This window comes from Apteryx rowi, unplaced genomic scaffold (genome assembly GCF_003343035.1).
Source record: "Apteryx rowi isolate R43461 unplaced genomic scaffold, aptRow1 scaffold_544, whole genome shotgun sequence".
Classification (NCBI taxonomy): domain Eukaryota; kingdom Metazoa; phylum Chordata; class Aves; order Apterygiformes; family Apterygidae; genus Apteryx; species Apteryx rowi.
Genome location: NW_020450810.1, coordinates 446,403 through 590,581, shown reverse-complemented (window position 1 = coordinate 590,581; position 144,179 = coordinate 446,403).

Below are 144,179 nucleotides of genomic sequence, written 5' to 3'. Positions count from 1 at the left end.
TGACACATTCTGAGCTCTAAAAAGATTCTTTCTGTACTGATTCAGGAAATCTCAATATAGTTCAGTTTTCCTGAGGCAATGTAGCTATGTCTTTTAGGCACGTGTCTTAAATGAAAGATACGCTTGTAAGAAGAACTGTATAACCAACACTATTTAGCTATGGAAAAGATAGCAATTAAATTCATATCCCTATCCATTTGTCTGTTAGCTGGAATGCATTTTTTTTTTTTAGTTCCTTCATATTTCTTTCAGCTTTATTTAGTAAATATTACTGACATTCATGACAATCATTGACCTTATTAATAATTATAATTTAATTATTTGTTTTCTTTTTATCTTCTTCAATAGTTAGATATTACCAAAGCATAAGGGAAGGAAGAACTGGTAAAACTAATAAAAGGAAGTAAAGCTTTTGTTTTAACCTCAAGCAACTACACAAAACACCACTTTTAAGTAGGGAATCATTAGCATAAAGGACATGTGAATAAAAGTGCCTATTCAAATTTCTATTGCTATTTTCTAAAGCAGAAATCGTGAAAAAYGAGATCTGTCCCAGGCTGAAGTCTGGACTAGCATGTATAGGAAATTATAGGGCATTTTATTCCTAAATAGTTCCTCAGCCAAAGCATATTCCTCTCAACCATTTCCATCTATTTGCTTGATGACATTTCATGGAAATGCCCTGGAGACCTTCAGTAGTTGCTCTGTATTCCCTTGACATTATTCTTTTTCCTTCTTCCAAATTCTTCCATACTTTAAGTAGTCTACAGGAGGTCCTACAGGGCAGTGCTTCAGTAACCCTCCTCTTTTTGGGGGGAGGAATAAGGGTGGCAGCAATAATTTAGGATGGGAATGGTCCTTGCAAAGCCGCTCATGACTTGTGCTTATAAATAGTGTATGCAGGGGAACGTCTGACAGTAGGGGAAAAAAATTCTGCACCCTAAATCTGCTTTAGACTACCATGGGATGGAGAAGCCCAAAATACAGCTGCTTTTATGCAACTTATTCATCCTCTACGCTTTGTAGAAGGTCTCTATGTAAAAGGACACAGAGACGGGAGAGGCATTCTATTAAGTAGTGCACAGGAATTTTAAACTCCCTATACAGCAGTTAACTACTGCCATCTATTCCAGTTATTGACTGTTCAATTTCCTTAAGTTTATTACACATCTTCATTTCCTGGATGATCAGAGATAATTTAATTACAGAAAATGATTAATTAAAACATTTAGAAAATAAGTCACCTCCATCTGTTTTATGAAATACTGAAAACAGAAATCCAAAACTGTTAAAATGCATATAATCATATATAAAATTCTTTAAAAACATATTTCATGGCAGAAAATAAAAGAATCACTAACAGGTCTTAATGACAAAGTATATGATCCTCTCTATATAGGTAAGACAGGGTTGTGACGACCATTGGTTAACATGCTACAGAGTTTGAAATGATGTAGCTATCCAAAAGATGCAAGTTCTCTACTTCAGCATGAAAGTTTAAATCGTAAGTATAATATATTGATCTTCCATGAGACATGTTTACTTTAAATAATACTCCACACAAACATGTTTTTCTGTCCTATTTTGTAATACTATTATAGCTGGTACTGAAGAGATCTTTGCAAGACAGAGGTTTGCATTATTTTATTTGTCTGGCTTAATGTTCATAAGAACTTTGCACACAGATTGCTGAAAGTGCTTATGATCAAAATTAAGGATATTTTGGGAGTTGTAAAACTTTGCATAACAACTTGTCTGGCAGAATTACTGTAAAACCTGGAATTACATGAATCTCAGGTCTATTTTATATGGACTCCACAGTTTGGTTAGGTATCTAGATTTAAAAATATATGCTGCTAGTCAGAATAGGCAGAGCTGCAAAACATGAAAGAAAGAAAATTCCTAGCAGCTGTTTCTCAGTATGAGAGAGTTGTATTAAATCTGTGGCTTATGTTTTTTTCAATACAGTTGAGCAAAACAAATGAAAACCACTAAAATTCATAGAATTCATTTCTTGATATCATTAAGTTTATCTAGAAAACTTTAAACTACTCAGCCATTATCCTAGTGTAGCTTGAAGAACAGAAATCATCAGCTGTAAGCATAACTGCTGCTTCAGCCAACAACAAATCATTCTCAGTCCTAGGGTTCCTGTCTGTTATTCAAGGCCAGTTGGAAATGTGCAGACAGAATTCATCCTCCCTTATAGGGGCCAGTGACCCTTCTACCTTGGAGCTGGTGATCCCTGCAAATGTTACGCTGCAGAACTTGTCCTTGATTTCAATGACTTACAACATTATTAACAAACTTAAAAATGTAAGAATAAATTATTAGTAGTCCTCTATAATCAACGTTATATGTATACATTTAAAAAGAATCCTTAAACAATGCTGGAGTTGTCTATACCCTAGTTATATATTGCTTACATAATTTCTCAACCAACAAAACATAAACTTTTCAAAATAGCAAAAAACCCCATCTATTATGAATTACCATATGTTTTATTTATATGGAAAAAAATTACTGCAACAACATTTTACAAAATGTCAGAAAATGTTTTGGCTTGGATATACAGGCAAAGTATGAAAAGAACACCTGGTATGGCATTACACGACAAACCTCAACTTTATTAATAGCAKATATGATATAATTGGATATAAACTGTTTCCACTGCCTAGATATAAGGGAATTCCCATGTATTCTACAGAGAGGATTACTAAATTCTCTTGCTTCATATGAGAAAGTGTTCAGTACTTTGATAGGATTGAGGCCTGTTGGCTCTAAATATTCTCTCCTCCCTTCCCAAAACATTTGCTCTATACCAGTACACATGCCACTATTTTCTGTTTGCAGATATCTAATTATATGTCCTCCTTTGAAATTTACCTGTATTAAACAGTTTATCTTCCCAGCAGCAGCTTCTATTTCATTAACACGGAAAAAGGTAAAAGCCCTTGCAAGCCCGACACTTGCAACAGAACTCTTTGTTTACCACTGTTACCACAAATGACCAGTTATCCTATAGCATTACGTCTTCCAGCCTTTTTGATTTCAGGGTAGGGAGGCCATGGGGCTACCATTAATCCGTCCAGCTCTTAAAATCAAGAAAGGCAGCTGCCATGTGAGTCGTGATTTACAAATTTCCGCTGCTTGTCTCCTTGTCCAGCTGCTCTTACAGACTCACGGAACAGCTGAGATAGGAAGGGATCTCTGGAGATCACCTAGTCCAATCTCCCTGCCCAGAGCAGAGTCAACTAGAGCAGGTTGCCCAGGGCTGTGCCCAGTTGGGTTTTGAATATCTCTAAGGACGGAGACTCCACAGCCTTTCTCAGCAACCTGTTCCAGTTTTTGACCACCCTCAGAGTGGCAAAGTTTTTTCTCATGTTTGAATGGAATTTCCTGTATTTCATTTGTGCCCATTCCCGTTTGTCCTCTCCTTGGGCACCACTGAGATGAGTCTGGCTCTCCCACTCCCACATCAGGTATTTATACACACTGATAAGATCCCCTGAGCCTTCTCCTCTCCAGGCTAAACAATCCCAGCTCTCTCAGCTCTCAGCCTCTCCTCATATGACAGATGCTCTAATCCCTTCATCATCTTCCTGGCCCTATGCTGGACTTACTCAAATATGTCCATGTCTTGTACTAGGGAGCTCAGACCTGGAGCCACCACTCCAGTTGTGGCCTCATCAGGGCTGATTAAAGGGGCAGGATCACCTCCCTTGACCTGCTGGAGACACTCTTCCAAATGCAGCCTAGGAGACTGTTGACTGCCTTTGCTGCAAGGGTGCATTGCTGGCTCATGTTCAACTTTCTGCCCATCAAGTGCTTCACAAAGACAGGAGAGACAGACAGTGGCATCTCTGGAGAAGCCAGATCTCATCCACTGAGTGGCTGATGACACTTTATTTGCATAACCACCATTAACAATTTATCAAGAGTATGAGGAGCAGGAACAATTACAATTATATGTTTTAAAAATCACCTCTATTTAGGTTGAAGTGTCCTAACCAAATGAAGAAAACAAAAGGTTTTTACTACAGTAAATGTTTAGAAATACTTACATTTTCCATGTTTGGTAGAAAGTCCTGGAATTTATTTAATAAACTGAAAAATATACTAATTAATGGTCTATTATATCTCATTTTTTAAAATAATTTCAGTTTTGGTGGAGAAGCTTAGACTGAAAATATAGGGTTTTTTTGTTTGAGCTACAAAACTAGCAAACTACCTATTTTGAGTTAGTTTTAGACAGAACTTAAAGTGTTGTGGTGAGCTGAGTTTTCTAGAATCAGGCACAATTACAATATATATGAGAGCAATCTAATTACATTAACATATGTATTTGCTTTAAGTCTTGGCTATTCTACATACTTCAATGGTTTGAGTGTAGGACTGAAATGGAATTTGATATTCTCTGTCTAATAAATTTAGAAGCAAAAGAATAAAAAATTATCTCGACAGGTTTTCACTTTGTCCAATATCTAGTTACTGAGAATCATCAGTACCAGAAGTAGCCACCTCAGGAACAACCATTTTGAAATAAAATATTTTTATATATACACCTCCCTCCTTGCTTAGTAGTTGATTTGACTGTGGAAGCAGGACTATTAGTATTCCTTGTAGTGCAAGGTGTCTACACAGATGTGCATATATGGATAGCACTAGATTCTACAACTCAACATGCTAATGGACAGTAATTCAGGGGCAAAAATCAAGTCACCTTACAGGAAAGAGCCTGTACTGCTAATAACAACTTAGGTTTAGTAGCCTTTCTTGTTTTCATATAAATTGCAGTTCAAAATAGTAATAACTAATTCTAGATGGTTGTGCTTTTATCTGCTTCCAGGGTAGATATAGACAATCTGCCTAAGGCTCTTTGCTTTATAATACTGATCGAATATATTATGTCAATTTTTATTGCTTATTTATTTAGCGCTTTCTAAAACAAATCAAAGTGCCAGCAAAATCCAGTAGAGGAGTGCAGCGCTCAAGGAGCATGCATGCAGTACTTAAGGTACAAGAAGCCATTTATTAATACACCAATATACCCAACAACTAAGAGATAAATAAGTTTGACAGGGTTAGGAGCAATTCACTTTGAGATGGAACACAGACAGTGCTAATTAGGCATTATGAGCTTTAGGTAACTGAGTAGTGATTCATAGATTTTTTTTTTTAATTTAAAAATTAAATCTTATTTCTCTGCATTTATAAAAAGATAAAAATTTAGACAAAGGACATGAATACTGAACAAGGTATTTTGAAGACTTATATATTTTATCTGTGTAAGAGCTGGGGGAACTTCTGTTTTTACTGTTTTTTCTATATCTTGTAGCAAAAATGTTCACAAGTTAATGTAAGACTATAATGTAAAGTTTATGCAATTAAAGACCATAAGAGAATTTATAGACCATTTGTCATTGGATATGGGTCATAAACTGTGAAATTCAGAAAATAAGGAAGGAATTCCATTTGTAGCTCGCCGTTGCCTGAAGCCTACCTAATGAAATCTTTCTCACTCAGAATTAATAGTGTATCTAGCCAAAAAGCATTGAATATTCACTGTGCATGTTAAACTGGAAAAAGTAGAACAAAACTTTGCATACTCACAGAGGCTTTTTGTTGGGTTCAGTTCAACCAAAATTAGACAGCTCTTGTTCATTTAGTACATTAGAAAGGAGCTGAACTTTTAAAATTCTGAACTGTCAGCTCCCATCATTTCATATGACAGCTGACTGTTTGAGTGTAATACACCCAAGCCATACTAAGTGAAAAGTTGCTAATGAATACAATTGCTTTTTTTAAACCAGGGAAAAGGAAAACATTAGCCAGTACTTTGTGGATATTTGTTACGATGGAAAACGAATTCTTTACTCTTCTTGTTTGGTCTCGCTTGTGGAGCACAAAACTGGTATGAAGAAATCTGCTAATTTTCTAATGAATGAAGAACTAATGAATCTTTTGTGCTTTGCTGATTTTAATATGCTATATGATATTGCCTCAAAAATTAAATACATGTTTGAGAGAAGTATTTGTCAAAGCAAAAAAAAAATCTATGGTTCTGTATGTAAATGGTATACACATTGGACCTTATTTTCTGAAGAAATGATCATCTTCCACTGAAGCCACTGAAGGAAAATATTCAGTGTGCTAAAAATCATAGTTGTAAAATCTGACTAATCTAAATTAATTTCACATATTTGCTTTTTTTCCCCTTGTATTCTTACAGTAGGACTCTTGAAACTTTAATTTTCCTTTACCAAAAATTATTGATGTTTGTAAAAGAGAGGACACATTGTCTTTCTTTAAAGTAACTTTTGTAGTTAGAAGATAAAGCTCTTGAACTAAATCTGTCTCCTTGTGTGCATAAAATTGCTTTTAAAATTTAGTAAAAAAGTTTGTCATACTAGTAAGTAGAGGTATTTTAGTAAATTCTGTCAGTAATGTAGAGCAGTATTTGATATCTATCATTTTTAAGAAACAGAGGCTGCCAAACACAGGTTGTGCAATGGTCTTAAGTGTACTTCTGACATGAAATAGCAAAGTAAAACAGAAAAGGAGGAGACAAAAGGGTTTCTTCTCCTAAAATAAGAGGACTCAAATATGGAAAAATCTAAGTTATATTTTGTCCTACACCTGTGACTTAATGTATGAGTATGATGTACTCACTTCTTTACTGCCTTTATGCCTTCATTTCTAAAGTGGAGATGCCTTATCAGGTCTTGTGATCCTTAATTCGTTTGGGCTTGTAAAACACTTTGAAATGCTTGGACAAAAACCTTAGTGGTGCAAGTTATTTTACTGATTTGAATTTATTGTACATGAGCCCAGTAAATTATGGTCTGATCTGGATTGGTTTCATACCAAAGTCCTTTAAAGACTAAGGGAAGAAGTGATAGTTAAAATAACAATGAGAGGCTGGCACCAATCACAGACAGGTGACATTTTAAGATACTGAAACACGGACTACATTTGGATTTAAAAATCTGTCAATTGCAATGCAAAAACAGTACAATACAATCTCATGATCTTTAAATAATTAATTAATAAATAATAATAATTAAACGCCCTATGATTTCAGGCAGAATTAGAGTCAGGGTTCAGATTCAAGAAAAGCAAAATCATATAAAATTTCTCAATAAAGTACAGGCTTGCCAACTGTTGAGTTCAAGTTTGCCTCTTTTCTAGTTCAAAGTCTCATTAACCTTGATAATCTCACACATTTTCAGGAGCATTTCAACAGACGAATAGGCTTGGGTTTTTGATTTGATGTAGAGCAAAAATCATAAGGATAGGTTCAAATCTGTGATTTGAGTTGGAAATCTCTTTATCTCCTTAAAATTCAAAGTGGTTTGCATAGGCCCAATTTCCACTAATTACTGTTATCTGAAGCAAATGCTGCTTAATTTTAGACATATACTTGTTATTCCTTCCATTCACTTTATGTGTTTACTGGGTGACAGCTGGCTTATCATGCTGGAAATTGTGAGGATAACTTCTGGTTAAGGATAAAAACCCCTAAGAAAGGAATCTCTCAAAGGAAAGAGTGCTTTCCTTTTGTTGTTATGCAAAAGGTTGGTAAAGGCACTTTGAAGTAATCTGGAAACTGTGATTTCACTTCCTTGGGTTAAACCAGTCACTGCTGTAAGTAATGTGGAAAAAGTTAATTTATGTTAAACTCTAGCATTACATGGTTGAAAAAAACAATTCAGCTATGAACTTTGAAGTTTTCATGTTTGTTTTGTGTGTTGAAGGCTCTCTGTATATTATGTCATTCAAAAAGATTTCAATAAAAACATGTGAAATAATACCTAGGATCAGCTTTTCTARAATGCTCGTTAACATAGTGGGCAGATGGTTTAATGTCTAACTTTATTTTCATACTTTTTAAAAAAAATGTCAGTTGTAGCCTTTGTTTTCCTTATTTAAAATCACTAACAACGTTTGACAAACTTAAGATTTTGTGAAGGTTATCTTAAAACAGAGCTCTTTGTGGTCTGGATGTGCGTATCTATCTGCCATAATATCAATCTTATTCTTTTGATTCATTCAGTTTGCCTAGATATACTTAAGGATCAAAAACATATGCTGTTCCAGGTGTGCTTGTGAGCAGGCACCACTGATGGAGTTTTATGTAAAGAGATTAAAAATTCCTTGCATGAGCTGTCACAAACTGTTTGGCTGAACAAAGTCACTGTTACTAAAGCACTGCTGATACTCTTAAGTGGGAATGCAATGAAAAACATCTGAGTGAAAACTAGATTAGTAGAATTGAAAATCGTCATGGATTCCAGGTCAGAAGTAAGTAAATAAGATGATGGTTCAGGGAAGGTCAAATAGTATCCATGTTCTCAAGTGGTGATGAAAACTTCAATTGTAAAGAATATAGAAACAGGTGTGATTGTTGTAAGGCAGTAGAACAGAGAACTTTCTAAAAACTGAAAGTTAAAATTCTGCAATCTAGAATGGTGCACCAGAATAGCATAACCTTATGGTTACTCCTATTATTTTATGAACCTGAATAGATTACCAGGTGTCTGTACAAACAAAGAGAAAATATTCTTTGTCTTTGCCTTAACTTCTAAAAGCCATACACTGCTCAACAGAGTATGGTACAGAGTCCTACCATGCAAACAGGTGCAATGGATAGCACTACGCCTTTCATTCACTGCTCTTTTTGCGAGTCCATAAAGAGAGCTGACACAAAACAAACAATGCAGTTTGGACACATATTGCACCATATGACTGGAAAGTGAATTTGTCACACAGTGCAGTCCATCCCTTCTCCACTCTGCTTTCACGCTATCACAAGTATAACACTGCCTTTGTCTGATGGATTAATGCTGATAGGCTTTATGGAAAACTGTGTTCAGAAGAGCTATTTGAATGAGGAGAGTGAATGATTGCCATATGAAAACAGAGAAATGAAAATGTTTCTAGCAAAACTGAGTTTTGGTTTTGTTCAAAGGATGTTTCTGTTTTTTTCTGTATGATTTGGCTATGGCTGACCTAGCAGAGAAAAAATAGAATAGGAAAAGCGAAGTACACCAGAAAAAAGAATACAGGGGTTTTAAATTTTAATTAAGCCAGACAGAGATAATCTAATCACTTTAAAGTGTAAACTGAGGCATATGGCAAAGATCAGTTCACTACTGAGACTGACAAATGGACTCTCTTCTGTTAACTCCAGTGGCAGCAGTAGAAAGGAGGAGAGGAAATAACAAATGCAGATACGCAATAAACAAGCCCAGGGAATTACAGGGGAGTAAGTTGTAATAGTATGCTAAATTACACGTATACATTAACCTTCTTTGTTTCCTTGCTGCAAAGAAGGATATCTAATTATAAATAAACATGAGAAAGCTTCAGACCAATACTAGTGCTAGAATGAAGAATCRTTTTCTTTTGCTGGAAACTCAACATAAGTTGAATTCTTGTTTATATCTATTGAACTTTTAAATTAAATACAAATATACTGGCATCTATGTGTTTTGGGGGCTGTTTTAAATAGTAAATGTGTGAGATTTATATAGGAAGAATTCCAATACAAAATTAATTATGTATAAAATTCATGCAGAAGATGGTTGACAGTGCATCTTTGAAGAACTATTTCTGTTTGCATCAAAATCCCCTATTGCTAACAGAGTAAATCAGGTAGAAAGCTTTATATGAAACCTACACATGCAATAACAATATACTTTGTTATTTACCACCATAATTTTTTACATAAACGATTTTCTGTCTTTATTGCAAATGCATCCATGTATCCCTGAACAGACTGTATTTCACTGTCATTGTTCATTATCTGTTCTTCTGAAATAGAAACTTTTCTGGTTGGTGGGCTTTTTTACTGTGTGATTTGCACATACACATAAGCATTCTAATATATAAAATAGAAGAAATACATCTATCTTTTAAAAATCACAGTTTCACCCACAAATCCTTTACTGTTTCCATGATGTATCATGAAAATCCCAACACAACCCACAACAAGCTAACAACATAGTGGTATCATCCATCATAGTCATCACCAGAGTTGATCAAGTCTCAGGCCACCTTTACCACTGAAACCTTCCTGTCCCAGTGAGGGAAACAGTGAAATGAGAACCAACCTGAATCTTTGTCATTAAGGGAAGATATTTCTTGATCTTTCATTTTTTTCCATTAATGTTCCCTCTATGCCTTTCCATGCAGTTCCTGGTTTCATATGATAATAGAAGAGAAAGTCTTTTTAAAGGTATGGATGTTGCAGACAGTCTTTTCTTTTGCAGTAATATAAATCAGAAATTGCACTGCTTGCATCAACAGACTTGTTCCCGCTGCCACAAACTACTATGAGAATGTAGAGAACAAAGTACATGTTTTTCACTGAGGAGTTAGATCCCTTACACTCGTATCTTAGAATGCAAAATATTTTCTTGGCCTATGATACACTGTTCTGAATCCAGACTGTGATGGTGGACTATTAGGTGGAAAGGTGTAAGTGAAGACCTAAAACTTTGGATCCAAGAATCCATGGGGAGCTGGCTATTCCTCATTGTATACTATAAGAATGCTTAGTCTTTCCTTTCAGGCCTGTGGAACTGGCCATTTTATCTTACAGGATACTGTTAGACAAGCCCTGAAATGATAAATATAGCAGTTCTTATCCAAGGAACCAAAAGTGTATCACAAAGAAATGCTGCAGTTGCTATTAAGCATTTACCAGAGACATTATTTGACTATAATACGTTGTTTCAGCAGCCCTGAAGAAAATTGTTTCTGGCATGAAAAACAGGGTGTCACATCAGAAGCAAATATTTGACATTTTCTTGTTTTCATCATGCCTTGTCAGTATAGTTTTATAAACATCCACGAAGTTTTGCACACAGAGAGGATAAAAAGAAACACTAATGATAGACTATTCACTGAATGGGAGTCACATACTAGAATTTATATTGTAGTAGAATTTGGAGACTTTTGCTCATAAGAAGTGATGCTAAAAAATTAAATTTTAGTTTAGTATTAAAAATGATAAAATTTTACTATATCAATATATATAGCAACACAATAATGTAACAGCTTTAATATTAATACTTATATCTTTTTATGCTGTCAAGTAATTTAAAAATACATATATGACATAATTTTCAAATATATTTAATTATTTAATGTCACACAATTTACTAGAATTCTGTTGCTGTTATTATAACTGTATTTTTAAAATGTGCAATCACTGTAGAAAATTTGTGCTCTTCCTATTTTATCCTGGAAGCTAATTAATTACTGTGTCATGTTTCATGAATGTGCCAACATAAGACTATGAAGAGAGTAGAAACAGAGTGCAATCTGCTACTATTTTTGATAAAACCTATATCTTCAATGCCATAAACAAGATAGAACCATTTCAAATGTCCTGTGTTTCACATCTAATATCAGAACTAAATAATTTAGATTGCCCCCAAAAGAAAAAACCCAGAATACTTGGTTATAATTTCTCTTCATTTTCAGCTAATATGAAAGCATATTTAAGAGAAAGTAAATAGCCAAGTAAATTCAGATCTGGCATGGTAAGAAAGTCAAGATCTGGAATTTTGGGTTAGTCCATTATGGTACCCAGACAAAAATTTTAGGCAGTTTGGCTTTGATGTTTTTTGATTGGTCCATACTAGCAGAAAGTCAACCAGAAAGTTCAGTACTTGCTTCTGCTACTACTACTACTACTACTACTACTACTACTACTACTACTACTACTACTATGACTAATATTTCTAGAAAATATTATGAATCATAGTCTTATGGTCAACAGTTAGTGAATATCACAGTGTTTTATAGCCATGTAGGAGAGTGAGAATTTGAATGTTACTTTATGTTCAGTTTGGATGGGGCTTTTACATTATTTTTTTAGGGCTGTCTTCCTAAAGAAATGGTATTAGTGATTTTTGAATGGATTCTATCATAGCCCTGTTCATTTGGAAAGTTACTGTAATGTAGCATATTTGCAATGAAGGCAAGATACTGGTTTGTGTTGCTGATCATTTTTTCTGGTTAATGAGCTAAAAGAACCAAAACTCTTTTTGATCGAGAACATTCTCATTTTATATTTTAAATTATTACAAAATTAATTTTCTGTTTCAAGCTATGCCAAAATTTGATCTCAGATATAGCATTCCTCAGATTCATTTTAAAAAAAATTCTGAATTCAGGTCTGAACATGGAAAATATCCAGGAAAATAAACGAGCTGCATGGTGAATTTTTGCAGCATATAGGGACACATTAAGAAGGAAGAGGTGGCAGAAGAATGTTGACATCTACTAGTGAGCTGGGTCACTCAAATTTTTGAGTTTGAATCAATGCAAAACAGACTGATGAAAAAACTTGTACCTGTTTTGGAATATAAGGGAGTTGTTATACGTGATCATGTTAATCTTTGTTAGGAAAATGCTGCTTGTGAAGTGATGAGGCATATATTTACTTCTGAATACATTTAGCTTAAAGGTCTTCCTCAAAGGTCTTCTTGATATTACTTTTGCAGTTATTTGAATATCCATTTATTTATACTAGCTTGACCATAAATTTGTTTTTATGTTTTTCTAATCAGTGTATGTATTTTGATACAATGGACATAGAATTACCTCCTAAGACAGTTAAAATCTTTTTTGCCAAAGTAAGCAACTTTCCCACTATCCCGTGTCAGAACACATGTATTTCGCATTACAGAATGTTGATAGACCAATCTGAGCAAAATAAAACAAGTATTGTATTAAATCAAACAGACTGAGCAATGATATAAATTATTCCCCTTCCATTTTCCCATCTGTTATTGCAAATAACAAAGATGCAAAAATTTGCAGAAGTTTTTGTGGAAACTCCAGTGGTGTTTCCTATTTCCAAGTCTTTTTACTTGGAGGTGGAGGTATTTTTGTGATTTTTTATATTAGATCGCTAGATTCAATTAAGTTTTTGCCTGTATTGATGAAATAGCATCTATAATATTTTAAATATTTTAAATGGAATCTTTTTGCTAAAGCAGGCGTCAAAGTAAGTTTCAAATGAAAGAATCAATTCAGTTAGCCTGATACATCCTATATAGTTGGCTGAATTAGAAACTAAGAAGAAAATAAGGAAAATCACCAATTTTAAAATGCTTTAAATGTATTATTTTATCTAACCAAGCAAGTTGTAGGTGGCACCTGCAGTCTGAAGCATTTAAAATTTGTCAAAGTTTGCAAGCATTTTTCTCATCTGTTTTCACTCCTGTCTGTCTTTTCCATCACCTTACCTTCTATTTGCATCAACATCTGTTTCATCTTTTTGCAAAGTGCTTTTAACACATATGGTAATGTAGAAATAATAATAATAATGAACTGTTTTGGCTATGATGTCTCTTATGTGGAAAGGAAACGTACTGAAGGATCAGGAGCAAATGTAACAAAAAGAGATAGGCTTTTGAGCGGGACTGTAGCTGTTGAAGAACACTGCTGTAAAGGACCCCATGATACTTAGCATCTTTATTAGTTTAATGATTATTGGCAATATATATGGATCTGCAGGAAGGACCAAGTGTTCCAGTGGTGACACTACAAGTTGTAATCTTCTACTGTTTTGAAGTTATTGAGAAATAATACTAAAATGACTAAGAGGGAAGAAAATAAAAAAGCTTCATAAAATACATCATGGTGTGATATACTTTACTGGATGGTATTTTAGTCATGGCAGCACTTTCAGGAGTCAAGAAGCAAGTAGATAGTACACTGGGCTGTGTATGTACAGATTAAAAAATGTGAAATCACATGGAAAGTTCAGTAAAGTGCTGACACGCTAACTTAATTCAAGTTAGGCATGAATTTACCTGTGAATTAGGGATTAAATTAAGAGAAATAGTAATAATCACAGAATCACAGAATCACAGAATCGCTGAGGTTGGAAGGGACCTCTGGAGATCATCTAGTCCAACCCCCCTGCTCAAGCAGGGTCACCTAGAGCACGTTGCACAGGATTGCGTCCAGGCGCATTTTGAATATCTCCAGAGAAGGAGACTCCACAACCTCTCTGGGCAACCTGTTCCAGTGCTCTGTCACCCTCACAGTGAAAAAGTTTTTCCTCATGTTCAGATGGAATTGTCTGTGTTTCAGTTTGTGCCCGTTGCCTCGCGTCCTGTCGCTSGGCACCACTGAAAAGAGTCTGGTCCCATCCTCTYRACACCCTCCCTTCAGATACTTGTACACRTTGATAAGATCYCCTCTCAGCCTTCTCTTCTCCAAGCTAAACAGGCCAAGCTCTCTCAGCCTTTCCTCATAAGAGAGATGCTCCAGTCCCCTAACCATCTTTGTAGCCCTTCGCTGGACTTACTCCAGTAGTGCCACATCCCTCTTGTACTGGGGAGCCCAGAACTGGACGCAGTACTCCAGATGTGGCCTCAGCAGGGCTGAGGAGAGGGGGAGAATCACCTCCCTCGACCTGCTGTCAACACTCTTCCTGATGCACCCCAGGATGCCATTGGCCTTCTTGGCCACAAGGGCACATTGCTGGCTCATGATCATAATGATCAATACTAGTAAATGCAGTTGTGACCAGTCTTCACAATAGTGTAATTCATTTCAGCCAATAATGAGAAAAATGTGACAGACCCTATTCTACTGTACTGCTTTCTATTTCTAACTTGTTTCAGTTAGGAGAAATGCAATAAAAATGATAGAAACTAAACCCCAATGGTCTTATTCAAATATAAATTCAGTAGGCTTAGATTTGATTCTAAAACATACTGGGATTCAGTTGGTTTTAAAGACTTGGAGCGAGCGGTCTATGATAGCTCCCTCCCTTGGGTTCTTCAAAATTAGAGTGGACAAAGCTGCCTGAAGCATGCAGCAAGGAACAACCCTTCACTGATCTTGGAACATCACACTTGTCTGAGCGCTTTTATCAATTTCGGATTCTTGATTTATATAAAGTATATTTTCTCAATGGTTAGAGAATTATTTTTTCATATTAACATGTATTTGACTTTATTTACAGCAGTTTTCAAACTGTTGCTGTGACAGTGACTTCAAAGACAGATTGACAATTTTATGCCACTCCCTTAATCTTGGCTGCAATGAGTTTCTATCAAGCTCCAGATCCAGTTGCARCTTCCTCTTCCCTTACTTTAAGGCCTGTTATTGCAAAAGTATAGGTCTCATGTGCTTTGTTGATGCTTACACTTCCCAGGAACTGAGAATATTCAGTATCCTTATAGCACCTTTCTGAATACTGAAAGATTGACAGCCCATTACAACACATATTGTAGTAGTGCCCTCTATGAAGTTTTTGAACATTTAATGAAAAGAGAATATTTCCAAACTAGCTAGTAAGAAATATTTTCTATTTCTAAGGATTAAAATTTGGAGATAGAAACCCTATTTCTGTTTTTTTTATGTAACCTATCTGCCATTTTTATTTTCTCAAAAGAATGCATGTTGTAAATCAAGATGTCACATTCAGGTTCAGGCATCTGAACAGTTTCTGTCTTTCCTACTGGCCTCCGAGTGTAGTTCCCTACTAATACATGCATACATATATTCAGACTCATATAGTCTCTTTTTGCATAAGGCTTGGTAAGAAGATTCCAGAGCAACCCAGCTGAATTCTAATTATATGGGTACATTTTCCTTATTTTGATATTGTCATTTAAATATGGAAAAATAGATGAACCTTGCCATTAGCCAAGAAGTAAGTGTTATACTATGTTATATTACAGCAGTAGACAGTATAGTGTGCATGCTCACAAACATGCATGCATGTGCATGCCAAGGAATAGGAAGTCTTTGAATTCAACCTTGTTCAAGGTTGAAAACAACTTATTTGGCTAAGTAAGATTCTTTTTTATATCTTCTAATCACATCTTTCCCTGAACCTTCTCTCTGAAGCTTTAGGGGGAAAAAAGGATTTTTTCTGTAGAAAAAGGATATTTCAATACCGTTAATAAGTCATGGAGATTTTTATTTCATTTCATTAGTATTGTCAAGTGGCAGAGGGTCATATCAATTAGAGTTGCATAACTTAATACTTTTTCTAGAGTTCTGTGTAGCTCCCATTATAACCAAATTAAAAATGGGTCGCTAATCTCTAAAATAATTTTGACGGTAAAAAGAATTAGTGTTTACTGGAAAGAACATAAGAAAATAAAGCATTCTTTTTCTACAGTTTCTGAGTTTAATACTAAGGAAGTTTTGTTAGCACATAACTGTAAATGAGCATAACAGTTTAATTTCCCAGCTTAACTTTGTCTTGCTAGCAATTAATCTTGTTTTAGGATGTAGAATGTTAATTTGAGAAAAGTATTATAAGCATTTGGAAGAATTAAAAGGATGCAGAGAAGGCAGAGTTACTGAATGCCTTCTTTGCTTCAGTCTTTACTGGTCAGGCCAGCCCTCAGGAACCCCAGACCCTGGAGGCAAGAGAGAAAGTCTGGAGAGAGGAAGACTTTCCCTTGGTGGAGGAGGAGTGGGTTAGAGATCATTTAAGCAAACTTGACACCCACAAATCCATGGGCCCTGATGGGATGCACCCAYGAGTGCTGAGGGAGCTGGCGGACATTATTGCTAAGCCACTCTCCATCATCTTTGAAAGGTCATGGAGAACAGGAGAGGTGCCCGAGGACTGGAAGAAAGCCAATGTCACCCCAGTCTTCAAAAAGGGCAAGAAGGAGGACCCAGGGAACTACAGGCCAGTCAGCCTCACCTCCATCCCTGGAAAGGTGATGGAGCAGCTCATCCTGGAAGCCATCTCCACGCATGTGGAGGAAAAGAAGGTGATCAGGAGTAGTCAGCATGGCTTCACCAAGGGGAAATCATGCCTAACCAATCTGATAGCCTTCTATGATGGAATGACTGGCTGGGTAGATGAGGGGAGAGCAGTGGATGTTGTCTACCTAGACTTCAGCAAGGCTTTTGACACTGTCTCCCATAGCATCCTCATAGACAAGCTCAGGAAGTGTGGGTTAGATGAGTGGACAGTGAGGTGGATTGAGACCTGGCTGAATGGCAGAGCTCAGAGAGTTGTGATCAGTGGCACAGAGTCTAGTTGGAGGCCTGTAGCTAGCGGTGTCCCCCAGGGGTCAGTACTGGGTCCAGTCTTGTTCAACTTCTTCATCAATGACCTGGATGAAGGGACAGAGTGCACACTCAGCAAGTTTGCTGACGATACAAAACTGGGAGGAGTGGCTGATACGCCAGAGGGCTGTGCTGCCATTCAAAGAGACTTGGACAGGCTGGAGAGGTGGGCAGAGAGGAACCTCATGAAATTCAACAAAGGGAAGTGCAGGGTCCTGCACCTGGGGAGGAATAACCCCATGCACCAGTACAGGTTGGGGGTTGACCTGCTGGAAAGCAGCTCTGCCGAGAAGGACCTGGGAGTGCTGGTGGACACCAAGTCAAGCATGAGGCAGCAATGTGCCCTTGTGGCCAAGAAGGCCAATGGTATCCTGGGCTGCATCAGGAAGAGTGTTGCCAGCAGGTCGAGGGAAGTGATTCTCCCCCTCTRCTCAGCCCTGGTGAGGCCACATCTGGAGTACTGCGTCCAGTTCTGGGCTCCCCAGTACAAGAGGGATGTGGCACTACTGGAGCAAGTCCAGCGAAGGGCCACAAAGATGATTAGGGGACTGGAGCATCTCTCTTATGAGGAAAGGCTGAGAGAGCTTGGCCTGTTTAGCTTGGAGAAGAGAAGGCTGAGAGGAGATCTTATCAATGTGTACAAGTATCTGAAGGGAGGGTGTCGAGAGGATGGRGCCAGACTCTTTTCAGTGGTGCCGAGCGACAGGACGCGAGGCAATGAGCACAAACTGAAACACAGACAGTTCCGTCTGAACATGAGGAAAAACTTTTTCACTGTGAGGGTGACAGAGCACTGGAACAGGTTGCCCCGAGAGGTGGTGGAGTCTCCTTCTCTGGAGATATTCAAAAGCCGCCTGGATGCAATCCTGTGCAATGTGCTCTAGGTGACCCTGCTTGAGAAGGGGGGTTGGACTAGATGATCTCCAGAGGTCCCTTCCAACCTCAGTGATTCTGTGATTCTGTAAAAACATAGTCAGATGAAAATCTACGCCTGGTTCCCTTATTCCCTTAGTAATCACCAGCCCTTTTCCACTGTGCAAAGGCAATTGAAGGATCAGGACCTTCCTCTTGTGAGCTGCAGAATGTTTTTCTCTAGACTGTTGCATGTATTGCAACATTTTAAATGTAGACCATCTGAATTTGTGTGAAAGAAGATAATCATAGACATATTTCCAAACAACTGTGAATTGTTAAGTATTCAAAAAAAAAAAAAGTGGTTTCATTTCTTAATGCTGCTTAGTGACTGGGGTTTATTTTACTTTATGCCACTATAAAAAGAAATGCTTTGCTTTTGATTCTGTTCAGCAGACATAATTTATAGTCCAAAGTGCACATTTCAGCATGGTTTCCCCTCTCTATCCAATCTCCAGGAAAAAAATAAAAATCGAGAAAGAGAACAAAAAAGAGAAAAGCCAGAAACAACTGAACTTAAGCACTGCTGAGAAAGAAAAGCCATATGGTCCAGTGGTTAGAGACAAATTCAAAGGCAAGAGGATCTTTATTTTGAACTTCTAATCTGGATGGTCTGTTTGTTATGTGATTTTTCGGCAAGTCCCTCAACTTCTTTCAGCCTCGGTCAACTCTGCTAGCACAATGGGTAAAACAGTAGGACATCAGTATGAACCACATGTTACCATATTTGAGCTGAGCTTCTCTGGTTAAATAAATATCCAAAATCCTTTGAAATAATCATRCTTTCCTTAAGAAAAGGTTAACTCAGTACAACAAAATGCAGATTCATCAGATTTGGGAGCACAAATTGTATAGGATAGAGAACTGTAATAGCAAAAGAAAACATGAAGAATGAGAAACAAAAGATAACACTAATCTTGAGAGCCCTCTAGGAATTACAGAAGAATGGATAGAAACCAATATCATATTAGTAGATGCAGAACCAACTAAATGAGTAAAGAATAAAATGGAAACCATCCTCCAGAACAAAGAGCCATGTCTTCTTTCAGTCATGTCAGTATGAATCCAGAATAATTTTAGTGATTGATTTGAATGGACTAGGTTTACATTAGTGCATTGGTGTTGTGGGACAAATGGTTCTATCATATGGTACTTTTAGATCCAGAGGAAGAAAAATAAACTACCTAAATGAGGGTAGTATTTTTGCTATCTGGTATATTTAAGTGCTTAAATTTTGATAGCTTTATTTTATATTTGCTGCCAAACAAACTACTATTTGGTGAACAGTAGTTTGATTTCTTCCAGTTCATTGAGTGCCCTTTCAGTATGCAGTATGTAGGAGAAATTCATAAAGAGATCAAAATTCAAGATAAAATAAGCACTGCCATATGGACTAACCCCACCTGCAAACTGCTGGGCCTCCAGATCCCTCTCATAATTTCCTAATGTGTCCATGAGATATCAAATATGTTTTCACACATTCATTAGGGAAGAATTCATAGCATGTCTGAACTTACTGTAAAAGCTCTATGAAGTTTTCCTGGAAATCTCAGGGCTATACTCAAGACTGTCATATTACTGTTGTATTAATGTAATACTTGCATGTTGTTTCATAGTGTGACTTAAAGGATGGTAACTTTGTTTTCCCCAAGTTTATAACTTTCTCTGCTTGCAGACCTGTTTGTGTGAGTGTGTGCATTATATAAAAATAATTTTAAAATATTTTAATGGATAATTTTGAAACATTTTAATGGATTTTATTCAGAGACTGAATAGACCACCAGTGATGCATGCAGCAGCAGTTCGGAGTCACGACACTGGAGCATTATGTTTCTTGGGGAATGGAATTCAGGATTCCTCAGTCATAACATTTCTCTGCTTTCATCAAATATCTCTCAAACCCACTTCTTTCTACTATTGTTTTGTATATAAGATGTTAACCTATCATTATGTCAGCTACTCTGTTAGCCTATGTGTATGGCAATTCTAAAGGTTTCAACTCTTCTAATGACTCTTTAAAAAAAAAAAGTAGTAAATTACATATGAAGGGGTTAAATGACAGAACTAAGACTGCAATTTGAAGCACCCAGAAGTTAAGGAATGACAGATTAGATTGCATGGGTAAGCTTCAATTAAGTCCTGTTATGTATCTTTTATTACAGGTTGTTGTACTATTTTTCCACCAAATCTTGCCTCTTCAATGCCTAGGATGGATCTGTAGTGAGAAAGAAGTAGGGCTATGCGGTGGAGGATACAATTGTTTGAAGGACCCTTGATTCACCTGTGCACAAGTGGAAAAGTATATAATTAAGGAGTCAGGATAGCTCATGAATAAAAAAGTAGTTTCTGTTGTCAATGCAATTTGATTCTACTGTAGAGATTTAGAGTTTAAGCCTGACTTTAATACAAACCAGCAATGGGATGTTTAACAAATCAGTTGAAACAGACTCTTAACAGTGTTGATTTGTGTTTTTTTTTTTTACTAACAGTTATGCCCAATTTTTGTATGGTTATTCTGAAACCTTTGAAACTGACTGTCTAAAAAGCTGAAGGCTGATACTTTGAAAAAATCAGGTCATAGCTTTTGAAATTATTGAATATTTTTATGTGGATCTTTGTGTTGCTCATCTGTAAAATGGGGTTATTACCTCTCTCCTCTTCTGTTATGAAAAGAACCCACAGTGGTGTTTTCATTGTCATATCAGCTTGATGTAGCTCACTATGGCATATGATATTAACATTTTGCCAATTAACTCATCAAGCCATCCTGTACATCTGATGATGAAGCAGCTTGAATGTGTGGGTCAGGAGGGGGAATATAAGTAGAATCCTAGTTGACAAAAAGGAGTAGTGGTATTTAAGGGAAGTAATTGCCAACAGTTAGTGAAAGCAGAAACTAATGCTATTATTTCTTTCTCTTTTCTTTTAGGGAAAAAAGAAACCTATTGTTTTGTCCCAGTTTCATGGTTTTATGGGTTGAGCACACTTCTGTTCATGGGACAGAGTAGAAATGCCTTTGGATCAGGTTCAAATAGGGCAACTGACTAACAACCCCTTCTGTTAGTTGACGTGGGCTGTCTGTGAAATATTGGGTTTTTTTGTAAGATTGCCTTGTTGTTAATTTCATGTTTTATGAGGAGCATTCACTAGAGAAAGACATAGGAAAAGTCCACTCCTGGGTATGATAAAGCTTGTGGGAAAATTAATCACCTGGATCTGCTATACGGTTATCTAGAGAATGAAGTCTTGACTCATATATGTTAGTATTTTTAAGTACTCAAAGAGCAGATGGTATTGGCTGACAGTCAGCTAAGACAAGTAAAGGTGTTTATAATGTTGCAAGGTCATGGAGGTGACTTCAAAAGCAAAGGATTTAGAAGTGATAAAAAGTACAGAAAATAGTTGAGAGAGTAATAAAACTGCATCCTTCCAGAAGCGATATATTTTTTTTAATGGTGTCTGATTGCAAATTAAGGTGGAAAAAAATTAACCCCAGGCATAAAAGCTATTCAGTCCCTACATCACTGTTTTCCAGAATAAAAACCTTAGTTTTTGATTTTAGATTTGATTTTTTTCCCTGTTGGTTGCYATACAAAGAGATATAGCTCAATAAAATGAAAGATCCAGTGCACTGCGGTTCATATTATTGGCCTGAAGGAATTCTTAGTCAGGTTAATGGATTTGATGGTTTTCCTTTCATTGATTTTTAAGATGATTATGTTTTATTTATAGGTGAGAAAATAATAGTTAATCTTAGATTTATTGAAAACTTATTACAAGACTGCACGAATTGATAATGATAACAATACATTTAGGGAAGCCAAACTAGTCCTGTCTTTAATCGCTTAAGTGCTGATGTGACGCAAACTTATTGGCTTGAAATTGAATGTGCTTTTACGTACACCTGTGTTCAGAATAGAAAGAGTTATATTTTTCTTGCTTCTATGAAAGATTTCATTACATGCAGCACTGATACACATCAGGTGTTTCTTTTGTGAAAACAGAATGTGAAATATCCAAGAGCTGAAAGCTCTTGGATAGCAGCATGTTGTCCTCTGGAGGCTATAAGATCTGATTTCTAAGTCAGGCAAGTCATTTGTCAGATAAAAAGCCTACTGGTCAGCCATAATTGTGTCCAGAGGTTTGAATCTTAAACCATAACATGTGGGTTGCAAATTTACAGTGGAATTTGGAGAGCAGCATGAACAGCAGCTCATTGTAACTCAGAATTCAGTGCCTTAAGACTGTTATAATTTGTTTTTATGTTCTAAATGAGTTCAGGGACCCTTTTTATTTTTTGCAGGCCGATAGATGATAACAAAAAACGTAACATAATTTTACAGTATAAGGCTATAACACGGCATTAGTCTCTCAGTAACACTGAATTTCAGTATTCAGCTCATCTTACAATAGTGCATTGAATTGGGTGGCTAAAGATGGAGAGGTGCTGAATCAAAGTTATGCCTCAGGCAACCAAAAGCCCTTGTTACACAATCCTAATGTATGGTGAAAGTTCTAGAGTGGCATTATATTCTGACCAAAAAAAATCACTTCTCAGCACTTTCATTAGTCATAATGATCCAGATCCAGTACATTTCTGTGGGGCAAACTAGCAGAAAGACCAGTCTGGGAATGTGCAGCAGATTCTGTGGAAAACAAAGTGAGAAAAAAGGAGAGAGATCAGAACACAGCAATTACTGTTAAATTTTTCATGCTTATAATGCATTATCTCAAACTGGCACTGCTGTTAATGGCTATATAAGGCCTCTGACTGGACACCTACATTAATTTTAGAGCTCCTCTATTGTTTTGCTTGAAGCAAAATTTGACATCAACACGATGTTTCACCTTAGATTGAACTTAGTGGGGAAACAACGTGAAAGTAAATTAAAATCCCTGCTTGCTTCCCACCACTTTTGCAATAACATCGTTTTATTTTACACCAAAAGCTGTCTAAAATCTTTGGAAGATATTTCCAAAAGGAAAAGCCTCTTTTTTTTTAAACCTCCTCTCCCTGACTCCAAGATGCACCCAAGGCAATATATTAGAAGTTTAAGTAACATACAAAAATAATTAGATGCAGTTTGTCTACAGTTTTTTCTACGCTGATGAGTGCATGTGTTGCATAAAATAAAAAGGGCAAACAAAATGAAGAGTTGGGGGGTCAGAGCCCTTTGTATGTGTAGCCCCTACAAGCCTAATTGTATAGAAAGGGAGGAATACTGATGTAAGAGAGGGAGCTGCATGTACTGACTCTGTAATTATCACATGTGTACGCTGTATTTTCCTGTTGGGAGAATACAGCTGTCAAAATAGATTCACAGGTAGTGTGTGAATTGAGAACTGTGGGACAGGAAAGAAGGGCAGAGGCTGAACAAAACCAGCAGAAGTTTTGCCTCCAGGTTTGGCTAAAATAAGAGGTGATCTGAACCATTGCCCAGAATTCAAACCAAAAGAGAACTGAACTTGTCAGAAGGTTCAAAAAATACTTCCTATTTTCATGCACCTCTGCACTTCCTGGTTCTACTGGGTTCTCTGAGTCAAAGGGCCAAGGTAAAATTAAAAAGGCTGATCTTGCACTCTTCTACTGACATAGGCTCAAGTGAAAACAAGGACCACAAGAAATTTCACATGAAGGCTGCTTTCGTAAAGTTGCTAGCTAAATATTGCAAATAATTAAATTAGTTTGGATAAAGCCTGGAAAATTCATCAAAATTAAATCTGTTTGATTTCCCCTATAATTAGGCATAAAACAATTCCTCTCATTTTCTTCAAACAACTGCAATTTTATAACAACTTGAGTAACTATGAGTGCCACAGGTTTTAAACCAGTGTGTATTCCATGGACCAAGATTAAGTGAGCCTCCACTTTCTTTTCCTTCCTTCTCCTCTTTTTTCTTAAAGGTATTACATGAAAGAGAACAGTTGTGGCATTTGTACATGCAGTACAAACAAAAGTCTTGGCACTACTCAGATGCATAAACTGGAGCATATGTGCAAATCTTTGCTGGATTGCACCCAAAGGGTGCATCTGTAAAGAAATGCAAGTATAAAATACTGAAATTACTTGCACATGTGCTTTTTTTCAATGCAAAAGTTATTTGGGTTACTGTCCATCTATTTATAGACTTTGCCCGAGATTTGAGAGAACTCCCTGTGAACTATTGTTAATTGACTATTGCTTATATGTTATTTCAGGAGCAGAATGATGAAAAGAGAATATGGAGAAAAAAAATTAAGTAATAAAATATCTCCTGCTGTAATATTATGAAATACTCATCTAACTCTAAGGATCAGGAGAAAAGATGATGTACAGTGGGGGTGAGAGGGTATCCTTTCATAATTCCAAGTCCTTGGAGTTACATACTTGCGTCTTAAAACTTTTCTAATAAATAGTATTTACTATCTGCTTTGTGACTGTGAGGCATTCGTGTTTGCTTTCATATCAAGAACAGAGAATTAATTTGATCTGCTATAGCTTCACTTTTTTGCCCTTTTAATATCTTGTTAAGTTAGAAACATTTCCATAATTGTACACTTTACTTCTGGACACAGTAGTGAATAAGATCTCAAAACACTGTTGGAAAGCTTAGAATTAACATTTTACAGTGGAGTTTCCTGATGGGGAACCTGAGGCAAAAACACATAATTTCTAGGAAATTGCTCTGATCTTTAGAAATTAGAATGCCAACTTTTAAAATTGAAAATACAACAACAACAAATTAGAAAAAATAGAAAATGATTTAGAAAAATAATTTAGAAAGTAGCTGTAATCTCTCTTTTGCAGAGTCCTTAGGTAGGTTTTCAGTGTTGCTGAGGAGCTGATTTATCCCAAACTGAAAAAAAACAAACCAAGATTTGGAGAAACCTTGTAAATCTGTCCAAAGGAATTTCATAAGAAGAGTTTTCATTTTCTTAATGCAAGTAAGCCATCAATTGTAATTCTCTCAGCTTATAAATTTCAATAAAAATTCAGTATTGTAAAATGCATCATAATTATCTGCGGTTTGCTCAAGCTAAGTAACTGTTATGAAGCAAATAGAAAGTAAAAAGAAAATAATATACAATAATAACTCACATACAGACAAAATTAAGGATGTAACAAATATAGTAAACTTCCATAGGCAAAAAGACAATGAACTTCCTATTTTCCTCCATATGCGTCAGATTAATTAAAAATAGTAAGTCTTCACTTGAGAAGATCCTCTGAGTTTGTTTTCTTTCTTAAAGGGCAAAGATGGAAGACAAGCTGATCTGGAGGATTAGTATTATGTTTGAAAAAGATCATCTACTATGACAAGGATGAATGCCATAGCACAGCTTTGTATATAAAGATTTAACAAATTAGACAAGAGCAAGGGATTGAATTATTAACCAGTATTTTCCTAAATCTATGAAGATTTTTGAAGAAAGTGACAAATCTTATACTGAGCTCTGGAAAGCTGAGTATAAAATTCCAATTCTATAACTTTCTAACGTATGCATGAGAGGTTGTCCTTAGTGAAGTACGCAGAAAGGGATCCATCACTTACAAAGAAAATATGCTTCAGCAGTTGTGGATTGTTTTGGCCAAATGCTCAAGCAATGAAGTTAATAATTTAATAAGAGATTAGAATAAAATAACATATTGCACTGAAAAATACCTGCTTACATATTAATGATTTTGCATAGACTGAACCAAAAAAATCCAAGCAGCATTTTATTTCTCCTGTGTAAATATGCAGCTAGGTTTATACTGTTTTCATAGGCTTAGAATGTAAGACTTGTTTCTACCTTTTGTACTCTTCTGTTGAACTACAGTAATAATAATAACAGTAATAATAATAGCGGTTATAATAAACCCTAAAACTCTATTCATTCCTTTGCTACAAGTTATTTAAGCAGTTGCTGATAGTGGTGTTTACTGCATCTTCTATCATTGTGACTCCTCCACTGGTGTCCRTTCACTTTCAGTGTTTTCCTCTCCTCAGCAAGTATGCAATCATTTATCAAAGAAGCCAATTTTGCTAACACTAGCTCCTTTTTTCACACTCTTTTCTTTATCAGTATGAATATAATATTTTTCTAAATTTGCTGTTAAATAYGAAACAAACACCCATTAAAATAGACATGAAATCTCGATGCTGCATGGTATTCCTGAATGTTGTATGATTGATAGTTTTCTTGCCAGTATTTTACATTTTATTTTGCTGGAGGAAGGTGATGCAGAGGGGTTATTTGCCTTTCATTTGCCCTTATTTTTGAAAGCTGGGAATATGGTTTGTTATGCTAGATAGGCAATCCAATTGTGCCAGCTTGTCAGCATTGTTGTATGTGCATAGGGAACTTACAGGGAAAGGAGTGGAGATGACAGAGGCAGAAGCAAGTATTCATTACACAGAATAGGGCTTACCAAGTGGAGAGGTGTGGATAAAGGTAAACAAAGAAAAGAGCACACTCTTAATGCCAAACCTGACTTGTCAAGTAGCAGAAAATAAATTTTGTGATTGTTGCACATTGTTTCAAGATTATTTTTCTTATAGCATCTGAGCAAACACTTGCAAAGAAATGCTATGTGGTAGTAACTTTGTTATGCAGATAAAGAGAATCATGTAAGAGTTTGGGTTTGATCTAGACATTCAGATAGGCTCTTAAAAAACTGAACAGTTATATTATCTTACAAATTCTATTAAAAAATAGTTTAAATGCTGTGCGTGCATTTCTGTTCCAGGACAGGTGCTTATGTGTAACTAAAGCACTGCCCTCAGAATACAGGCATACCCACTTTACTATCTTTTTTTTTTTTTTTTTTTTTTTCCCGTTGACAGCGCTGATCCAAATTCTTCCCATGCGGGGAGCACAACTAGTCATTGCTTGCAAGTGCAGATATAAGTATCACCATTCATAAACTAAAGAAATAAGTACTGGTTCAGGGATAAACTATTCAGATAGGTCCCCCTCTAACTTTATGCTTAATTATGCCTTTTGTTTGTGTACATTGCACAATTTCATGTACAAGTAATTTTTTAAAGTGTGAACCTCAGCACTCATTTCATAATATTGTTATAAAACTTGATGATGCACGTGTTTTTTTTTAAATATTGTTTAAATCATGTTTTTTATTTTTATTATTAGATAGGAGGGATTTTCTATTTTACACATATATAACGTGTACGTTTCATTCTCTGTTTTTGACTATTGTAGCCTAAGGAACAGTTGGAATTTCCTTTTATTCATAAATTCTTCTTTTCAGAAAAATTCTTGCAACATATATTTTTACAAGAGAAGGAGATTAATTAAATGATACCAATTGTAAAGGCCTTTGTTGCCTTTGGTTTGTCAGGTTAAAAGTGAATAATGTTGATGGACAGAGATTGAGGTTGTATTAAATCACAGCCCTTTCTTAATCCTTTCCTCTCTCTTTGAAATACAATATAAACAGCACATTCCATACAGCTCTTCAATCAGACAGGTGTTCATAATCTTCTCTTGACAATGCAAGGGTCAGCGAATATGGTATATTGTAGAAGAATGCTGAATCAACAGCAAAACAAAACAAAATTCCCAACCCATCAACCAAAACCATAATGCTGGGTTAATATTTAGATTCTTATGCCAAAATATTTGAGGTTTGTATTATCTTTCTTCATCTTATCTAGCACGAACTCTTCTTCCTGTATTTTTCTTAGTAAGATGCGAATAGAACATTTTCATTACATATAGTTTAGTCTGTAGTACAAATGCTGTTTAGTCTTTTCTCACAAACTGCTTACAAAGGCAAAACCCACAAGAACTACTGGAGAGAGTCCAGCTGAAGGTGAGGACTGCAACTGTCATTGATTTAAGAAAAGGAAAGGAGGAGGAGACAGGGTACACCACTGTCCTTTGGTTTCATTGCAGCTCAGTTTTTATCTAGCATATTTGATGTGTGGATCAGTGGGAGAATGGAGAATAATCAGCATGGAATGGAATGGCTGGGCACTGAAGTGAACTGCTGTACAAAAAGCATATGTCCTGGGATTTTCATGAAATTCCCTAAAAACTGAGAAAACCAAGTACCTTTAGAACCTCTCCTGTCCAGATGAAGCAGCTCCTCTTTGGCTTAGTATAACAGTAACATAAAATTATCTGCTAGGCATTTGGTGACTTTTAAGTTGGTGGTCTTCTTACGTGGAAATATGTTACTTGGTAGAGAAAGTCGCACAAGAATAATCAGTGTTTAAAATAACTAAGAATAAATTGGTAGAGCTGTAGAAAAGTTGGAATCTCCAATTTCCATGGAAAAGGGGTGATCTATAGTTGGGAGAGTTCCATTCACAGATGAAAATAGATATTACCCGAGTCTTTCAGTTTCTGGGAGTACACTCAAATTTTCAATTTGTTGTTTTTGTTAAATAGACCTTTTCATAATAATCATCTGAATGTAATTCTCACACTGATTTTGAAGAATATGTTGTATTTTCAAATGTTCAAAGAAGGTCAGAATGTAGTTTTCATGCCTGCCTGGAAAAACATGTCGGACCAAGGAGCTGTAGTAGAGGAATATGGTATTTTTTATATCAGCTAAGGACTGTCACTTTGAACTAAACTTTTTTTCAATGGAAGCTGAATGGCAGCTTGAACTGAACAGTATGTTTGAGTTACAGAGGATGTCTTTCTTCTAACTCCGTTCTCATATGATTTGTAGAAGTTAACAGGTTTGTGACAGAGATATTAATAAGCTATCTTGATGAGATCTAATTACAGCAGTGCCTTCTTATGTTGATCTAATGCAAAATGTTTTCCTTCCCATTCAAACTCTTAAGTTCTGTAGAATATACACTGCATGTGTTGCAGTGAAAGTATTTCAAAGTTAGTCTGAAATCAGTTTTAAGTCCTTGCAGTTTCAAGAAATGTAGACAAATAGTCAGATCTTTATTTCTTGATTCATAGCTTCATACATACTTAGGTGCTGCCCTCAGCATTCCTAAGTACAGCAGAATGTAGCTCCAAATATTGGGTTTGTAATTTCTGATTTTTTTTTTTTCTATTCCAATTGTGACTTCTTATAACTGCTTTTGACTTTTTGAATGTTCATTTTATGAGGAAGAGGGCTGGTAGTGCCTGCTATGGGATAAATAGTACCAGAGTTCTACAGGAGTGTGAAAAAATCAATATATTTAATTTAAAGCAGAGAGGTAATACATACAGACCAACTGATTTTCATCAAAATCAAATAGTATTTTAACATCAGCGTGTTCCCAAGATCTGAGCATTTGGGAACTCTCTATGGCCTTAAGATGATAAATGATTAAGTATTCCTGTTGCATCATTTCTAAATAAGTAATACCCCATAACCCTTTTATTAAATATGTAGGCTTCACAGATGCTCTCTTTTAATCAACTGATTATTGATCTGTTTATGACATCACTCTAACAGATGATCTGTCTTCCAAAGATCATACCTAAATAGGGAAATACGAGGAAAGACTTGTGGTCCACAAGTTTTATCAGTTATTTTTGGAAATTTTCTATTTTTTTTAGTATAATTTTGTATCAGATTGGTAATCTCTAGAATTTACCTAATTTCATCGCTGTCTTAGTTTACATCTTCCTACTCTCTCTTTATAATTAGTGTCCTAAAAAACCAAGGTCTTATTCATTGTTACATTATGACTGAATAAATAGACATTTCAGTAGCCAAGTTTGACAAAATCAGAATAACACTTCTCACTTACTAGTATATCTCCAGTTTACTATTTTGTCACTTTATAAGTAATTAGAAATGGTGTTTTAAAATATTGATTATATAGCTTCAAGTGTATTATTGTGTTGTTTCTTGGGCAATTTATGCAAAATGTATTCTTCTCAGTAGCAGTACATTCTTTTTCTTTGTCCTCTTCTTAATTCAGCTCACCTTCACTAAAGAGGCAGATTTTAGTGCTATCTTTCTAATGCAAAAACAAAGGGGACCGAGCAAAACTTTAGATCTATAACTACCTGAATTTTAATGATGTTTGAAGTCCAGAAAGCAACAGAATGATCAAATGAAAACTTATCAAGTATATAATTTATTCAATATTTATAGCTTTTAGGGAAAGTTGGCACAAAAGCATGATTTTTGGAGAGAAAAGGTAGGAAACTTTTTAGGAAAACTAAATAACAAATATTGAAAATTAAACAAATTTTATTAAAGGCCATATGTTAGAGTGGATCTGTTTCCTTGTTACTGCTCATGGCTTGACACTTGTTGAGTAAACTGATGTTAATATAACATTAGGAAAAATTCCCCTCCTGAGAGGAAATCTAGTTAAGCGAAGCGATATTTAATATTTTCTATGATGTTTATTTAACTAAAATGGCTGATTAGAAGTTAAACAGAACAGAGGTTAATGATCTTTGTTATTGGTATTATAAAAATTAAGAAAGAATAAAATAGGGTTAATGATGTATCCCATTATTGTTATTGTGGGGATTAAACACATGCTGTTGTCCGCTGCACTGAAAAGATGGGCCCCAAGCTGTGAGTAATTAGCAAAATAATATTATTGTCTAACCTTATGCTGTAATTAATTACTCTGAGTACAGTATTTTTCAGTGTTTGTTCTAAGTGTTTTAGGTAGGTCCCAAGATTTGTATGTAAAAATGGAGGAAATAAACTTGTATCTGATTTAGTTCAGCCTGTATATGAAAACTGTTACTTATTGCATAAATGCAAAATGAAATAGAAAAGTGGGTAGGAAAAAAGTTGACTAGTTTGTAGAATACTCTGAATTTGTTCCTCATACTGAAGGGAGGTCCTTGTAGCTGATCTGTCATTTCCTGTTTTCCTTTTTGTTTTGAATATTTATATTACAGCAAAATGCCCACTGGGAATAAAAAAAAGATATCAACTGGGGAGATGAAACTATCTATTTATTATTGGTTGTTTCTGTTATGATTGTGTATGTCAACCCAGAACAAGACCTTATTGTGCTAGGCTCTTTACAAACACAGAATACCAGATGGTCCCAGCTCTAAAGAGTTTATAATCTGAATCAACAGGGTGAATGATGAGGCATAACATAAAACAGTAGTGTGAACAATGTGATGGCAGCAAATGTTACATTAGTTCCACAGTTTCTTGCTGAAAGCAAGGAGGGAGTGTTGAGTGTGTTTACTAGTGGATTAGGGCTAATATGGCGATGGTGACCCTGTTAGCACTTCTCAGTGCTGTGAATACTTTTGGTGTTGACACTGGGAAGCAGCCTCATGGCTGCACACTCTCTTCCTCCCCCTTCAAATTGCTGCTGCACCTCTGTCTGGAGGATGAGAGAGACATGGAAATGAAGAAGAGGGTAATGATACAGGTATGAAGAAAATCTATGAAACTGCTGTAGAGGAAGGACAAGTCTGGACCAAACAACTAAGCATATTTTTAGCCAGGGAAAGCTCTCCGCTTTGGCTAGTTCTGCTTCACTCTTCTGGAGTCTCTCATTGGCTTGTTTCTGTAGTTTTACATTAACAGTCAATGGTCAGAGGGAGAAGAAGCCATGTGGAAACCTCTACTTTGGGAGGAGTTTCCCGTATGGGTGGTACTCCAATTCTTGCATAGTATAGAGAATGAAAAGACCCTACTCCCTGCAGAAGCAATGTCAGATTTGTCTTTTGAAATACCTTAATCTGCAGCTCTGTATGAAGCTTCATCCAGCCTTTAGAATAATCTCAAAATTGTTTGACTTCTCCATTACGTAAAGAGCTTAAGACAGGTCTTCATACTCCAGCTGCCACCTCTTTTTTTTTTTTCTTTTTTGTCCTGAACACTTTCATAGGACAGAAAATATGTCTGTATTTCAGTCCCATTATTTAACTAGTGTTGCTTCTTTATTTTAATCATAAGTATACTAACAACACATTTTAACAAACAAGGAATACAGAGATGCTACAGTTGCTTGCTGAGCAAGAGTAGGTAAAATTCCAGAATACTACATCAAAAATGTCTTTCTGAATATTCAAAACACATAAAAGTACAAAACCTCCCAAAACTTACAGAGTCGTTAGGGATGTAGATGAGAATGTTAAAATAGATGTGAAGATGTCAGATGATAATTTTTTGATTTATGGATTTAAAAAATCTAGACTTAGTTCATAGACAATCAAATAATTTCTTTCTATTTTTCTATAATTTCATCTGGAGGAGGGGATAAGAGTTGTTTATTTTTCTGAAGGTAGTTCATATTTCGTCTACTTTGGGAATGAAACAGATTTTAACTTTAGTTGGTAAATCCCACAAGACTCTCACATGGTGCAGGAAGTGTGGAGTTCTGCCAGTCTGTGTTTCTGCCTGATCAGCCATGCGTTAGTCTCTTCGTACGTAAGGCATAATCCAGATCCATGGAAGTTAGCCTGCTAATGTCAGCGGGCTTTGTATCAGGTCTACAACAGAAGGGGGGAAAAAAAACCAACACTAAAATGATTACAGAGCTCTGCCAGAGACAGCARATATTCTTTACTAGCAGTCATGGACATGCAGCCATTTCAACATTGCCTTGTATGTAATCATGTCTTCAAAAACTACACCAAACATTTTAACAGACAGTGCCTTCTTTGCACATTCACAGCATCCTTCAAGGTCAAAGGGAGATTCAAACACATGAGGAACGTAGTCTGTAGCAATACATATATTGTATAATTGCTTAAGTAGTTCTCAGTAAGAAGTATGTGGACATTATCCACGTATAACGGGTCAGAGAAGCAACTATAGGTTGATAAAAATACCACTGTCTGTCTCTTCTCTGTTAAATTTCCCCCCAATCTTTTTTCACAGATGAACAAGAAGAGTTTAAAAGAAAATACAGGCAATCACAAAGCATTTTTGCCTGCTCAAAAGTAATGTCATAATTCATAAGCCTCTAATAGAGCCATCAATTCTATCATAACGCATAAGAACCGACTGGAATATAGGCTTACAGATACTTTGTGCAGGTTCCCTTGACAGGTGGGTAAGCCAAGACACGACTGAATTACATGAACAAAAAATTCAAAGTGTTTGTGAACAATATCGCCCAGAGCTCTGCATCAGCTTTAAGGGATGTATTCACTGAGTGGCATGAGTGGCACTGACCTTTCACGTATGACAAAGGCAATCCCCCAAAACCCAAGAAAATAGAAGAAAAAGTGAAAAGGGTTTCTACAGTTCTACATCTGTATAGACTTACCAATGGTGCTTTTATTTAGTCAGGCATAAGAAAAGATAGGAGCCTACAAAACATACAGTCAGTCCTTTCCCCACTGCCAGTGAGTGGATAAAAGTATAAGAACATTCAATTTAAATTGAATTTGCTCAATTGAAAGCAATAACTCCAAATGATAAAATAGGCAGTTAGATAAGGACCTAAATGAAAAGAAATGATTTGAAATCAACCATGAATGGTTCTTTCAGCTTTATATTGTATGTATGGTAAAATTAGGTTCAAGTTATAAAGGTATAGTAAGAATTGCTCCCATATATTTTTAACAATTTACCTTAATGTTGAGAAAAGATTGTGTAATTGCAGGGAGCTTAATATTTGTTTTCAAAAGATTAATTTTCTTTTAAAATCCTGGGCTGTTGTATTTTGGTTTTCTCAACATAAATTTGTTATTAGCATCTCTTTTACCTAACTTTCACAGTTTTCTTCTTTAACATAACAAACGTAAACAGCAGAAATGTTGAAACTGCCTTACATATATTTCAGGTCTGCTAAAACTAAGCTTTTTGTATATGCATTATCTAATATCTTGAGGAACTTTCACTGGAGGTGTTTTGATGTAAAGAAGTCCTCAGAAAAAAAGACAAAAGATCAAAAATATGTAATGTTTATTTTTGATTTCTTTAAAAGTTTTTTTTAAAGAACACCATTTCACAAAGCCGATGCTGTCCAAGCTTAAGGCATTTTTATATTTCTGAGGAACCATTTCTGACTCAAAGCTGATGTTTGAACTGATTTTGATATATTTCCTGCCCAGAAGAAGTCCTAATTTATAAAAATTGTATCTGGAAAAAATAATTTCAAAAAGGAATGTACTTTCCACAGTGTTCTGAAAGTTGTGGAGATAAGTTTGTTTATCCCTTCCCTCCTACATTTTCTACTCCTCTTTCCATCCCTACTGTCATGGGATTGAGGAATGAGGAGTATAAGCACAGAAATCAAATACTTCTAGCATCTTTTCTCCTCTAATACCTGTATATTAGCAGGAATGAAATCAGAAAAGAAGAAATTATGACCCCAAAAGAAGTGGTAAATGGAAACTGGAGAAGAGGGGAAAGTGCTGGGAAACTGTCAGGATCAAGAAAAATAATCTGAAGTAGGATATGTGAAACAGGGTGAGACTGGTGATTTGTGGGAAATAGGCAACCATTCAAAAGTTCCCAGAAATTGTTTTATTGTTGTAAAACATCTAAACGCATGAATAATTTTTAAGCATATAAATAAGTTATTTTTTCCACTAAGTGTACAACATCTATTTATATGACCATAATTCCCCATTTCTGATACTCCTATTTTTGTTGTTTCTCTCCTTTGGGATTGCTGCCAGGCAGCTTAAGTTCCAGTTCCATATGAACTCTGTCCTAATGGAACAAACCTACCAAGGGGGCTATTCAAGAAACACTGCTAATTTATCCTCTGTGTAGCATATGGGTTTCTATCATTTCTTGTCATTCATCAAGTTTTAGATCTTTTATAGTTTGCAGGAATGGGAACCCTGATCACTGGGACATCTATACAGCATTACAGTACAAAGAGATAATAAGAGATTCTAGGAGGATGGAAACCATAGAAACATCTGCATTGTAAGCAAGCAGAGGAAATGTCCATCTTATGATTATTAGCTATTCCTTTAACTATGAAATCATCTGCTTGCAAAATGTCCTGTTTCTTTTGTTTTGTTTTGCTTTCTAGTGTAGGGTAATGACATGTCAAATACCAATTAAGTTACTGAGAAGCTATTTCTATTTCCTTTGTGTAGTGCCTTGCCTCTCTGAATGATCTGGAAAAGTAAGGGGACTTCTCATAAAGAAACAAGTACTGAACATAAATGAAGATACCACTGACTATTTCTAATTAACTGTTTTGATGTCAAGCAAAATGCTCAACCTGTGTTGTTCAACAATACTGTTCACTCTTTTTGAACTGTAAAAGACAGCTTTCCAGCCAAATATTTGAATTTCTTTGATTAATAGGTGCTTGCATAAAACATATTTTGTCAACTTGCTTCCTCTGTTGAATACCATATATTTAGGTCTATGTTTCCAAAATAATCCATGAATTATTATGTTAGCTATGTGTGTTGCGCAGCTAAAGCCTTGCTCACCTGTTTAAAAATATAGGGGGTATAATGCCCTAGTGAGTAGGTTAGCAAAATAAGAGTGACAGTAATAAATTAATCCTATTACCGGAAGTGAGCCACTACAGATTTTCTGCACTCAGTTTAACTTCAGTGTGCAAAACACAGCTCTCACTTGAGTTTGGTCAAGCATCCCTTGGTGTTCTGTGAAGTAATCAGAATTTTTAACTTCCATTTTGGGCCTTGTGTAAAATACCTATATGGTTTGAACAAGATTTTAAAAAATGATTTCCAAGATATCAGATATTGACTCGCCTCAGTTAAGTTTGTTTTCCAGATAATGGATGTTTAGTGCCTCCTCCAAATCAGACTCTTTTACCTAGYTGTGCTAGTACTACTGAGAAGCAACAAATTTTACTCTGTAAAAGAGCAAAGAGCCTTCATGGCAACTCTGAATGAACAGATCCAACCTTTTATAGTAAAAGATGCATCCTTTGGTGAAACACTTCTGTTCCCCAAATAACAAGTCTTTATATATCCTTGTTGACCAGAAGGGAGCCATTCTTTTCAAAGTTCGCATGTGCTGTATGAGAAGAAGGTTAAAAGCAGAGGAAGATCTGCAACAGTCAGCAACAGCTTCTATCTATCCAGGTCTAAGGTGTAGGATTTAAAACTTCAATAACATTCTCACTGTGTAACTCATCATTTTAAAATTACTTTCTCACTCTCATGCCGGTAAGCCACTTTATGCTTCTGTGCCTCTACTTATAGTATGCTTTGTTTAAGCAGATGTGAGATATGCCTGCTTCTTACTTCAGCTATATGTTATCAGTAACAATGGGCTCTCCAGTTCATTAAGGCAGCTCAACATTATGATAACACAAGTTGTAAGAATGTGAAAACATTCTATTTTTTATTTGCATTTATATTTATTACAGAATATTTTTGGAAAAGTACGTGCTTCATGCCTCAGCTTACAAAAATATCACCTTTTGCTTATATTTCAGTCTCAATGAAGGTACTGTCTTGGGTCTTAGCCATGTGTTAAGTGCTTTCTTGATTCAGAAGTCTTAATGATTTGCACCTGAATATGCAGAGTTATGCAGATATCTGCTCTATAGACATTTTTAGAGGAAGGTGGCAGTTATGACGTCAGCTAAATTATTTCTTCCATATACAGTCTAGTCTATATGAAGGAACAAAACTGGAGAGAACATTTTATGAGTGAAGGAAGAACAGTAACTCAGGCTATCATAGAGAAAATATTACATTATATAATTGTATTATATATTTATTATTTATATGACATCTTATTTCCTACCCTACAGACAGTCTTTTGTTAATTGTTTGTTTTCCTGAGAACAGTTCAATTTTTCCTTTGCATTCATATAGTTCATTTCTCATGATTAATGAAGAATACTACTTGGCGCAATAGGATATTAGTGAAATAATTGAAAGAAATCTCGAATAATGTGTAGTAAAAAACAATTCATGATACTTTCTCATTTTATTTTGGCCAATATATTCGAGGTGATTGTGCATGAAATGTAATTTGGCCAACAGTTGTTCCATTGCAAATGCAACGTGAATGGAATACATAGTTACACAATTGGTACAGGAAATTGTAAGATTGCATTAGCACGTGGGAGTGTTTCCCCCCACACTGATGTAGCAAACAGCAAGCTTAAAAGAAGTTAGTAGCATTCAAGGAGTATCAAGCATCCTTATGTTGAACAGTAAATCTTAGTTAGACAGGGACTGCATATTTCTAAACCAACCAAGAATTCGTAGCATGTTGGCCTATTGAACATCTGAGCGGAGACTCAGAAAGTCCAAAGATGAGTAGTTCTCCTTGCAAGATGTAAAGGGGTTAGGGATTAAACCTTTCAAATCAGAGATTTATTTTTCTGTATATTTAAAAGTCGTAGCTCATAGGCTATTCCTTTTGTTTTCTAGTTTCCATTATCAGCAATGATTTAACAATCTTTAACCTTTCGTACTACATGTTCACCATTAAATGTCAGATAACATGTTTCATAGGCTAATTTTTCTTTTTCGTTTTCACACTTATGTCAACATCCATGACATTATAGCTCTTTAATTTCTTCAGTGAAATATGGTGTCAGCAGGAAACATTTTCTAGTCCAGAATTATGCATTCCAGAGCCATATCAACTACAAATGAACTTCACAGGTCATCAAGCAATGCATTTTCTGTAACCATTTTGGATTTAGAATCTATTGTTTACGCAGGAAAAGAACTAGTGATTGGAAGAATGTCATTTTGGTTATAACCAGTCTTCCAAATCAAACATTTACATTTGACTTTAAGGAATTGTTATAACTATATTTTCTAAAGATTAAATACAGTCTATTTTTGCCCTTCAAATTCACTGTCCAGTAGATAGTATAATGCACAGGCACAGGGAAGAAATGGGAGGAGAAAAGAATACCTGTTCAGGTGGCGGGAGACCCACTTTGGCAATTGAGAAAACAGGAAGCAGTGAAGACAAGCACAGGTTTAGGGTGCAAGGGCCATGTCTCACCTTCCTTGTATCCATTTCTCTGCCATTGCTGCTTTATCATGTATTCCATCTTCTCCAAAGTATGCTTTTAATTTGAGAAGATAAATAGTATCTGTCAAAAGGTTTGCAGTGAGGGGATTATTATTCTTTTGTCATCCTTGAGTGGTTTCATCAAGTGCCAACAGAAACTGAAGCTGAGGTCAGCTGTATGTTGCCTGTATAGTAGGGGTATGTGCTAATATGTTTGTTGCACTTCTGACCACTTGATGGAAAAGGTTTGCAGAATGCAGTTCTGAAAGGTGGGATTCAGTCACTTAGATAAATATCTTCTGTCATTTGAGATGCTCTGAGGCACCGAGACTTTACATCCCCACATGGGGATGGCAAAAATGACACAAAACCTATGGGAATCTTGATTATTTCTGGAGTGGCAACTGGAGGCAAGGACAATAGATAGAGCATCTAAAATGGCTAAGGTATGCACTAGATAGTTATGTCCAGATGTCTTTGGTTAGGCAGGTGTCTCTTCTAAGTGTCTCTTTCACATGCCTTTTATCCAAACCTGGCTAGAAAGGTTGTGCCCCCCTCTAACAGGAAAAAATACAAGGCATATTTTTGCATTATAAAAGCAAACTCTAATGCAGTGCTATTTATTTTTTCCAGATCCATTTATTTTGCTGTATTTCTTGATACTTGCGTACCTTTCAGGAAACCTGATTGTGCTAATACTACTGGGAAACAACAAGTTATTGCACAGGGACAGGAGTGAGCCAGGGCTCTTCCCACAGTCTGAAGTTTTAGCAAACTATCCAAAGGTAGGTTCTTGCTCTGTCTCAAAGTTTGAAGTCAGAGTTTGAAGGAGAAAAGGCTGGTGTCTTTACATGTTTTGAATAGTCCGTTTTCCTGCAGTTAAGCACAAGAGAGGCTAATCTTGTGTTGAGACCGGAGAAGAAATAGCAGGGCTCTTGTTCCCCATTCTTTCCTTAGATGTACCATAGCATTGGCATTGTTCATATTTTTAGTGCAGTGTCACAATTGTCTCTGGCTTCCTGTGTCTGCTGGAAAGCTATTCCCACTGCAAATTGGAAAAATGCTGAACACTCTACTGAGAATGATAGGTGTACTTGTGCTATAGCAGGGGGTCAGAAGATGGAGATTAATGGGAAGGAAGCAAAAAGTCTGCAAATCTTCTCCACCAGAACATCTATGCTGTGTTCAGGAGGAAGTGAATGACATGGAAGCAGGATAAAGTGGGCTATTTTCTGCTGTAAGAAAGGCTAGAGCTGACCTCATCCTTGGGTAGTAGAATGCATCCAGAAATGAGGCATACTTATTCACGGATCTAAAAGTTTGTTTAAGAAGTTTGTGGTTTTTTTGCAGTTGATGAAAATAGATAAACTTTCAAAGAGCGCTAAGATAGGAAGAATGATGAGCCAAGAACATGATGTCAATAGGATTTTGTATGGATTTAAAAAAGGCAAGGAAATATGACCTGATACTGGATGAAGAAGCAGCAAGATTTAGACAAACTTTGACTCTGTGTGTTGCAGTTTGTCTCCAAAATAAAAGCTTTAATTTATATTGTACTTTTTTAAGACGATCCTAGAGTACTTTATAAATGTTAACTGAACTGCTTCATGAGTTATAACTATACTTTGCTCATTTTAAAATGAATAAAGTGAGTAATGTATTGGACAGGAGATTTACAAGTGAGTCATTATCTTTCCTCAACATATAGATATGTAGCAATTCTTGAAGATATTTTTTAAATGTAATTATATCGCTTGACAGTATCACCTATAGTTCTGCTGGAGTGTATAATCAATATGGTTTATTAGTTAATAGATACAAAATATTTTTTTAAATGAAAATGAATGAATAATTTCCCTAATTAATGAATATTTAGCCTACCTCTTATGTCAACTAAAGTTGAAAACCAAAAAAAGCCTATATTAACTCAGAATGAGAATACCTACACTGTTAAGCTGAGGTCTATATTTTAAGATTCATATATTTTTTGTATCTTCTTAAGTCATAAGCTTGTCATCATTTATTCCACTCAAGAAGAAGTTTTGGAAAATGTTATGTGTTATTGTGAGATGTATTTTTAAGCTGAGGTCGCTACAAGGTAAAGGCAAGAAGTAGTAYACTGTTTGACCCGTCACAGGAATTCCAGATAAAACCCCAGAAGTTGAGTCAGAGATAATCACAAGTTCTGGGATCTGCAATAACAAACTGTCCATATATCTACCTGTCAGCTGTCTTCCTCTGAGGGAGGGACACAAGGTCACTGAAATGGCCACTATCCATCTCTTTTTTTTTTCTGGACATATTGTGGGGTAAATGAAGAATCAGATATTGACAGTAAAATAATTAGTCTATCAGGACTAGATAAATTTATTTTAAATGTTTATTAGTTTTTTTGTCCTTTTTTGCAACTTCCCATGAAAAGTCATAAGTTAATCAAGAAAATGCAGTTTTCTCATCTTCTGGAGAATGATAAAGATATTTCTAAGTTTAATTAATGAAATGTATTCTAATCAAGTAAATTAGATATTTGCCTTTTCTTTAAATGAAAATGAGAATGATGTAAGGAAAAACAAAAATGCAAAAATGGAAGCTGGATCATTTACTGAATTCAGTAAACCAGTTCTACTCGGAACAGTACAATACATATACCATCAAGTGTAACCCCTCTAACCCTCCCAGTCCTACTCCATCATAAATTTTTAAAATGTCTCAAATCGCTAGGGCCCCAAAAGGTTTTGATTTAACAGCTCCTAATGCAGTCCCGGCTGCTGCTTTTCAAGAAATAAGAGTTCTACCATTTATTGTCTAGTAACAGCGGTGAAATGGTTTAGTGATGTTAGGTAGTGAGGTGACAATGCCAAACTCCCGGCCTTCATTAGTCTGAGTTTTCTGAAGGGAAAAGTATTGAAATTATTCTACAACTAGATTTCAACTCATATTAGAATCAGTTTTATCTGTGATTTTCTCCATTACAAGAAGATTGATTATGTCTAAAAGCAAAAGTAAACAAGCTGTGACCTTGGCTCTGTTACAGTGTCTTATCCATATTCAGTTGCACTTGCCTGTGAACTCTGGAGAGACAGCAGTAAGGAGAGTGGAAAAAGAAAGATGTTGCTTTGAAAAAGTTGGATAATATGAAAGAGAAAACATATTTCAAGATTTCAGATATATTCAGCAATTAATACCTCTGTGAGGAACCTCAGGAAGAGAAATAATTGTATCTCTTTGCTTGGCCCCTGTTTCTCACACCATCTGAGTACCTTGTAGCCTTGAGTTTATTTATCAGTGCAACAGCCAGCTTGAGGACAGTGCTATTCTTCTCATTTTTCAGTGGCAGGGAGGGAACTGTGAGCTGCCCGACTTCATACAGGACATCAGTGCAAGAACAGGCAATGGAGCTTTGTTCTCCTGGGTCCCACGTTGGCACTCGAACAACTGAACCTCACTTCCTTCGCTCTGAGCCTGTACGGGACATGAAAACACATTCATTTGGTGAAGGGTGAGGGAACCCCTGCATTCCTTCCCTATTTTGTTTTTATTTTGGAGGAGCCAGCTGCAGTTCCCATGCAGGGCAAGATTATATAAACTCGATGATCAGTAGCCACATGTTTTTCAATATAAGGTGCATTGGAGATAAATTCCAGGAAGAGCACAAAATCTGCATAACCACACCAAAAGGCAGTACTGGTGCCTTTTATCAATGTGTATAATGAATACTAATAACTTGCTGTTGGTCAGTTCATATCTTCATTTACTATAACTCATTCCTATATGCATATCATATATTTTTACAGGTAAAGGAATGTGCACAAATAGCACGTGTGCAATGAAAATTAATTTTTCTTTCAGGAAAAAAAGATTTTATCTGATCTTATAAAGATACATTAGAAGAACATCTAGAAACTTTTATTAGTTGAAAGGAAGGCCCATTGTTTTGCATGACTCCATGATCGCACTATTTATATATCTGAATTTGTTTTCCTGATTTTCTGAAAAAGTTACCTTCCTGCTTAGGTTAATTTTGTGAGTATGTAATATAATGCTGTTGTACCGAAACAGGGTACGGTAGTAATATTTTATCATACTTGTCGGTGTCAGTAAACTTTTGCTACTTCTATTTAGGTAGATAACAGAGACATTTTTTAATTCTACTTTGTTGTTTTATTGACTACAGAAAACTCCCTATAAAAGACATTTTTGTTGTAGCTGGAAGGGAAGCTGTACAGGGAAGGAAAAGGGTTTTAGAAATCTTAAATAGTGGAGGGTGATAAATTAATAGTGGAGGCACAGCAGAAAATATAAACACATTATCAGTTTCTCTCTCCCAGATAGGCTGGGGGAGAATTGAAGATGACTTTTAAGATCAGCATTTCCTTCTTCAACCTGTTTTTACTTTGTGGAAAAAAAAGGCAGCAATTTTGTCACTTTTTAAAGTTCATCATTGGTCACTGAAGTTGATTCTGATCTTGCAGCAAATGGCTCTTTAGGAAGCTGAAAAAAGTACTCATTAAGACTAGCTAGTGCTCATTTCAGTGAAGTTAGCAGCCTGAGGTATAGCTCCCTCTCACTTTTTTATAAGGTCTTTCCATTTATGTTTGTTTATGGTATGGTAAAAGGAAGAGGCTGGAGATGAGTGGTCTGATCTTTATGCGTAATCTGTCACCACGCCACAGTGACGATACACAGTGACATACACTGCTACTCCAGCTGGCGGTCTCAGTTGCAAGGCGATAATAGGCTAAGTGCAATCAGCCTGTTTAGAGGTTGATATCCTATATGATTTACTTATAGCTTGGTATTTTGCATCTGTGTAGTGAGGAAGATGCATTCCCTACTGAAGAATATCAGTGATATACCAAAGGGAGGGGAAAGAGTTTTACATTTCAGTGAAGCAGAATTGTTTACTATCCAGCTGAGAGTAGGAGATTCTTACTGTAACAGGGCAACATTTACACATCTATGGAAGGGAAACAATCTTTATTCTAACTAACAGGGTGGCCAGACTTCTCTTACTTAAACAAGGAGCAGAATTAGCTTAAGCATGAAAAATTGAACTTAAGACTTAGACCCCCTGAAAGGTGTGATAAAAGCTAACTGACAGCACCAAAAGAGGAAGAGATGGCAATCACAAGGCCTGGAGCCCTTGTCAGGAGGTAAAAAGGAAGTGAGCTGAATGAGGAAAAAGAACTTATTGATACAGCTTCCACGTAAGCAGATTAAGCGTAGTTTGTCTTTTATTTCTCCCCGTCTTTCTTAACATAYGTAACATGATCATCTGTTTTAGATGTTATGAATACATTTATTTATTTGTTTATACATACATGTATGCATAGCTACCTATCTACTTTAATCTGACTTGATTTAAGAATGATTTAGGTAGCTTGTTAGCTATAATGCGTTCCTTCCCCAAGTTCTATAAACTGGGACCCTGTGACTTAATGTCCCATAGCAAGTGCTCCAGCCCTACAGTACATGGTATCCCCATTTGAACTGCATGTTTTAGATGGGGACTTGGCACCACAGGAATCAGGGGAGCTSAATCTGTCTTCCAGTAACTGTTGATGACAGTGAAGGCTCTCTGATATACAGTAAGGTATTGGGAGATGTGCTCCTCAAAATTTGTCAAGCTACCTGTTATTAAATATCTATCACAGTTACAGCTTTGAAGCCAGACTTGTCATTAATCACCATTGAGAGAATAATAACTTCTGTGTAAGACAAGAGATTTTTTGTGGGGGTAGAAATAAGATCAGTCACTGGGAACGCCACAAGAATGCAGAGCAAAGGGAAGAGAAAGCTACAAGTGCTCATCATTCGGATTAGCTGTAGAATTTCTCAAAACTCAGCAGTGTCACATTGATAACTTAGTAGTAGAAAGCACAATCTCCAAGTGATTGCTTCTGTATTGAACAAATCCACTGCAGGATTTTTTTTTTTAATATCACAGAATAAAAAATTGAAATAGAGAATATACTATAAAGTAGCCTAATCTACTGTAGGAAAATAGTTTCCCTATAAGGAAACATACACAAGACAACCTTCTCTCATTTCCTGCTTGCTGAGGGACTGAAGTTGTCTGGAAGAGCCTGCAAAATAATGTTATCTAGCTCATCCCAGGGAAGCAGTACTCCCCTACTGCACTACCCCCTGCCGACAGGAGTGAACCTGGCTGTATACTCAGATTTTAACCTACTGTTCTAGATACCATAAAGAAGGAGTGAAAAGACTGCATACCTTCCTTTGGAAAGACAAGCATACTTTTTGAAAAGAAAATAGAAACTTTTATTAAGTCAGCATGCAAAATGTGGCAAAAGTACAATTTCCTGTTGTTGACAGCAGGCATTACATTTGTCTCTCAATCAGAAGCAGTAAATCCGAATGGGAAATTAGCAAAGCATCAACCTTCTAGAGAACCTGTTGTGCATTTCTACAGCACATTCATTAGTGTGGGGGATTTTTTCACAGCTGCTGCTAAATGATACTGGCCAGTTAAAATGTTGTGTAATTTTTGAGTTCACATTGTGACTATTCAGTGAAGTGAAAGCAGTCGCTTTCACACAGTACTATTGTATGTCACCCCACATATCATTAACATTTCATTTGGTCCACTTCAGAAGCGTGTGCTTGTTTGGTGTCACCAAAATAAATGTAGCCAAGTAAATATTACAAAGGCATTTTCTTTCCTGAGAACACTCTCGTGCTTTTATCATTTACGAGTCACTTATTAAAGCTCTGCCAAAAATAAACACACTTATGATGATATCCACTTATGTTTAGTTGTTAGTCTGAAGCCAGGAGTTAGTATCAACCCACTGGACCAAAAAAATTTTTCAGTAAGATGCTATCAAGTTCCTCTGGTAACTCGTTATGTTCATAATTCACTCCTAACAATGAGTAAACACGTGCAAAGGAATTCAATTCCAGTTTTTCATTCCTCCTTTGGACACACAACTCCTGCTGTAGCAGCTACAAAGGGTTTGGTTTTTTGCTTGTTTGTCTGCATGTAGAGGAAATTGGTTTCAGAACCACTGTAGAGAACCCAGAGGTAAATATCACCTTTGTCAAGGAAATCATACTGGGAAGAAGATGATCTTACTACCTTTGGCACATAGACAGCTTTATCCTTAAACACCTTCTTACTTGTGATCTTCTAACTTTATTACAAGTCCCTTCTTGGTAGATATTTGAAATTGTATTGCTATTTTTATTTGAAGTGGAAGTCAGGAAAACTACAAGGAAATACCAAAGGCCAAAGTATTTCTGATCTTTCTTTTTCTTGCCACAGTTAGGTCCAGATATACAGTGCTTCCCTATTTTCAAGTCAATAGGTTCAAATGATTACATTTGTGGATATGATGTAATGTCAACATCTAAGCACTAGTGAAGTAAAAGACTCTTCACGTTTATCTAAACATATTGTATGCTACTAAACCATAACAAATGAGGAGAAAAGAGATTTTGGATTTATGAAATATGACTTAAATTATTTTCTCTTATATCAGCACACTGTTCTRAGCACTGTACCTTTGTGTAATTATTCCAATTACATTGAAAAGAATAGGCTTCCTCACTAAATACTGAATGTTATAGGTGAAAAAACCACGGATATAGAAAAAAAATCTTACCACCACCCAGCCAGTATATTTTTCTGTGTTTCTAGCCAACAGTCATCTTGTTCTTTCTGAAAGATGAAATCTGTCAGTCCTTACAAAGTTGTACTATGCAGAGTGACTAGAATAGATGCCAGCTCTTTAGCACCACTTCTTAAAACAAATCCTCATTAGGATTCTGATGCTGAACACTTGTCAGAAGAAGTCATCACACATAGCCAAGCAACTACACATAGGTATCCCTTACTCCATGTATTGCATGCCTGGGCAGATCTGTCTCTGTATGAAATTTATGCAACAGAAACATGAATCAATATTATTCTTCATGCACTGTCAACAATCAACTCATAGCACAGCACAGCACATAGATTAGGATAAATTAAGAGACAACTTCCTTGCTGAGCTGAAATCAAGGTGGGTTCTGGAAATCTGAAATAGCATTATTTTTCTAGTGGTTGAAGTAGATATTTTCTCACTGAAAATAGGAGATACAGACAAATTTTGGAGGCAAGACATGAGCTAAAATACCATAATCAATTTGGAGGAAAGTAATAAATTTATTATTAGAATTTTGTTCGGGAAGAAATCTTATGTTCTGGCATAATTACTGATAGTTATACAAAGAACCTTCTGCTGTATTTATGAACACTATTAAAAGTGGGATCAAGTTTTCTAGAACTCTGTTTATAATGACTTTGTCTGTTGAGCTCAGGTTAATTATGAGGGAGGCCCCATCTGAAGGGGTAAGCATGCCACAGAACAAAAGGGATCCACTTTTTGCTTCTACTGTTTGAGTTTTATCTTTCCTTCTTTCATCTGTTTTCATCTTATGGAAGCGATTATAAGTGCTAATGAGACATTTGATCTTGCTTCAGGCAGTCATTTTCTGGTTAACACAACAGGGGTATCAAGCATCTATTTTGGTGTTACAGGAAGGCAACAGGCTGGGGTCACATATTCCTGCCTCTTATACCCACCCAATTGTGGTAATTCTTTTCTGTTACCTGAAATACTTTATTACACTCTTTTATTTTTCTGTCTGCACCTCTTACACAAACTCCTTGTCACTAATTTATGTCAAGAAAAGATATAACTTGAACAGGTGTTTCCAATTTAGAAGCCAGTCAGAACTATTTGAAACATTTTTTTTTCTTTTGGGAGCAAATTCTAGTCAAGTTCAGAATTACAGATGTGTTGTTTTGTTCAAGAAAAAAGTGATGACTGATGAGCAGAAGTAGTGCTTGAACCTGGGACCTGAGGAATAGAGTTTAATAAATCGGGGTATCAGTCTACAGAGAACAGTACCATTCAAGAACATGATTTCTTTCATGTTGGCTTAATTTTTCAGAAACCATAACCAAGCCTGGCAGTTCTGAGATGTTCATTTTATCAGTCTTATTTATCAGCAGAAAGTCAGAGAACGCTTTTGGGTCTGTATTCCTCAAGCATTGATAATTATGCATACAGACAGCACTGCTTGTATTATGTAATACACCCAGTTGGACTGGGAAAACAGTTTTGATTTAAAGGAAGCGCCCCTGCACAGACACAAAATATGTCTAACAAGCAGACAAAAACCTTTCTGTGAGCTATATTTTATCCATTAGCACAAAATTTCAGATCTGAGAAAATAACCCCGTTTGTCACCCTTGCTCCTTTTTTATGGCATAATCAGTTTCTCACTGATAACTTGTATGTAGAGCTCTTCCACAGCCTATCTACCATGACTTAACATTGATGCCACTTTGCCATTTACAGGAAATAGACTTCTGATTTATTTATTTATTTTTTTTTTAGAAATGAACTCAGGAGAGAAGAGAGCATAATTAGTGCAAATAATTTCCCGTAATACAACAGCATATGCTGCTGAGCATGTGCCTGTGCACGCATAAAATCTGATGCTCAAGGAAATGTTTATTCCATAGTTTTATCACAAAGTAGAATGGTATATGAATATGAACTGTATTCAGTATACAAAACCAAGTTTCTGAGTTGTTTTCCTTTTCTCCCATCTGATATTGGAGCAAAACTTTCTGCTTAACAAATATGTTTTTACTAGGACATTTAAAAGTACAACAGAAATTAGAAAAAAAATCTGTGGTCTTTATTTTGAAAAAATGGAAAAAGAGAATAAGCCTAAAAAGAAAAGAATAAATATTTCAAAACAAACCTTTAAAAGTTGGTGAAATGTCAGCAATTTTTGTCATAAATAAGAGCTGTTTTTTCCAAATTGTTCTTCTGAAAAAATCACTAAATATTTCTTGGTCAATACTTTATTTGGGAGTGCCTTCTTATAAGCATTGTTTTTAAATATGTAATTTTAATATCGTGACTGAAAATTGCTGCTTCATTAGATTAGTAAATCTTTAGAATCAGGCTTCCAATACAATAAATTATATGTGGAAATTTTCTTTACACAGGTATTCTGTTATAGTTACTTGATGAGTATTTGAAGTTTTGAAACTTCAAAGAAATTTAAGATTGAAATGATGAATTCCAATGAAAAATCAGTTTGAAAATCTTTCAAAATTTTTGCCTTCCAACATCTCTAAAGCTTATGAATATTTCATTAAATATTTCTGCTAGTAAAATTATTTCTTAGAATATTGCCGAAACATAAAGACAAAAAGAATAGAAAGAAAACCAAAGCATGTTAAAAAACTGAAATGAAAATGTACAGAAATGCTTTTGTTTTGTTTTTCATGCAGGAGCATAGAAGACTGAGGCCTGGAATCTACAGTTAGTTAGTTTATCTTTTATTATTATTATTTTTAACTTAACAATAATGTAGCCCTACCCAAATCAGTAAAGATGCCCACACATATAATGTTAGCTATGGTAAAAGATGTCAGTTGTATGAACATGTATGAACAAGCCTTTAGAGTTAGCTCTTAGGTAACAATTAGATTAATTGATTTTACTCATAGTATAACTCTTAAACACAGGTATTGTAGAATTATTTTCAGGACTGGAACCCACATTAGCTGGCTTATAAGTTTTTTAGCTTTTTAAGCATATTAGACTTTGTTAAGTCTACTCAGACAGACTGGTGTTGGGGGGGAGAGGGCATGTGATTTTTAAAGCACAGAAATTTCTCACACATGCTGTCATATTTAGAACATTGGTCTTGCTATAGCATTTTCTTTTTCTCTTTCAGAATATGATTTTACATTTTGGTAGTACTCAAACTCACAGGCACATGTCAGCTTCACCAGCTGCTCATTTATTTATATATTTTAAAGAAGGTAGGGAAATGTGGTAAAGCTTGTTTCTTATCAGGCGAGTCAAGTGTGCATGTGAATGTAATAATGAGGAAGCACAATGGGTTAACAGGAGAAAACTCCCACGCTTAATTCCTTGCTGTTAGATGAGCCTCTTCACCAGAGTTTGATCCTAGTAACACACACATTTCTAGCACAGTGCTTCTTATTTTAAAATGGTTGTGATTCATTGTGTGGAGGTGGGGAGAGTTGAGAAGTTTATGTATGTACCTCATCTATTTTAAATGAGGGGAAGAAAAAAAAAAAAAAAACCTCTCTTTTTTTCCTGCCTTTGCTTTTCTTGGTAGAACTTTAGCAGGCAGAGTGTTTAAGCATGATGGTTAATTTTATATCAAATTTGATCCAGCCACCCGTTACTTTCTACTTCTGTAGGCTGCTTACTCTGTCACTTAGTATTAGATGTATTACCCACAGAGCAGTAATTACATTTGACACATAATTATTATGGTTTTGATGACAAGAAGGCCTTTTCTTTTCCTGCTTTCATAACATATATTCCTGAAAGTGCTGGCTTGCTGAATGCAGTTAGTTTAAAAGCACTTGGATTTAAATTGAACCCTGGGACAAAGAATGAAATGAAAAGGAAAAGAGAGAGCGAGTGGGAGAGGGAGAGTGTTTGCGAATTCCACCGATGATCTCACACAAGTAGATCTTGAGCAGGAAAGAAAGCCTCTAAGTGTTGTTAATGCAAAAGGAGAAAGAGCTGCTTCACTGCGGCCATGCCAGATCCCCAACAGGAAAGGAGTGCTTTTAAAGTTAATAAACTGAAGGAGGTTTGGAAAAAACGGAGGCTCCTGGCAAGGCAACATAAACTACACAACTGAGTTTCTAATCTTGCCACATGGGCATTTTTCCAGCTCTGCACTCTGAGTCACCCCCAGCTGCAGGCCTGGATGAGCAGTTTAACAATCCTTGGCCTTTTTTTTTTTTTTTTTAATGATCAGAATCAGAGTATCATGTTTCTGGAGCCTGGGGGCTGTGCAGTATTCGAACAGGGTGAGTGCCTGGAATTCCTCCAACCATACCTGCAGCTGCCTTTCCGGTAAGGTTAGGAAACCTAAACCGCTGCAAAGTTTGTGCTATTACTTTCTTGCTATCTCATCTCTTCATTTCTTACAGAGTACATGGGGTGAGTGCAGTTGGGAGATCGCAAATAGTCTTCCTCTCTTTTTAAAAAGAAGAGTTGCAAGTAATGGTTGTAGTAGTGTTAATGCTAGGACTCCTTCACCAGAAATTGAGCCATTTTAAAGGAAACCTGAGGGACAAAAGTAATGACCTGGCTTGCTTTTCTGATCTGAGAGCTGGACGTCAGCGTCAAGGAAGCTGTACTTGCTGCACAGGGGATCCTTCCTTTTGATGTGAATTCTTCAGTCAGAGCTGAAACAATGATAATCAAATTAACATACTAGAAAGCAGCTCTAATTTTAGCCCGGTTTGTTATTTTAAAAGTTGGTAGGGAAGGATAAAGGGGGAGGTGGAGGCTGCTATGAATGACTAATGCTGTATTTCAGCCTCTTAAGCCATATTTAGTAATGTGGGATATAAAAATAAGCTTTCAGTCCATTTTTTCCCTTTTGACTTCTGTTTCCTTTCTTCTACTCCCTCTCCTAAAGATGGATTAAACTAATTACTCTTTTAGCTATATGTTGATAGACAGGTATTTATTATTGGTGCTGTAAGCCCTGAAATTTTTTTTCCACAGTGAGTCCATAGACATATACATTAAACTACAGTTCTCTGGGGCTGTCAGAGTTACAGTCCAGCCTGAGGCATAGCAGTATGATAAAGTTTTCAGGCCCTGTTTAGTTAAGGCTGAAAATCTGGGTCCCAGCCAATCTATACCACTCAGGGCTCTTTTCACAGTCCAAAATGATTTGGCTTAAACATTTCCAACTGTGATGAGGTCCCATTTCAGTGATTATGCAGTCATTCACTTTTCCACATCAACATCAAAGTCATTAACAACTCAGTATTATTGCATTGGCTGGAATTCAGTTAAGGACTAGAGGGATGTTGCTCTTTATTAAGATAAACCATTGCCTTGGTTATGTCACCCATGAAATAATCAATTTAATGTGTTCGTTAATTTCCTCCCTCTTTGATCTGTGAATTAAATTCAACAGATCATTGTTTCACACAACTGCCATGCAAAGGCTYTAAAAGAAATGTACCCATATTTTCTGATGGTAAAAGTCTGGTAAGTATGTAAAGCAAGATCACTGCAAGTGACCTGAGAACTTTGGGTTTTTTCATCAGTTTCCTTTGAAAGCTTCAGGGGAAAATGAACCATCAGCACCTATTTGGGTGATCCTCCCTCAAAATTCCTGAAGAATTAACAGTAGGAAAGAGAAAAGCTAGCAGAATTGACCTGGAAGCCTTCAGAGGAGTTAGGTTTGTGTCAGAGCCAAAGAAAATGTTTTCATCTAGGTGCATGGCAATTTATTGATAGTCTTTATGAGATATACTTACTGAGATGCTTAATATAAGGAATGCTTCAGAAAAAAATCCTACTCTCAGAACAAGCCAAATATTCTGAACAAAACAAATCTGTATTACACAGTGCATGGGTAGTGGTTCATGTTCTAATCTTTTACATTGTACTATTTATTCTGAAATTAAAAACTAATTTGTTTAGTCCTATATATGATTAAGTAAGTCCACATCAACTATTYATCACCCAGGCTTCTCATTCTAAGAAACCTTTGAGATGAAAATATTTTTAATTCAATTTCTATAATACTTTTTTACATAAGTAAATAATTCTGGATTTACTATGGAACTCGCTATGCTTCCTGCCACTGCTCTGGCTATAGTAAATAACGTGGCTTTTTCCTGTAACACCGCTTGTAAGGAAGCACCTTTAGGACCATGAGATGTCAAGATCGTACGCGCTGTTCCAGTGAAGCCAAAGAGGTTACATGTAAAGCTAAAGCCATACTTAATGGCTAAACTGTGCAAGGATAGGTTCTTGCATTAGAAGCAGGTAACAGATAACAAGCCTGTTGCTTTATTTTATTTTTAATAGCATACAAATGCAAGGACAAATTAAATAGATGGAATAAAGCGTTAGAAGATGCACTCTTCCAAAGAGTCATATATATATATATATATATGCACATTATATATATATATATGTACATTATATATATACTTGTAGATGCTGAAATGAATAAAGTGCAGATTTTTCTAGTGCCTACTGAGTGCTACAGGAGTTAGCGTTAGACTCCTCTGAGTATCCTTTGGAAGTCTGTCTACATTACTTCATGCCCCAAACCCAAATTTAGTTCTTGGTACACATCACTATGTGCATTTCACTGGATTTTGCAAAACTTCACTGCAGTGTGTGTATTTAAGTCTTATTTTTCAAAGATTTAACAGCTTAATCTGAGTTAATTAAAGTCAAGCACTTCTCTACAATAGTTTAAACTCAGATCCATGCCTCTTCTCAAACTTGAGCTCTTCTCATGTCTATGTAGACACAAGTGCAGCACTAGCTTTGAAGTATAGAAGCAGTGTGGGATGCAGTGTAAGAATTTGAGCTCAGGCTGTGCTCTAGCATGTGCCTAAGCATTCCCCTACCTACAGTGTGGATGGGCTGGGCTGGCCAAGGCTCTGCCTGTTTGGTCAAATCCACTACTACATCTTTCACTCTACCTTGCAGTGGTGTCACATTGTTAGATAAACCAGTGTTAGGTAAATAATCTCCTCATGTGTTGCAAAAGCCCCTTGAGATTTGAAGGCAGGCAATGAGTTTTTCCAAAGACTTAAAATAACCAAGTTAGTGAGAATGTTGTATTCTTGCCCAGTCTCAGACACTTGTGCCACTCAGGTTATTGTAAATGAAAGATGTGGATCTAGTTTAGTTAGACTCTGATCTTCAGTTAAACTTTATGCTGCATTAGGTTTCTGGTTGTGGAACCAAGGTGCAGAACTTTTTTCCAATTTTCGTCTTTCTAGAGCATAAATGGAAAATTAGTGAATAGAAATGCCAATATCTTTAACAAAAAGAAGAGCATATTAAATATTATTACTAAAATAGTTGAACTAAAATTCCTGACTGAAATAAAAATAAATTAATACTTTCACTAACTCCATTTACACTTGTATGAGTAAAGCATTTTCACTAGCTCTCAGGTCAAAGATATGGATTAGAGCAATAGATTAAGAACATATATTATTCTGATTTTCTTTGAGAATGTCATTATAAATTTGCTTCAAAATTTATGAAAGTTGAATGCAGATTGATATCTATAGCAATTATTTAGGGTGTTTCTGCTCACATTTAACATTTTAAAACATTATCTCCAAACTCTGCCCTCTCCCCTCTCTTTCATGAAAGAAGAACAACATGGGTTTTTGAAACCCATGAAAGTCTTGTTCACAAAACAAAATATTCTGCAGCTTAGAGTAAGTAGGACACTAATGAAAGTGCAGAGTCAGCAAGTCATTGCATATCAGTCAAAATGTTCAGAAGATGTTAGGAAGCTTAATATTGAACAGCTGATTCCAACTGCAGTAAATCTGATTAATCTAGGGGACAATTTTGCCCCATATTTCTTATAAACCATCTTGGCAATCAACCTAATATTCTGTAATTAATTGCATTTGTTAGTTTCTCTTTGTCAATTTCTTAATATTATAGTCTGTTGACCAATTAGTTCTCGTTCCTAGCTGAAGCATTCTAAAGGCAGACAGGAAGAATGTTGCTATTCCTCATGCGTGATTACTTGTTTTATTGACTTAAATGCATAGCAACTGCAAGTTTCTTCAAGCTGTTGTGGGATATTTATTTCTTAGAATTTCCATGAGGTCATACACTTAGATGTTCTTAGATGACAGAAACTCCTGGTGGAGTTTCGAACACACATTTAGCTTTTGTAATTCTGCTTCAGGCAGTAGCAGGCAAGTTAAACAATCACTGATTGGCTTTTATTAACTCCGATTTGTAAGGCTGATAGGCTCAGGCATGCAATTGATAGATAGATTTTTGAAATCCAGCCAAGACAAAAATCCTATAGAAATTCAAAAATAGGAGATAATATTGCTTTTGTAAAGTCATCTTTTAATTTAGATAATATTTTTTACTTTCTAAGGTGTTATTCTTTTTCTGCTTTAGATATTTGATTTCAAATGTACATCAATACATTTATGATTATTCAGAAAAAAAATTAAGTAGCCATCAAACACTTGGTCCTGAGCCTGTGCCATGTTATATGACAATTAAAAAAAAATCTATATTTTCCCCTGAGCTAGCTGAAGAATTTGAGTTGAAATGCTAACCGATGTATAATTAATGTAATGGTTCCTTTGGTCTAAACCGTGTCTTTGCTAGAAGCCCTGAGGAAGATGCCGCACAGTGAGATCATGATCTGTCCTTGGATTATCCCCTTGCTCCAGGGAAAACAGGAGCCAAGCTGTATTTGGCATATCTTGCTTTCCCTACTGAGCATCTCCATTCACCTCAACAGAAGAGAGAGAGTAAGGGCCAAAACTGTACCTTTCTGCAGGCTACTCACCTGTACAGGTTGAAACACAACCCTGCAAAAACATTCTCTGTCCCATGCTGGTTTTTATAGCTATTCCTCGTATCTCAAGATCTCCCATGCTGGATCAGATCTGTACAAGCCAGTGTCTGATTCTGTAAAGCCTAAGAGATGTGATTTCACAGATTTTAATATTTGTGGGATTTCAGGTTCTTTTTTTAAGCATTGTTTTGGATGTAATTATTTTACTGGATTTAGTAAATCATTAGAGCTTTAAATAAAACCTATTTCTACTATGAACGTACAGTTATCAATAGGTATTCAAGGGAAAAAATTGTAACTAGTGATTTGGGTTTCATATCTGTTTTATTTGTATTCCTGTGTCAAAACACATCTGTCACAGTGTTTGGTCCTGCAAGCTCTCTAGGTATGAGACCCCAGCCTTCAGCAGCAGTTCTTTAATTTTGAAGGGCTTGTAGAGATGGTCTCAGAATCTCTAAGTGCATTTACACATTTGAAACCACATACATTAATTGGATCAATGTCAATGAAAATGCTTAACATTCTTCTTCAAAACAGAATCTTGAAATCTGTTAGCCTCCTTCTCATTTTTCCATTATCGCTCTTCTTGCTGACTGCCAAACGAATAATTTTTCCAAAGACTTGAATACCAAATCTATTACTCTGTTCTATGTTAGTTCCAATACCCTCCCTTGAGTGCTTACGCAGTGAATGAGCAATGAAAGGAGTACTATAGTTTGCAATAGCTTATAAAAGATTGAATCTGTCAGCAATTGAGGTGCTACTGTAAATCGACTTTTCATTAAAATCTTGCTTTTGCTTGTCCGTTCCTCTGCTACACTGCCAGATTGATCACAGGAAATGAACAGACACTGGAAGTTCATTAGCATCAAATAAACAGCAAAGTATAACCACCACCCAAATTTTGGATGTGAGTTCTGCCCATCACCCCATGCTGGAAGCAGAGTGGCAGTGAAACTAAATAAACATTACCACTTACTTTTGCAAAAAGGTATTTCTTCTGCTAAGAAGATTACTGTATGTGCTGTAGAAAATATTTGGCACAGTGGTTTCTCCTTGAAAACAAGAGAAAATCTCTCTCCTATGCAATGGAGTTCTATGGGCAGTTAGGGACCACTGGCAGCACTGAGCACAGATTTTTTGAAAAAAAATCCCAAATGTACATTTTCAGCTTTCTTTGGATAAATCCTTTCTGCAATGGTTTGATTTGCTGTTCAAATTTACTCCTGCTGGAAAAAAAAAAAAAAGTCAGAAAAAAATTGTGAGTAATCTCAACAGGTTGCCAGAAGAGAAACATATTCCTGAGGTGACCTACCTGCCTCATATTAAAGCTTTTTTTCTCAGCAAATTGCTGTTAATAAACATTTGTTCAGCTACATATCGAGTGTTTTCAAATGAATGATTGTGTGATTTTTGTTACTGAAATAAAACATAACTGGGCTCATATTCCTTAAATCTAGTTCCCTTTCTCCAAATTTTTCCATGCATATATGTTCATTTCTTTGTAATGCTCATTATGACCCACAAGCACATAACTATGGAAATCTTTAAAAAGAAATACTTTCCACTTTATAGGTTTGCTGTTTTTCATTCACTTCAGACCAGCATGATCTAACCAGTACCTTCTTGCATCTGGTCTGTCATAGGTTTTTTTTTTGGAAGCGAGATGGGGAGGGTTTTCTGGCTTCTCCAAGTATCTGGACAAATGCAGGTGAATGGAATCTGACTGGCTGTCTCCAGCTGCGGGGAAAAGACAAGGCTAGTGACTTGCCTCTTTCACACATGTGGGTACACCCTGGCAATTGAACTAAAACCTGCCAATGTTGTTGCAATGTGGTCCCGGGAGGGGAACAGCTTGGTCTGATAAGAATAGGCTGTCTTCTTTGAACCAGAAAACCAGACTCAAGTTGTTTATTCTTCCTTGCCACTTTCACTTAATTAAACTTTTGAATATTGTTCTTAGGCATTGGAGCACTACTGGTAAAGATGCAAAGTGGAATAACTGAAAAAAGAGTTACTGAGACAAATTTATCTAAGCATTTTCATTAGTCATTAAGATGACCCAAGAGATGGGACGTTCAAGCTCAAATTCCTTCTTTAACTCATTCATAACAGGTATTGAAATCAAGATCTTTTATCTTGTATATGTGTGAGCTAGCCAGCATCCTGAGATGACTATTCTTAATATTCTTTTGTGGAAACTGTGTGAATGAATTTAAACAAATTTGAAGACTGTGAACAATAATGCAGTTGTTATATTGCCAGGTGATTATATTTCTCATCTGAGTTCCAGTCTCTGAGTTCACTGCTCTAGTGAATGTTAAATATTATATATAAAACAACCACAGAAAAAAAATAGAATGTCACCTTAAAACATGCACTATTCCACTTACTAGGGCATCCCCCAGAAGGTGGATTCAAATCTCATTCACAAGAGGAGGGAATTCACTCTTGCACTTCCATACCATATAAGAATGCACTAACACAAAAGCCTTTAAATGAATAGGTATCTAATCCTTCATCTGTTTTAAAACCAAAAATCAAACCCAGGTCAAACTCACAGACACTTCTTTGGCGGTATTTTTAACATTTTTCTCCTTTATCTTTTAAAAATGTCTAATGTGGCAAACAATTGGAGATTTGACTGAGCCAGCAATAATTCTGCAGCAAAACTCCGCATCACCCGAAGTATCTCTGGGCAACATATGTATAATCTATTACATTATTTTTTGTTTTAATTCAGCCGACAGTGCTCTTTAGTAAAATGCAATATACAAAGGTTTTATTGCATGCAGTGAAAATGTACAGGTATCAGGTTATTTGGAGATAGTATAACATATATAGTAATTACTATTGAAGAGTCTAATCAATTTTAATAGACATTTTTAATTCTACTGTCCTTTTGTGTTGATACATGCTACAACTTCTGGCAATATTCTTCAGTACTGTCACTAAAAGCAGATCAATTACAGCATATCCTTTTAACAAGTTTGAAACAAAATATGCTAAGGATATTAAAAATGTGCCAAGTATGTTACGCCCACTGCCAGTTTCAGTGCTAGTAAATTATCCTGTTTTGCAAGTCATTGCCTGTTGCTGTTCACAGATTATGTGAATAAACCTCCAGCTTTCATTCATTACCTTCTATTTTTGAGCAAGAATTTGGAGGAAATTTATATTTTTAAGTGTTCATAAATGATTAGACACAGTAATGAAAGTAACTAAAAAAAACTAACATGTTTTTCCACCTACAGATTTTCCTCTCTTTACTGGTAGGAAAAATTAAGTCTGACATTTCAGCCTTTATCTACAATATAGTTATTTCTTATTAATGTAGCTCATTACAAGAAATTGCTTTAATATAATGCTAATTAGGATATACACTATGAAATATAAATTGTGATTTAAATAGAGATTGTGTGGATGAGGTAATAAACTGAGGTGGCAAACCAATTTAGGAGAGACAAGAATCTTTTTAAACATGCTGTGTTGTAGAAAGATGGAGACTCAGACTTCCAAGACACATTCTTTTCCTACTGACCAAGCACCCAAATATGAGAGGCAGTTTTCACAGCACTTCCAATCTTTAATACACTTGCAAAAATGTACATAGTGATAAAAATCATGCTAGCTTGCTCTTCTAGAGGGTAGGGCAGAGAGCTTTTGAAAAGGCTGCTGAGAGTTAATAGATCAACAATGCAGCTGGAAAATCTTGGCTTTTGTTGGATTCTCTCATTGGACATATGCAGAGCTTTTAGAAATCTCAACATTAACTAATGAGGCTTAACCAGTCTTTTTGTTCCCCCATGCTTTCAAGTACATCCACATGAAATTCCCTGTATCAATGCAAAGCTATCAGTTAAGTACTATTCAGATAAATTCTCTGCACATTGTAACTGATAGAGTGTGTTTTACAGTTTACCAACCTTTACTGTTATTGAAAACATTGATGGAGCTGATGAGTTGCTTTCACCTGTAAGTTTGCAGTTTAGTTTTACAAAACAGCTGCTGCGGGGCAATTTGCCAAAAAAGTTAGGGCAGTGTTATTAGTTTACAATTTGAATTATGGGAGGCAAAGCATCACGTGTATTCGAGGACACCGACTCTCAGTTAAACTAGTGGTGAGGACTGGCCTGAGATGACTAACTCCCTTTCTGAGATTGTGACATATGATCGGTCTTGGTTGCTGAGCTCTCTGAACTTTAAGGTGAATAATTTAGAAATTTCCCAGATTGAAAAGCTGTTTATAGTAAGAAAATCTGAAGTGGCTGCCAGTCCTTGCTAATAGAAGCATTTGTGTTTCACTTTTTAGGAATTTGCTTGTTCTAAAGAGACTTACCCTGCAGATAGAAGTCTTCTGCAAAGTTTAGCTAAGAATGAACTTTATCAGAGCTCTTTCTGTTTTCTCTAGACATTTTTGGGGCATACATGGCCAGAAGGTAATTCCCCTTGGTGTACGGGAATTTCTTTGTTAGTGTAAAATGTGATGATCTGGTGTGTCCACTTTAATATGCTCCAACATTTGAGAATAAAGGATTAACAATGATACATACCAGAATAAAAAACACAAACATGTCCTCTTATTCCATCTTCAGTTTTTCCCTGGAAGGGATTTAAGGACTCTGGCCATCTGGATGTCTGGCAACTCAGTCAGAGCTGTGGCTACTGCGTGTATGCAGATTAACTGTGTAGCACATGCACAGTAAGTCCAATGTGTCCGGTACACATCAGACCTGCTGCACATGTGCTGCACAGATGGTCTGAGCATACACAGTAAATCAGATATGTTAAGCCTACTGCACATATGCAAACCATCTGTGTAGTGCATGTATATATATTTTTGCCTGGGAAATCCCTAGTCAGAGCATGAAAGTTTGTGGTGGAGAGGAACTCCAGTGGTAGAGAGGCCATGGGAGACTCTGACAGTGGCATAAGTTATAGCAGCTCCTTGTCTGCTCTTGCGCTTCTCTGGACCAAAGCCATAACAAATCAGTTCCTCAGAATCAGAAAGTGTAGCTAGCTGCTCAGCAGTTCCCCTCTCTTTAGCAATTGGCTTCAGGAAAGAATCTGTGCCAAAACCATTAGTTTTATAGGCAGTGATTATCAGCTCCCTATTATCTTCCTAAACTAGCTAGAACTGTAGCTAGGTCATAAGGTATTTCAAATGAATGAACAAGGTCTGGTATTTTACTTATCCAATAAAACAGTGGTGCTTATTGTACAGGCCTCAGGGATATGTTTAACCAATTATCTTCTTTTCACTACCCCCTAAGCCATTATCTTCTAAGTATCAGAATTTTTACATAGGCTGTTTGAGCTTGATAGGGATGTTTACTGGTTAGTACATAGGTACAGCTAAATATGTATACAAAATATAATTTGTTCAGCATATATGCAAGTTTATTATCATTGTAGATGTAGTATGTCTATGTTTATTTACATTCTTAAGTCCCAGTCCTGACAGYGGCTAGTGTGCTCTTCAAGCTAGATCTGTTTTAGGTCTAATTTTAATGACTTCTATGGGTCTGATCTTGAAGAGCACCTTGTTTACGCCACAAGGCAACACTGTTCATCTAATTACACAGGTTACACAAATTTCTTCAGCAGTGAAAAGTTCTTATTTTAGTGTTGTACCATGTTGTTGCATTTTATTTACCAGTTTGCTTTGCAACAAGCAACAACAAGTAATTTTACCAAGAAGTGGAATGCTAAGTCCATAGTTTTGTAACCAGAACATCTCAACATGTTCTACTGGATGACTGGGTGTCCTTGTCAAGTCAAGAGAACTATTTCATTTAAATAACAAAACAGAAACACAACTATATATGCATGAAAATGCTGCAAAGTGAAATTAATAATGAATACTCAAAGTTTAGTCTAATTTTAATTGGGTGCAAATGAAAACTGTTGTGGTAACATGGTCAAGGCCATAGTTCCTGGATTCAAAAAATCTTGAGAAATCACAGGTCTTAACTACAAAGGTATCTATGAAGCAAGTGTTTTCCTCTGATAAAAGGAAAAGTGCACACAGAGTTATGATCAAATTGGTATACATACCTGAAAAACCTTTTCGAAGGGGCAAAGAGAACAGCTGTGATGACTGGGGTATGTGTAACCTGGGTAAGAAAGAAATGTCTGCATTGTAAGATAGAGGAAACAGATATGGAGGAGGAAAGAAGGTACAGTTCCAGACTCCAAGAACTCTGGAAACAGATTTCTCAATCATGAATTCTACTATGAATTAGGTATACATATAAATCTTTCTGAGATGTATTTAATACATGCATAATGATCCATATATGCAGCAATTTGCATTAAATTAAGAAAGTCATATTATTTACGTCTCTAATGACATAGCACTATTATATTGGAATCCTTCACGCAGTGGAATTACGGGAACGATTTTTTTGTGATTTCTGTAATTTAGTTGGGGGAACACTTGACTGTATTTGCACCTTCTCTGAATATTAAAGCAAACGTTCACTTTTCACCATATTTGAAAAATTGGCTTGGAACTAGATTCGATCCATCCCATAATACTTTAGTGTAACTGCTTGTGACTCATTAGGCTAAATTAGCACATACAGTATGAAGTCATGGTAATGTACTACCTGACCCTAGTAAATTCTCTGATAACAGAGCATTCAGTTTGCAAAATCAAGATGCTTAACAGTTACAGGATAACAGAATTAAGATTGTCTTTAAGGGTGCTGAGACTCAGAAATGTTGGCTTCGTTTCCGGTCCTGGAGAAGAATGCTCTTCACTGGCCTTATTTTTCCCACATACTCTGGCCCTTTGCCCTGTTGCCTTACCTAACCAATCCACTCTTAATTTCTTGGTTATTTCCTCCCAACCAAACAAGTTAACTTTCTGAATTTCCAGTCTCAAATTCCCGGTCTCTGACTCCTCAAACCAGTCATTTTCCTTAGCCAGTATCCTCCTCTTTCCTTCCTACTCCTACCTCTCCAAGCTTTACATGCTATTTCTACCTTGTTCCTGACCGCTCATTGAAAACTGCTAGTTTTTATATGCAGTGAATATATCCCTACTTTTATTCTGGGAAGACCCGTAACTGTTTTGGACAAAAATTTTTGGACAAAATCAGTCAAATATTTTCAATAGACCATTTTTAATGGATATTTTAATATAGTAACACTGTCTAGTAAATCATATGGTGTCAATGTTTGAAGTGCTGAATTTCAATATGCTGTAAAAATATCCTTTGAACCAAAGAGAAATACTTGTGTGAATGAAATAGGCACAATTTTTCTGTAATATAAATTAGAAACATATACATTAGAATTGGATGATTTGAAAGAAGATGCTGGAAATGTCATAAAGTCCAACAAACAATAAACGATAAAATATCAAGTGATCTGTCATTTCTAGTTAAGGTTCATTCAGCCTCGGAAAACAACGAGATAGATTGAACAGTAAAAGAGAAAAACATGAAAAAAAAAGAAAGGAAGGATTAAGAAGGGGGCGGSGGGGGGGGGAAAGAGGTGCAGGGCAGGAAAATTGTAGAAGATTATTTGAGGCCATTTACTTGACCCCAGCCTACCCCCACTGCTGCAGCCACTGGTCAGGGTGAAGTAAAGCTGACAATAGCTATTCATCATGTTGTAGAGTAGAATGTAAAATGAAAACCACAACTACCTCATACGATGCAAGTAGGTACAGGAAGGGATTAAATCAATTGAAGATGTTATCCCAAAGCAAAGTAGGACTTCTGATTAAATTCACCTCTTCCTAGAAGCAACAATTATTTTTCTTCCCCCTTGAGCTACAAACACATGCACATAACACACCTTCGTACCTAGTCAGGTGTGCTGAAATCCTGGAGAAGTTCCCTGACTCACTCCTCCAATTCTTCTTTGTCATTAAGCTGAATAATGTTCCCATGGATGATTTGATTTCACAGCTGAGCAGATGATGTACAATGAGGAAAAGTGGATGATATTTGCTTTCAGGGAAACTTCTTGGATTTCCCTTCTTCACTTACTTCAAAAGTTGACAGCAATTTTGATTTCTCTGTCCAAGTCAAGGAGTCACAAAAAATATCATCCTTCAAAAACCTATTGTTCCTTTATGCAAAGACTGCTTCCTTGGAAGACAAAAGTGCAGCAGGCATCAGTTTATACTTAGGGAACTTCTGCAGCTGGGCTGACACATGGAAGTAAATGTTCTCACCTGAAGCACAGAGCATGATGTCAGTAAGTGCAGAGAAAGAGTTGCAATAAAAAAAAAAAAGCATAAATAGATTTAAAAAATCCCTGCTCCTCCTTCTGTTTCTTACCATCCCTGAAGGACAGAAATTCAACATCAGGTGTCTCAGTACTGTGGTGTAAACATCTCAAAACAGTCTATTAATCTTGACTAACAAAACTCACATTTTTCAAATTGCATAAGGCTGCACGGTAATTCTGGGCCAGACGGAGAAGAATGTGTAATTCTTAAAAAGAAGGAATGTAATTTGCTTCAGTTGTGTGCACACACATGCACATGTACTGTGATTAACCCTTTCATTCTACTAAGAACGTGATTGTCCAAAATACCCTTAAATTCTGCTGTTAGTACAAAACTACATTATTTAAAACTAACTGGTTAATGTGAAACAACTGTTTTTTGACCTGCATAATGGACTATCCATATACAACTGCTTGACTGTTTAAACTGAAGCTGTTTCATATCCAAGTAAAATAACCGTAACACCTTCTCTTCCTTCCCTTACTCCTAAAAATAACAATTATCACAATACAGAGGTTTAGAAGAACACAGTAGTACTTCAGTTACTCTTCAGAAATCACTTCACAGACACTGACAGCTCCAGTTACTTGTTATAATTGGACAGTGAAAAAGTTAGAGGGTGGCTAAAATAGAAGTGTTGGCCATTTAACTGGCAGGTGCCATGTGACTTTAGTATGTCCAAGCTCCTTTCCAAGAGCCAAGATCTCCTTTCAAACTTTAGGAGGAAATTTTTTTACTTACTAGAAATCATATATTCAAAGAATTYGTGCATGGTAACGCATAATAAATACTTTTTTCATCCTAATTTCATCAGTATAAGTAAAAATTCTGTCTGCAGCTACTGATTTTCATAAGATCTGCTGCTAATTGTGTCACTGATTTATCACTAGGAAAGCATAAATTACTCTGTGGAATAGATCCAATGCATTAACATGCTGGCCTTTCATGATGGGTGCAAAATATTTTCTTTTATTTTCTGCTTAATATCAAAGATATCTAAGAAAATTATCTAGCATTTTAAAGGTACTATAAAAACTAATTTTTATATGTTTTAACCTTGTACAATTTATATTTCCTTTGACTGTGGTGGCTGATTATTATATTTCTAATTAATTTTATTTCCTTTTTTATTTTCATTTGGAGCATATTTTTGGACTCTCTGTAGAATTTTTTAAATAGTGGGGAAAACATTAATTTATCTATAGGAAAATAGGTGTTTTGTGTGGAGCAATAGATTTAGTACTTCATATTGGATGAGTAGCTCTGTTTGGAAAACTGCAGCCTCCAACACAGAAAATTTCCATTTCCAAAACACATTTAGTAGCCAACAGTTTGAAATGGTCTGTGTCCAAAATCAGGGYATTGATATTCACAACCTTTATGTGTGTGAAATGTGTAGGTTAAAAAAAAAACTGGCATATTGAAATTTAGCAGCATATAATCAGTGCTGTACCACAATAATCAGAATATCAACTGCATCTCTTTCATCTGTGAATTATATCATGTTTCATGTGCATTTTTCATTTTGTCATCTGTTGAATGTTTGCCTCTAACTACAGAAGAGTGGACATATGGTTAGGATCATAGTACTCAGAGATGGAAACGACCTGCTACATCATCAATTCTCGATTAAGTTTCTCAAGAAACCTAATTAGCTTTTAGTAGAACCATGTAAATAATCAGTATATGGGTAGAGCTGTGGAAGTCACATAATTAGGTTTTGGTGAATGAAGCCAGTTTCATCTGAAACTGCTGAAATATTATTACCTGTTTGTTTGAGAATTTGATATTTAGGCACTACTACCATTTTAATTTTCTATTTCTTTTCTGTGGTTAGAAATTATACTTTTAGAAATATTAATAATATTGCATAATTATATTAATATGTGATATTATATACATATTATTTAATAGGTTATATTATTATTTTCCATATATTGTTATATAATCTTTATATTTATACTATTATATTATAATCATATTCATAATAACAATTGCACATTATTATTCTATTATGTTACTATATAAGTAACATATAAATATAAATAATGTATAAGTATATATAGTAAATAATAAAAATAGAACATCTTTATACTCCTTATTTCCATTAAAACACTGCCCCCAAAAATTCCTTGCTAAGTTTAGCATTAACTTAAAGGTTCAAGGATCCATGATAACTCAATTAACTTTGAGTAAATTCTGAAACCTCTGCTAAGGAAAGAAAAAGGGAAAGAATTATTTCTTTACTCCAGCTGATGATTTCAGTCAATACCCAGCTTAAGATTTCAGTCAAGAGGATAGATATTATTTATAATTTTATTTCCTATCTTATGTAACTCTAGATGCTACTGTGCCTCTTCAAGACATTTCACAATGCATAGAAATTTTACTGCTTTGATGGGTTTTAAGAAAACGTTATATGCCTGAGGTTTTTCCTCCCTCAGATCCTTATGCTTGTGATGATAAAAGTCATTTTATAATTTAGCCCCTGCATTTTCTTCTACAAATTCTTTCTCTTCCAACTTTGTTAGCTGCAAAACATCTCTGCTATGTAAGCTTTATAAATATAGATATCTGGATTATACCAAATTAACAATTAATAAATTTCTGTTCTTTTTTCTGCTTCTGGATTTTATTGGTAAATGTTTAAAGAGGCAGCCATTAAATCCATATGTCTGGCCATTTTCCTTGAAATTCCACTTCATTTAAAGCTGGTCTCAGTTGCAAAACCAACAATATGAAGAACATGTTTATGGTGCAGAAGTCAAAGTTTGAGATATTCCCTAGAGTTTTACAAAGCAAACGTAGTATTATTTCCAACATAACTGCTATATATGGGCAAAAACTGCATACTTTCCCACATATATTCAGATTTAAAAATAAAAGAGCTTTGGTCAAGCTGTTTTCCTTTTTTTTTCCCCCCTAAGTATTCAACAGCCAAATGCAAACTGTAGGAGTTCTAATGAAAAGCAAAATTTTAAGCATTCCTTTTTGCAAAAAGTAACTTTTAAATAAAGAGGCATGATTTTGATTAGTTGTGAGGAAATCATCTGTTCAGGAGTAGAAACACCATGTGACATGCAATCAGCTACACATACCCAGCATGAGTAACATTTTAGTTTGAAAAGAGCTGCTTTTGATAACCTTTTGAACCAGAAGAGTTTTAAAAAGGAACTTCCTTGTAAAAGGAAGTTTATAAAGTAATAAACATATTTGAAGAAATCATCTGTTTAAATTTATTCTTTGTATAGTAAAGATGCATTATTAAAATTGAAGATGTTTGCTACTATGAAATACAGAGAAAAGAGTTAACAGTTCCAAAGATGAGGATTCCTTCTTTCTTTGCTGATACAAGAAAGCATAAAATTCGGTTTTGTTTCAGGACCTAGTAAAGAAACAAATCTTGAGAAGTCTCTTGATTGTAGTTAATTTGTTCTCTGAAATATTTGTTTAGGAATAAGATGAGGCTTTCTCTATATTGTTGCTTTGGTTTTTATATGTCATCCTATTGTATGTATTCTAAAATTTTCCTAAAAGCATGAAAGATGAATCTCATGATGTTTTTATGTTCAGTAGTCTTTTTCATTACAGACATCTGTTGCTTTTCTGTAGTTTCTCTATAATGCATTGCACTGTAACCTGACCACTCAGAAGATAATTTTATCCTATAACTTAGTGTTGTACTTAAATTGACCATGAACCTCTGCATGCATCTTAGCTTTAATTTCTTTTTTCTTTTGTTATAGCTAACCAAGCAGTCCCATCCAGCACTTTTGAAGTACTACCCTACAATATTCATTGTTTTAATTGTTATTATCATTTTAATGCAGAATCCACTTTCAGAAGGAGGATTTGTTTTGCTTAGTTCCCACTGCTCTCTTTTTCATATTGTTGCTTTGGAAGAAACTTTAAGGAGCCTGTGTCTGATACCTGAGGCCTTAGGGTGATTAAATTCAGTTTATTTTTAGGAATTTTATATGCCTAACTATAGTTGTCAGTGACAGTTTATCTTTAGATAGTGCAGATAAACACCAAATACTGTAAAACTTTTGATCAGACTAGGAGTTAGTGGCACATCCCCTTTGTCCTAGGGAAAAAGTCTCTGGGTCTCCTATAAAGCTGTTGAGACATTAAGCATTAGAAAAGCCAGAAATACTTCTGAAGGCTACATCTTTTGCATGGCTAAATGAAAGCTAAGTATAACATATTTCATCAGACCAAAAGTCCATCTAGCATGGTCTATAACAACGGCAAGAAGTAGATTTTTGAGGGAAGTGTAGATGAACAAGAGAAACATACAGCGACGGTTCTCTTGTTATGCTATTCCAGCTTCATTTTAATGACTTCAGTGAAGACTATATGCACAGATAGGTTTGGAAAAAAAAAGAACAAATTGATAATGACTAATATGGTACTTAGAATGTGAACTTTCTAAGTGTGTTCTGCTTGACTGCAAGGAATAAAGATAAGACAAGACTTTTCCTGACAATATAAATTTACTAATGTTTTTTTCTTATTTACCACATTTACCTAATTATTACAGCAAAACATGGTAACAGAATCTCTGAGTCCTTCTACTTAGCTAACTTCAGTGTATTAGAGTTCTATACAGAGGCACAGGGAAATTCATTACTGTCCACTCACTGGAGTAAGTGTATGTTATTGCAGTTACAGCTGGTTGATAAGAACTTAAATGAAACCAATGAACAAGCCAACCTCAGAGAAGGCTTCTATCTGATCATTTGTGAAAACATCATGAAAAAAGTACACTTCTAATAACAAATGAGTAAATTGGAACAGGATGAAACTCACTAGGGAACAAAATTTTGTAATTTACACAATACACCATCATAAACATGTATATACATACATATAAATATATATATATACCACTATCTGTAGTGTAAGCACACTAGTCTTTTTTTCTGAAAGGCATTTCAAATTTTTCTGAATAATATTTCCTACTACTGTATCTAGTTCTCCTAAAAGCACTAGCAACTCCTCACAGCCATTCCTTAATCAGCTTTTGGTTTCACAACTTCTGATTCTTTTCACATGTGTTTCTGTAGTGTATTCAAGGACAAATTAGTACAGTCTGTGATGTTTATGTTCCATGAAAAAAGGGGTTGTCTGCAGTCCAGTGATGGGAAAAGACTAGCATTTTCACAAATATGTCAGAGATTAAGCTCATATTGACCTGGAGAGAGACTTTTGGAAATGTCTTGCATTAAAGCCAATGAAGGGCAGGAAACAGCTATCACTGGTCCTTGCATAAATGGTATAACTGGCCCCATTCTAATGCTTGCAAAATACACCTCAGCTCTGATAAAAGTTTTTCTCAATTAAGGACTGCAGAATTTGACCAAGAGAGAGTGCAAATGGTTAAATGGAGGAACATGCTAACAAAAGAGTTGTAAAATAACTATTGCAGTTAAATAATTAGCATGCTATTCCTCATTAGAAGCAGTCATTGAGTTGAGGAGGGGTTGTAAATCTAAAAAGATGAGGGTTATGGTGCTGTAATTTGAGAAGTCCTATTGTGACTCATTGGTACATTAAATGTAAATATACACATTGTATTGAGCATAAGCCAAAATCATTGTTCTGAAGAGTTGTGGTGTCGAATGGACCCATCTCTGACCAGAGGGTCATCCTTTTTTCCTAACAGCTCTGGGTTTAAATACAGCTATTTTTCAGATCAGATACAGATCCAAATTTCTTGCCATGGCCATCTGGCTAATATTATCATGCTGCATTAACACTGGGTTCTGCTAGCTTCCCCAGGCTTGCATCAACCTTTTGAAAAAGTTTTACCATTTGTGATAGATTCCCACGTTTATTTTCACTCAGGAGAAGCAAATGTATTTCATCCAAAGAAGTGAATTGATACAGCATATTTAAGGAAGGGTGAGGATTTCTTTTTTTTTCTCTCTCTCTCCTGAAAAAAAATTGTAGAAGCTAATCTGTTTGACCACTGGTGGACTGAGTTCCTATTTCCACTGCTGGGAGCTAGGGAGTCATGGGAATTAGGAGGACTCAAGCCAGGGCTTTTAGAACTACTTGGGGTGAGGAGGCCCAGGCAAGCTTGTAGTCCATGGTTATAGACTGCAATATGTTGCTGTGGATTTAAAATGCATTTCAAATAAATGGCAACATATTCATCTGGCAGGAGTTTAAGCTAAGGTTGTTTGTCTGGCATGTAGCATGTTCCCTAATATACTTGTTCATCCTCAAAGGAAGCTTGCTGGAATGGATTCTTCATAATGGAGTTAGGTAACGCACTAGCGATGTGTAAAATCATATCCTGAGGCACAGAGACATCATTTTGTACAGTATCTATAGTAAGACTCTCAACAATCTAGATAGCTTTAGAGCTGTTTTCCCCTGAAAGCAATGGTATTCATTCTATCACATACACAGATTCAAGAACCCTATATATGAACTTTAGTATGACAAGATGCAATAATTGTACAAAGTTATCAAAATGTAAAGTGAATGATCAGTCTCACAGGAATGTTCTTCAGTGCCCCACTGTCCAAATTTATCCAAAGGCTTTTTTCTTTATGTCAGAAAATTTTAAGTCAGCTGCAAGAATCTGCAAAGCAAGTACTATAGCCCATTCCTTGGGTTGCACCCTTTTCTAATACATCAATTTAGCACTATTTACCTTTATGGAGATTTACCTATTAATACCAACACTTAAAAATATGTTCCACCTCATTTCTCATGATTGGAAATTCAACAATAAAACCTGCTTAAATAATTACTAGTTGATTAGAACGTAGCACAGCTGTAACTGGAAGCAGTAGTTAATGTAAAACAGTGGAAGGTGTTCTGACATCTTCAGGCTAAATTATATTTCTTCCTCTTTATGAAAGTTTCCTGTGATAGAGGACTAACGTCTCCAAGATGTTGGCACATCATTTGGGCTTTAAGCAGAAAATAAAATTCTAGGGATCTAAGCTTGCTTCCTTTGACCATCCTACCATTAGAAGCTTTCAGAGACACAGAGAAAGAAAAGATAGGATTCGTGAAAAGATTCTTCATAGAATGTGGGATTTTTTTCTTTTAATAGCTTTCTCCTAGACAAGGTAATTCAGTTCATAAGTGAAATTTCATTGTTTTCCGTACAAATTTATTTAGAATATTTCCTTGTTTTAAATCAAGGAGTTTAAAAAAAGTATCAATGTTAGTTAGGGTTCAAACTGCAGAAGAGAGTTTATAACTTGTCCATACAATGACATCATTTTATTTGTAAGGATTCTGTAAGAGTGACTGAAGATGATGCAAACCTAAGGCAGTGTTACACAAATGATTCTGTATTGTCCCCTCTTTCAAATGATCTTCTCTCTCCCATCAGACCAGGCATAAAGCATAGTGCTGTAGCCTCCTGTTGTGGAAAACAGGACAGGACAGGAAAGTGTCCTGTAGTTCAGAAAATGCTAGAAAATTCTCTTGGAACTTATCGGAACTTATCTTGTGATAGTGACCACTGGAGTGAAGAATGCCATCTTTCAAAAAAATAGCATTTTTCTTTACCTTTAAAATGAACTAGAGTATTTGAACCATATATTTTTGTGTGTGAAAACAGGACAGAAAAGCATGATGAAGTTGGAAATAATCTCTGAAATTAAATAAAGTTGGGAGGACTAAGTTGAGGTATTAAAAATGTTTCTTTAGAAAAGGCTGCTTTGACAAAATGTCAAATATAAACTATACTTACAGGCACTTAAACCTACTAAAAGCAGATGCTGACATGGTAGACTCTTACTTTTGCTGCTTTGGTCAACGCAGGAACAAATCACAAGGATGTTCTACATCCTTGATTTTTATTCTTTGCCTAAGTGATGATAAGATTTAAGCTCATTGGGCCTCAGTACTTAAAGTCATTTTAAATTAATTCATAGCTTCCTCCTCTGTCTTGTCTTGACTTTTAATTGCTTATTGTGCTTGGTGAAATTTCCTTTAAAATAATAGTGACAATAAAGACTGATGGTGCCTTTATCTAATGAAGCTATTTTGTGAATCTGCATCAAGCTTTTCTCATTCTGCCAAGAGCAGAGCATCTGTGATTGTTGCAGTATAGTTTAAAGTACTCTGAGACAGAGACACAAATTCTACTTTTGGGCGTCTATGTAAATCTCACTTTCTTTCAGTAGGAGTCGTGTGCATGTGTGCAGTAGGAGTGTGTGCAATGGAAAACAGTATTTGACCCACAATACTAAGCACTATCCTTGCACATTAGGTCAGAATAAAGAAAGACTCAGAGGAAAACTGTGCTTTAGTTAGTTTTCTTTTCATGACATAGTGAGCTTTTAGCTGTTACTGTAGTTAATATTATTAGGCATTATTCAATATTCACCCTCTTCTAATAATAGCATTTTCACTTCTATAAAAATTCTCTAATACCTTTCAGCTGCTAATTAGAGCAAGGCTCTGAAAAGTTGATAAAAGATTCATTTGTAAAATGAATCTGTGTGAATATATTCCATTCCATTTTATTTCCCTGTATTAATGATACATTAAGAAGCCAAAATATATTAGACTTAAAAATAAACTAGCAAACTTAAACCCACTTCCCACACCCCTTCCAGTCTCCTCCAAAACAATTAAAATACCTTATGTACACATTCTTAAAAACTTTAGAAAAGTTCTAAAGGATATATTTTCACATCATTCATTCCCATGTGTTTTTATTTTGTTCTGGTAGAAAGGGTTTCCTTAGGGTTGAACGCTAAACAAAAATTGCAAGAAAGATGAAAGGTTAAAAATGCAATCAAATTTTAAAAGACATTCTGTTGTAAGCATTGCTTAGTTTAAAGAGATCAGTAACTGCACTAAGACAACCAACCATTTAGTGAAGGATCTTTCAAGATTTCTCTGTGATATAGGAGATAGCATTAGATGGGGGCTTTCTTCTCTCTATTTGTAGCCCTTTTCATGAGAAATCATGTCATTGCTTATGGCAATACATGGTGGGAAACATGGCTTTCTGTCACAAAAGCCCAGAATTAACAAGTGAGCTTGACCTAGCTTTTTGGCTTTGCTGTGGTCCTTATTTTTTTTCCTTTCCCAGAATCTTTGTGTTAAATGGGTTGAAGTAGATTGGGTTTGTATTTCTCAGAATGAATTCAATGTGACATGTTACAGGGAGCTCTAGCAGAAATATGTAGTAAGTAGGTCACAACAGCTCTGTTGATTAACATATTGGTGAGCTACAACCACAATATGAGTTATAATATGACAGATAGATAACATAAAATTGTGTGTGTTTTTTGGGAGAAGGGATTTTTCCAGCATGAGACCAGACTGAATAACCATGCAACACTAGCAATATATTTATTTTTTTCTTAAAACTGTAACCCTCTCATGAAATGTTTTTAGCCCTTAGCTTAGCCTGAGGCCAAATCCAGGGAAAGTAGCCTAAAGCTCATGATGAATGTTTACTGACTTTTGTGGTCAGTGTTTCTCAGGAGTAAATTGTAAAGAGCAGATGAGCTGTACTTTATGTTTCCAGCTTCAGGCTGTGGAAAAGAGGTGGAGGAAAAGGTATGCCATTTAAACAACCCCTACCCCCCCAAATTATGTTCACAAAATATGCTTCACCTCTTCACAATTGTGCATACTGAAAATACTAAATATTGCATTCCCTACTAGGAAGTCAAATACAGCTACCTCATGTGGTTTAAATAAAATAAGAAGTATGTTCATTTAGAGAACAAGACAGATAATTCAACATGAAAATCTACGGGTTGAGAAATGATCTTGGGAGCCTCTGGGTGAACCTGGAGATTTGGCACAAGGGAAGTCTGCAGCAATCCCTTTGCTTGATTACCAGCAGGATGTGCATTGCCTTTTTCCTACTGTCTTTATTCATTTTTCAGCAGCCTGCCACATACAATATGCCAAAACTCATGCACAAAACCCATCTGTGTAACACAAACAAATGCATGCACACACACATGCACACACATAGAGTTCAGTTCAGAAGAMTCCGCAGAGCCTTAGTAAAAACTTCTTTCTGAAGTAGAGAATTTATTGAGATATATTTGCACAAGCTTTTTGCTGAATATGAGAACTTTACAAAACACATTTACAAGCTTTTCTGTTGTGACTGTCATGTTTATGATCTTTTTCCATAGTTTAATTTTTTTTCTGCATTAATTGCAGTCACCTATTTTCACCTGTGTCCAGAAAGTATCATTGGACATGCAAGTCAATATTAATAACCTCTTCCCACATAGCACTAATATGCATGCATGTTAAATTTATTCACTCGTATGACACTTCAAGAGAACTTGAATAGCATAACAGTATTGGAGGTGAAGTTTCAGGTTGAGATATGATAACTTAAGGATGATTGACTGAAAACACCCAAACTTATTAGAAATTATAATTAGAAATTATAAACTTACAATCTTATCATTAACTAATTCCAAAAAGTTTATCACTTATGGAGGGAGGAGATAACTCTGTACATCATTGCACTGGCCACTTATAACAGGAAAGGAATAATAAAACTCCATGATTCTGCTCCACTCAAATCAGCTGAATTGAAAAGTGGTCAAGAGTTGCTTTTGATTTGGTGGAGTCAACATTTGCCTGATTAAGTTAGCAAGAAGGAGAGAGCATTCTGTTTTAAGGAAAGTGCTGGCATAATTTATTTCCTTCAGTGGAGCAAGTAAGTGTGGTGGAGCAGATAAGAATGCTGAACTGTTTACTATAGTTGTTATTTCTGCTTGCTATTGTTAGCTTATCTATAGGTAGTATCATTATGGTAACAAAATGTTTAAGGCTAAGTTGCCCATTCTGAGCTTTCTACAATTTTCTGCAAAAAAATCAAAATTTTCACATATATATATATACATATTTTTAGGAATTCTCACTGAATTCTCATGAGTCTTCAAATTTTTTATTCCCATGATTTTTTTTGTCCTTCATGGTTAATATGAAAGTCTGAAAGTACCCTTTCTTTCTTACGTCTTTAGTATTACTCATTCTGCACATTTATACATACCACTGGGTGACTTTTTATTGACTTAAATGTTTGGGAACATTTTTGTAAGTCACCCCTGCAGAGACCAGTGTAATCCTGACAAAGTATAAGTAGGCACTGGGACAGCAAGCAAACATATCCTTTATATATAACACCTCATGTAGCTATGAATGGCAGGTGTAAAATGCTGTTGAATCAGAAATGACAGGTATAATAGTGCAAAGCACAGAAGATTCACAAACCAGGTTTCCCTGTGAGCATCATCTGCAATGGATGTTCCAATATATCTAATAGGGGAATATCTAATTACAGTTTTCATGTGTTAAAACCAGGGAAAATACTGATGGAATAAAATAGAAATCCCCAAAGAACAGAGCCCAAACGTTCTTCATAGTGATTGTAGCCTTAGGAAAGTTAGGGAACATTAATGGCTAGAGGCTCAGGGTAAATTTTCTGGGTGGTATGCAAGGAATTACATACATAATTCCAGCCATTTTTAATGTTTTTAATTCCTTATGTACCAGGGATTTTAAACAATTTACTTACATATTAACCTTGCTTTTAAACTTCAGATAGAAACAGGCCATGAATAAGAAGCAACCAAGACAAAGTAGGTTCTTTTTCCTGCTTCCAGGACACCAGAAAAATTAAAAATAAAAAGTTTATTCAAAGCAATGTGGTCCTACCTCTGTAGTGATGGTTGCATTCCATTCTCCTGGCTTAGACCACTGCTTGAATAAATGTAATTCTATCTGATCTGTTTGACCAGAGGCAGATCACTATGGGCCTAGTGATTACATCTTTCTTTATTTGATGGGATAAAGCATTTGAAAGGAGCTCCTAGGTCATTATGTCCTTATGTCCATTCCATTTGCTAGTGCAGGCAAATATATCATATAAAATTAATATCAACAATGTCTTTCAAAAATTTGTGCAACTCCATCTTTTAACATATAGGGTTTTTTATTCACCCCCCTCCTGTGATGTAAAAATGAAAACACAACCAGAACTTGGAGAAGAAAGAGTTTCATGAAACTTGTTTCAGTGAAATAAAGAAATGTTCAAATGCTGATACACTCTCTTGGAAAGACACTAGAGAGAAATGGAAAAGAGATTCAAAAACACCTCTGTACCACCCATTTCTCTCTTTGTATTAGTCTTGTTAAGTGCAGATGTATTTTTCCTGCAGATGTAGTTTTCCCGAGCCTCTGCTTCTGTTGTCACAGAATCACAGAATGGTTGAGGTTGGAAGGGACCTCTGGAGATCATCTAGTCCAACCCCCCTGCTCAAGCAGGGTCACCTAGAGCACGTTGCACAGGATCGTGTCCAGGCGCGTTTTGAATATCTCCAGAGAAGGAGACTCCACAACCTCTCTGGGCAACCTGTTCCAGTGCTCTGTCACCCTCACAGTGAAAAAGTTTTTCCTCATGTTCAGACGGAACTGTCTGTGTTTCAGTTTGTGCCCGTTGCCTCGCGTCCTGTCGCTCGGCACCACTGAAAAGAGTCTGGTCCCATCCTCTCGACACCCTCCCTTCAGATACTTGTACACRTTGATAAGATCTCCTCTCAGCCTTCTCTTCTCCARGCTAAACAGGCCMAGCTCTCTCAGCCTTTCCTCATAAGAGAGATGYTCCAGTCCCCTAATCATCTTTGTAGCCCTTCRCTGGACTTGCTCCAGTAGTGCCACATCCCTCTTGTACTGGGGAGCCCAGAACTGGACGCAGTACTCCAGATGTGGCCTCACCAGGGCTGAGCAGAGGGGGAGAATCACTTCCCTCGACCTGCTGGCAACACTCTTCCTGATGCAGCCCAGGATACCATTGGCCTTCTTGGCCACAAGGGCACATTGCTGGCTCATAATCATAATGATCAATACTAGTAAATGAGTTGTGAGTTACCTTTTGAAAAACAGCTTTTGATGAAAAGTTACTCACCATAAATTGGTTCTTTATGACCCTTCTAGTCCATTTGGCTACAGAGTGAAACAAGATTCAGCCTGAAAGGGAAAAGCAGCTGAGAGTGACAGTGAATTTCATAAAGGGCATACAAGAGGCTGCAAGGAAGAACCTGAATCATCCCCCATCCCTGCTTCTGAGTTATTAGGCCACATCTCACTCAAAAGAGTAAACATTTTATCTCACAGGTCATTCCATTTTATTGCGGCGTTGCCTTTAGCAATGCTATAGTTAAGGTTCTGTCAGTGCTTCTATTACAGGCCCCTATTTTCTGGAATTTATAACTTAGGGCTAGAAATTCCCTCCGGGTTAAACTTGGCAACAGCATAGTAGGTCTTTTTTCCTGCAGAGAATTTCTTCCCCATCCACTCTCCACTTCCCAGTCTATATTTGAAGTAGATGGAAACTCCACAACCACCTACTTATAAATTTAAGCTGTATTTCTTCCACTGAAATCCAAAAAATCAAAAAGTATGCACTTCTTAATGCAAAAATGCATGCTGGGGAGATTTTTTAATCAACAAGATATTGGAAACGCAAAACAGGTACTCTGTCTGTGTGCATGTGTGTGTGTGTGTGCACACACACATGGGTGCATGTCTGTGTATGCACACACAGTCTAGCATTTTTTCCATAGTATTTTATCAAAAGTGCCATGTCAAAATGAATATTCAGCAGTTAATGAGCTCTTAGTGAAATTAATAGGATTCAATTACGTACACATCTGGCATTCGACAGTTATTGCATATAGCTTTGTTTGACTGCATTTAGTGATCCACTCCCACTCACTGAAAGCAGAGTTTCTTACTTTAAAACAACTTTAAAATCTAAAAAGAAAAATCATTTAAAACTGAGGGGAAGTTGCATAAGTTGCTTTGCAATAAATTCCTCTCAGGGTCCAACTCAGAACTCTGAGTGTGAATGACCCAGCAGTAAGGAAGAGGTTGAGATCAGAATCCATACTTTAATAGGGTTAGCTCCCTATTTATGTTAAAAACTTGTTTAGTATGTTAAAACACTCAATAATATGTTAGCTGCTGAATAATGACATGAGTAACATGGCAGGAGAGCCAAAAGATCCTTATTTAGCATAGCACTCAAACACATTCTAAAATACTTTCTGAAATGTGACCCACCTGCAGAACTTATAAGCAGAGATCACTGCAAGGAGTGGGAGTGGAGAAAGGAATAATGAAAAGACCTTAAAGCAACTCAGAAAATGGAGTGGGCAGGACAGAAAGAAAATCATTCAGGGATGATATAGGAGAGAAAGGGGAGAATACATTTGATAAACAGAAAAAAGGTCATCTGTGTGGGAAATAGAGAAGGAAATAAGGGTGGAGGAAGACAAAATAGGTAACCCATCCTCCCACAACCAATTTTATTGAGAGCTGTAGTCATCAAAATTTAAATTTTAAATTAAGATACTCTTTATGATAACAATAAATGCAAAAATGGGGGGAAAAAAGGAAACTGGAGGGTAAAGGAGGCTGAATAGTTACAGAAAACTAGAGCCCTTCTATTTTTAGCTCAGTGGTTCAAAGGCAGCCTAGATCAGTAGTGACTGAAAATTATTTCCATCTGTTCTGGCTGCCTCATGAAATGTTCTGATGATCTTTGTTCATTTACTACTGCACAGCTCCCCGTATTACGAATGCTTCCTCTAGAGCTAGCACTAAATGTCAGCTTTTCACTTCTGAAAGAGACAAGTTTCATTCTACGGAGAATGAACCAACCCTTCTCCCACTTGCCTGGTGCTACCAGAGCAGAATTGAAGCATGTTGTTTGAACAGTGGAAAGCAAGTTATATTGCTGCTGCTCCCACTGAACTTGCCATAGACCTCTTATTCCAGTGTCTCTTCTGATACTTAAAGGTAATATAAAGAAAAGAAAGATGGTTAGTTAAGTCAATAGAGGCAAGTCATGTTTTCCTGAACAAAATACACTTGTCACTTACAAGTTCTACTTACATAAGGGCATTGATTTAGGCCTTTAATGCCTCAAAATGACACATTAGCAGAGCACATTGTTAGAAATGGGAAGCACTCTGCAATATGATCTACAAAGTGCTTCTACTTATTTCTTCTGTGAGCAATAGTAGAGAGGATAGACTCCCGTATGGAGACTAGCCATAGGAAACTAACTGTAGGCTTTCATACTGCAGCCATTGTGCTGTTTTCAAATGTCAAACTACAGCATTACTACCCGGGGATATCAAATTTGGAGGACCTTGGGCAAGCTAAGAAGATATTGGCTACATCACTCTCATATTTGTAAAACAACTATACAATTAATGTTTAGATGGGGACATACACACTATTGCTTTCAATATGTTTGGGGGAGGGGTATGTCATTTTTTAATGAAAAATTAAAAGGCAGAGAGGTATGTGCCTCTTAGAACTCCTTTTCTCAGGTTGCATATATTCCTCTTTCACTTGCTTCATTTAACAAAAGGTATATAAGAGCATTGTAGACACAGTTTAAAATGCCCCTTTCCCTCTCTCCAGTTCACTTGCAGAATGCTGTGATTGCTTCTGTTACACAAAAAGGAGAAGCAAAGAAGAATAAAGAAGATGGAAATTGTGCATTAAAAATTGTCTTTCATAATAAGGTAAATATAGCATATTTTTCAGTCATTTTTATGCTGACATATGTCAGAAAGAATAAACTGTAATCTGCATTCTCTGCTTCCTGCTTGAAACTTGTGGAGTACTTAACTAAAGTTGTTTTTCTCTTTCAAAACATTMGTTAAAACACAAATGACTTTCTCCCTTTTGATGTTGCCAAAAGAACTCTCACACCATGTAATTAAATCTCTGTTTTAAAGTACTTTTCTCAACAAACACAGGCTTCTAAGTTGAAGACTGCATAGTAGATGTTATTAACTATACATATAAATAGAAAATGTGTCTTGTAAAACATTATATTTGCTGAATGAGTTTGCCTTTTTCCAAAGTCATCTCCTTATTAATGACTCATGAGTTTCTCTTCTATTATTTAAAAATAATGTAATCGTAGGCTATACTGGAATAATTTGATGTATCTAATGTTCATATCCAAACCTATTAATTAAATGGAGCATAAGTATTTATAATGTGCTGTATGCCTCTATTATTCAAGCTAATCCCTTTAATCCTATTTAAATAGGAAGATAGAAGTCAATCCCAATAACATCTCTATAAACAAATATTTAATAAACCTGTTTCAGTCTTTGTTCTTCCTTATCACCTTTCCTGGAAACGGTGAGTGAGTTTGCTAGTCTGCTCTAAGTAGTAAACAAAGGAGATGAACAGGAAAACAAGCAAAATTGCTGCTGTGTAGCTAAGGCTACAGTGACAAAAATGTAGAGGTAAAAGCACTTTACAGTATCTTCAGGTATGATGTCTCTTTAAAAATAAAGACTACTTAGTGATGTTTCTGAAGCCCTGAGTCTTTCTGATGGTACAGCCTAGCGCTAAACCCATGTCTAGAGTACATCAAACCAGAGTTTTAATATGTYGTGTATTACAGGCTGCATCTGAATGTCAATCTGCAGCTTAGAGTACTCTGGTCCCTGGTGTTGTCTGTAATTTGACCTGGCATTTGGAAACCAACAATAACATAAGGAAGCCATGTTGAACGTGCAGTTTTGAATTTGCATCACTGTGCTATGATCTGCACATATGGCAGGTCACCAGAAACCAGAAAAGAAGCAATTGTTTTTTCCCTGCTGTGAGCAATGCATTTGAACATACCTCACACTGTTTTCATGCTGGCTTTTCTCCCTTTTGCCCCAAAACACAAGTGCAAACTGAACTTCTGAAATTCCTTTGGGCAAAAGAAAACCACACTGTGTCTACACAAACCTACAGGTCGGTTCAGATAGTTTCTGTCCAAGGACACTTATATCTAAACTAGATCTGCCTGCCAAGATAAACCTTTGTTTTGTTAGGCTAAGTGTTTCATTGCAGTTAGAAAATTAAATGGATACAAACTTTTACGGGTTACAATGCACAAACTAATTTTCTTTCAGAAGCCCAGACTGATATTTAGATTATCTGTTTGTTTCACTTTCTTAAGATAAAAAGCTTAAAAGTAAATAATGCTTTCCCTAAAAGCAGCAACTTCCTAAGAATAACAGTAACATAACTGTGTCAATAAAATATTTGAAGGTAGATATAAACTAGAGAGTTATTTGTACATTTTCTATGGAATCTGTAGTTACTAAAGAATATTAAAGAATATTAAAAACAACAAACTCAAAACTATAAATTGGTGATCTGCCAAGTGAAGAACACAGTCATTTAAGGAGGATCAAAGTATTGGATACGCTAAATTATTTCTTTGCACAGAGTATATTAATAAGACTCTTTCCATTTTGAAAAGTTTAAGGCCTGTCAGATATTAAAGTTTGAAAAGTGAAGGTACTGAACAAAATGATAAATTAAAGAAATAAAAGTAATCAGAACTGGATAATATACATGAATTCCAAAGTAAGTTAAGATGGAGTGGTTGAACTGCTAACATAAATATACAGTCTTTCATTTAAATGGACCACTGTGCCAGAAGTCTAGATGGTGGCAGATGTGCTTTTTTTCCCTAAAAATGAAGAAAGAATAATTCAGAAAATTTTTTGAGGATGGTTTAAAACAACAGCAACAAAAAAAGACTCAAAAGAGAATGGGTGAAAAAGAGAGTTTAAATGGACTTTTAATTTCTTATGATAAAATCCCATAGAAAATAATCAGAAGAGTGAGTAGCTGGATTTGAGTACACGAGAAAAACCTTGCAGAGCTTGAAAAGGTAACATGATGGTAGGTGAAGTTCAATGCTGTAATGTAAATGTAAAGCATACTAATACATGTAACAAGTATTGTACTTAGTTTCTGAATTAGCAGTGAGTGCTCAGTGCAATCATTGTGAATAGCTGACTGAAAACATTCTATATGCAGTAGAATTTTAAAAAGCAAGCAATGTTTTAAAAACTATTTTAAGAAAGAGGTAAGAAATAGTAGTGGAAATAAATACTCCATTAAATAAATCAGTGGCACAGTTTCACGCTGAGTACCTAGATCTGGATACCATTCCTCCTAAAAGTTAAAAAAAAAAAAAGGAGACATTTCAGAACTGTTAAATCACACAAAGATTCTGTAAAGACAGAAAAGGTGTACAGAAAAAAGAGAACAGAGAAGGCATACCAGACATTCCCTAATACCAGTTACAAGAGGACTTGAAAAAAACTTGAAAATATGACTTTTTTGATTTTTTTCTAAACTTGTATGAGTTTAGTAATTTTTGTAAAAGTTTCTTTCTAGGCACAGTGAAATGCTAAATTCTGTGAAACTCATTTTCACAAGGAACTTTTAAATTCAGGAACTTAGATTAAAATTTATATATGTATATATAAATAGAGTAGATGTAACATAAAAATGGAAGGGTTTCAGAATGAGTTCAAAGAATGAGTGCTACATAATGGTAGATTTTGAGAAAGAGATGTCTATGGACAGATTATTCTGTAAAAGTCATTTTATGGAATTAATAGCTGATTGCGGCTACTTCAGAAGCATGACACAAGACCAGATGTTTATCTGATGAATACCTTGCATTCATACCTTGGGTTCAAGGTTCATACTCTTGAGTCATACCTTTTGGGAATGACTCTGTAGCACTACTAAAGATGCACCGTAACTGGCAGATAACTTGACAGTATAATGGAGCAGATGACTATTAGACAGTGAGCTCCTAACAAGATGTTAGACCAAAGAACAGTAGTCACCCAGTACTGAAATCTGCATCCAAATCTCTTCCATCCAGGTAAATGAGAGACTAGAATTAGCATAACATCTACTGAAGTGCAAATTTTGAAAGGAACTATTTTTTCACCTCTTACTATTGATATTTAAAGACACTCTTAATTTTCCACCTTTCTTTCTTTCTACTTTCAAACACAGAACAATGAGTCAGAACAAGTTGGGATTTTTGTTTGCTTTAACAGGCAGGTGGCCTACCAAAGATTTCTTGTTCACTTCTAATATTGATGGATGCCTGCAGGCAAAGAATTATTTCACACCACTACTTGTTATCTAGTGCTTCCTCAGTAATGGTACGGGTTTGTTGTTTTAATAAGATAATTAAGAAAGTTAACAAAATTGAATTCTGGGAGAAGTCCAGCAAAATACTGGAGTTTTTTAGGGAAACTTCTTCAGTTCAAATATGAAGCTCTTCAGAGTGTACTTCAGGATGTACTTCATCATACCAGCCTCATTCATACATATAAGTTGTAGCAGTGCAATTTAAATTTTGAATTATGAARCTTTCTGTTAGTGCCAAGTTCTTATCCTATGAAGCCTGGTCAATACACAAGTATGTGTTTATATGCCAGTTTGCATAAAGATGTGGTTTAATCTTGTTTTAATTAACTTTTCTGGAGGCAAGAAAAAAGAAAAAATATTCACAAAGGCTAAACCAAGCATAGTGATGCAAGTAAGCATACCAAAGCTGGTCTTCCTAGACTCCATCCCAAGTCAATGGTGAGAGACAGGTGATTCTAGAAGGTGATTTAAAATCAGCTCCTGCACTCTTTTATCTTCCAAGGAACATGATCTCTCCTCATTGACGCTAGAGGGAGCCTGGAACGATTGTCCTTTGTAGTCTAAGGTTAGCCTTTGGGAATAGCCACTTTAGGAAGAATCACTTTAAAACCAACTATATCAAGTTAGATTGCGCCTAAACATGTTATACCACAGCTTACCACAGAACAATACAGCTTTAAAGCAATGTAAGAGTGCTTGTAGTTAAAGCAAACCAACCACTCCTTAGTATAAGCTGGCATAGTGTTATCTGTAGACCAAGTCAGTTAAAAAGATGGAATACAAACTGAAACCATGTCTTACGAGAAGGTGAGAACCCATGAATTCCAGTGTTTTTCCAGGAAGAGGTAACTATATAAATTTTGAAAGAACCATATCCTCTCCATTTCATTTATTAGGTCTCTCTAGCAGCCTCTTACTCCCACAACTCATCTTAATTAACTTTGCAAATGATGCATGTTTGAATTTGAAGATATAGGGGATATTAAGAGAGTGAATTTGGAGACAAAACAGTATGCTTCTGATCAGTCATCTCCTAATTTTCAAAATCTGTCAAGAGATACCAACTTTTAATGTTTATTTTGTGCCATGGCGATAAGAAGCATTCTTAATGGCAGTTCCCTCGTGTTTTGTTTTCTCTCTCCAGGGCCTCGTTGTGAATAAGACACTCCATTTTCATGGTTTTATGATGAAGCATTGTAGCCAAATGAATGCCATGGGACATGTCTTAAACAAGTAGGCTACAGAGGACCGAACTTGTTTAAAGAATATATTTCCTCCTCATATAGAACAACAAGCCCTGTGAAATGAATACTTGTACTGAAACTTCCTGTGAGCTTAAAGTGTAGTTTAAAGAAGTGTTGCTTGTTAAGGGAAATGACCTAACAACATTTTTTATACAGCAAGCAGTGTTACAGTGTAGCATACACTGGGACCTTTAATAATACACAATAATTACAGAATCATATGATTTAAAAGAATTACTTTTCTATCCACTTTAGATGGCTTTCAAATAAGCTTCAACACTATGGTTGCTAAGGGTATCAACACCATACAGAAAAGGGAATGACAAGTGGTAGTGTGTACACAGGTGCATATGTATGTATATATAGATATATAAAATAGAAGCTGTAGGGTTGGAGTTCTCACTTTAAAATATTTTTACTACAGTCACACCCCCATGCTTTTTATCCACACAAGTACTAGTGCCTTAAAAATCATGAGGGCCAGAGGCAGCATATAAAACTTAGGCTTTCCATTGGCAATGTGAGTTTCAGGGAGGGGGAGAAGCCCTCCCTTGGAGGCTGCAGGAGACACTAAGAGGCCAGGGACAGTCCAGGAGGGAGCAGAGCAGGGCGCTGGACTGGAGACTGCTTGCAGCAACATCTGCAGCCCAGCGAGGTGACTAGCACCTTAGTCCAGTGAAACACCAATATCCATGAGTCCTGATCCGATACCTTTGAATCTTTTCATTGATTCAGTGTGCTTTGGCTAGAACCTTTAAATTCCCAGCAGTCAGTAAAAAGGAAAGAAAAAGAACACAAATATACTTAATTCTACAGTGTATCTGTGAAGATAGCCCCACATGTTTAAAAGGTAGAGCAGATAAATGCAGGTGAGTTAATGCCACATATATGCACTTTTTCCTTTCAAAAGTATAGAATCTGTTATATCTGGGTTAGCATCCTCCAGTCCGTATTCACAATTGCATTACTTTTTTTAAAAATGGCTCGTATTGCTTTTCTGTTTCTACATTCAGTTCACTTTGTTGAAAGTCTGTTATTTTTTGCCTTGCCAATGAACAAAACTACCAAGCATCCCTGCAATAAGAGTAGCTCGGTAATTATCCTCTTCACATACAACTGGTTGTCACATTGTGGAAGTTATATTTAAAGAAAGCACATTTTATTAAGTATTACCAGAAGACAAAAGAACAGAAAACAGCAGAAAAGAAAAATGGTCACCAAGAAATTTACTGCTGAGGAATGTGCACTGTATTTTTCACCATTTGCTATATTTATTGAAAAATCGATGGTAGATCTCCTGCAGTGTGACTGTTGTGTGACAAACTCTTATTATAGGCTAATGGTCTATTACACCCGTTCATTTGTGTAAAACTTTTTGCTGGAGTGGCAAATATTGATAGGATTTCAGACCGAAAAGCAAAAAGAGCACTCTCTTCAAAAGAAAAGGAACATCTCTGACAACACAGTTCATTAAGAAGCTGAAGAAAAATGTGTTAGGCATGAGTTGTAGCATAAAATAAACTTGTTTGTGGATCTTTTCCAAGGTGCAAATAGATTTTTTATTCACAACCTTGGTAAATTTTCAGATATGTTCACGCATGCATACATGTACCACAAACATACCTTCCACACTCTCAATATTTAAGCATAATTATGCCTATAGTGGAAAAGTTGTTAGAATTGCACCTCTAATGTTGTGGAAAGATTTTAAAATGTTTTAGTGATTTCTTCTCAACTAGGATGGCAGTAGATTTTTGCACTTTTGCATCACAGAAGAGTGTTGAACTGCACTGGAGATAATTCATGTATGTGTTTAGTTTAAACTGTGATTAAGTCACCCAGTCTTCTCTCTTAGATCACCATTTACGAAATTAATGGGGAACAGAAGGTGGACATTGTAGTGACTCACTTTGTGTCCAAGACTGTTGTTCTAGGAGTATTAGGGAGTTCCAACTGAGATATTGAACTGTGTTTAATATTCAGCATTTAGCTTCATTTCTGACTAGTGTTGGGCTTTCAGACCGGTATCCTCCTGACAGTTTCAAAGTGGTTTTGACCGTGTTCAACTCCTTTCCCTGTAGGGGGTTAATCTCATAAAGATTTTAGCCACACAAGCACTAGTGTCAGGGGTATAATGATCACTTTGAAGTTTGTTTGCTTTCCAGCGCATTTAAACACTTTAAGTGTTCCAGAAATAGGATTAGATGCCCCAGTGGATTCATTTCATTTACCCCCAGCAGTGGTTTTCCAATACTATATAGTGTTTACATGGTACCAATTTAGTGGCATGCTGATTTCCAAGATTCATCCCCTCCCCTATCAGTTTTCTACCTCTCGATCCTACTTGAAAATTGCTGCAATATGGAGTAAATGATACTGACAAAAGGAATATTAGGATTCTGGTATCTTCTTGTTTCAATTATTTTTTGGGGATTTTCTTCTATGGATTTCTTTGTAAAATAAAATTTAGTGACAAAAAAGTCAGCTGTTGAAATAAACGTCTTTTTTGATTTCTGAGAAAGGATACATGTTTAACTGTGAAAAGCTTACTGCTCCCAAAAGTAGACATGCTTCACTAGAATCATGATATTCACCTCTTTTTTTTAAGCTACAGATTCTGCACACTGAAAAGTTATATCGGTATTTTTGGTGAGAAATCATGAGCATCTAGGCACACTGAATTGTCTTGTTTTTCTCTTCTCTAACAGCAGAAGCACCTTATGCAGGAAAACTGAAACACTTTGAATTGCCTGATTTTTTTCTTCCTTTTAAATACTTCTATACAAACTCAAATGGCTCAAAATCCCATTCCTGGAAGTGCTCTCAGAGGCAAAATCTTTCTAAATTTGAACTATAAAACAAAATTCCTTCAGTCAGTTATCAGTCCTAGAATAAGAAGATATTAAATATAGTTGTTTGTGAGTGGAAAAAGCATTCTAGATATATCTCCAACAGTCTGAATATCATTTGGCCAAGGGCACATCCTAAATGCTCTCTCCCTATTCACATATCTAACTTGCATTAGCCTGAGTAGGAATTTTGTATATTAAAGATAGAAGAAACCCTGGGAAATCACATTTTTCCATTACATCATAGTCTAACTATCTGTTGTGATATTATGTGGTTTAAAGACAGTGAGGAGTGATTCCCTGTATATGTATATGCCATAGAGGCATTTTTGCTCTAATTCTCAGAGCTTGTAGGGGATCCATTTCAGCCTCAAAATGCAATTAATTAGAAGTACGTAAAATGGGAACCAATGGACACTTTTTTATATAATTCCATGTGAATTGGAAATATAGTAATTTCATCCTATCGTGGAAGAAGCAGTAGACTGAGATCCATTAGCAGGAGACTTCCTGACATCTGCATGGGTAGCAAGATACCTTTGAAAGCTCAGGGCTTCTGCAAAGCTCCCTGGACTACCTGTCTTAATCAATATCTTGTTTCCATTATACACTTTATTCTGTTGCTTCATAATTGCAGTTATTGGAAGCTAATTCAGCCAGCGAAGGGAGCACATACCCCCCAAAACTACTTGTTCTCTAACATCAGATTTCCAGTCCCACTCTCAGAAATTATCTCATTGCAATTCTTCTGAAACTTTTTGATACACTGAACAAAGGAACTTTACAAGAATTTTGCGAGGAAAACCTATCATAAAGCCAGCACTAATACTTTTCTCCATGCATTCTTAATAGCTTCTGAATGTTTTCAACTTGCACAGTTGGATTCTGTAGTTTTCCCAGCTCTTGTTGGGTTGACATTTATTCCAGTTATATTTGCTACCGAAGCATCTGTCCCATTTTTCCCTAATCTTCTCCTCATGGTAACTTGCCATTAAGAACTAGCCAATGCATCCCCACCTTTCATCAACTGCATTAAACTTAATTGACCTGGGACAGAACCTTTCTTCTTTTTAATGCATGACCAGAAAATGAAGCTTTTTTTTTTTTTTTTGATTTAGTAGAAATGAGAATTTAACACTCCTGGGTGTTCATAAAGAACAGAAAAAAAAGTTTATAATTAGAAAGGGCTTTTTTTTTCTGCAGCATTTCATCTCTAATGATATTTTCCATAATAAAACATCCCATGCTGCTGCAGAACCAACTAAATGGTTTATATTTGGGGCAGTAAAGGCTTTTTTCACTTCTATTACCAATGGGAAATATTAGGGAGGTCTTTGACTGTACATGCTGTATGAGCAAACACCACTTAAGTCAGGGTCTGCTTCCTAAACAAGTATTTAATCTCCTCATTAAAGATATATGAAACTAGAAATCAATGATCACTGGTGGTTAGAGCTTTTTAGCGGAACTAATGGCTACACCTTGTCTAACATTAGAAACTTCACTTGTGGTTTACAGCTGCTACACATGGAGAAACATGAACCTAGAAGGAAGGTCTTTCAGTTGTGCTAATAATTATACTAAGAGTTCTGGATAAGCAGGTCACATAAATATATAACACACAAAATCAAACATTTTCAGTTTACATTTCAATATCTTGAAAAGATACTGTGAGCTCCCACTGAAAAGGTCTAGATAAAAGCAGTACAAATGCTCTCTTGAATACAAATGCCGTTCAGTTGTTATAAATTTTCGTATAGCAGAAACAATCRCAAAGTCTGAAATGCTGGAGCTGGGAACAGTCTGAAACAGAGAGTGGGTGACAAGATTTGATAGGCTACATGCAGAGCAGATAGGATGTATTTGTTTTCAAAACAAACAATGGAGAAAAATTTGAACTCCATGAACAGAAAAAAGTGTATCACTCATACGTTCTATTTCTGGTTCTACATCTGATTTTCATCTGCAGGATTTGAAGAAGAAATACTCCAAAATGTGAGTGATTTTTCACACAGTTCAAAATGCCTGAAAGAATGCAAGAAGGTACCAGAGCGTACCCAAATGCTGTTCCTATAGCTTGAACCTGAGGGTTGCAGTCCCTGTTGTGTGCTGGAGCATGAGAGGACGTACAGTACTGAAAGTGCAAAGCTTTCTGGGACAAGTAGAGAGGGTGCAGGAGTGTTACTGTCTTAGCCACCCAGCCTTTTGGGATGAGACTTGGAGGGGATAGCTTCAGAAGCATGTTCAAATCATATCTTGGAGTACAAGACAATCAAATTTAGTCAGCTGGAAATGGAGAAAGGGAGCAAGCGAGTAACTAAGCAGTGTGGATGATCGAGAGTCCAAAGCTCAGACTTTGTCCTCTTCTTGTATTTGTATATCTGTAGTGTATCTGTAGATAACAATGTTTAATTTACAAGAATGTCTTCCAGTTTAATTAATCTTTAGTAATCCATGGATGGAGAATGTTAGTATAGTACCATATTTAAATTGCCACAAAGCTAGACTATCTGATAATATCTGTTTTAAGATGCCTGTACTCTAGCTTCTGTATTAGTGTACAAAAAGACACATAATTTTAACAGTTATTCCATACAGATGGGCAGATACAGACATAGAAAAATTATTTTACAAAGAATTCTACAGGTTTATTCATCATAAATCAGTGTACCTATACCTCACCCATTTTGAAATCTGGGATATGTTAAAGTAAATGGCAAATTGCTGACTTCAGTGGAGTCAGACATCCTGAGTAGCAGAGCCATTCTCCCTTTTAAAATCTCATATATTTCATTAAATATATACAGAGATCACACATTTTCTTACTGTGAGTGCTCTTTTGAGTTACAAAAGTATAAGAACAGATGAAAGAAAAACAGACTTTAAATAAGTGGGCATACTTACAAAGTAATATGTTTCTTGGCAGAGACAATTGCTTGATAGAGTTGAAATTAATGTTACATTGGGATGAAAACATAGATTATAGAGAATAGAGATTATTTTTATTCTTTTGTATTAAAAAAATAAAGATAATTGTGTGAGACTTGTGGAAATAAACATATATTTCAAGGCATTCTTTTACCACCAGTACAAAATTTTTATTTTTCCATCACAAGTGATCTACTTGGTTTTACCAGAAGCCAGTTTTACCTGAACAATGAGATGATTTTAATTAGAATGCTGCCTAGCCTAAGGAAAGCTGGAATATTTCACAGAGAAAGATGGTATATAGTTCTCTCCCTGTACATTGCATGTTTGCAGTTTCAGAAGAAGCTATTTCATTGAGATCAAGAGATTGGCATTTCACTTAGGTAAAGAAACTCTTTGGGCATAACTACCAACACCTAAGAGCAACAAAATAACTTCAAACCTAAGAGGTTAGAGATTTGCATAAATGTTAGTGTCTTTGCAGAGCTTCAGGCACAAACTAATGGTCATGATTTGTTCCTGCTTTAAGTTGGAACAGAATCACACAGTGGGAGTGGGAATTGCAAGCATCAGAGATTTTAGCATTTGTTATTAAACACTGTCTGTATTTGTATATCTCTTCAAATGAATACATCAAAATAGACATACTGACATACTTCCAATACTATTTCTCTTCTCTTTTTTCTGGTAGCTATCTCTATGAATATGAGAATACTCACGGAAGAGTTCTCAGGTACTGCTAAAAATCATGATTACAGTCACAGAATGTCGTAAAGAAATGATATAAAGAAATTATTTTTAATAATTATCTGTTAAATAAAACATGCTAAGTTCCCATTAGGCACCAATCCAATATATCATGCATCCACATCTATGTGTTTTAAAAACTTGTATGCTCATACAACACAAAGAGAGAGTGACTGAGATCAAGTGTATAGTAAATGTTGAAAATCTGTTGCTCTTTCTGGTTCCTGGTGCTTCACTTTTTTGTAACAAAAATAGCATAACCCTAAATAAGCTCTCTTTTTACTTGTCTTTTCCTACAGTTAACTATGATTCTGGCTGCAGGATCTTATTATTCCTAATCTTAGTTACCTTTGTCTTTGCAAAAAAGCTTCAATCAATCCTACCTCCTTATTAGAGGTAACTGAATTTACTTGATAGTGTGACTAGGATGTCTTCATGGAGATTCCAAGGCACCTGACAATAGCTTGACTGAAGATATATAGACACGTTATTACACAACATTCTTACAAAGACTGATATTTATCCCTAAGGTTGTACCTAGGAAAGTCAAATCCAAAAAGTGTATTTATGGATCTTTTCTGCAGTTGTGCTTATTCTCTTAGAAGGTGCTAAGGAATTCCAAGGAATTTCCCAGAGTGGAAAAATTGCATATATAAGCATCAAATTTTAGGAAAGAGAGAAAAGATACTTTCTTAAGGCTATTTTCCATCATATAGATTTGCATAACTTGAAATTATATTTTCAGTGAAATGAAAATATAATTTGGAAACATTTTAGTTTCAGCATTGATTAAGGCACACAGATGATAGAGAACACTAATTACACACATAGTTTTTTTGTACTGTTGCTGTGGACATTGCCTGTTCATACACAGTTGTAGGCTGTCCCTCATGACTTACTCCTTCCAAGATCAACAAAATGGTTTGAAAAGAATACACAGAAACAAGCTGTTTAGGGAGAAAAGTAAGTAGAGGGAAGAAAGATAACCAGAATATTTATGAACTCTGATAGTCCATCTAAGTTTTGACTTCAGGATCTCTTAAGTAGTCAAAAGGGAGGAAGGCTTCTCTAGGGAATAATTAAGAATACCCAAGGCATTAACTTAATGCTTGGGTATGTAGTCAGAGCTTAGACAAACTCAAATCCCAAATTCTCTATATATTCTCTTTGACAAGGGTGCACGTTGTATATATTATTATTTTCTTTAAATAAAAGTTAAAACTTTTTGGTTGCTTTACCGGACATTCTTTGTTCCTTTTTTATTTTTTCTCATTTCAAAACATTTTCAAATTTGCTAAAACTTTTTGCTTGCTCTCCATTTTACATTTTTGGTCTTAAAYACCAACTTCATCTTCTCTACAGATTTTACATCAGTAAGGTAAGCAGCAGCAGCAGCAGGTAAGTAGAGAGAACCAGCATGCTGAATACCTGTGAGACCTGGATGTGGAACTGCAGCCTGGTTCCAGCTGGTCTGTTCTGCCAAAGACTGCTGCCATTTGCACACAGCATGTCCCTCGTTCATAAGCTTATCTGAACTCACAAAAGCCCAGAGAATTACAAAACTATACATACACCTGGATTCACACTTTGCCTACGTAATTACTCTGCATTAACACACAGGATAAATGCATGGCCAGTTGACTAGCAGTACATGTCACTTGTTCAATAATCACTTATTAATAAAGGTTCAGATGTATGACTAAGTTACAGCTGTTTATGAAGCTAACCAAACGCCAAGTAAGGTGCACTAACTAACTGTCCATATGCATGTCCTTGATCTATCACTCTTGAGAGGTAATATAGCTTAATTTAAGCCTTTTTGATATATGGTAAATACATATTCTAAAAGTGTGTTTTTCAGTTTTATAAACAAATAAAAGCTTTGAGAAGGGTTCTACACTGAAATGGTATTTCATGATGAATGTTTTAGACATCATAAATAATATATATTGCCATTATTTGTTCTGTCCAGTTCTTTGGCAGCTCCTTTATAATGGTGTCATCTGGAGATTTCTAAATGCCAAATTTGTGAAAACAGTCTATTTTTAAAAGGTGTTCCAATTTTTGTTCCATCATGTAAGTATTAGCCATTCAAATTCTACAGAGAAGATGCTTTTATAGAAGATACCAAGGAAAGTCTCCAAAATAATTCTTTCTGAATAAAAGCTAGGCATAGTCACATGTCTGAATGCCACATGGGGAATATTTAGGCCAGTATTATAAAAAATAAAAATAAAAAACCTAAAATACAACCCCTTTAAGCTCTGCTCTTTCATAATAGGTCAGGATCATTTTTCAGAGGTATGGATTGTCTTTCTTTCAAGTAATATTTTTAACAACAATAAAAGCCCAGAACATTCAAACTACACATATTAAGGCCCACAGGTTTTCTGCATGTGTGTAGGATAAAAGTACTCTGATTCCAGAGCTAGGAATGAATAATTTTAAAGTTGCAGTTTTTGTACTGACCCTTGCATTTAACTTCAGCTCCCATGTATCATGTGTCTTTACCCTAAGTCTTTTTACAGATTAGTATAACTTGCCTCAATTTGTTTTTTGATACCAGAGAAATCAGCTCAGGCTTCCACCCTGTTTGAATCACTTCTCCCATCTTCCATCAGCATGCGTGAATTTATATCTAGCATTACATGAGTTTGTTCAGTTACTGAGTCTGAACTGATTACCTGTGCCATTTTTCCATTTAAATTTAGATATATTTGGGTTTTTGAATGAAGATATCTAGAGTAGCATTAAAATGAGAATAGAAGGCTTATTGGATATTGCATATTCAACTAATTTAGATGGACTGGATCACTCTCCTGAGGCTTTTAGAAGTAGTGACCAGCCTCTACGGATGACAGCCATTTGTTTTAGAAGGAATAGTTCTTCTCTGCCTCTTTTCTCCGGTCAAGTAACTAAATTAGGAGCTCTGGTCAGGCTGGCTCTGGACCACCTGTATCATACCACTACAGCTGGCTTCACCCCAAACATACCAGGAGAAAAAAAAACCAGCAACAAACCAAAAAATACCTATGCAACTAATCTAGCTGTTAAAAGTGACTCCATTATTACAAAGTTGAGACTTCTTTTTGCAGTACTGGGAAGGATGGAGAACAGAGGGACAAAATTGTTGTATCCCTTGTACAGATAAATATAGGTCTTTTAGTTCCTGGGCTAATATCCTTACATTCATAAGATTATCCTTTATTCAAAACAGACAAGCTACAAATCAAGTTTTTGACAATAGATGCAGAAAAAACCTAGAAAACTTTCTGAGCAAAAAATAAGCTTTCTGAAAAAAAAAATTCTCTATCTGTTCTGCAGCCAACTTCTGAATCTTAGTTTGGGTATTTGGGGGAAAAAAACAAACTTCTCTAGTTCTCAAAATAATATCTAAAGTCATCATTCAAAGTGAGTATACATTTCTGCCAGTTTTCCTTTTAAAGAAAAACACAGCACAGTAGTATCCATATTGACAAATATTTTCTATTGCTGATGTTGAAAGCAAAGAAATTAAATTGATTTATGCAAATATATTGGCTTCTACTCTTAAGCTATTGATGCTCTGTGTAAATTAAGATTGACAAATAATCAAACCAAAATAAACATCCCAACTCTACTTAAAATTTAGGAAGGTTACTATGCTCAGATTTATGGCCAACTTTGTGTGCAAGTAGGCTCTCCTTCCCCACAGAAACTTAGCTTTTGTTCCCTCACCCAGTACATTAAGTAAAAGGTTCTCTACTCTCCCCTCTGAGGAGACTGAACTTCTATTTCTCAAAGTTTCCCGTAGGAAGCAGCTTTGGAGAAATGTCATGGACCAGCCTATGTGGAAGTTTCCTCCATTGCCTTTTGCATAGTAGAGCCTCTGTTTATCCAGCAATGCTTGAGTCATGGGGCCACATGCCGGTCAGAGTAAGCTGACTTCATCTTCATAGTTTAGGAAGGACTTGGTTCCTCATCTTGAATGTATATCCATTTTATATTCAATCATCATTGATTAAACCCAAAACTCGTGATGGAAGAGGGACCATAACCACAGTTTTGCTCCTCTCTAAAGAGTGCTTTAACCATTGTGTCAAGCTGAGGCTGTCTGTTGCCTGGTCTGGTTCCAAGGATTGTTGCACTTCTGATTGCCCAGCAATTTTTGCTCTGAGATAGTGGGTAGAGCACTTCCTAGGATATCTGTTTTTCTGTGGTCAGGAGATGGAAGTTGGCAGTTCATTTTCCTCAAGCTAAATTTAGCCTGGAAAGAAAGTCTTCTTTCCCTAATAGACTATTCTGCTAATGGAGACACCACTAATTTACTAAGTGGATTGGATTGGCATGTTGAGATACCTCCACATTTAACGGGATGAGAGTGAAAGACAGAGGTGCCTGACTTTGGCAAACTGGCAGATCTTCAGAACTCCCTATCTCCATTGAGTTCAGAGAGCACTTTGGCAATTATTTTAGGCAGACCAGCTGTCCGCACTGGGCCCATTGCCTGTAATTTCAGTATGCACCTAATTTAAGCACAGTGGATGCTACCCACAATAAGCAAACTGTTTTTATAAGGTTCCATTGATTTTAACTGAGAGTGAAGATGAGCTATTTACAATGTTCATATACCTATACAGTGCATAGAATATATCATCTTGGTTGCAAATTCTTCAATTTCCTTTTTTATATACTGTGTACTTTTCCTTCTGAGAACAGTAATTTGCTAAATAACTGTAAAATTTCTATTATTACATTTTATTTTTATGCCTATTGCAAATCTGTAAGATGACATTACTAAAACTTCAAAAATAATCATTTCATTTTTCTGTCTGTCTTCTCCAAACATTGCAAAAGAAATCTCAATTTTTTCATTCTGCAGGCTACTTTTCAGCTCCCCAGTCTCCCACCTGCTTGTATTTATAATCATCAAACCATGTACCATTATCTTATCTTAAAATCAGTTTGAAACAAAATGCGATGTAATAAATGTTCTTAGAAAGTCCAAATTCAGAAGGCTCATTTTGGAGGAATTTTCAGTATATCCTATGGAGTTCTGCCTGACTGAAGAGCTCATGGCTGGACCCAGCAGCGATCTGTGAATAAGTGTTTGCTGCAAACTGTAAAATGAACTGTTATATGATTAGGCATATATGAGCTACATAACTAAATTGCTTTTTTTAAAGGGTTTTGTATTATAGCTCTTTTTGTTCAGAGGTTTAATAGTCACCTACAACGCCATCTAAACTGAAAAATAACAAAACAGGTTTTTTTTCATACTTTCATACTGCTCTTTTTGTTTCTGTTTGCTGTCAGTATTGTGCAAAATCTACAAATGTAATTAGTTTTACTACTTGGGCCTGAAATTCTGAACGAAATAGTTTAGAATGTAAAAATCCAACAGAATTTGAAAGCCTAGTATTGATGAATAAAAGTCTGTATTAATTTTCATAATTTTCTTAAGAAATTTTTCTTTGAAATGAAACATACTTCATGACTGTTTTCATGAATAGAAGTATTTTTTGCTTTAGTACTGATACATTCCCATCTTAAACAGAGTATACGTAGTCTATGTGCAAATATAATTGCAAGGAAAAGATTCTTTCACGTGATATGGATTTCTAACCGTGAAAGATTATCAGCTACTTTACTTCTGATCAGCTTCATTCAGCTCATATAATTTCGCTGTTTCTCCTGTCCTCCTATTTCTTTATTTTAAGTGGACAGTGTTGCAAAAACAGAGATTTTATTTTTCCAGGAGCTAAGTATTCTGATTATGATGCTTCTTAGGGCAGTTCTCCAACCTTTAAAAGTGAAGTTAACACCATGTTTAGTAATCCTGATTCCTTTACTTGCTATGAAAGTAAAGGAATTCTGGTTTTTATAAGCTATAGCAAGTGTATTTTTTTCCAGCTGTACAAAAGCTTTTTCAAAATTGTCTTCCAGCATTTTAAAGGCATTGTATTGCAAGTAGCCATTTACTTTCGTAGTATCCTACAGCAGTCCCTTGGACTGTCAAATATGATGAGGCATAAATAGAATTTAAAAATTTCCATATACATTTTTCCACATTTCCTTCTCCTTTTCTTCATGCTTTTAAGTTTTTTTTTTGAGTAATGAATTTTGATATTAAGGTTAAAAGAAACAGTTACTGTAGATAAATAATGATTTATGACGTTGAAAGTTGTTTAGCATCCTTTATGATTGCACCTGAGCAGTAAACAGCATGAAAATTAAGAAAAACTATATTAACATATGTATGGGGAGTATACTGACAGCAATCTGTAATAATTCCAACAGAGACTTTCTACCTTAGTTTAGATGTCAGTATTTCAGAAGTGTTACTCTTAAACTGTGACATGATAAACACTTGTGATTTATTTGGAGCCTGATTTTAATTTATTGTTCCAGGGCTGCAAACACTTACATATTTGGGTAACTTTATGTATAGAAGTTCTCTAATATATTTTCATATATATTTTCAGTAAAAATACCAGCATGTATAAAGTTACTTGCGAGTGTCTTCTTAGGATTAGAGCATGTTAAATAATCCACAAAATAAGCTGCATGAACATTGTACATTGAAAGAAACTGGAAAAGCTCCAATGGTGTGTTTATAAAGTATAACAGATCACTAGTAGGTCTCTAACTTGTTTTTTGAAGTCCATGAAAACCATACCTTTTAGAGAAGATGGTTTCAAAACCAGAAGCAAAATGGTTCTAAGACATAGGGCATATCTCTGAGCAGTCCCTTAAAACATTTCATAAAATAAATATAATAAAATTCTGTGATGTTCCTGATTACATGAGTAGGGAAATTTAAAAAATCTGTTCAAACAGTGTGAAGTAAAGGATCTGATAGTCAAATTTTATACTACTTAATGTCTTAATGATTCAGTTTTTATAAAAAATAAAATATTTTAAAAATCATAACAAAATTGCATTTATAATACATTTATATATTTTAAAATATTAGAAATAATTTATATTTATGATTACATTTATATCTGGCAACACAGAAACTGTGTGGGATAAGAAGGAATGATGTCATATCATATAAATTGTTCACATTATCATATTGGAATATCTAAGCAAGATACTAGTTTTTAAACTGAAGAATATTTTTAAAATGCAATATTACCAAGTAAACACATGCAATTATGCAAAAGTGTGTGTTTATACAGAAGATACCTTTCTTGTGAAGAAACAGGCATTTGCAAAAGTTTCACTTCACAACTTGTATGTTTGTATAGGCCATGACAGCATGACAAAGGGAAAAGCAGCCAGGTCAGGCTGATATGGGTAAAAGAGAAATCAACCAGATGATGCTGAACACTAAACATGGCACTCTGCATGGTTGATCAAAGTTAGCATCTCATGATTTTTCAAATTTGTTTCCCTTAACAAAAAAGAAAAGAAAGAAAAAGTAGGAGCACCTTGCTAGTTTAAATGGAAAAGGGATATCAAAATGTAAGTGAAGTTTCCAAATCTATTCCATTTAAATTCTTTTTCTGAACAGGAAGATTTTGAAATAGTTCATTCTCCTCATATGGACATTACTGAGTTTTGTTAAGTGACCTCTGGTACAACACATATTTTCCTTGGATTCAAGCTACAAACTATAGTTGATGTTTCCAGGATGCCAATGTTTTTTCAAGCTGTGTAACTTGCCCAGAGTCTCAGTTGAAAAACTTAGGACAGAATTAAAGATGAGAGAGCTTCATCGTGTCCTTAAAATTTAAAAATACATAAAATAAAAATATAATTCTATAACAACAATATTTATTTTATTAGCATATGAAGGGAAGTAGTCTCATAGACTTTTGAAGAAAATAGGTACTTAGTTTTCAGAAGTCTTAATAAAAATGAAACATCTAAATATTTAAAATCCTATCCTAATGTAACATTTATCTGTGTAATATCTTTGGAAAGTTGTAACATTGAAATAGGCCTGGGTAAGGTAATGAAATAATAAAAAAAAACAGCCTAATTTAATGAAAGTCACATGAAATATCAGATACTAATTATTATATGGCTATTACAGTATTGTCTAATCACACTTTGCAATGGTTCAGGAAAAGGCTGATTGCAGTGTTCACTGTTTAATTTATGTTATCAGAGAAATTCACCACAGACAAAAATAAACTACATTAACCCACTACCTAGAAACAGATAACTTCATAGTAATCATCAAGAATATATATTCTATTTTCATGTAAGGCGGGACATATGTTTTTTGCAAATATATAGTAGATGTTTTGCATATTATTTTGGATAGTGATAAAAGGAATCTATAAGCACTATAGAATATAGTTGAGGATGGAAAAGTAATGAAAGAAGGCCCATACCTCTTATGCTGCTTTTTATTCTGTCATCAGGCCTGCTTTTGGTGATATACCATGTTTGACGTGGTCTGATGAAAGGAATAACATGCCCAGTCAACCACCAATGTTCCTTGCTTGCCATTTAGGACTCAGCACTGGGTCCCACCATGCCGTCAGTCCACCACCTTCATGCTTTGCCTGCTCCCTAGCTCTGCCATGGTTCCATGTCAGCATTCCCATAAAAAAAAAAAAATCAGTCTTAACTATTTATCTAACTTTTATTATTATTTGCTACCACTAAATAACTGGCAGCCGAACACAAATTATAGAAGACTGTGAATGACCTGATAGGGCTGCTTGTCTTAACTTGCCAAAAATGTCTACAATTCCTATTCTATACGTTCAACTTCATATTGCAGTAATGATACTCTTGGCCTTGGCACATTAATTTCCCTTTTGGTTTTCTAGCATTGATGCACTTCATCTATAATTTCTGTGAGTCTCTCCAAACTCCTCAGCGTACTGGATGTTTTAGTTTAGTTTTAGCCACAATTTAATGACTACCACATTTCAGCAACACATTCTCATTTCCAGGCCTAGTCCACAGAAAACTTTTTGCAAATAAATCATCCATCCAAAGCCCCTAAATTTATCTCTGTTTCTTTGACCTATTTTTTTAAACACCATTTCATGGTAAGTCAGTCTTTTCTGTGATCTATTAGAAATAAAAAAATGAAGACCATAACCTAAAAAGATAGTCATACAGAAGAACAAAGTCTAGAATTTTTGTAGTAATCTTGTGGTAATGGAACAAATAACTTGTGCAATACATGTCTGAATTTTTTCAAATAAAAATTATTGGCTTTTGTATTTTACCTTAAAGTGTTTGTCTAACACGGGGTTACCAGTGTGCACTAATTTGCTGCATACATTTACTACACACCAGCTACTTCAGACAACCTTGTGTGAACATTTTTGCGTAAAGTACTAGCTCTCAATTAGTATAAAAAATAGTTTCACTGGTGAGTCTGACCCATTATCGTTATGATTAGAAAATTATGTGAGGTTCATCAACACAAAAACCTGATACTTCAGAAGCAGTTTTTAATCTGCCACCTCAAAATATACACACAACAAAAGCTCACATGAAATAGATAAAAAACATCTTTAGATACATATTAAAAACATACCTTGATCAGCCTTGAACTGCAAGAGCATGGAGATTTATAAAATAGTTGAAATAGTTATGTATTTCTGACAATATACATAGGTGATGTGCTCAAAAGAGAGATGAGTAACTACTTTGCTGAATAGATAAATAGTTTTACCAATGTTTTCTGCCTAGAGAACAATGTTAACTTAATATTTATTTTAAATCCCAAAGACATTTTATGTTAGGTCAGGGTTAAAGTTGCAATGTGCTGAAAAATAATTTTGTTTCTTGCCTCATAGGAATAATGTGCCACATGAGAGAAATGGAAGAAGGCAAATGATCTTAGAAAGGATTCTGAGATGACGTTGGGAACTACTGACTAACAAATCTTTGGTCACAGGCAAACTGTGGAAGGTATAATTTAGAACAGGATTAACAGAAGCATGAATAAATATATACCAGTAAAATGTCAATACAGCTTTTGCAAAGAGATGTCATGGCTTAGACTTCTGTTAGATATTTGAGGAAACAAGAATAATACAGATAAGGATGGTAGTGTTGCTAAAGTTTACTTTTATTTTCAAAAAGCTTTTGATAAAATCCCTCAGTAGAAGTTCTGACAGAAACTAAGCTGTCGTGGGATAAGAGGGAAGGTCATCTTATGGATTTATAACAGGCTAAAGATAGAAAACAGAGTCTAGGAATTCATTACCAGTTTTCAAAATGAAGACATTTCCCTAAGCTCTGCTCTGTTTAACTTATTTACAGATAACTGACAAAAAGATGCTAAAAGTGATAAAGTTTGTCTATGATACAAAATTAAGCAAAGCAGTCAATTCTTTAGTAGTCTCAAAGAACTGCATTAGGATTTCAGAATAACTGGTTGAAAAACAGTGCATATAAGAAATACATAACCTAAATATGCAAAAAAGTGATGGAATTTAAATTAGCTGTTGCCCTTCCAGAAGATCTGGAATTATTTGTGGATGGTTCTCAGCTCACACCAGCTCAGCACACAGTGTCAAAAAGGTAAGTAGAATGCTACAAATTATCTTAACAGAAATAGAAATGAAACCCCCAAATGCCATTAAACCAACACAGTGTAAGTGGTGCATCCATGTTGTGAATACCGTACAGTTCTATTGCCATCTCAGGAATCGTATAATAGAAAAGCTGCAGAGAAAAAAACAAAGATGTATGCTAGTATTCTTGATTTGGAAATGATTGAAGGTAGGTAGAACAGACAGCTCTAAACTCATGAATGGTGTGGAAGAGGAGAATATGGAGCAAAATGCTGTAAAGAGTAGCAGCAAAGTTCATCTCTGAATTCTGTTCAGTGTATTCCATTCTTGAGGGTAGTCCAAAGGCAGAATGGCTATTCAGCGCCTGTATATGACAGTTTATATAAACATAGTATAGTTCTATATGATTAGGTAAGATTTGGTAAGATGATGTATGATGCCATAAGTATTCATGCATTTGCTTTAAGAACAGAGGTGGTAACTGATAAAGAACTGCTATCATCAACTGATCTTAACTATATTGTTTAATTTGAAATGAGGTTGTTTAGTTTGAAGGATCCAAAGGTAACAGTCAGATTTGCGTTATATTTTTCTGGACTATTTGTGATGAAAAGCTGATCTTAATATGTATGGATGATATATGTAATTTAGTATCCCAGTAGTATCCCATAGGTACTACTAAAAATCCCAACTCATATCTATGTTTATTATTCTTCAGTTAGAAAGAAGTTCTTTCTTTTTGCTTTTCCTCTTAAAATAAAACCTGTTATATATATTATAAATATATACCTGAACTAAATGTTAAAGTTTTTAATAGAAAATATAGATTCTTATTATGCTCCCATAAAATAATCAGAAGCTATTGTTAATAACAGCAGCTTAATACTTTTTTAACCTTAGGAAAAGTGTTTTGCCAAAGTTCTGATATAACTCACTGCACTGATTTATGTTTTGCTGCACTCTTACATGTCTTGACAGCTTACAGGATGCACCATATAACAAGATTAAATCTAATTTTAAATTGTTGCTTTTTTTGCTTATGCAAGTTCTTTGGGCTCGTGGTATGACTGAAATTAACTGGATGCTTAACTACACTGTTAGTGAATGCGAAGGTAAGCCCTCCGTTGTAAGCGTGTTAAACAAATGAGGACCAAAAACCTTTAGTAGCTTCCAATAACCTGATCTTGAATTCTAAAAATATTAAGTAAGAGTGCTGTATTTTTTCCTTTGATTTCTTATCTGTGGGCTTTCTTGTACCCTATCTGGAAAATGGCTCTGAGTCTTAATATGGTAATTCAATTCTTTGTTATATCCTACCAGGTTACCTCAGATTCCAGCTATTTAGGAGATTATAGTTGTCTTTCTAACTGTAAAATATCCATTCTAGAAGAGATGTGATATTTAGTCACGTTTTTGGTTATTAACTTTACAAAATTATCACAATGGGTAGGTTTTACTCTTCCTTAAAGATTGCAGCTGTACTACAAAAGACAAACAAAGGTTACACGGAAGAAGGATAAACAAACTGTCCTTTGATTTCTAATATTCATGCGAAGAAGAAATGAATATTTCTCAATATTCATTAAAAGGCACTTCATTTGGAACTACCTGTCACTTGGGCTTTTAAAACGGAAATAACCATCATGTTATAACCTGCTAATGGAATTAAAATATATCTTCTCTCCCCCTTGACTTTTAGCTTGTGGTATAACTTTTACAAGAAGCTAATTTATAAGAAAAAAATATCTGGGATTGAATATTATACACTGAGATAGATTTAAAAACATAATCCTCAAAAGCTTTGCTCAGTATGTGTCAGGGCCCCGAGACCCCCCCTGGCCGCCCCCCGGGCGCCCCCACCCGCAGCCGCGGCCCCACCGCAGCCCAGCCCGGGGCCGCCAGTCGCTGCCCCGCGGCGCCGCAGCGGTGCCGGCTCCAGCCCCGCCACGGCCCGGCCCCTGCCCGGCCACGGGCCCCCCGGCCCCGGCCCCAGGGAGGTGCCCGGCGCTGGCGCTGCCCCGGCTGCCCCCGGCCTGCCCGGCTGCCTCGGGGCGGGGGGACGGGCCCTGGCGCTGCCCCGGCTGCCTCGGGGCGGGGGGACGGGCCCTGGCGGCCAGGCCCGGCCCGGCACTGCCGATACCGGCGCCCTCACCCAACGTGAACAGCGTGTTTCTTCCTTTACTGGAGGAGCGGAGATTTTGATACTGAAAATGGCAGTTCAGAAGGGATGGTCAGCTTGGCAAAGGACTAGAAGTAGGTAAAACTAATGAAATTTGGGTTGTAAGGAATCAAAATGAAGTCAGAAGAGCAGCAGATTTCCATTTAAATCAGTGAATATGTACAAAGAATAAGTAAAATATTGAACTGCTTCATTCCTAGAGTACATCCATGATATTTTTACTTATGTCCTATTTAGTAAACACCTGCAGCCTAAATCACAGTATGCTCTGATATAACTCCAACATTTAAAACATGTGCTACTGATAAAACATCTGTAGATGTATTCAATATGGGCTGTCCCTCCATGCCAGTGTGAGATGAATGGAGAAGTTTATGATGAAAGGTTTGTGGTCTGGCAGAGAAGGGAAAAGTCTGGATTCACCCCTGAATGCAAGATGTTTTCACAGCAAGTTCTTGTGACTAAAATTGCAGTCATTCAATTTATCATTGTTAATCTTCTACTTGGTGCAGGAGCAATTCTGTGCCAAAGCTATTTAAAGGACAGACACTCAGGTAAATTGTGCAATTTTTCTTTCTTTGTATCTTTGCGGTGGATTTGATTCAACACAACATTACTATACAGATAGGGAGACACACTGACATGAGACTGGTTGAATGCGTGGTAATCAGGCTTGCCCAGGCACTGCAGTTAGTGGAAATGATGATTAGTTGCTCACCTGTTGCATTGCTCTGGATCCGTAATATCTCACTTGAAGATTATGTACAGTGTACAGTACTGTAAATGTATGCAAAACCAGTGTAGTTCAAAATCAATGGACCAACACAGCTACAAACCAAAGATGTGCACATTCTACCAGCGTTTACAATCAATGCTCAAACCAAAAACATCTTGTTTTTTAAACATGTCCTTTGTCAAACATGTAAGGAGGCATCTTTTCTGTTAATGTTGCCACGCTGGGGTGTTGGATGAGAGCAATTCTTGGGGGAGGAAGGAGAGCTCTAGGGGAAGATCACACAGAAATAGATGAGATATCAACCAAAGATTCATAAACAGAGATCCTAACACACCAAAACTGAGATTTATTTTCATCACTGCTGTTTTCTTTTTCTTCTTTTTCATGATTCATGTCATTTAACAGTTTAGCATCATAGGAAACTTCCACTGATAGTATCTTCGGACATACAGACTTGTGCAAGAAAACACTTTTGTGGGTATTTTCATCTTGGAAAACTAAGATACTGTGTGAGCTCTCCCTGCTAACTAAAAGCTGAAGCTTATGTCAGGCTTCACTAAGCACACAAGGCTCTGATTTTGTATCATTAAAGACTCATTATCTCTTTTAACTTCTGTTGAAAGCATTCATCCATAACCATAGCTACCACTGAAACAATAGAAGCTACTAGATCAGTAATAATGCATTTTTGCCAGCTTAAAAAGCCTTTAAAGGATGGATTGGATTTCACAACACAAGCACAAAAAGCTCATGTATAAGGAAAATATGGAAGATTATTTCTGAAAGTAACTTAAAGAACAAGCAGGGATTTTTATTTTTATTTTTTTTAGAGAGAGAGAGAGAGAGAGAGAGAATGTAATGCTTTCTTAGTCCTGCCTGTAAAACAACTCAGCATTAAATTCCACTTTGGGATAAACTTCATTTTCAGAGAACAAGAGAGTAAATATTTTTAGTGCTGAGCCTTGAATAGAAAATTCTTCAATAAAACAGAATGAAACAATCTCAATATAGTGACCTTACCAATTTGCTGTGTATTAATATATAGTTTTGTTGCAGTAAAACTCTCCCTTGAATTCAGCAGTGGATTATATGAACAGTAATTTCTACATTTACAGGTTTTGTTTACACTTTCATTATACCTCCACTGCATTATCTGATGTCTTGATACAGTTTTCAATCTTATAGCCTCTTTAATCTCCTCCTGCACTCAGCATATCTGAGTGAGTTTGTTGGCATAAGGGAATTTTGAAGGTTATATTGCAATACATGAATCAACGTAAAATGAAATGCACTTGAGACATGATCAGCTAGTTTTAATTCATTGCAGAAAGTTATAGATACGAAAATGCATTTGATGTAATCTGATCTCTTTATTCAAACTTGAATTTATGAGCAATTCAGCAGGAGTAGAATGACAACTTTGTTTTAAAAACAGTAGTCTATATTGAATGCCATTTTAATATCTCTCTGACATATTTACATCTAATGAGTAGAGAAAAGTAGAATCTTTGAACATAAATTTCTGTTTCACAGAAAAAGCAGGGCAATATTATTCTTTTGTTTCCTGCAATATGATATGTCATTATGACGCTGGTCAGCTTTGATGATAGCTTTTAAATAAATCCTCTGCACTAAGAGGTCAGCAAACAGATTTGGAGCCTTGTAGTTTGTTACTGTTTTATGTTAAGAAAGAAGCAGATAGTATCAGGGTTCTCTGTTCTGTAAAAGGCTACTTTTGCCTCCAGAGCAAAACTGTACTTTGATCCTGAAGGTTCATAGGTCACCATATTAACAAACAGGAGCCTGCGATTACCTGTTCTCTTGCTTAGAAGTGGACTGGAGTTGCTCATAAATGTAACTYGGGTGTGTTATGATTACAATATTGCTTTGCTAGCTATGTCCAGTCATGTGTTCAGACATGACTAGTAGTCTATCATGTTGTGATGTGGCCTTGTGTATCTTTGTGAAGAGTATCACTTTTTTCATGGGAGAGGCCCAATGAATGAGACAGCAATTAAGTTATCGATACTATGCAAAATTGTGTGTGTTATTGTCATGTTAAAATTGAAATATGGGCAGAAATAATGAAATACAAAATTAAAGTCTGATATCTAATGTAATCAGTGTTAAAATACTATGAACAGCTTCTGGTCAGAAATAAAAAAATATAAATTAAATGAAAAACTGGTGGAGAATGTAAAGATTTCGATGACATTTCTGGGGGGAATGTGTCCACATAGATTATTTAATATTCTCATTTTAATTTTTATATTCATTTTTAACTTCTATTTAATATTTTGTTTTACTGTGTCTCAAATTATGTGATGTTATCTAAACTAGCTGACTTCCTAGCTTTAGCTGAGCAGCTTTTTAGATGGCTAGCTTTCAAAGTGTGCTATTTCTGGTACAGATTTCTTTTTTCTTGGTTTGGGATGAAAATGGATATCAAAATGTCAGAATCAAGAGGGAAGAAACTTCCATTTTGCAACCATCTCTATATCTCAGTGGGTCACTGAGTAGTTAAGTGAGTTTCTCAAGGTCAAAAAGTAAGTCACCTTCAGACCCAGGAAAAAGCCAAATGGTCTGATACTCAGGCCTGTGTTTTATTTAATAGACATATTTTCTCCTCTTTCCAACTGTGAATTCTAAAGTGTCCTGAACAGTAAGGCGTCTGATGCCTAGAAGTAAGATTAATTAAAAGCTCAAGTGCTTAACAGTCTTTAGTATGCTAGACTACTGTGTATGAATAAAAAGTCTTAACCTTCCTATTTAAAATTCACTTAGCAATAAAGTATCTTGTCTAAAGCTAAAGCTCAATGCATTCTTTGTGATGAACAATTTATTTTTGTTCTAGGTTTGTTAGCTTTGCTGCATTTATCTGTTGATTCTTCTGTGCATAATTATATGGTAATGTAAACTTAAACTGATGGTTTATTAGATGTTCTTCATTTATTAATGCCATAGCTGCAGACATTTCTATTAGAGAAATTTGCTGATTTTGAAGTCAAGTGGATTTGGCTTAGATATGTTTTGTGTTTTGGCCTCTCAAGAGCTATGGGATGGGGGAAGAGAGATAGAGTAGGGTTCAACTGCATCTGCAAGGAGCCCAGAGGGGCAACAAAGGAGATAGGGCATACCTGAAGGAAAGGCTGCTGCCTTGTTGTTTTGAGAAGACCAAACAGGGCTCTCAAGAAACAAATCACTCCAGTGATGCCACTAGCATGATTACCCAAGCACAAGGTATCATATACACATTTTCTTTTAAAAATAAAGTCTGCTCAGAAGCCCCTGTACATAATGTTTATTTAGAACATCAATAAATAGTATGATTTATTACTGCTTTAAGAGAGAGGGAGGAGCTTATCAAGCAAGAAATAAAAATTAGAGGGAGCTGTTGAGAAAGAGGGAGAAAGACAGAGAACTTGAGGGCTTTTTCCACATCTAGGAAGCCTAGGGATATTATTTCCTACTTGTTTTATAATTGAAAAAGTGAATTTTCTTTCCCACTAGATAGGGTGAATTAAGGACACAAAAGATGTGGAAATTTTCATGCACACAGAAGATGACAAAATTATGCGCCCTTTGACAGAGCTCTTGAGAAACTTTGGGTTATGTAAGGGAAAGCCTACAGCTTAATGTCACTAGAGACAATGACATCATTCATAACAACTCTTCTCTAAAGACACTATTAATGGATTATCACTATTCCACCCACAGCCCTCCAAGTATGTATATTTGTTACCATCCCACTGAATGCTGTATATTTTTCCACAGGCAGCCTTTTCAACCACCGGTCTCCTTGGTCAGTGTTGATTTATGCTTTCTTAAAAAGTTGGAGGCAGCATTTTCATTTTTTGTATGTTTGACTTGGTTTACATACCTGGAGTTAATACAGCTTCAATGTACCAGAACCTGTGAAATTCACAGTTCTTAAGGAGCTCTGCCAAGGAGTACAGGCACAAAAGAAGTCAACAACTGAACTAATAAAGCCTGTTCTTTGAATTGCATCTCATGATTTCTCCATGAGAACTATGGTTTAAACTTTCCCAGAGGCTGAGGAATGCAGGACATCTTTTGCGTGTGGGTTATCTGGTCTTGGAATTCATACCAAAGACTTTCAGTCACTCAAAGCAATTGCTGTAGATGGTTTAAGGTAAGCTACTTGATTTTACACTAAAATACTTCATTGTGCTTTCATGATCAGTAATAACTGGCTTAAAAGATATTATTTGACCTGTACTGTACTATATTAGCTGTCACCAGAAATGTGATTCACATTGAGGTAAATACAACAAAGCATTTCTTCTGAAATGCCTTACAAGGTGATTTTCTTTATTCTGCTTTGCCTTCACTCTCATTTATACTGGCTGTAGAATAAAAATGACATTCAGTATGGCATAAATCATATTGTGATAAAGTTACTCTTTCTGTAGATTTTGAACACTTTCAAGCCAACAGAGTGAGTTTGTACCAATTCAGTGACAAACGTTTTTTGGCCTTGCTGTTTTTGAGCATTAAGTAGGTAAACCTAAACCATGTCCAATACTATTCCTTACTACCTCTCAGCTATTATTTAAAATGTCTTAAACGTGAATTTATGGTTAGTTTGCTGTTTTCTATTCTGACAATAAATAAAAGAAGAGGTCAAAATCTCCTTGACTGGCCATGTAGGCCTCTGGCCTTCTGAAGGATATGGCATGGAGGTGTAGCAGGAGATATCAGCACTGGCCTACCAGGTTGCTTTTGCTTGAGGAAACACAGCAGGTACATTACCTGTGCCTCTTAGCCATATCAGCCTCAGCCCTGGTAAAATGTAGACAGAGCCATTGGTGACTGCAATTTCATTACTTCCTGGTTCCCCAAAGTACTATATTATGGCCCAGATTTTAAGAGATGTAACAATGCATTCAAATATTACTGCAAGCTACTGGGAGATGATGAAGTGCAAGGGCTGGTTGGCTGGCTTGTTTATCATTTCATGTCTCCCCAAGCTGGGCTAGGCAGTTTATCATGTTTGGAAACTCTATGAGGTCTCTGTCTCAAAGATACTCTGGTCTGAGTCTTAACAGAAAAATGCAGAAACAGCAGGAAGCAAGTGGGAAGCAAGAGAAAACAGGAGAGAGAAGATGGAGAAAATTTTAAAATAAGATTATTGAGTAACTCGGTGAAGGCTTGAGAGAGTCACAGCAAAAAGTGGATCTCAATAACAATGAACTGGTTTAATTTTTTCTGTATCAGGATACTTTTCACCTATATGTTGTTATAATATAGCTATTTGAACTTATTTCATCTCCTATTTTTGCTAGTAAGAGAAGACAAAACAGTTGTTCTTATGTTTTAGAATTTGAATGATATATTTGGAAGAGAAATTTATGTTTTAGGTTTATATTACATAATTTTTTATTATTTAAGTATGTATCTTGAATATCTGAAATTTCACATTAGACTTCAAAATCCTGCTTAGTAGTTTGAATGTGCAAAGATGCTATCACATGTTAAAGACAAATTCAAATAAATTTTAAGTAACATGGATGGAAATACAGAGTAGTTTCTTCTTTTTTTGTGCGATTTCTTCCTATTTTGACTGGAAAAATCTTAAGTTGCAGCATTCAGATCTTAATTTCAGTGCTTCAAAATTCAAAATTCTTTGATCTTAGTGACTTGCTTTAGCTTCCTAGGTCTTTTGTGGTTCTGGTTGCTAGATGCAACTGTATAGACTTCTCAAATGTTATGCCTAACTGGTGTATTCTGCTTTTTAAAAGATAGTCCATGCTAAATGTCATCAAGCTTGGATCTATTATTTTGTGGCCATTAAAAAAATCTTCAACCAATCTACCAGAAATCTACAATCAAGAACACTTTTTCTTCTGTACTCAAGCCATACTATAGGTATGGATACTTTATGTACTTGAATTGCTGTTGAAATTTATTCTCTTTTCCACTCATCTTTCAATGAATTAATCTCAAACAAACTATGCTAAGATCTCACATATGCACCGTAAGGAGCATTGGTACTCTTATGGAAATTCTGTTTCTGACCTTATCCCAGAAGGTTTTACTCAAAGTCTCAAAACTTCAGATATATTCAACTCCAGAGTGCCAGGTAGAATTGGTCCAGAAACCCTTTGTGGTATTAAAACAGTATCTGACCATCCTAATTTTTTTTCCTTGCTCTATTTAGGAATGTCCTCTGATTAGATCATATGTAAAACCTTCTAACTGGCAAGCACACCAGATTATTCAGGCCATGTTCAACCTAGACCTTGCTAAAAATTGTTAATGTAACCCTAAAGCAGTGTAGAATGTGTCCAGCAGTGCTATGACTATGTTTCTATTAGTATTTTGTTATACAGGATGCTTTATATTAGTAAAGACAGAGACATTATATTTAGCCATCCTTAATTATGTTTCTCCTGTTTGAGCTAGCAGCTAGAATTCTGATCTTCTAATATGATATATTTATCTGACATCTCAAGGTAAGTCTACAAAATCAGATGCTGTGCTGAAAAACTGTTTCTCATACTGTCACAACTAGCAGTTACTGATGAACAGTAAAATAGCTCAGATTTACTCCAAAGCATTTTAGAAAATATTTTTCAGTTTTGGAAAAAGGCTAACAACTATTCTAAAAATGAAAGATTATGTTGACTTTTAAACACTATGTGATGTGTACCCAGAAATGTTTATTACTGCTAGCTGGGATTTATCGCTGGAGAAGGTTAGTGGAACACATTACATATTATTAAGGCAATCTTGGATTTCTATCAGATATATGTATTTGTATGCATAGCTTGTTCAGAAGATTTATTTTGTATGTGTCTGATACTAAGAGATGTTGAGCATCTGCAGTTGCCATTCAATTCAACAAATGAAGTCTGCATAGCACAATCAAAATAATAGGATAGTGATGTCGATGACCGTTTTAAACTTTGATAAGTTTAAAAGTGGTTCATATAAAATCTATAGCTTTTGTTTCTACTGAGGCATTACAATTTTCACTTTCCTGACAGTATTAAATCAATGTTAAAATAAAAACTACAAAACAATTTATATATATAAAAAACTCCAGGTCTGCAGAAAGATTAAAATGCTCTCGGGGCATACCGACCCACATCACTATTAACGTAGATGATGGTTACCTGAGTTTGGGAAAAGATTCCTCTGTTTTAGTCATGAGATAGCAGACGGTAAAGACTGAGATCAAACAGGATTTGGTCTACAGAGAATATGGCAGCTGCAAATTCATGAACAGCATTGACACTGGTTGTGAAAACTGACATCACTCTCTGCCAAATTACTGAGATGCCCTTCAAACCTGGAAAGGTGGTTGCAGAGAATCAAAGGTAAGTCAGCTCATGGCAGACGTGATTTTAAGAACTGTGCAGATTTAGCAGGTGCTATTTCAAGCCAGATTCCTGCTCTGGGGAAAGGAAAAAGTAAATCTGATAGAGTTGTCATTCCCTGAGTTACAGTCACTTATTCTATGCACAGATCTTCCATTACTCATCAACAGAACATTGTGAGTTTTGAAGGTGTTTTAGAATCATGCCTTCCCAATTATTTGTCAATAGTGCACAAAGTAAGGCAAATTTTCCATGAAATAAAATTGACAGATTTTGGCCAAAAGGTAGGAAAAATTTGAATAGTTTTTGATGGAAGGTACTCAGTTTAATGACAATATTTCTCCCCAAAGAAATGTGAACTTCCATGTAGTTCACTAGTGTTCACTATTGGTCACTAACATTAAGCGGGATAATTTTAGTGGACATTTACCAATATTGTGGTGAAAAATGCAATATTATTTAAAAGTCGTTATAAAGTTTACTCAACTAATGTGCTTAGGTTAAAATAAAACAAACACTACCTTTCTGCCAGTATTGCCTACCTTCTTGATATTTAGCACTTCCAGCATTCTGGGTAAGGATCTGATTCCCCATAACAATTAGACTGTATCACATCTCCACTGTTGTTAGAGCATAGGTGTCTAACTTTTGCACTCAGTGGAATAATGTTCCCTTTAGGCCTTTCAAAGCCACTGCATTTAAAGCATTGAAATATCTGTATATTGATTAGAATATACCGTAATCAATATTACACTCTGTTCATACACAGTCTGGAAGTACTCTCCACAATGCCATTTTCTCATTGTTTTTTCTTGTTATGGATTTTTCCTGGTTAAATTCCTGTTTACAAAGTCACTTTTTTTTTTGTAGCTACTGAGAACTTTAATATCTGTTAGTTTTCTTTCTCTCACTCTCTTCTAACATTTTGCTGATGAATTCAGTGATGATGATATCAATTAACAATACTCAATTTTGCTGAATAGCCCCATTTATTTCAATGGAGAATCCTCATAAGTTGTGGCTTTCCTCAGATGTTTTCTCTCTGCTCATGCAGCCTCTCTCCTGAATAGAGAATAACTGAAGAAAAATAAAGATAAGCAATAGCTTGGTCCCAGGCTAGTCTCTTATGCAATATTCGGATGTCAATGCATCTATAGCTTGGACAGGCAGTACATATGGCCCTTTCTGGTCCTTAATCAGTGGATGTCAGCAAGCTGAGCAAATCTGATCATCTGTCCAGGCTTGAAGGAGTGTATATGCATTGTACGTCTCTGACCTGATCACTCTGGGCAGAGAAATATTCCTTCCCATTCTGTTTTTCTAAGACAAAAGTAACAAGTATTGAAAACCATTATGTTCTTTTATATTTGCTCTGTAAAAATGCAGAAATGTATTCTTATCCATTTGCATTTTCATTATTTGCAGATTAGTACAAATGTAGTTATATTAACATATTGAAAGCAATATTAAATAGCTAAGATATAGAAATGATCAATGAATTTGTTGTTTTTGTGCTCACTCTCCACTGCATACTTAATTCCAAATGATTTCAGTGTTGTTACTAGTGTTTAGAGGCTTTATTTTGTAGTTCACTAAGGTATGCAAAATAAAGTAGGTTTTCTTCGATCAAGGTAGGAATCCTGATTTTCGTATGTGAAAAGCATTTAATTAAATGAGCTGATGTGACAAGAGCTGACTGAACTCTTTCAGCTCACTTTCTTTGACTGAAAATGAGCTCTAAGAATTACTGTTGTTTTCTGTTTGCGAACTTCTTTGGGTTTACATGATTAGTCTTCTTCCATGTAAATTAATTAATTATATCACATGTAATTGTTTGATTCCTTGTGAACTTTCTTTATTAATGCTTGATTCTTATTGATACTACTGAGTATTAGGAAGTTGTATATATTCAGTGTTTAGAATAATTGCATTCTGCATAAAGAGTTCCATTTATTGAATAGGTAAACTTGTAAAGGGAACTCCTATTTCTCAATTTGTCTGGATCTACTACAGCATGCTGAATTATTCTCCAGTTTGGTGGGTTACCTCGTTATTTGAATCCCAAGCAGTATGTTCATGTTCTCCTACACAGCCAAGCAATGAATTATATAAGAGGAATTGAAGCTAGCCACAGTTCTGTATCCCTGGCATCTGATAAAGTTTGTTAACAGTACACCAGCCTGCAATGATGCATTTCTCATGAAAATCCCATACAGGCCTTCAAGAATTGAGGGGACCCGCAGGTTTTGTCAAGGAACAAGGCTTTTATGAGTGCAGCTTGAACACAGCTGTGTCTTTTCCAAGATATGGCCAAAAGACAAAATGCAACATGAGATTTTTATACATTCCAAGGCCCATCTGCCAGGAAAACCCACTTATCTTTGTGGCTGCAAGTTTGTTATTGATCCAAAATGGTAAAGAAAGGAAAAAAAAGGGGAAAAAAGGAGAAAAAAAAGCAGCAGCAGCACAAGAAAAGAAAAACTACAAAAGGGAAAAATACAGGGGAGAAAAAAAACATAAATCCATTCTTTTGTTGTTCTTCCAGCAGCATCTGTGAGCAATTGTCACAGTTACTAGTCAAACTGTATTTGACTTGTTGCCAATATGAAATTTCCAAAAACCAAATGTAAATAAACTCTGCAAGTGCTTCCTCATTTGCCAAGCCAGTAATTATTTACTGTGTTTGGGCCTAGCATTACTGTCAGTTCAGCTTTGCAGACCGTAATATGTTTGCTAATGAAACCATGAGGTCTAAAGCTATGTATTAACCTTGTCACCCTTCAATTCTGAGCTCAATAAAGTTGCACTATGGTTTTGTAAACTAGGGTTGAAGGATAGGCAAATGATTAATTATATTTTCTGTTTTCCTTTATCTAAGTAAATTGTTCATCTTTAAATCTGCCTTGCATTTAAGGTTAACTCACTGAAACTGCAGCACTGGGAGATGTGTCATTTCGAATGGTCATAATTACCATTTGTATTCCATATCGGAAAGCTGGCAAACATGCATAACCATATTTGACTTGGTAAGTCAGGAAATGATTTCACAATGGTAACTGAGAAATGGTGAAAGTCTAACAAATGGATAGGAGGCAGTTGTCTTGGGGAACAATAGGAATATTTGGGTTTAATGCTTATATACTACATTTTATCCTGGGCCTGAAGGCTGCACATGAATAATGCCTGCTTGCTGGGTAGAATTTAGACCACAGGTCCATTAGTTCTGGAATGGGAAACAAATGTGGTATCAGGGAGGAGTATAGCTTATCATTTCACTACTTGTCACATTGAACACAATTACCTGTACTTAACATAAACAAGCATGGCTACTAATTTTTACTCTAATACACTGTGGTTTTATGATGGGTTGTTTAACGCAGGGCATTCAAACTGCTCAGAACAGAAACAAACCCTTTATCCCATTGGCCAAATCACTGGAACAGAAGACAGTCGGGGGTGTGTGATGTGTGCAGAGATTTTATGATTGTGAATTGTCATTTAAAACCCATTTTTGCATGCTTAGATTTTATAGCCACATGTTTCTTGCTGTATCCAGTGCCAGGTTAAGGCCACTTAGTATGTCTGCTGTAATATACAAGGCCTTTAACAGCTTTGAGCTATTCTGACAGTAGTTGGAGGTTAGTGTGACACAATGTAATCCTGAGTGGGCCTCTTTTCCTGGAAGAAATTTGATTTGGCCCTGACATAGTCATGATAGATAAGAAATTACTGGTGATATGCATCAACTTTATGCTACAAAAAGATTTCTTTTGTAGGGGTGATTCTGGTGGAGTTAGATTATCCTTCCAAATATTGTCTTACCAGATAACTTTGGTTGAAATCTGAGGTTCTTAGTAGAAATCTCCTTCTACTGCCTATATATACAAAAGCTAGACAAGATGAAAAGCTGTTAACAAATTCTTGTACATAATTTCTGTTCAAGATGAGTTTCTAACCTCTTACCAGAACCGTTACACAGACACATAGAGCCTTTGCTTGTAGAAAACCATCTGATTTTTCTTAGGACATTTTTGCACAGCATAAATTAATGGAGTAAATGCTACTTCAAAGCTACAAGGATATCATGTGACAACAACCGTGTGACCAAGCCAAAATAATGCGAGTCAGGACTTGAAATGTATGCCAGAATGATGCTAAAGCCTAAACAAAACACTCTTGTTCTAGTGGTGTTCTACGGTTATTTAAGGCCAGTGAATTTGTTTTGAGGAATTCTTGAGAAGTATCATGTCAGCGTGGACTCACTTGGCCGTGTGTGTGAGAAGCTTAAAGAGGTTAAGAGGGCTAGAGAAAGCTTCTTGTTTACTTAGTCCTCAGTTTCCAGAATGGTTTCTTGCAACAACATATGCCACGGAAACGGAAAGTATTTGTATCCTAAGGACTAGACCAATACTCTTAAAATGACTGGCTTAGTTTAATCTTTCTTCCTCACAGCTTCACTTGGCCAGAACCAAAGATCTAAGACTGTATTTGTAACTCCAATGGATGTGTAAATAATGTTGAAAAATAATGCACAAACAAGCATTTAACTTTTGGAAAACTTCTGACTAGTTTTAAGTCCTTACAGTTTCTAATCTGGAATTAAGTACTCTATATAGCTCTACCTGACATTTTTCTCCATCTTGCTCTTATTGTAAGGAAAATCTTTACATGTAATGTTTCTCACTGATGAACAAAGTAGGTAAATTGTGTTTTGTAAATTTCATTTAAAAGAAGTTATAATTGGAGTGAAAGTTAATATAAATGATTAGAAACTATCTGATTTTTTGTTAGTATCATAGAGTTTTATCTCATGCCTTTACTATTACATGGGCCTCTTTTGAAGATTTTTTGGCTTGTAAGCTAAAGTTTTGCACTTGAGTCATACAAAAAAAATCCCCCTCTGAAACACAAGTGTACACAAATTGTTGGCAGAGGCTAAATTGTGGATAATTGGATTGAGCTATGAGCTTAAAGATGAAGGGGACAAAAGCATGTCCCAAAGTGGCATTTGATAGTCTTAGAGTCTTATCTGGGGATGTTTTACACCAGGCTTGAAGACTGTATTTGTTCATAGTGATTTGTACAATCTACAGTGACATTGCATTTGAGCTAGAATCATACAGACAAACCATAACATGCGTTTAGCTCTTTCTGTTTTGTTTTTTTAATGATATATCACAGCAAAACCCTCTGTAGAAGGCTGCTTAAGAGACATGGATTTAATGTATAATGTTGAGATGAATATTGTAATGGATGATGATAAGGGCTTACAGTGAAGTGCAATGGTAATTTTGTATCAGAGTAGTTTACAGAAGAGACCTGTGTTAGGAATTAGGTATTTTACAGGCTACTGTAAGCAGCACTTTGAACTTGTGTCTTGTATATATATAAAAAAAGTTCTTATTTTACTTTAGCCTGCATACTTTGCCAAATAAATTTGTAAACTCCTTCAGGACATTTGATTATTTTTCAAAGCATATTTATTTGCAACCAAGAGAGCTATAAAGTAAACATAGGCTTCTCCTAATTACTTGTAGTTAGCATTTTGAAAAGGAACAACATTGGAGATTGAGATACTCTCTTTTATAAATTACTGCACTTTATTGACTCTGTGAACAAAGTAGCATGGAAGGGAATTTCTGTCTGTGAATGTTTCCCATGGTAAAATGCCTCTGAAGGTTCCCTTCTCCCCAATATTTCTGTTAAGTTCATCACTAAGCTAGTCAAACAAGATAATTTATACAAAGATATATGCTTCAGATAATACAACAATCTTTTCTTTGAAGTCAATAGTACAAAATCCCATGAGGCAAAATTAGACCCCATGACTATTAAGTACAGTGTATCTATTGGTTAACAAACTGTAGCATTTGTGTTTTGTCCTGTTCGCTTTAATTTTTTTTTCCTACATAGCATTTTTGGAGGAAGTCGGAGCAGATGCTGTGATCAGTAGGAAGTTCTTGATATTAGATATATTTCTTCAGAGTAAGGTGGGTTTTACTGATTTTTTTTTCAGATTATAATCTCAATCACAAGGTAGGAATGTTCATGATAAAATATACTCCTTAACATGACTTCATTTATTATTGAATAATAAAAGATTTTTGAAAGGCTATTTTAAAGGAATTTAACTACATACAATGGCATTAAATTCTGAGTACATTTACATGGTTCAGAGGTCATAAAAGTCTTACATTAGGTATCTTTTAGTGCAAAGTTTTTAGCTGCCCTCACCAAGACTAACCAATGGTACCTTATTAGGTAAAATTAGGCAAAATTAGACATTAAACCGAAAGTGGATTGTTTTCTATATAATAATGTCTACAGCAGTTATATGTGAAATGACAAAAGTGGAACCAATTTATTTCATCCTGCAGATGATTTTTTGTAGATTACTTTTTAACTGATCAAATGCTGCATTACAAATCGAAGTGAAAATGCCTATTTGTCTTTAAGTTTTGAATGGAACATCAAAGTGCTGCAGTTATTGTTCTAAATGCAAATTATAATTAAAAACATGGGGATCCACTGGTCAGGGCACCACTGTRGCAAGAGCGGTATAAAAGATACAGCAAAAGATATCTCCTCTCCAAGAAGTTTATAGTGTAAGAAGATGATGCTGACAAATGGAGGAAAAGGAAGTAGTACTACTTACATAATAATGATCTGAGGCATGTATGTTCAAAACACAGTGGCAAAAGTGATTGATTTGAAGTATTTCAGTTGTTGAGATAGCTCTGAGGGACTTGATTTTCAGGCATCACTGTAATATTAAGCCTGATGATATCAAGAAGCTCAAGTTGAACACTCAGAACTCACTAATTGGTTTTGAAAATGTTGACTTTGGCAACTTTCCTGCAATCAAAAAAAGAATGCTTTGGCAAAACTTAGAACTTGTCCCTATTATTCCTCATCCTAAAATGACCACAGGCCTATTCTCTGTGTTGTTTCTCCACTACTAAACTGGGAAGTCTGTATGAGAAGTCAATATTGTTTTCAGTCTACGTTATCAGTTGCGCCTTTTCTTATTTGGAATTCAATAAATTTATGTACTGGTGTAATGTCATATAATAATAATTTGTATCACTCTCTCACTAGTGTTTAAGCTATTCAAAAATGGAGTAGTCTCTTTTCCCTAACTGAGCTGTGTTCTGTATAACTGTGTGTGCATATTAAATGTAACTGTGGTTTAAATTACATGTGTTTGAGAATGTGATCAGCATAGAAATAGTATTTTTGAATAATAATCCTTCTGTGTGTTTTTAAATATCACAGTCAACAATGAAACAGAGTTTTTCCTTATTTGTATAAAGTAGAACTTTTCTATTTATGACATTATCAGACAGGAATGTCTACAGACTAGAAAAATTATTTTCATAGGAAGCTAGTTCTGGCAATAACACAAAAATTGCTGGATCATAGTGTTCAGTTGCAAGTTTATGAAACATAATCTGATTTCTTATAAAATTCAGAAATGAAGGAAAATGCAGACTGAGACATTTCCAATATCTATTTTGAATCAAGAAACTGCACTGTGTCCACAGATGTGACTGGGAATCACTACCCTTGAAGATTTTGAGTTGCATTTATCTGCATTGAAATATAAGAAGTGTATTTGTTTAAAAAGTAAGGTTTAAAATCAGGGTTGCTTGGAGGACTTTCTCCATCATTTATTGTTTCAAGAATATTCTCTTCATCCCAAATAAGTCCTTGATTCAAATGTTAAATGCTCTGGGATTTGGTATTGTTTATGATAATGCCAACAGTAAAATCAGGCAGAGTTTTGTAGCATTATCACTAATGGCACAGGGAAGTCTCAAAACCTGCAGAGAAAATTGTTTCTTATTGCCATTATGACAGGTTAAAAATATGAGAAAATACAGTGATGTATGTCAGATGGATCGGAACTTTCTCTACAGGCTTACTATAACTTGTACATAAAATTTCCATATATATATGGGTTTTATATTTGGAAATGATGGAATGGATTAGTTATTATTCTGGAGTGTCCAGGGCCTGATGGGAACAAAGGTGTTGAAGAGGATTTCTCTTTCCCATATCTATATGGGCTAAGGGAAACCAGCAAACAGGAATGAATAAACTGCATGACATAAAGATAGTTAACTGTGGGTGCTTTCCTTCTCATGCTGAGAACTTTCAGGAAACTCCTCCTGATGCATCTCCTCTGAAAATTGGGAACTGCATTGACATGCCCAAAATAGCCAACAGGAAGCACTACAGCTTAAAGTGTTTCTTGGATTTTGCTGATGCCAGATGCTTGTAGGGACTGGGCTGTCTCCTGGACTATAATGTGAAACTTACTGTTGTAGATAATTATTATTCACCTCACTCCACTCGTAAACTGCTTTGATATCATTTGCACCTTTGGAGTTCAGCCACAACTCTGCCGGATTGGAAACACATACTGATTCAGCCATGCATGTTCTACCTGAATCTGTTTCTGTATGATGGGTATTTGCAGGCAGCTCAGCTTGTACAACCTAAGTTATATCTGACATCCTACTCGGAGAAAGTAAGACCTGTGCTAGAAAATGACATGTGATACCTATGCATTTGCCAAGTTCCCTACATGGAATTCATCACACGTTTTATTGAATGAAAAGTTTTAAATGAGACATTTATTTTCAGAAAGAAATGGCTTCAGGAGCTTATTATATTTGATCATGATATTTGACAATTGGCTATTTTGTTTTTAAATAATCCATTTATTTGTGAGTTCCAGTAGGTGTGCTTTTTTGCATATATACTATAAACTAGCACATTTGTTCAGCTATTGTTCTGAACTCAGAAAGAAAGGGGAAAATGTTCATGATGTTTAGAATCTGTTAGTATTATGTAACATGAGGAACTTTCAGTACTTCTTTACTGTATACGAACTTTACCAAGTTATTGTAAGCATGCAGAGCATGGAGAAACTTTTACACCAAGTGAAAAGTGCTGCGCCCCCTGTATCTTTATCTGGAATATTACTTGAACCTGAAGAGAAATGACAGATGCTGTAAAAATGTGGAAATACCTCAAAAACATTCTCACGATGAGCAGAACTTTTCTAAAATGGTAACTACAGGGTCTAACTCCCTCCCACTGAAGTCAATAGGAGAGCTTTTTCCATTGATCTTCCTAGGTTCAGAGTTCAGACCAGCAATGAAGACATTTGAAAACCTTTCCAATGTTTCTTGCTGACCAAAAAAGAAGTCTGAAATTCTCACAAGAGAGGCTGTTCTTCAGAGGTTTCCTGCTTGAAATAGATCAGATAAGCTTTTGCTAGAATTCAAATGTTTGGGAAATTGTTCATAGTCTTTGAAGCTTTTGTTCTTCTACCACCATTAGTTACAGAGCTATTTCTATTCCATATACACATATGAATGCTGTTCTGTAGAGTATAATTTGATTTGCTGCACATGAAAAATACTTAAAGAATTAATTTTAGCAAGTCTTTTTTTTGCCTTTCATTTTTTCCTTCCCTGTAAAAGTTTATTCCTTCAGTACACTGACTTTTGTATATGTTATTAATTTCCTCTATTTCTTTTATATTTCGATTTGCAGCACAGTACACATAAACTTTTAAGAGGTCTGCTCCAGTTCTTGAAAATTGTTTGGAGTGTGTTCATTGTGTTAAAACACACAGCGTAATCTGGATGCTTCTATATCTTTTTTTAAATCATATATTGAGATAACGCTGGACATGTAGGAAATTACTGCAACTTCTTCATTGCTTTTTTCTCTTATCTAGTTCCACAGCAGTCTTTTTATGTCTGTGTCTAAAATTTGTGCTAAATTAAACACCAGATACAGTATGTTCTTCCAGAAGGTGTTCTTCTCCTTATAGGTCTCTGTTCCATCAGTCTTTGTTATGCTTTCCCTTCCTGGGATCGGCCTTTTGAAGATGGCCTCCTTCTTCACTTACTAACATTTATCTGCTCCCTGCGATGTGGCTGATGATGTTTTAGAACGTAAAGAGGAGAAAGAGTAAGTGACCCAGAAATCCCATATTCTGGGATGGCTACAGAAGCAAATTGTTTATCTTTTGCCTTATCGACTGCAGTCTCAATTTCTTCTTTTTCTGTGCAAAGGCTGTGGCATAGGCCTCAGAAAAGTCTTCCTTCAACAGTACGCTTTTCTTAGCGCACATTATCTGTCCTAACTTGTCACCACATGCTGGATCTGTCTGAAGGAAGAACCAGGGTCCTGGTTGGATGGTCAGGGCAACGAGAGGAGCATGATGCTCCTTCAGGCTAACAGCTGAGTGAATAACTAGCTCTAAATAACTTATAAAGACTTTTGGCTCAGTGCATTGGTTGCTAAGGGCAGATCAAATAAACAGGCCCCTGACTCCAATTAGAACTGGTGGTTTAAAGTTCCTGTACAATATCAAATCTGAATTCAAGAAAAAAACTCTGCCCAGCTATCTGAGTATAGAGTTCTCTGGAAAGCATATGGTTTTCATCTTTTTCTCTGAAGTTACATTCATTCTAATCCTTTGACCATTCTTTTCTTTTTTATAGCTAAAGTTATACAAGCAGCGTAAACCAGTTTTAGACGGTGCTGTTGCCAAGTGCTGTCCTCCCCAGTCCTGGCTGTACATTACCACTATCTCTCTTTTGCTAGTGCTGCTACTTGTGTGGCCATTCCTCAGATGATGAAAATGAATTTAGTAAAATAAATGACTTATATTTAGCCAATCAGATCATTGATCTGGCACAAAACTGGTGGCAGAAGTGTGCATTTGAAGCTATGGGGAGGTAAAGACTATTCCTCTGGCGCCTTAGAAGGACTTAAATGCTGCTGTGAAATTGCACCCTAACTATGTTTTTTTATTTAGTAATATTTTTATTTTTCTTTGGTAAAAAAGACCAAATTTTCTTTTGATTTAAATCATTAGAAAGAAACTTTACTTCTGTTTTATTTCATTTAACAGTAATTTTATTCAACTCTCTACTACCTTCATCTGCTATCTCATTGCTACTATCTCATTGCACTGAGCTGTGTGCTTTCACTGCTCTTAATGTCATCAGTGTCTACCTTGCTAGTTAAAATTGTCCTTTGTGTACCTGCAAAACATTAAAGAAGCAGTTATAGTACAACACACCTAAGCAGAAATACATGCTATCTCTGCAGCCGCATGCTTGGTGTAAATTGGGTGCATCCTTAAATCTGTTAGATACTTTGTGAATTTATATACAGATTGTTAAGGTAAAGATTTGGTTGTCATGGTGCCAAAACATGCCCTAGGGATTCAGGCTTACTGAAAGCAATTTATATTGCATGTTTCAGCCCCCAAAATGAATTTGTGCCACAAAAAACAACATGAGACTTTTCTCCACATCCTCCTCTCAACCACATAATCTGGAAGAAAGCTAGTAAAAGCACTTCCATATGGGAAAAAGATAGCTGCAGCCAAAACAAGTTATTCAGCTTATTAGAATCAGTATGAATAAGTTCATTGAAAATTTGGCATGCCTGAATGTTATTTTCTAAAGAAACGATTAACTGTTGATCATATTTCTCATTTAAATGAGATTTTGAACAAATGACAAAATATTTTTTGCATGGGGGCAATAAATATTTTTGCTATGTGAAAATTTAGATTGTTGTGATAATTTGCAAATTTGGTGAATGGCAACATTCTAAAGCTAGAAAAAGCCAGAAGAAAAAAACAAAATACCCCAAACTCCAAATTAGAACTTTACTTTGCAGAAAAAGATTTATGCAATGGGTAATTAGGTTTACAGTTTACTGTGAAGGAACAAAAGATTTAACAAAGTTCTAAGATTTATACATAAATTAGTTGCATATAAATTGTGTGTTAGGCAACACAGGCAGCCTATATTCATGGCTGTCACGAGAGCAGACCTGTGAGATGCCTTCAATTCCCAGCATGCTGAAGGTGCATCTTGCAGAACTGGCAGATTCAAACTGCAAAACCCAGCAGGAGTTGTCCCATATACGAAGGAAGAATGTATTTTAATTACCGTTGAGCTAAATCTGTGCATGGGCCTTCCACCTGTGCACAAAGGGGCTTGAAGCTGGGAGCTTTGGATGTGTTCCCCTTTATATGGACGCTATACATTCTGTGTCCCAATTCAGTCCTATGGAATCATAGTCACAATTTGTAAAATCACTATCCCATTCACATCTAAATATCTTCCACATACAAAGGCAAGTGCAGGTTTTATATTTGGTATCCTGTTTCTCAGCCATCACTACATTAAATGAATTCTTCATTTCTTAGTTTTAACTATTTAACTATTTTTGAAGCTATTGGTTACTAAGGTAACAGCCTAGGATCACGTCTTTAGGTAATATAAAGATATTTATGTCAAGCAACAGCACCAGTGCATGCTAGCTGAAGAGCAAGACACTGGTATGTGAAATGCTTCAGGATCAGAGTTTATTTCTAATGAATATTAAGCCAGAGACTGATTTTGAAAACATTTATTATGAGTAAATCTTGGCCAGCCACAATCTACTAGAAAATAGTAATGTTTGTGACTACCTGATTCTTATTCAAGTTACTTACTGCAGCTCTTCTATCATGTCAGAACAGACTTTCCATTAGATGATCCAGGGCTTTCTGTCTGGCAAAGTCTATTTTAGTATATTAGCAAAAAGTTACTGGCACAGGCAATATTAGTAAATGCAAATTTTTTCTTTGCACAGCTTGTTTTTAGCTTAGGACTACCAGGCCCTTACTTATTGTCAGCTACCTAAACAACACTTCCACTCTGCCATTAAGGGTAATTATGGCAACCCTGCACAATACGACTAATTTTGCCTGGCTATAAAGTGTTTTCATGGTATGCAATTTCCCTGATATTTTGACAGCCCAGACTTATGTATTTATAAATATTTGTGGTTGCTAAGCTACCAAATATATTTATTTTAGACTTTGTACTATGTCATTTTGAGGCAGAATAAGTTGCTTTTTAGACCTCATAGTGAGAGAGGTTTACAGATTAATGTATGCTTTTCTGTCATTTCCAATGCAAGTCTTTCATGGAATACAGGATGCTGAGCAAATCTGGCCTATTTTCCTATGGTGTATTCCCTCCCCTTTTCACTGCTTTGCCTAACACATGGTTTGTTTTATGTAATAGAATCAAATAGCCTATAATTTCTCATACAGAACTAAATTGTGTAAACTAAAAAGTAAAATGCCTATGGTCTACTTTTAGAAAGGTATTGGGAAGAAAAGAGGATAACTATACCTATGAGAACTGGGAACTCTATTGATGAGATATTCCTGAGTCTGCCTCTCTACCTGCTCTGTTTAGTCATCAACATATCACCTGATCTCTGTAAGCCTTTTTGTTGTTGTTCTGCGAAAGTCTTTACTGCCAAGCGGTGAAGAACGGTCAGGGAAGGACTGTGAAGAAAGTTTGCTCTCAACAGGCTAGAGAGTTGCTGATTGAGCCTCTTTTTATTAAGCAGACAGTAGACGAACTCAGTTTCTTTCTCTTTCCTTTTCAGCCTCTTTGCACCCCTCTGGCAGCACAAGCACTTACAAGACTGCCAGTTTTCTCAAGCCAAGTAGTCTCCCAGTTTGGAATACTCTTTGGCATAGAATCAGCCTAGCCAGTTTCTACAACCTCAGGCAGAGGACTGAGAAAGAGGCAAGCCCCTCGCCGTAGAACAGCCACCTTCTGGCACCTAGCGTAATATGACCATCTTTGGGCTGTAATCTTCTGACATCTTGATGGGCTGCAATAGACCTGACCCTAGAGGAAATGCCCTTAGTAAGCTGTATTTAAACTGGTGTGTACACTGTGGGTCTCATTATAAATGCATGCAAGATCTTTGTACATAGAGAGGCTTCATTTTCCCATTGATTCTGTTCCCATTTACTCCATTTTAGGGTGTTGCATCACTCTAAAAATCAAACCTTGTATGCTAATAAGAACTGCAGCATAACATGCTGGTTTGTTATCTCTGGCCAGTATATAACGAATTACTTTGGGACAAAAGGAATCACGGTCTGGAAAAGAATTCTGTACACATTTTTCTGTACTAGGAGAGCAGCTCGTATTGTGAAGTTCTTTTCTATGACCACTGCTCTTAGGTGTTATGGTACACAAATAATAAACAAAAAGTGTTTGTAGCAGTTCAGGCCAGCACTTACCACGATATCAATAATGTCAAGAAAGGGATTATTTGTTACTAAAAATGTTCTGTACTTATTCAATATCATGCTGGTAGCTCTACCTCTTGCAGCACTTAGAAAGGAGACGATACCTTTTCTTCTTTTTCAAACTGTCACACACTCTGCTCCTCCCCTATCCTGAGGCCCTCAGGAAGCACTGAGTGTTTTGGCTCCTTTGTCTGCCAGCACTACAAGGTGYTTTTAAGTAGAAAGAAAGAATAAGACCTTTTGCACTGAAATGTGGCAGAATAGTGAACTGCACTTGAAAATATTTCAGCTGTGAATGAGGTAGCTCACCCAGTGTGTCCTGACATAGCCTTTCCTTGTCATTTTAGAGAATGGGTTTATGAATTCCTCCCACTTTTGTGCCTTTCCCCTGTACTTTAAATAAGGAGAGATGGCATTCTTCCTGTCCTCCTCAACCCTCTATCTGAGTTAGGAGTAGGACAAAGATAAATGCAAGTCATAAACCATTCAGTTGCAGGCTTAGCTCGGGATTGGAGCAAATCAGATGCTCCAAACACACAAGAGAAATAGGTTCTTGGCTGCATTAAAGCAGCTAGTGAGAAATCCAGCAGATCCTGGGGGCAAGCTGCATATCACATCTGGCTAAAATTCAGAAACTGGCAGAGTTTCACTGCTTTGGGAAATTTAAAGTGAATGTGAAGTTCAACTTCATCAACAATTTTAGTTACTGCTTGGGAAATGGAAATAGTACAGAAGTCAAGCATTTACAGTCCTGTACCAAAACTTGTAAATGAAGAAGAAAAGCACTGCAAGTTTTCATTGAGTATTTGGTTTCATTATAGTCTATTTCTGGATCTCTTCAGTGTTCTCCTAAAAATAGTGATTATAAGTACTAAGTAACTTCTATAATGTTAAATAGTGAATATTCATACATTGGATTCATCACAACAGTGTTTTAAAATACATGTGAGATTGTGAGATTGGTAATTTAAGTGTTATCTTAAAAAGGTGGATTTATGTGAGGTTTGGGGTTTTTTTTAAATTAAGCATCCAGCAAGAGAATATTTTATACATGAAATTAAAAAAATCTCACATAATAAAACTGCTTTGTCAGCTTCATATTTCATAGTTTGATTCTGAATAATAGTTTTTACAATATCAAGCTGCAACTGTTCTTCCTGAAAAATTTTGTCATACTATGGAAATTCACCATACCAAACTACTGTTAATTGGAAAAGCTGTCCATTAAACTCAGTTAAAAAATGTACAACAGTAAGCTTTGCCTATCACTTCCACCTCCTACCTAACTGAAGTCAGTAATTCCTCTGGTGATCTAATCTTACAACTACAGCTGTAGCTACAATACAATTAGGAAACCTGGCCCTGAACAAGGGCCCATCTCTTCCAGTGAAGAGTTTCACAGTGTATTTTGACTGAAAATTTCATTAAAAGTGAAAGGCATGAGAATGCAACTTGGGAGCATTTTACTTAACTAGCAATTTTTCTCCCTCTGAGCCATGCAGAAGGAAAACTGAGGCACAGATATTACATGACATAAAACTGGATGTTGATTTTTAGTAATGTTGCAATAAAATGAGGAGCAGGAATCATTGGAGTAGGAAACCACGAATCTATGCAGTGTTGGGTTTGGGGGTCTTCTTTTAAGAATAAGTTGGCAATGCCACACCTTTTCAAAACCACTTAATTTGCACTTTGTTCACTTACTTATCTATTATGTGTTCAGATGATCTGCTACTATTCAGTAGTCATCAGCGTAGTTCCCCTTATTTCACGTGGAACCTACTATATCGGTATTCTTAAAAGTTTAGATTTGTTTGAATACTGAAAAAATATTAACACAAATAACTATTGATATTTCCCTGTAACAATGTTAAATTTCACTTATAAAGTCCTTGTGCTACTGAGTCACCCTGCATCTTTAAAATGTATGATTATATACATATAAAAGTTCAATTTTATTCAGAGAGAGAATTCTATTCTATTTAGATAGAATTCATGGAGATCACTGTCTGAGCATGCCCTTACTTGTTCTGGTGTTGATATCATGGTGTAGGTGATCCTCTGCCGACTGACTTCAGCTATTTCACAGAAGACTTGTACATGCCTTCTGAATGATCTTTTGATGATGATTTCAGTTCAGTAGATTGCACATAAACATTCATTTTTTGCTAGGACTATGATAGTCCTAATGGGCTTATATCATTAATCTGGTGTTTCCAAACAATCGTGTTATTTCTGTTTTTTTTCCCCTCGTGCATTTTTAAATTTCCTTTCTTAATAAATTACGGCTATATCTCTGAAGCATGAGTAGGGTTGTTCATGCCTCAAGCTGTACTTGTTAATAGGGTAATACCTGAATTTGTGTTTTCTCTAGTATTTAAGTAAATTAGTTACAGTTTACAATGAAAATAGCATTAAAAAAAAAAAAGTTTTATAGTAGACTCCAAGAGATAGGGTCAGTCTTGGTAGTGAATCAAGTAGCCTTTATGTTTGTGAAAAGCAAATGTACATCATCTTTTTTTGTCACTCTTAGAGCAGCATAACTCATAGGGAGCAGAAACCTTTGCCTATGATCTTTCATGGAGAGCGAGAGGTGAGTGTGAGTCAGTGTGCAGCCTTTATACTTCAGCATATCCTCACAGGGGTCGAACAGTTCTGTTTTCTCTGAGGTCATCTTTAAAAAATTGGACAGAACGCATTAATCTTAATAAGGTTTACTGAATCAGAAAGAAAATGTATAGTAGTAGAAAGAGAAGAAGTAGTTTGCTTACGATATTTAATTTACACATACAAAGGTACGATATGTACAAGGCATTCTTTTTTATTTACTAGCTTAGACAATGAGGCCTAGAATGAACTACTTTTATATTTTGGTTTCAAGTTCCTTTCCCTGACCATTCAGGTTTAACCGACAGCACTTTCTATTGACCAGATTCTGGAGTCCTGGAGTCCTGTGTACATGTATCTTTGGTTGGCTGAGTATCAGCAGGTTTCTTTGATCGAACAAGCATCATCTTTCTGCACCACTGAGCAGATGGTAAAGTTCATAAACACTTCAGGTTGAAGATTCGATAGCATTTTGAAAAATGGTTGATGGATAACTTAATAGGAAAGCTACAGGAATTCTGACCTGAATTTTCTCCAAAATTTGCCACCAGTTATATTTTCCAAGACCATTTCCAAGGGTCTCAGCAATTCCCACTGCTAAAGGTGAAGGTTTTATGACAGTTATGAGAATGATAGTCTTATTATTGTTTCTTTTTGTAGCAAAATAGCTAATGCTGTGATCTCCATTAGCAGTAGCAGAGTCTGTTTCTGAAGGATCTCTTAAACCTTCCCTTTATTTTTTACTCTACTATGAAACAGAAGTAATTGCCATTGAGCAGCCATGGAAGTTGTCACAGTGTACACTTACATGTGAAGTACATCTTTAAAAGCACAATACGTGCTTGTGCATCTAAGAGGTATCCTTTTGCGATAACAGACCAGGACACAAGTTTGAATCTGTATCTGATTAACTTTTAGAACTTGAACCATGTTTAATTAATGGCATGTGGCTCTTTATCCTGATGACACATCCCATCTTTTTAACAGCAATTTCTCAAAGAAAAATGATATCTTTATTTCCGAGGGTTTTTTTTTACTTCCTGCCTTTCAGCATGGCRGTCAGAAATGGCACTTTTGAGTAAATTTGAAGGGTTAAAAGTATTTATTTTTAAAGCTAAATATGAGACTTTCTAAAATACAGCTGAGATACAGTATTAAAATCAGGACTCTAGCAGCAAACATGCCCTTTCTCTAACTATATAAAATAAGCATAGTACAGCCTATAGATATTTTAATTACCAAAAAGCATTCCTTAAATGTATCCCTAGAATTAATAGTGAATTTTCTCTTCAATAAATGTATTCTGAAATGTTCACTTTTAGGAAAACATCTTAGGAAATCTATATAAATGAACAGAGATGATCAAATGTGTATTCCATTAAAAAAAACCATATGGCTAGGCATTTACTGTGTTACAAAATGAGAAACTGAAGGGGAGGGGGCCTATATTTCCCTTGATGCTTTTGTGCAACTCCCATTAAAATTAATGATTAGCATACACTAAGAACAGATAGCATTTCATGTTTGGGACTGCATCCTGGTTTTGTACTCTTTAGAGATGGTTCATTTAAAGAGTAACACATAATGCCTCAGTACTGTATTACTTCTCAAAATCTGTTAGAAAAGTTGAGAAGGTTTTTCCTCTTGGAATTTGCAATTTAGTTTAGTTCTAAGAATATCAAATTTAAGGTAACTGTGCATTCCTATCTGCTCAGTTTGTTTCCATTTGTCAGATCTGGTCACAGCATGCTTTGTTTTAATTGGCAAGTTACTAGTAGTAAATCACTTGTGTCATTTGTTAAATTAAGGATTTTATAAGAGGCCTTGTTTTATTTTATTGCTGAAATCTTCCTTAGTCACTCAGTCCAGTGTCAGGTCCCATCACCATGTTGTCCCTAAGAACCAGAGTACTATAAGGCATTCATACTTCTTATTGTAAAATATATACCCTATTTAGTAATATACAGAGCGGTTCCGGTTCAATGAGACCTCTAAGCATATCCGTATGTTTAGACATGTGAAATTATGCATACTTTCATTGAACAGGGCTGTGCTGCCTATCCTGTCCTAGAAATCCTCAGAATGCAGAGGAGACAGATTGTGATGGAAAATAATTAGAATTAATGATAAAAAAATATGGTTCATTTTTTGTACTTCCATGACACTACCAATGAACTCATGTTATGATGCATACTATGCACTGAATTGCAGTATTCCTGGTACTGCACAGCCTTTGATGACAGAAGGCTCTAAGATAAGGAAGCAAAAGCCTGCACACTGTGCAAATCTTTTCATCAGCATGCAGTAAAAAATGTCAGATAAGATGCAGTCATGAGAGAGCTGATTAACGAAAGAAAAATATGCCCTTTCTCCCAATTTTATGCACAAACTAYACTCTGTCCCTCCTATGCTTCTAAAAGGCCTTGTACTGAAAAGGCTTACCTATGTGGAAAACTTTTCTCCTTTGATTATTCTCATTACAATCAACCGGATTATTCACCTGAGTGTATTTTTTGTGAGCTGAAGCTATTTTCATGAACAGCAAGTAACTGCCATAGTGCTGTGAATAAATGAGGAGCTGTACAGAGGACAAACATGTTCAGTATCATAGAAGTTGCTCTCAATTTTTCATGTATGCTATGCATATGCAGTGTATGAAATAGCCTTTTTTAAAAAAATTAGCAGCCTGAAATGAAGTGTCAGTGAGTCTCAGCTGTTGGAGTGTGGAACATTTTACGACTAATGCCCTTCCTAGAGTTGTATTATACATGTTTTCATCAATAGAACCAAATTGCCATGAATAGAAACCAATCCTAGGAAACAACACTGCTGTACTGTGGAGGTAAATGAGGAAGAAAAGACCAATAAAAATATATTTTTAGAAAGATGCTAGTCAGGAGGGATCTGTTGGGGGAAGGAGCAGATTTTAACAATTGCATGTGGTAAGGGCACCCATAGCTGTGATCTTCCAGCTTGACTTGTTTTTAAATCTCTTTTTTAGATCCAGTGTTTCTGTTGGTACATTTTCAGTTATCAAACATTTGTGCAGTTAATTTGACCCACCTGATCACTTAATATGTTAGAGGAAAACATTCAAAAGTGGAAAACTGGAGAATTTCGAAGTATTCCATCCTGTGTGTGTCAATAAGCATGGAGTGCAATGAGTGTATCACTTTTCCTCATTTGAGGGGAAAGGAGGGAAAGGGAAATGCTTACAATATCCTGCAGAAATAAGAGTATTTTTGAAACAGAAGCTTTGTGATTAATTAAAGCAAGATCARAGAAAAAAAATACTTAAACTGCTCTGAAATCTGAAGTGTTTTGTCACTCATCTGTTTTCTTATTATACCAGCTAATCTGGAAATACTTTATGTTTTTTTATAGCATGGTTTGAGGGAGCAAAGAGAAGATCCTCTTTCTTCATTTAGCTAGTTCAAACTCATCTCCTAAAGGTCTGATTCTTCTTTGAATAACATCAGTAATAAAATTTCTCTTTACTATTCTGGGCTTCAAAACATACCTTTAATACTTGATTGGGTCCGTATATAAAGGTAAATATGATTAATATCTGTACAACTTGGCCTTTGGTGTCAGACAGTGTTTCACAACTACCAATACAGAGATATTATACATAAAATTACAGGGGAGTATTAGCAAATATTTCAACTAGAGAGACATTACCTATTTTGAATAGAAATTGGCAAAGCCTAAAGTACCACTGCTTTAGGTAATTATGATGTTAAAAATAACAGAAAGTGATCTTTGCTACATCTGAATAAACACACTCCAAGATGAAAACACAAGCTGAGGATCTAGTCCTATTTCACAAACGTTTCAGCAAAAGCAGAATGTGTGTGGGGAAAATATTCAGGCTTAGGCTAAATTGTCCATTGAAATTGAGAGACTCCTGTCTACAGATGCTTAATGATACAGCCTTGATCCATGTAATTACATCAAAAACAGAACAATGATAGACAGAGAATAATCTAGGTTAGAAGAGGCCTCTCTTGGTCAGCTGACCCATGCCCTTTTCAAAGGAGGTCCAACTTCGAAGTTAGATCCAACTTCAAAATTAGAGCATATTCCTCAGGAACATATCTAGCCAAGTCTTGAATATCTTCAAGGACATAGATTTCACAGCCTCTCTGGGCAAACTGTTCCTTTGTTTAACCACAGAAATTGTGAATTTTTTTTCCCATTATCTAATCCAAAGTTTCTTTGTTGCAACTTGTGTCTGTTGCCTATTGTCCTTTGCACCTCCAAGAAGAGTCTGGTCTGTCTTCTCTATAACCTCCTATTAGGTAACTGAAGGCAGTAGTAAGATTCCCTCTCCACCCTCTTTTTTTAAGACTGAACAAACCCAGGCCTTAGCCTTTTCTCATATGTCATATTATAGCTGTATTTGATTAATCTCATTTACCATTTTATATGATATTTAATATTTTAATGTGCGTCAGACTCTCTCTTTGGTAAAATACTGACTCATGTGGGGTTTGCTAGTCACCAGACGGAGCATATTCCTGATCCTAAAGTCCCATAACTCTTACTTTTTCTGACATATTTACTGATCAAGACATATATGATTACTGCTGTGGCACATATTTTGGACATACTTTTTTAATTTATTTAAGACAGAACTTGAACTATATGCTTTGCTGTTCCAGTTGCATATTTTATAGTTTGGACAGAATATCTTGATGATCTAGACGGAAGATACAGTAGTTTGAATTGCAGTGCAGCTGCATACTTTGTTGAGTGGGTTAAATGCCACTCAAGCTGTGAATTTAGGAGACTGAAATTTCATATCCTCCTTTAATCATGCTGCATTCTTTGTTGATGGAGCAATAGAATTTAGCTGTAGAGAATATTTGCTGATCTACAAAAGAATGTACTTTTGTTGCCAAATATATTTTAGAAAACAAACTATTAAGACAAAAATGTTTGCTAGTCATGACATAGTGGGGATATTAACAGACAATGTGTATATAAGAATAATAAAGAGGCTCATTCTGCTTTCAGTTACTCTAGAGAAAGATCTAGACATAACTTCTGGGATTCAGAGACTTAACTGAAACATTTAACATGAAACATTCATTTAGCAAAATAATTTCTAACTCTGTATATGAAAATGCCCTGTAATTCACCAAAAGCAGGAGAGAATTTTTTAAAGGAAATAATAGGGAAGAAAAGAACTGCAGATTAAAAACTGAATGCTACCAGATATGCCTGTCAATAGTGGCATATTACTCTTTGAATGAAAACTGCAGCATAAGCATACTACTGACACATATCACATTTAAAAAAGGCCAAAATGGATGCAAGTAATACAGTATCAAAAACTATAGCAATGCTATATTGTAAACTCACACCCTGCAGCAAGAGATAATATAGTAGTATGATATACCAGCTTTTTAATCCAGGTATTTCTTTGGAATACCTCATAATTATTAGACTGGACAAGGAGATTGTAAGATTGGCAGGCAGTATGTACGTCTCTGTAGTTTTTGTCAGAGTGCTGATATGTGTACATTCATGCTGATAAGAGTGGTGACAGAAATAGAAAATCCCCAACTGCTTCAGGGAATGAAAAGGAGGGCTGGATAGCAAAGCTTCCTCCCCCTGCCCTTCTCCACACAATACACACCACACCAAATGGCAGAAAGAGCTTCTCTGTTCTCGTCGCAGTTAGCCAGAATTCCTTTTCTCTCGTCTCAGAGAAACGACCCATCAAACAGGCAGGCGGCTTTAGTCTCTGTAAAACAGAAATGAGGCCTCCACAGCTTCATCAACCTTTTTTTTTTTTACTTTTTTTGGATATCAGAAATCCTCAGTGGTGGACTTGTGAAATATATTTTCCCTGTAACAGCTGTGTTTATGGTATATGTCTCACTATCTGCTTATAAGCTAACACTTAAAAGCATTCACATGGGTATTACTCAGCAAGAGATTAATTATGTCAAATATCACATAACCAGTCTGAAAATGTACATTACCGGACGTATAATACTTGCTTTGACATTTGTTTGCAGTGCATCCAAACATTCTGGGATGGACATTCAGGCTTGTGAGCGTGAAGACAGATATGCAATCCAGATAGTAAACATATTTTTTCCCAAAGGCCTGGATTTAAAGATACTGGGGCTTGATCATTTTGCACTTGACCTTTTGTGGACACACACTTTTCCAGCACAAACGTGGAAGTACATTTTGTTCATTTGTCTACAGAGAGGCACACATACAAACAGTGCAATATTGTCCTTTAGTTCATATGATAGGGGTACTATAGCTGGAACAAGTGGTGGAGTTAAGGCCTCTGCACTAGTTAAAGCATCTGCATAGAAGCAGAGACCAAAGATCCATAGTTGAAGGGAAAAATCTGGCCTTATTTTGGATACCTTGCTGACCCACCCACCAGCAATAAAAAAAAATCTCCAAACAAACAAACAAAAAAATCCCATTCAACCTACAATAAGATTCAGGGTTAAAAGCTTTAAACCTGTCCAAGCATTTATAAGTTTGGTCTGAAATGGATTTAACAGGACTGTTTTCCATACTCGACTACATTTGTATAGGTTCAGTTGATCTGAAGTTAAAAAAAGATTTGGGTTCAGACTCCCTCTTCAGCCTGGGATCAGATTTCACAGGCAAAATTTAGACTGCCTTGCCTGTGGACTAACAGATGGAATTAATCTACTACCGTAGGCATCTGCTTGCAAAACATATAGACAAGCCAGCAACTGTGCCTGTTTTTTGTACAAAACTACTGCATGCATCAGCACAGTGGAAACTTTTACCTTCAAAAATTAGCAATAGTATGCATGAAACCAAAAGGGTTTCTATCAACAGATAGAATTAAATGAAAGTACTAATACTACTTCATTAAAGGAAAGCTACGTCTGCTTTCATTTACAGAAACATTTAATACAGTCTGAGGTAGTATTATCTAAACTGTTTTGAAGATATTCCAAAAAGACAAAATAGTTACCTGCTGTAAAATATGGAAGCATACTTTTGTTTAAAAACAATCAGATCCAAACCAGAATGCAGAATAAAGAAATGTATACATGATCTATATTTTTGTTCTGCAGTCTTCTTTACCTTATATTTCCATGCTTTGAACAGAATTTCATTTAGGTCAACAACCTAAAACAACATTTTATCTCATTAATAAAGAACAATCATAAAAAATAGTTAAAGTTTTTCTTTGAAAAGAAAAAAAGAAAGTTAATGCTTAATTTTCCTTGGCATCTCAGTATCAAATTAATAGGCGTTTTGAGAGATCAATTGTGCTTCACATAATTTACTTTTATTCTTATGATATAAAGTAAGCCAATGGATGATACATATCAGGTACCAGATAATAACAGAGAGGACTCCAAAATTCTAAAACTGTTTTTTTTTTTTAAAAAAAATGGTTGCAGAGATGACACAGATGCAGTTAATGTCCAAGCCACATGAAAACAGAGGCGTGTCTCTTCCAAACTCTCTCTACCAGTACTGTTCCAGCTTCCTCCAGTTTCACAAATCCACAGTTGGATCCTTCAATTTTCAGGCAGTGCAGGCCAGATAAGAAGAGCATCCCCTTTTTTTTTCTTTCTGAAACCATATGCTTTGGGAGTATGTGTGAATAATGTGGTAAAGGTGCACTGAGGCTTGGAGAATTCACTACATATTGTTTTCAGTTCTGATTAATAGCTTAGCTCTATCTCATTGTCTTCTGAATATTATCTTCTCTTGCTATCCTTTTTGTAGAAAATATAAATAACATGTGAAGAAGGAAAAAAACATGAAAAGAAGAAACATACGGTTAAAGGGCTATATTAGATCGGCAAGCCAAGTCAAACTGCTAAATTGGTGGTTGCCTATGTACTCTTCAATCTCTCCCATGTGTTTCTGTCCTGTGTACTGAATGAGGCAGGGGTCCTGTGGGAAAACAAGATGAGAGCATGTAATTAAAAACTCTATCATAATGCATATGCATATAACACTACATCGCACACACAATGTGTGGTTCATTTTCTTTCTCATCTTGTCCCTGCAGAGAAGATGAGAGGGAAAATGAACTACACACGACAGATGTTAGTCACATCAGTTAATGCACTTCTGGAAGGCAGTCAGATACTAAAGTTGTTTAAAGGATGTTGTAAGGATAGGATAGGATAGAATAGGAAAGGAAAGGACAGGATAAAGGATAGGATAAAATAAGATAGCATAGAACAGAACAGGCCAACTGACCAAAACTGATTCTAAACATTTTTAAACAAGTATTCTAAAATAAAACCAATAACAATACCTGACTTTCTGATCACATGAAGGTGCCAGGCACTGCTGGTTTCCTCAAATGCTGGAAAAAATATAATACATATGGAAAAATTAAATCCTAGGGATAGTATAGTTCTTTTAATGAACACAAACCTTTTCTAGGACTATCCTTTCCTAGTTCACTACTTAAACTATAAATATTAAATGAAGATTATAGAAGATAAATAAAATCTAGAATATGTAGGTTAGAAGAACCTGAGGCTAAAGCAAAGGATAGGCAGGAGAAGTTGTGGTGCCCATTATCCCATATAACATGTTGGGAAATCTCAAGAAGAGTCACAAATTTATTACAACTTGCAAAGGTACAAAAGACCATAATATGTTGCCCATTCAGCTCACCCTACTGTCCAATTATTCTCTATTTTTCCACTGTTACTATGCTTTGCTATGGCCTCTACTCTATATTCTTCAACTCAGGAAATTACGCAGTCATTCATCTCCCATTCTTTTAATTTTCTTATTTCTCTTTTCTATTCTTCCTGAGGTTTTATTCCCCCTTCTTTTGCAATAATTTTATTTCTGTGATATACTTTTCAATAAACTTACTTCAAGTGGTAATTCCAAACATTCATTGTCAGTTGGCTAATGAACTCATGAACTCATACTGGAAGATAATTAAATTTACTAAATATGTCATACAATATTTGCCCAGTTCTGGGATACTCTGCATTACTCAAGTAAACAAGCCCCTTTGCCCAGTAGAAACATCAGGATCTATCTACTCTCCCTTAAAGAGGCAGTCTCCAAGGAAGTCTTCCTTTGGCCTATTAGGACAATAATTTGCAACATTCCTTTCTGCATAGTCTACATGGAGTTAGGGCAACAGTGAAGGAAGGCAGTTTTGTTGTCAATTTTTCTCATATAGAAGTTCTAACTTCTCCATGTGATGTACATATTCCTTATACTTCCATGGAGACTGGATTCACCTGCTCTCATATGCAGATATTTATGCTCAAATGATTAGTGATTTCAGGTGCTTCAGTTTTCTTCTAAGAAGCTTAATATTCATAGTGTGCCCATTCGTAGAATATCAGGTTTCTTTAAATCTTGGCATACAGAGTTGAGGTACCTGAAGATCAATTGTTTTTTTGTAAAAATCTATTTTGTTTGCAGTCTACATTTTTTTGTGTGTGCTGGGAGTGTTTGAAAAATTTTATACCTGCACCTCGACATGAGTTTGATGGATGCTTTTTAAATATAAATAAATCCAAGTTTAACAGAGAGCTTATTCTTGACTTTTATACCAAATAGTTGAAATAGTTGCAATATTGGACAAGACCAGTGAAAAAATACTTATCAGTCACTGTATATGTTACATTGATATAGAAATCTAGACACTAATACGGTCTGTGATTCATCAGCTATTTAAGTATATACTCCATCTTAAACAGCACAGATGATTTAAATAAGATCAGAATTCAAGAGCTAGAAGTTAGTCACGTTTCCAACACAAAATCTAAAGACCACTGAAATTTGATCCAAAGACTCCCAGTGACTTTGACAGATTGTGGATCAAGCTCAGTCTAACTGAAGGACATCTTGCAATGGAATGACCTGAGAAGGATGTGAATTTTTTTCACTGTGGAATTGGAAATTTTTGCAGGATTTTCTAGAATGCTACTTCAATAAAAGATAAATAGGTAAGGATGGGTGAGCCCAAGTGCTAAAGAAAATAATTCAAAGAAACCTGTTAAGTTTGATGTATTCATTATGTGACAGGGATGAAAAATAATTCAACTTGTAATGTTTGACTAGCATATAGACTTAAAGAATAATTATTTAAAACTTAAAGCTGTATTAGATGCTAAAATATTTTATTTCCTTTCACAATTATAATTCTTCTCTAAATACAGCCCTACTTGGCATACTGGATGTGCATTTTATAGTTTTCCAATGAATTTTAAAAGCTTGCCTTTTCAGAGCAAAGAATCTAACCACCACACCAGGGAATCCATGCCTGCCAGCCTCTCCATATGTTCCCTACACTCATAAGCCCTCTTGCAGTATTACTTGCATAACAAATGTAAATATAGTTCTGGACCAAGATTTCTCTCAGATGAACACACATCAAAGACTATGTCAGTGAAGAGACTTTTCCTTCATCTATTGCTGTCCAGCTTTGAACATTGTCTTCTATTTCTTCATTTAAATTTTACAATAGTGAGTGCATAAGATTAAAAAGCAGTTGCTACCTAAGGGCAAAAATTTGCCCCCTTACACATTTTGACTAGTACCTTACTCTCCGAGTGATCCTTTTAAGTCAAAGCACCAGTTTTGACTTTCTTCTGTCAAGTAATACTTTGACACCAATGGAAGTGCTACCGAATAATGGATATAGAGCAAGGTATTACTCAGTGTAGTTTAATCATGGGAATATCCATAGAGAGCAACTGTGAGTGTCTTATACAGGTGATCAGATACTCAAATGAGGTTTCCACTGAAAGCAGAGGCTATTCATATGAGTTACTCCTCCTTGGTATTACTCAGGTAATCCCGAATTGATTCAGAGTTAAGTAATTAATGAAGGAGCTCTTATACTGAAGGGTTAGAAAGTAGAATGTAGTGTACCCACATGTCTTTTAAATGCTATATGGGTGATCCAGAGAATTGCAGAGGAGTAAACCTTAAAACTGTATCTGGTAAAACCGTTCAAATGAAACTTAAAAATAGAATAATAAAACACCTGGTATATAATCTAATAAGAAACTTTATACCAGTATGGTTTCTGACAATGGAAAATCAATCCRTTCTGTTCCTTTGCACGTACTAATAAAAGAGAGGGAAAGGGGAAATCAGCTGAAATAATGTATTTAGTGTTTCCAAAGGCATCTGACAAGGTCTGTTACTATAGGCTACTAAAACAAAATAGTCATGGTGAGAGATGTAAATATTATGTTAACTGGCTAAGAGACCGGAAAAAAAGAGAAGCAAAGGGCAATTTTAATAAAGAAAAAGGATTTGTTGAATATATACATATACAGAAATATATGCATATATATGAACAGAAAACACAGTCATTGATGTAAATCAGCAGTGATAACAGAAAGGAGTACAGCTAGCACAGAGGGGAGACACCTCAAGTGCTCATACAATTAATTATATCAGCTCAGGAAATGGACCTCTGCATCACTGTAAGCAGCTCAGTGAAGATTTCAGTTCAACGTGCATTTGCTTTCAGAAAGCAAATAAAATATTGGATGCGTGAGAGAAGTGATAGAGAATAATGTGAAAGTATTTAATACCTGTATATACATTATGTTCTTCTCATGCATAAAATATTGTTCATAGTATAAGTCAAATGATTCTAAGAATTTAGAGAATTTAGAGACATTTAAAAGGACAAAAATAATTTGGAAATGGAAAATCTTGTATGAAAGAGAATGGAAAGATTTGGGCTTTTGTATTTTTGAAAGGAAAAAATGGATATAATCAGGTTACAGATCTTAGTAAAGAGCACAGAGAAGATAGATTGGGGGTGTTCCTTTTATAACAGTTGGGGGTGTTCCTTTTATAACAGAAGAAAGCAATATTCTTCAGAAGTGGGAAGGAACAACTAAAAAACTGTTGGTCCAAAATACTTTTTTAATTTAACACATAGTTACGCTGCAAAACTCACTGCAAAAGACGTTATTGAGACCAAGAAATACTGAGACTGAAAGATTGGCTGAAATTAAAATAAAGAGCAGGTATAAAAGCTAATAGGTTTGCATGAACTAAAGTCTTTGCTCTTCAGTACTTAATCCAAACTCTAAAAGTTAGCTATGCAGGAAGTTTACCCTGTATCTGATTATTGCAGAGTATTATCCTTACCAGATGTCATTCAGACTGCTGATGAGAAAGCTCAAGTGGCTTGGGAGACCTGTGGGGTTGGAACCCAGTGGTGAGCTTCAAAGAGCCACTAAAAAGGGAATTACCATTTCCTGCTCAATATAGGATAGCATTGTGGAAAACAAGGTGACTCATCTTCAGGAGGAGATCTGGGTTGCAATATCTTTCCCTAGAGCTCCATTCCCAGAGGTCTCCGATTTCAGAGATACCCCCTGTAGGGATCTACAGTGTTATAACATTTCATTCTAGACTGTCTGCATGATAAAGCACTCATGGCAGTGTTTGACGTCTGAATGTATAGATGTGGTGGCCAAGTTTTGTCCTCCTTCCTCTAAAAGGAAGGCTGTTTCACTGAAGGTTTTTGACTTTAGAATTCTCCTCTGAAAGTAGGCCAGGGTCACAGAAAGGAGGGTTACAGCATTGAGAGCTGAAGCAATGCCAAAGCAAAGACAAGACCAGAAAATGAGGACAGGGATCCTTCTTTCATCTCCCCATCTTGTTAAACGAACCAGAAAAATCCTGCCACCTTAGAACTGCTGGCGTACTCTTATCTCCAGTTTGGACTGATCGGCCACTGAACAGAACTGATGGCAGAGAGGTAGACACTGTCCCCAGGCACAAGAGCAGACCAAATGACCTGCAGGCTCCACCGTTAAAAAAAGGCATTGCCCTCTGCTGGGAAGCAGTTAACACCAGCGGCCACCTCTACAAAATATAGGAGAAGCACAGGCTGTGATCAGTCTTCTAAGAACCTGGTTACAAGACCAGAAGAAAAATGTTTGCCATAAAAATCCCCAAGGAATGTAAACTTTCAGTGGATGTGAGCATTTCTTCTCTTCTGTAGCCTCATGAGAACATTCTAGAAAAAAGCTAAGACCCAGAATCTGGAAAATTTATGGTTTTGTGGTCCTCTATGAAATCTGAAAAGAATTCTCCCTGACAAGCTGAGAATATACCACTATATATAATTGCCTGTCTTTTAATGAGTAGTATGAGACATTTTCTGAATAGATGCAGTTACTACCACTAGATAATTTTCAGAATAAGGAGCACAGTATTGCAGAGAGATGAATAAACGGCAATTTGGATGCCAATCCGAGTCTCCCCAGGGTTTGATTAGGATAAATGGTGAGGCCAGAACAAACAATAGCAGAACCCCTGGAATTCACTGCTGACAGAACTGCTGGCAGGCTAAACAAACAATGGGCCACACCCAATAACCCTTTTCAAATCAAAGAAAAAAAATAACTGTCAAGACTGCTTCCTCAGTAAATGTCTAGGCAGTGGTTGGAGAAGGCTGAATAGAAAATGGTGTCAGATTTTCAGCAGTCATTCTAAAATCTCAGTGTGCATTTGCAAAGGGGAATTCTCACTCAGTAAGTAATGGTATATATCTGCAGTCCACTAGGTGCTCTGGCTCTCCATGTAGACACTGGCAACATATAGTTGTACATTTATGCTCCTTGTGCTGGATTTATTTTAAAGGAAGTGCATTAATGTACCACCAATGAACTTTCAACAAACCAAAAACTTCCATACCAAAAAGTTCCATACATAAAAATAACTTTGAAATAAAACTATGTAAGTGAAATGTTGGCATTTTACCTTTGCCTTCACTTCTAGAGATTCTGGAGTATTTCTACTCATACAGAGAGACAGAATTGAAATATACTGCAAACTGATCAGATAYAAGCCAGCTTCCATCCAAAGCAGTGTAACCCCGTTACCTTAGTGCAGCATATAAGAGACACTCGATAGAAATTGGTTTTATATCACCTTTCTCCCATTAATTTTGGCTTCTCTTATAACTGCCTTTTTAACCCACAACATCAGTCTGTATTAGTTGTTTCATTTAAATAGGTGATAAAGTCAGTTTTTTTTTTTAATTCAATCCATTTTTTACAAGGAATTTACAAATCACAAATTCAACAACATGACGTCATCCCTTTGCTCACAGTTCCAAGCTACTTTTCAGCTGGAGCTTGGTGCCAAAGCGTTGTCTCTTGGGGTTTTCACTCAGGGTCATGTAAAAGTGCCTTTCAAGATGTTCTTCCAGCTCCCTCATTGCCTTCTTCATGTACATATGGTTAATTTCTGTTTTGTTTCCCTTCTACTACTCCAACTCCATTAAACAATGTATAAGCTCTTACATGTGTGTTTGGAAACTCAAGAAATTGTCTTAAACACCTATTCTTGTTTTGCTCCTAAGTTTTGGGTCGTAGCTGCTATTGTTTCAGCTATTCATTCCATAAAGGATATTAGTTACTATTATGTATTGTTGCAGAGGATAGCTGTTAAGCCATGCTGTAGTAAAATTCACTGTGCAGCACATCTGTAGTCTACACGAAACGCTTTATGGTTTTTTTTGTGTGAAGAAGGGAGAAGAATAGGAGACAAGTTATAGAGGCATTTTTTCAGCTAATCAAAAGAAGGGTGTGAACATCAGTTATTGAGTATTTATAGTTGGAGGAAATCATATGAGTGGTTAGGAAGTTCCTCTGCAACTGTATGACTTGTGACCAGTAAGCTTGAGCTCTGCAGCCGGAGTTTGAAGCAGACAGTATAATTCAGAACTGTAAGTGCCAAGAATCTTTTGCTGTATGGAGCTGACCTGCCTTTCTTGAAGTTCAAGTAACTTGTAATTAGCAAGTGAACCTCATAAAGGTTCACTTATATTTTCAGATGTTAATTCTGGCATGTGACCATTTAAGGGTTATGAATTTTTCCTACATAGTTGCTTCAGCCATAACTGAAGTAAGATTTTCCAATCCGTCTATAATCTAAAAGTCTAGTAATATTCTTCTGTCAAATTTGAACGGAATTGCTTGATGGTTTTATCAGCAAAGCAGGCTGTGTGTCAGAACACATTAATAGTCAACATCTTTGTGAGAAGATTAGAGAAATCAATTGTTTGTTTGAAAAATGTGAAACTTTGCACAAGCAGTTATCCTAATTTGCATCAATGGATTTACTAGCAAAGATCTTTTCCTTTGGAAGTCCTATGACACCAGATTAAATATATTTAGTATTACTGAGTCAAACTTTATGTATGTAGGTGACCTTAGTAGGACTATCCATAGTGACACAGATATATGAAAAATATAAAGTTATTTTAAAACACATACACTTTCATTTATCTGAAGAATGCTGTAAACAAGAAGAAAAGCAAACTAGTATGTCCAAGATAACTGAGGAAGAAATAAAACTGCCACAGCATCATCTCTGTGGAATGCTAGGTGTTCTGGATTATCCCTCAAAGTAGACACAATGAACTGTCCTAACGCCTTTTCTTCCTATTTTTTTTTCTTTCTTAGTGTTGTGACTATGTTTGGTTGCTAAGATAAGAATTACTTTAAAAAAAAGGTCTTTTAATAGTACTAAGTGTCTGTCTAACAATTTTAATAATAGGAAAAACATTCTAATATCTTCCTAAGAATAGGGAAAATAGTGAAAAAATAAAGAGCTTTGCACTGAAAAAGAATCTGTACTTAGAGCTTGGCAATATTGTCTTGCTAGACCTAGAGGCAGGTATTTTCAAAGGCACAAATTATAGTTAGGCGCCTAACTCCCATTTCTGCCTTAGAAAAATATCCCCATAGCCCTTTTCTGAAGCAGCAGTTGTTTCTCTCTCATATGTTCAAAGCCACATGCCTGCTCTTTTTACATCAGGATGAAAAAACTGCAGGCACAAAGCTTATGCTGTTACGGCCTTTTCCAGCTCTCACTGATTTCACTAGAAGCTGGATGAGGCCCCTTGAGCACAGCTAAGACAAAAATACAGGATGAAACAACTTGTATTTTCCCTAAAAATGATCTTATCCTTACATTGGCCAATCTTTTGATCACTTCTAGAACTTCAAGTTCCTCAGTAATGTAAGAGTGACCAAGAGTATCACTTAGAAATAATTAACTGTATATCAGTAGAAAGCAAAATGATTTCATCTGATGTTTGACCTAATATTTTCTCAAATATGTAAATTGTATAGCTTACAATTTCAGTACTTCAGAGGATTCTACCTTGCTTTGACTGACATTTGTCATGTAGGTACAGTAGAGAAAGATTATTTATCTTGACAGCAGGATGATGACAAAACATCTATACTATGATTAAGCTCATTTCTAGATTAGAAGGATCACGTTAACACTTTCTACAGCTGGTGTCACTGTGACAGTTGTAGTTATCTTAGTTCCCATTTGAGTATTTTGCATTTTTTCCCATGGAATGACTGAAAATTTCCGATTTATAGAATATGCTGTATTTTTACATAAAAGCAGAGAGCAACAGCAACATGACCTGCAGGTTCTTTTATTAAAATATCCTGACATTGACATTTATCTGTTTTTGATTGAAACATCATTTTGACCATGGTCTTGAAATTGAGGTCATGTTTATAGGATGTGGCTAATCTTTGTCATTTCATTTCCTAATTCTACAAACTTTGGACATCTAAGCCTTGACCTTCCTTTAGAAGTCATGCTTTAATTTCTCGTAGTTTTCAATGTGCTTGTACTTTGGCAGGTGAAGGAGATGGCCAGGATAACAAAGTGTGTTGTAAAACAAGTAATCTGTAGCTCTGTTGTTTCATTCCTCATCTGCAATTTCATGGCTTAAAAGTTTAAAATATTGTATGATCTGAGTCACTCAGCTAGTGAAGTTTGTCACAAGTCATGAATTTAAAGTATTTTACTGTATCTCAGGTTCTGACCCAGTATAAAAAATATTCCACAAATTTCATTTTCACAGTCTGAAAAGCTTTTTGTCTTGTATAAGCACAGTTTCATATTATTTTATCAAGCAGGAAACTAGATGTACATGGATTGTTTTTTTAAACATACATAGATCCATAATGAGCTAGAAACTTTCTGTCTTGAGAAAAAGTCTATTTTTTTTTTTTTCTCCAAAGACTTAATTCTGGCTGGAGAATAGGCCATGAGTCCAAAAGGACTTAGGTGAAATGTAGGTACCCAGCTTTAAAACCGTGATCCTCAGGACACCCACTCAGCTGCCACTGGCTTTGGAGACATGGCAACACTGCCTCAGAGTTAACATTAATATTCTTGCAGGTCTTAGACATTCTAAGGTGTTCTTAGTTCTGCTTATTCCTAGAATTCTCTCAGTTTTTAAAGGAATGAAAACTTCATAAATATTTCACATCCAAACCCTGTCAAGAACTAACTCTTCCTCTACCCACTCTCATACACAAGCTAACCTGAAAAGCATTCCCAGAACATGTTGCTAAACCTGACTCTATATAAATTGCAGTGGTGGCTTTCTTTT